The sequence below is a fragment of the Rattus rattus genome, chromosome 9 (genome assembly GCF_011064425.1).
Source record: "Rattus rattus isolate New Zealand chromosome 9, Rrattus_CSIRO_v1, whole genome shotgun sequence".
Classification (NCBI taxonomy): domain Eukaryota; kingdom Metazoa; phylum Chordata; class Mammalia; order Rodentia; family Muridae; genus Rattus; species Rattus rattus.
In genome coordinates, this window is record NC_046162.1 from 36,394,423 (window position 1) to 36,537,422 (window position 143,000).

Sequence of the window (143,000 nt, forward strand, 5' to 3'; positions counted from 1 at the left end):
TCTGAGCCACTCCCCCACCCCATTTCCCTCACTGTCTGCCCACAGCATCCATAACTTTTCTAATAAACTCTTTACTCTGTAATCCATTCAGTGTCCCTCATGAACTCTTACTCAAAAACCCAACAATGAGGAGGTGTGGAGAGCAGTGAGGGGTGCACCTGAAAGAGGAGGATGGGAACGGGGAGGGCCAGAGCAGCATGGCAGGCTGGTGGACAAGTGGGGTGCGGATCACCATGAAGTTTTTGTTTTCTTTTTATTGTTGCTGTTGTTTTGTTTGTTTTGTTTTTCCAGATGGGGTTTCCTCTGTGTAGACTGGCTGTCCTGGAACGTGCTGTATAGACCAGGTTGGTCTCGAAGTCACAGAGATCCACCTGCCTCTGCCTTCCGAGTGCTGAATTCAAGGCGTTTGTCACCAACCACCTGGTGCCATGAGGGTTGAATGGAAAGCTTTCAGAACCTAGGGATGGAGCAATCTAGGCTCAAGGTTCACAGGATCAGGTTTTAGACTTTCCCCCGTGCCAACCAGAGAGAGGCTCTGGGTAATAGTTCAAACAGTTTAAAAAAAAAAAAAAAAACAACCTGTTTAGCAGCAGTCTGTTAACTATCACCTGGGTGATAAGGTTCTTTACCTCAGAAGAACCAGCTTGGTTTGGTCTAAACCAGAGGAGAGGTGAGTGCTGTAACAGGAAGTGTGAAACAGTCATAAAATGACAGGCCCGGGCTCAGCCTCCTGAAACACAGCAGTAGTGATAGGAAGAGGCACAAGGCTGGGCAAGAGGCCTGAGCCGCTCCAGGGCAAGAACTTTGTATTCTTCAAGTTCTGTACATTTGTTTCCCAAGGCCTACCTGGGAGTGTAGCTAGGTGGCTGAGAAGCATTTGCCAGAGGCCATAGGTTCATCTGAAGCACAATGAGAAATAAGAAAAACAATGGCGAGACCTGGTACTTTGGTAGACAATAAAGGCGTTTGTTTTTAAAGCCTTACTATGGTTAAAGCATATGTAAAGCTTATGGTGGAAGCATTTGTAAAGTGTGGAAAAACCACAGGAAAGAAACAGAACTCCTCTAAAATTCTACCATCCAAACATGTATTGTTAATTCCAGACATTTAATATTTTCTTCCAGCTTTGCCCCGCTAACATCTTTTAACAAGTTTCTTCATTCAGCCACCATTTATTAATAATTAATATGCCTACTGCTTATGGGTTTATTTTTGAAATAGGGCCTCGGGTAGCCCAGGCTGGCCTCCAATTTTCTATGCAGTGGAGGCTATAGCATGAGGTCGTATTTAATTACAGTATCATTGGTGTTCTGCCACCAAGAAGCCGCACGGTCTACGCTTATGTGTCATATGGAAAACAGTATCATATTATTCCCCTAATTAGTGCTCTGTTTTTTAAAAATGGTTTGTTGGTATGGGTAGTGTGTGCATCCCTGCATGTGTTTGTATGTATGAGTGAAGGCATACACATACCATGGCGCATGTGTGGAGGTCAGACACGACTACCGCAAAACTGGAGCATACAGGCGATACCTTCCATAAAGGTAGGTTCATTATCTATAGATTGGCTGAGAAAAACCTCACATCCGGTTGTTCCTTCAAGGGGAGGAATGTAAAACCTCTTTCTTGTCCAGAAGACTATAGCAGACAGGCTATCTGGCCTGGCGACCTTTGCTCAGTCTGTGTGGTGTGTCCCAGCACCCAGGTTTCCTCTGGACCTATCTTGTACACTAGATTTTCTCAGTCAGCATACCTGTGTTTACTCTATCTTGTTCCTCAGAGAGATCTAGGTATGCTTCATCATGTACTTTGGACTGAACCCGTTACAAGAACAGCGAAGGCTGAAGAAACCCTTCCTCCTCCTACCACTTGAATAATTGTACAGAGAAATTCAGGTGTCAGGGTCTGGAGAGCTGTCTCAGCCAATGGAGTGCTTTCTGTGTGACCGTGAGGACCTCGGGTTGGATCACCAGCACCCACATAAAATTCAGATATAACTGCATGCGTTTGTAACCCCAGCACTTGAGGAGATGAGGCAGGAGGATTCCTGAGATCCCATCTGAAGGCAGAAAGCAATTGAGGACAACTGAGGTTCACCTTTGACCTCCACATGTACTTTTACACATATGTATAAGCACTTACAGGTATGTAGGTTGATGTCTATATGCAGGCGAGGGCTGGCACAAGTTAGGTCAAGGCCCGTGATTAGGCAGTAAAAAGTAAGGCGAGGATAAAGTTTTTGTAAGGTGGGAGAGAAGAGTAAGGGTGAAGAATCAAGGTGGAGACAGAGAACGACCCAGATCCGGGTGGCCTTAAACGGCCATAGGTAGTTATGAATATTTCTTAAGGGATGGATTTCAACAGGTCAATTTATCTTATCTATTGATATCTTTATCTATTGGTTGTGAGTTTATTGTGTGGACGTATTGTAGATTGAGATTTAACATATAAATCGGATTGCTAAATTAGCGCTTACTGAGTCTTGATTTTAACAGGTTGCTGGGAGTTTATACTATAAAACCGGGGGGCGGTTGCTGGGAGTGTGGGCAGAGTTTGCTACAGGAGCTGTGATAGGCCAGCCGCTGCTGGACCTCTAGTGTCCTGATTTTACCGGTTCGCTGGGACCAGAGAGATAGCCTGGGAGAGGGTGGCTAGCAATGGGGGCGGAGAAACTGCTGGGGCTAGAGGAGAGCTAGAGGTGGGGTTCTACACTAGAACCAGCCGCCACTGAAATGAAGGTACCCCACAGATGCCACGTAGCTCTGTGGTGCCGGCATTAGTGCGAAATAAGAGTTCCATTTTATAATAATTACCGCAACACAGATATATGGGAACAACCCCACATGAACACTTACATATACGCTCTGTGTGTGTGTGTGTGTGTGTGTGTGTGTGTGTGTGTGTGTGTGTGTGTTTCAAATGTCAATGCATCAAAAAGAAAACTTTCATCGGGCTGATGTAAGAGTACTAAGATATTTATTAAATGCAGTCTACGTGTTCTGTCATTGTTACAAGAGGCCTGTAAGAAACAGTTTAAAAGGAGGAAAGGTATATTTTGGCTCAAAGTCTCAGGGGCTTTGGTTTGTGGTTCTTCAGCCCCATCACTTTGGGTCCCTGGCTGAACATCACAGTAGGGAGTATCTAGTGGAGCGAAATTGCTCTCATATGTGTCGCTGAAAAGCCAAGAAGAAAAGAGAAGTCAACGTTTTCCTTTAAGAGGACACACTTCATCCTCCGTGAGGTACTTACTCTAAGGAAACTCCACTTAAAAGTCCCATCAGTTCTCAGTGGTGCCATCAGCTAGGGACCATACGTAGGGCCATTTAAGATCTCTCATAACAAATGCCTGCTCCATGCTAAGCCTCTCTGAGGAGGATGAAGAGTTAAGCAACCGAATTCCCTGACCTCCCAGAGCCAAGAACTATACTGAGTGAGGATGGTAAGAGGTACAAGAGGACCCAGATGTGAACAGCCTCTGCCGGCAGGAAGATGTGCCAAGGACAGCATCTGGTTGGCCATACCATCAGCTCTCTGCAGGACGGGCAGCATCACGGCTGCTTGTAGAAGGAATGGTGAGCTAATCGGGTTGTAATGAGCCAGACACAAACAACAGAGTCGAAGACTGTACACCTGCAGCCCAATGGCCAAGCATGGTGGGCACCAGATATTCTGCTTCCTTAAATGTTTTTACTGAGAGAGAGAGAGGGAGAGAGAGAGAGGTGTTTGGGTGTGCACGTGCCATCACACTCATGTGGAGATCAAAGGACAGAATTGCGGAATAAGTTCCCTCCTACTATCTTTACCTGGGTTCAGGGTTCAAACTCAGGTCATCAAGGTTACACGACGAGCACCTCGTTTTTACCTACTAAGGCATCTCACTGCTCAATTCTGTGGAGGTTTGGATCAGGATCTGGAGAGATGGGCTCAGTTGGTGTTTGCTCCATAGCATGAAGGCATGAGTTTGAGCCCCAGAATCCACGTAAGAAGCCAGGCACAGTGGCGTGTACTTGTAAAGCCAGGGGAAGAAGAGAAAAGATCCCTAGGGCTTGCTGCACATCTGTAACCCAACTAATTCTCGTGCTCCAGGCCCAGTGAGAGATGCTATCTAATAAAAGAAGATGGGATCAGACACATGGCTCAGTGGGTAGAGGAGCCTGCTGCCAAGTCTGATGAGATGAGTTGGAGCCTTGGGACCCATATAGTGGAAGGAGACACCCTGCTCCCCTTAGGCAACACACACGCACATGCACATGCACATGCACATGTACACACAGACAAAGGTCAAACAAACAAAAATCCCAACATGGACAACTTCCTTTCTGGGCATGTGCGTGCATGTGCACATGTTCCTGCACACACAGAGGAATATAGACACAGACACAGACAGAACAAGCCGAGAGACATACATACATACATACATACATACATACATACATACATACACATATGATTACAGTGCTAATGCTTTACATAGAAATTGTTAAAAATAAGATCATAGAGAGAAAACCATTCCAAATTATCCAGAAATGTTCAAGACAAGCAGCTTGAAATAATACATTTATTGAGATGTTACATCAAAAAGTCTTTTGTCACATGAAGAAAATGTACATTTTCCCCACCGTTTCCAGGAGGTGACATCAACCAACAGCATATTAAGAATCAGAGTCAGGCTCAAGCCACAGCAATTTGTTACAGAAGTCACATTTATAAAGTGCCTGTTCCCATTCCTCACGTCGAAGGAGTGACTCCGTGCTATCACTTCAGCCTTAGTGTGTGTGACACATAAACACTACGTGACACATGGCTCAGAGCTCATGGTATTACATTATCCATCATGACTTCGGTCTTTGTGCTACTGGTTTCTGGCCCTAAGGTTCTGCTGCTGGTGACCTCACAGTCACCTGGTTTGAAATAGGGGCTGACTGCGAAGCATAGGATGGTATGGATTCATGGCAACAGTTTTCAGCCTCTATAGCCTTCTTAGTGCTCTTCTTGGCTGAGGAGAATACAATTTATTTAATTTGTTAATTTAGTTTGTGCAGTTTTCCTGACTATTGACAAAATATATCTGAAGCCAAACATAGAAACAGAAGAGAATGCATAGTAAAAAGAAACCTTTTACAGATTGCATGTGCACATATATGTGAGCATGTGGTGAATGTATGTGTGCACGTATGTGTGCAGGAACATTTGCCTATGTACGTAGAGGCCCGAGTTGGTCACTGGGTTTCTTTCTCTATCACTCTCTACCTTACTTTTCGAGACTGGGTTTCTCACTAAATCCAAAGCTCACCATTTTTGGCTAGACTAACCGGCCATCAAGCGCCGAGGCTCTATGCATCTCTGCCCTCCAGAACAGGTCTGATTGATGTGTGCTCTTATGCCCAGATTGTTTACAGAGGTTTTGGGGATCTGAACCCAGGTCCTTAAGCTTGCACAGTGAGGACTTTACCCACTGAGTCATCTACTCAGAGGCCTTTTTAGTAGGCTGTGATGTATGAAAGAGGTTGCAGCTGTAACTAAGTCTGCCTGACTCCTTCCTAAGAGCAGATGCTACGTGATTTCTTGGTGCATTTCAGTTGAAATACGTGTGTGTGTGTGTGTGTGTGTGTGTGTGTGTGTGTGTGTGTGTAGGCTCCTGTACACATGCACAAAGGATGTACATGTGGAGGCTAGAGGTCAGCATCAGGTGTTTTCTTCCATCCTTCTTTAGCTTAAATCTTTTTTTTTTTTAAGATTTATTTTTACTTTGTGTCTGTGAGTTTTTTGCCCGTATGCGTGTGCATGTTCCACATGCATGCAGTGCCTGGAGAGGCTGTATGAGGGCATCCGATCTCTTTGAACTAGAGTTAGGAAAGGCTGTCAGCCATCATGTGGGTTCTGGGAACTGAACCCTGGACCTCTGGAAGAGCAGCCAGTGCTCGGATCCGCTGAGCTGCTTCTCTTGTGCCTTCACCCCACTGTTTTGTTGCAGGGTCTCTCTGACCCTGGAGCTGGCTTGTTGGGTTAGACTGGTTTCCTGGAAAGCCACCGGGTTCCTCTCAACAACTCTGCTTTTCTCATAGTAGGTTACAAACACAGTCACACTTGGCTTTTTTACATGGTACTAGGGATCTCCCAAGCTACTATTTTTTTTTTTTTTTAGTATGTCAATGAAATACTATTAATATCTACCACTGTGGTATACACTGAAATGTATTTGATTTTTATTGATGGTTCCTGACTTAGAGACCTTAAACCCCCTGGAATTTCCTGGTTAAAGCTTCATCATTTTGGTCTCATATGAGACATAATAAACACCTTTGGGAGCTTCTAGCTTTGTACTAAGGAGGTTACAATAGAATAGGGTGAAGCTTCTAGACAGCCTGGGGGTCAGTCATCAGAAAAGACCACTGGGCTTGAAAGTAGGAGCCATTACGCAGGACCCTGAACTTCTGGCTGGCTATGAACTCTATGTTGATTTTGAACCACAGTGGCTACATACTTCTTGTACTTGCCCATCAAGTGACACTTCATGAATGTTGACTTTCCAGTGCTGCCCTCACCCACCAGGCCAAGTTTGAACCAAACCTGCAGCTCTCCCTGCAGCCATTGCAGGGATCCTCTAAAAACCCTTTTTAAATGTTTGGTTCTAAAAGTCTTTCAGATTTCAGAGGGGGTGTGTGTGTGTGTGTGTGTGTGTGTGTGTGTGTGTGTGTTGAATATTTGTGTAGGCTTTTCCACTAAATGTTTCTTATTTTGGAATATTTGGGATGTAAAAGCCTGGAATTGGCTTGTCAGCCCATGGGAACCAGATTTAGTAAATTATCTATATGCATATTAGAAGGTGGTACTTATTAAGAAGAAAGCATATACACTCATATAAAAGAATATTTTCATACAATGTTATGTTTTAGAGAGTTATACTTAACGCATACTTTTGATTTTCCAGAAATATGTTTCACACAAGCAAGTCTGAATCCCGGTAAGATCAAGATCAAGCTTGTTGTGTGGCAACATTCCAGGAAAACTCTGGAAGTTCTAAAGGGTGGCTGGTTAAGATCAAGGAAGTCAACAACTCAAGAGTGTCAGGAATTCCCTGAAACTGACCAGATGTACAAGTCCCTCCTTCCCCAAGTTTATAGAATCACTAAGTGCTGCCAAGAAGACAGCCAGCCTAACTGAGCTGCCTTAAAGAGATTCTGGGACCTGTTGAGCTCCCTGCAAGCTGTGCAGAGAGCTCCAGGGTTGCAGCTTTCACAATCTGTCTCCAGTGGTGGGGGTGGGGCTTTTCAGTGATGAGGCTGTGTTTGAATCATCCTTCCTCCTGTAAGTAACCCCTCATCCATATTCTGTTAGCAACCCCAATAAAGTTAAGGCTTACCAAGTTGTTCTTTGTTTACTTTTGTCTGCTGTGGCTTTCCCTTCTGAGGTAAGTAGGTGTGTGTGCTGCATATCCCCAGGGAAAGTCTCTCACTCCACACAGTTCACTTGGCACCCTCAGATGATAACCAACAGAGTTCTGTCTTAAAAAAGTGGTAGGATGGGGGTTGGGGATTTAGCTCAGTGGTAGAGCGCTTGTCTAGCAAGCGCAAGGCCCTGGGTTCGGTCCCCAGCTCCGAAAAAAAGAAAAAAGAAAAACAAAAGGTGGTAGGGAAGGGCTGACACCTGAGACTGTCCTCTGACTTTCTGTTCATGCACTTGCATATGTTCACTTGCATTCACAAACACAAATGCACACACACATATGTAAAAAACACACAAATTCAGGAAAAACTAATTTAACAACAGAACAAGGCACATCTCTTGAAATAGGGGGCAATGATGCTGCCCACGCTGGATCGAGGCCATGGAGGTGATGCCCACAGCCATGATCCTGACCAGGGTTGGGTAGAACTCTGCAGTGAAGATATATAGCATGGAGAAGGCAGAGGTGACCCCAAAATTCCCCAGCATCACCAGGCCAATGGACACAAAGTTGTAATCTGGAAAAGAGTTGTAATCATTTCAAACAGGGAACTCCTAGAATCAACACTTGATTTTATTATTTTGCTGCAATGTAGTGGTCCCCACATAAAGTACTGCGGGACAAGATTGTCTTCAAATGTCCTAATTGCTAGGCTTGGTCAAAGATGGAGGACATTGGACTTTGAGCTACTCTTATTTTGGATTATTAATTTACCTGCGACCTCTGTCCATGTGTCTTTTATTTATTACAACAGTTTCATGGCAAGTCGTTAGTTGTTAATACCGTTAAGCTTAATCTTTAAAGAGGGGAGCGCAGTCCTTTCCTTCCTGGTTTTTGTTATTAAGAAACACAGGTCTAGCAGCTCAGTGGTGCATGCTGTTTACAAAAATAAATTTCCATTTGTGTGTGTGTGTGTGTGTGTGTGCGCGTGCGCGCGCACGTGCGTGCGAGCGCACGTTCACGTACACATGTATATGCTGTTTGGATACTTTTGCATGTATGTAGTCATGCAAAGCTAGAATTACAGATGAACCATAGTTCCTGCCAGCATTTATGTGGGTTCTGGGATCTCAATTCTTGTCTTCATGGGCTTTAATTAGTGAGCCATTCCCAAGCTCCTGGTGCATACTAATAATACTAGCTATTAATATTTCACTGGCTGAGGCAGGAGAATTACAGATTCAAGGCTAGCCTAGGCTATATAATGAGGTCAAAGTTAGACTGGGCCACTTAGCAAGACCTTGTTTCTTCATAAACATGAACGAAGGGCCGAGGATATGGCTCCATAGTAGAGTACTTGGCTAGAGTAAGACCCTGGGTTTAGAACTGCAGGGGTTAAAAAGTTAAAGAGAGGGGCTGGAAAGATGGCTCAGCGGTTAAGAGCACTGACTGCTCTTCCAGAGGTCCTGAGTTCAATTCCCAGCAACCACATGGTGGCTTAGAACCATCTGCAGTGGAATCCAATGCCCTCTTCTGGTGTGTCTGAAGACAGCTACAGTGTACTCAGATATATAAAATAAATAAATCTTATTTTTAAAAAAAGTTAAAGATAGTCAAAAGAAATAATGTTATTTGTGTATTACAATATATCAATACTATATCAGCCCGTATTTTAAGAATAGAAGAAAGTTACACACTAGGAAAAAAATATATCCCCCTTTGTGTTACTTTTGGCTTTGGAGTTTTTTGTTATTGTTTAATCCTACTGCACCACCCATACATTTATTTGTTTGTTTGCTTATTTATTTATTTGGGCAAATATATTTCAGGGCTTGTATGTGTTGAGAGAAAGAGATGCTAGAGTTGGTCCTCTCCTTTCCTTAAGATTGAAGTCAGTTCATAACCTTCCTTCACCACAGGATTTGGTATTAGTGCCCATGGCTCTCCTAGATCATCTTAATGTTGTAAATGTCCTGACCTTATTTTATTGCTGCTCAGCACATAAACTATTCCTAGTGCACAGTATGACTTTTCATCGCATCTTTACAACATGCAAGGATGAGTTGGCCTTTGAGAAGACCACAGGGAGGAAGTTGTCATGGGATCAAATAAAAACTTGTTCCAGTTTCAAAGTGCTTTTGTGTATGTGTGCACCCTGCATGTGTGCATGCAGGTGGGTGTGTCCATGTGTGTGCATGCATGTGGAGGCCAGAGGATGGTCTGGGTGGGGGGTGGGGTGGGGGTGGGGGGTGGGGAGTCATTCCTCCTTCGGCACCATCTACTGTTTTTGAGAGACAGGGTCTCTTTAGTCTGGATCTCATCAAGGAGGCTAGGCTGTGAAGTTCTCCTGTCTCTGCCTCTCCTGAGCTAGAACCATAAGTGTGCGGTACCACAGGCAGGACATTTTACGTAAGTCCTGGAGGTCACCCTCACCTTCATGCTGGCAAATAAGCAAGTATAAGATAGAACTGTCACCCCAGCCTCCCCGTTCAAATCCCTCAACAAACTGCAAGAAAGTCTGTAAGTTGTACTTGAGGCCAGGCCCCAGCTACAAGGAATGACCTTAAGTGTGGGTGGTGAACAGAACTACTGTTCAAACACTCAAGAAGTCAGTGTGGTCCCTAAAAGAACTGTGACTATCAGATTTAGAGAAAAGTGCTTTTCATTCTGGGAGAATACTAGTGTCCCAGTTGTCACCTGTTTATTAGGGGCAAAGGCTGGTCAGGACACTTGTGTCCTAAGGTTGTCAAGCAGTCGGGGGGGGGGGGAAGGCAAAGGTACTGGACCACTGTGGAATGTTTCTGTGGCTTCAAACAGCTTCTCCGGTCAGTAACTACCCCAACCATTCTAGTGTGCTACGTACATCTGTCTTTCTTTGAACGCTAAAACACATCTTAAGAGTAATTAGTACATTTAAGTTATAATGGATTCTTTTTGTTGTTTTGTGTTTTATTTTAAATCTGTGGATGGGTGTGAATGCATGCGTATGGTAGTGCCTGTATGTGACAAGAGGACAACCTTGTGTGCTGGTTCTCATCTCTCGCCTTGTTTGAGACAGTCTCTCTCTTTTTTTTTTTTTTTTTTTTTTTTTTTTTTTTTTTCGAGCTGGGGACCTAACCCAGGGCCTTGCACTTGCTAGGCAAGCGCTCTACCACTGAGCTAAATCCCCAACCCCTTGAGACAGTCTCTTATTTGACATTGCACATACCAGCCTGCGTGACCTGTGAGTTTCTGAGGATTCTCCTGTCATTACCCTCCCTCTTACCGTGGGTATGTGGGATTATAGACATGTGCTACTATGTATATGTGAGTGCTGGGGATCAGAATGTAGGCTCTCACGTTTGCATGGCAAGCAGATTATTGCACGTGTGTGTGTGTGTGTGTGTGTGTGTGTGTGTGTGTGCGAGTGCTTGCGCACACGTGTCCCTGCACACATCACAGCTGGCAAGGAAATACACCACAAGAGGTAAGAAGGGAAATTCAGTTGTGAGCCTATCTTAGTTGATGCCGGTTCAAACTTCTGGAGAGTCTGACCCCAGGCCGTTTATTGTAAGGTCATTTAAAAACAGTACACTTTGGACAGAAGCTTCCTGATGTAATACAATCCCCAGGGCACAGGAGGCCTAATTCCACTGAAACTCAACTCAAAGTACATGTGATCATGAAGATGGGTTCTAGAGCATAAGGTCCTAGGATCAGGTGTGGTCTCTGAGATAGCACAGAAGTCAGCAGGTTATAAAGTACATGTGACATCTCATCTAAGGATGAGTCCTACTGACTGAAAAACAAAGTTAAATAAAGGTCTAGGGGAGAGAGTCTGGGATAAACATTCTGGGGTATTTGGGTGAGGTCTGGCTCTGCAGATAGCAAAGGTCACTGGGCCACTCGCAGCCTTCTGGATGGAAAACAGGTATCTGCTCCTCTGAGGAGAGAACTATGTGTGATTGACATTCCTGGTTTCCATAGTGATCTGTGGACACAAGGGCCTTTGTACTTCCAACACTAAATTATTCACTAAATTATCTCCTCAGCTCCTAATTTGTATTTCTCTGATGCTTTTAGCTATTTTCCTGAGTCAATCTTGTTTTCTTTGTCAGGTTATGCTTAGAAATGTCTTCTTTCCCTTCCTTCCTTCCTTCCTTCCTTCCTTCCTTCCTTCCTTCCTTCCTTCCTCCTTTCCTTCTCTCTTCTCCCTCTCCTTCTTGCCTTCCCTTTTTCCTTCCCTCTTTCTCCTTTCCTTTTTCTCTTCCCCTACCCCTTTCTCCAGGGCCTCATGTAAGCCAGGGTAGCCTCAATCCTGCTACGTAGTAAAAGATAACCTTGAGCTGCTGGCCCCTACCTCCATGTGGTTCCTTCTTTCCTTTCTGAAGGGTTTAGGTCATCACTGGCCTTGGCTTTCAATCATTTGATCAACTTGGCATTGCAGAGATTTCTCCACAGTCCATGTGTGTCCTCCTTCCTCTTACTGCCCATGTCCGGGAACACATACCACTGCCTAGTCTTTTAATGGGAACTTGGGGCATAAAACAAATACACTAAACCACCTGCATCCTCAGCCTGCCCGCCTTAGAGGCATGGATCTGTGTTTTCACCTTGCCTTGATATTTGTTGCAACATCTCAAGACTAGATGCTTGTTTGGTGGAGCCTGGTGAGGCTGCACACTGTAGTCTCTGTAGAGTTTCTTCAGCTGTAATGCTATCCTCACTCTTAGCAGGCAGGAAACACACAGCTGCCATTTCCCACCCCATTCTACTGGCCGGTGCTTTGGCAAGTCTTACCCTCAAGGCTGAGGTGTTCAGGAACGAGCTCTATTGTTTTATATTATAGGAAGATGGAAAGACTGTTCTTTAAGCCTTCAGTTCACTAGTTTTGGCCTCTGGCTGCCCTTTGCCTGGGGCAGCCTTGTCCTTGGTACAATGTGCCCATTGTCAGTATCACTTGAGCTAGTCCATGGGTGACAGAAGAACACTCTTAAGTAAGGATGAGTCAGCCCTTTGCAGTAGGCCTTCCTTGCTGAATTCTGGGGTTGAGAATCAGAGGTACCTTCTGGGTCCTCAGCAGACACCTCTTAACCTGCGTATGGACTCCATGATTGCTTCCCCTGTATCTCTTCCTGCCTCTGATAGAATCATAAGGTCTAAAGTTGAGTATGTTTTTTTGTAAGTATGAAAACCTTAGGCCAACGTGACAAAAGATTACAAAGGTCATTCCTCTGTAGAGGCACAAAATAACCCGAGTCTTAAGAGAATTCCTGGTCACAAACTTCTTTCCAAGTCAACCCATTAGCTTAGCAAGGAGGTTGCAGAAAGGGTGTGTGAGGATCGTGATAGTGGCAGAGGCTCCTCTCCCTGCAGAGCACTGCTCTGCTCTTGTATGCCTAAGTGTTTGTGTTGGTCAATATTATCAGCCACTTGACAGCACCTAGAATTACCTGGGAGTCGATCTCTGGGCAAGCTTGTAACCAGTTTCCAGATTGAGTTAACTGAGGCAGGGAGACACATCCCAGTGTGGCTGGACTGAATATACAGAGAAAGCGAGCTGAGAACCAGCACTCTTTGCCCTCTGCTTCCTGATTGTAGGCGCCATGACCAGCAGCCTCACATTCTTGCTGCCATGGCTTCCTGCAGTGATGGACTGTATTCCTAAACCGTGAGCCAGGGCAGACCCTTCCTTCCTTGAGTTGATTTTGTCAGGCATTTTGTTACAGCAACAAGTAAAGTAACTGATAAGGGATTTCTGTTGGGAACCGAGTTGTGTGGAACATGGCTGCCTTTCCTTACTGATCCTCAGCCGGATAAATCATCACAATAGCTAGCTCTTTAAAAGCTATCTCTTGCCAATCAGTAGTGGTGCACGCCTTTAATCTAAGCACTTGGGAGGTAGAGGGAATGGTCTGTGTGAGTTTGAGGCCAGCCTGGTACAGAGTAAGTGCTAGGACAGCCAGGGCTACACAGAAAAACCCTGTCTTGAAAAACAAAAACACAAACCACAAAGCTGTCTTTTGAGGGCCAAGAGATTAATAGTGTTAGCAGCTCTTCCGAAAGACCTGGGTTCAGTTCCTAGCATGCACATCGTAGCTAACAACTGTCTATAACCCCAGTGCCAGGAGGCCTGAGACCCTATAATGGCTGTCCCAGATACTGCATTGTACATGGTGCATGGGCACACATGCAGACAAAACACCCATATACATAAATAAATAAAGTATTTTTTTCAAACTCCAGTGAAATAAGAAACAAACCAAACCTGAAGGCATGTTTGTTTGTACTGTGTAAAGATTATCCTTGCATTATTCCAATGCTGATTTCTGTGCCCCCAGACCTTGTTGAATTCCAGACATGACATTGTCATGTTTATTCCAAGTATCTCCTGTTCCAAATTTGTATAAACATCGCTCTCCATTTGTTCTCTGACTTGTCAACAAAAGCTGAGCAGCCAATCAGCTGGGCAGAAGAAAGGATAGGGCTGGGCAGTCAGGGAAAGAGGGGAGAGAGAGAGGGAGAGAGAAGGAGAGCGAGGGAGAGAGAGGGAGAGAGAGACAGAGAGAGAGACAGAGAGGAGTCACCACGAGGAAGAGGTCCTAGAGATATCATGGGAGAACACACCTGGAGCCCAGAGAGTCAGACCAATACTAAAATGCAAGTATCTTGGAGATTTTGCCTATGAACTAGCCAGATCAGTTTAGAGGATTAGAATAGATCGATGACTATCCAGTTACTGAGTTGTAAAGGTAATTAAATAAATCTTATAGCCTCTGTCTTATTCATTTAGAAGCTAGTTGGGGATGGAGGGGGAAAAAAAACTATCCACTTAAAAAATGCGTTTACATTAACCAAGCCAGAAAAGGTTATCTTTGCTGAATACTAATTCCACCTCAATCCATACATACTCTTCCGTCTAAAATGTCGCTGCTGGTAAACCCACAACAACATGGGAGGTAAAAGCAAGGAGAGCTAGGAGAAGGCCAGCCGAGCCATCCCCTCAGATAAGGCCGAGGGGACACTTGTCAGGCTGTATGACAGCTGCAGAGAGATGTCCTCCTAGTCAGGTAGCCATCACAGGCTAACCAAGATGTCTAAACTGTGAATTCCACAGGGTGACCAAAGAAACCTTTATTACCGTAATCATGTAAGTGGGAACGGAGCAGTTCAGCAAAGTGAGTTATTTCTAGAAGGCTGGAGTTTGATACAACAAAATAAAACCAAGATGTATGAGAGAGAGAGAGAGAGAGAGAGAGAGAGAGAGAGAGAGAGAGAGAGAGAGAGAGAGAAAGAGAGGCGCAGAGACAGAAGAAATGAATAACAGAGCCAGGAATCTCTTTTTGCTTTGTTCAAATAGAAAAAGTAAAAAAGGGGAAAATCCGACAAGGGGGGCTGTGGCTAGTATTTTATTTCCATTTTTAAGGAATCCTTTCTCTTCCCAAAGCCTCCAGTTATTCCATGGTAAGACTTCCGCAAGGTGACAGAAAAAAAAAAAAAGATCCAACACTTTATTTCCTTAGTTATGTAAGTTACAAACTGAGCAGTTCAGTCAAATAGGTCATTTCTAGAAGACTGGGTTTTGATGCAACAAAATTAAGCCAAAACGAATTTGGGGAAGTGGAGCTTGTGGGTAGCTGGGATGGTCCTGTACTGTGGTTGAATAGTGGAAGAGGTGGGGATGAATAGCAGAGCCAGGAACCTCCTTTTGTCTTGTTTAAAGATGACAAAGTAAACATGGGAAATTCTCAAAAGGAGAGCTGAGACAGGAGGACCACCTGGAGCTAGGAGCCCAAGACCAAGCTCAAGCTCAGGTCAACTCAGCAGGACCTAAGCCACTGCTGAGCGTAGCTGCAAGGCAGAACGCTTGCTTTCCTGTACAAAATCCTAGGTTCCAACCCCGGCATTGCGAAACAAACATCATCAATCAACCCCACATAAGATTTGTATGCAATCTAGCTACGTCTCCGAGTCTGTCTCTGGGTTATTTATAATATCCATGGTAATGTATAATGTTCCTTTGCTGGACACTCGCCTTGGGTATGCCAAGCATGGATTCTTTCCCTGATCTACCAGCCACCAGCCTCTTAACACCTAGTAAAATGCAGAAGTGGTGTAAGAGTGGTTGTAGCACACTGTCCAGGGGATAACAAGGAAAACAGCCCGAATGTGCTCAGGGCACTATTTTCTGGTGCACCTGCCCCCTTGCTGAGATGCAGAAAGTGCTGGCAGTTTGGAGGCCCCAGGGCAAGCTGCAGCAGAGAACATGCAGATGCAGCTAAGTGAGCAGCTTATCTTTGGAGGGGCCTGCCTGCCACACAGCAGAGGGCTGGCCGTTGTACTCACCACCACCGGGGGACACAGAACAGCCCAGGCAATGTCAGTGCCAGCAGCAGCATCCTCCAGTCTCGGATGAAGTATGCAAACAGCGGCAGCACCATGTAGCTGATGGCAAAAAATGTACAGACTCCTAAGGTGGAGAAGAGGATGCGAACCGACTTGCTCAGGATTTCAGTCCCTGTTTAAAACGATGGGCAGGCAGTATTAGCATTTCTGCTCTCTTCGACATCTGCTTTTTGAGATGGGGGTCTCTTTTTTCCAATGCTGGGGATTGAACCCATGAATGTCTGGCAAGGGTTTTGTCAATGAGCTATACCTGAGCCCAACATCCATTTGTTACAGTATTGCCTGAAAGTTGGAGTTTGAGCCTTACCCCTAGGAAAAGGTGTCCTGATCCCTGTTCTATTGCTGGGAAGAGACAGCACAAGCAAGGTAACTCTTATTTAAAGAAAAGCATTTAATTGAGTGTTTGCTTAGCCCATCTTCATGGCAGGGAGCATGGTGGTAAGAATGGTGATGGATCAGTAGCTGAGAGCTACATCCTGATCCTAAGGATGAAGGCAAGTGAACTGGGCTCTTGGGACCTCAAAGTTCAACCCCAGTGACACATTTCCTCCAACATGGCCACACCCAGTCATTCTAATCCTACCAGAGAGTTCCACTCCCTGGTGATTAAGCATTCAAGTACCACAAAAGAAGACATTGGCTTGTGCCCCGAGTAGCAATTTCAGGGTGTGCCATGGTGGAGTAAGGAGGGGCAGGGTGGGCAACGTTGACAGAAACTCAAGATTTGGCAACTTCAGGAAGGATGGGGCTTCAGATTTTTAAAGCTTGGATAAAGGTCATTTTATGTCACAGGACAATCAGGCCAGCTGCCATGGTTTGAATAAGAGTGACTCCTATACGTTCATATATTTGAATACATTGTCTCCAGTCAGTGGAACTGTTTGGGAAGGTCCAGAGGGTTAGAGGTGTGTAAAAGGGCATCGGGACTGAGCTTCCAAAAGACTTGCATCATTGCTAGTGGACCCTCTGCCTCTTGCTTATGGATCAAGAAGAGAGCCCAAGGGGTTGGGGATTTAGCTCAGTGGTAGAGCACTTGCCTAGCAAGCGCGAGGCCCTGGGTTCAGTCCCCAGCTCCGAAAAAAAAAGAATAAAAAGAAAAAAAGAAGAGAGCCCAGAGCTGTCCCTGCCAGCATGCCTTTGGTCAACCATCACAAACTCTAACTCTATGGAGCTCTAAGTGTAGAGGGCACGAGGTCTTCATGCTCACAGATAAACACCGGAGAACCAGGAATGTTAATCACCCAGGGGTGTCTCTTCAGTGTAGGAAATAAATACCTGTTTTCCACCTAGAAGCCTGGGAGAGGATGTTGTTACAGATCCAGTGACCTTTGTTATCTGTAGAGCCGGACCTCGCCCCAGAATGTTTATCCTAGATCTCTCCCTAGACCATTAGCTCCCAGTCAGGAGAGCACATCCTTAGGTGAGATGTCACATGTACTTTATAACCTGCTGACTTCTGTGCTATTTCAGTCAGAGACCACGCCTAGACCCTTAAGCTCTAGAACCCATCTTCATAGTCCCATGTACTTTGCAAAGGAAATTCTATGCAGTTATACATGGAGGGTTATTGTGTCCCTGAAATTAGAATGACTATTGCCTGGAAACTTTTCCAAATCGTACTTTGTTGAAATATGCTTACACTAAACCACCTCATACCAGACTCCTGAAGTTTGAGTCGCCCTAAGTCTAGCTGAACTGAGTTTTCTTTTCGCCTTTTTGAGGTTCCCTTCCCTGTTTGCAATGATGCTGGAAGGGACCCTCACGTGAAAGCCCAATGACATCTTTCTTTTTTTTTTTTTTTTTTTTTTTTTTTTTTTTTTTGGAGCTGGGGACCCAACCCAGGGCCTCGCTCTCTAGGCAAGAGCTCTACCACTGAGCTAAATCCCCAACCCTGACATCTTTCTTTTTATAAGTTGCCTTGGTCGTGGTGTTTTAGCACAGCAATGGGAAGGAACTAACACAGCTACCTTCTGACAATGCTGTACTTTCAGAGGAAGAGGCCAGTGTGAGACATGGAGACTGTCTTGCCCAGGAGACAGGAAGTGGCTCTTTTAAGACACTGTATGGAGTCAGGCTGTGGGAGGCTTGTCCACAACTCTCATCTGGATGTGAACACTCACTGGCCCATGAGACAACAGTGGCTCTCCCAGCTGTCAGGACACCCCCTGTCCTTGAACTCTGAGACATGACACTCGGAAACCAGCTGCCTCTGGAGTTTCCCAGAGCTGTCAGCCAGCTCTGGGGCAGCTCAGAAGGCTCGTTTCTGTACTGCTTTGGGAAAACATTCAGGTTCTAGAATCAATGAAAAGGTTAATTCCCAAGATTGAACATTTACCATTCCAAGCATTCTTACCCAGAGCGGGGAGGATAAAAGTGCAGGGACAGGCAGAACCTCTCAAGTGAAAATCTGCTGGGTTCAAATGTGGCTTTGAGGACCTCATTTCCCCACTCCACCCTACACCACCCCCACCAAAAAAAAAAAAAAAAAAAAAAAAAAAAAAACCTGGAAAGTAGCTATTTTTTATTCCTGAAACACCAGGGGCGCTGCTGTGCTGCAGGAAAACCAGCAGTCACTATGTCTACTATGTCTGTCCTTCCACCAAGTCCTCCTAGGAGCTGCCTGGGACTCCATCTGTCCTGGGACAGATCAGTGACAGTCTTAGGCCTTCAGACCTCAGATCTTAACACAAGTGTTATCCCAGAACCTAATGTTATCAGTTTCCCTCTGAGCCCACTGGAATGAGAAGGGTGGGCCAGGTAGACAGGGAGCCCTGTGTCTGTAGACACACCTAAGCTCCAAACTACCCTTGACCTGGCCCTCTTCTTCTCTACCCTGCATGTGAGGCCGTGGTCACGTGGGGAGGAGGGAGGGCTGGGGAAGGCAGTGCCAGAGCTGTGGGGCGTGGGGGGGCTGTGGCTGCGGCTGGGTGGCTGAGCCTGTGGATAAAGTGCTTGCCGTACAAAGATGAGGAAGTGAGCTCAAATGCCCAGGACCCGCCTAACAGAGCTGGGCACTATGGAACACGCCTGAAACCCCAGTGCTGGTGGGACAGAGACAGGAGGCCCTCTGGGGTAAGTTAGCCCGAGAGCTCCAAGTGTAATGTAAGAGCTCGTGCCAAAAAGTAAGGTGAATGCTAGCTGGTTGGCTCAGTGCCAAGCTTAATAATCTGAGTTGATTCCCAGAACCCAGCATGGTGGAAGGAGAAAATGAACTTTCACAAGTTCTTTGTTCTTCACACCCATGCACCCTTCCTCCACCGACGTAAAAAACAGTTTGAGGAACAATTGTGAAATATGCCTGGTGGTTCCCTCTGGCCTGCACATGCCCACACTCCTGTGCTCATGGTTACACACATTCTGCATGTACCTGTGAGCAAACACACACACAGGAAACAAAGAAACATGTAACGTAAAAGTTATCTGAGGACCAACTGCCTGGCACATCTGTCATTGCTCCTAACTGGACTGCTCTGGCTTCTCCCTCTGTAGGCCACCAACCTTCTGCCTTCATAGCCTAGATCAAGGACTTCATTTCCCTGTTGTCTCTCCCCAGGATCCCCTGTCTGAAGCTCCTGGCTCCTGAGAATGTGTGGACCACCACCCCAGGAGGACTTTAAGATCACTGGGCAACTGTCCTTTCTCTCAGGCATTAAAATACCATGTGTGAGTCAGGCTACAGTGTACCCTCACCTCTGGTTTCTTGAGACAAGGTTTCTCTGTGTAGCCCTGAAAGTCTTGGACCTAGCTCTGTAGACCAGGCTGTCCTCAAACTCAGAGATCCACCTGCCTCTGCCTCCCTAGTGCTGGGTGGGATCAAAGGCACGTGTTACCAGTGGCTGGAGAGAATTTTCTCAGCATGCATGAGGTTCTGAGCTTAATTCCTGCACTGGCTAATTTTATGTCAACTCAACACAAATTAGAGTCACTGCAGAGAAAGGGGCCTTGTAGGATGATGTCATTACACAGGTGAAGGCAGGTACAAGACAGAACGAGACCTGTCATTGGCAAGGAGGAAGGATGGGCGGGAGAAAAGTTTTAGTGAGGAGGAGACTGGAACTGAGGAGAGAGAGAAGCAGCCAAGAGAACAGGGAGACGGATGTTAAAATTCTGTGTACATTTAGAGGTTGTTATGAATATTTTTAAGGGATGGATGTGTACAGGGCTTTGTATGTCTAGGTGGGCAATTGTATCTTATCAATTAGATCAGAGGTTATTGTGTTGTGTGTTCTTTCATGTGGTGATTTAGTTGAATTCAAGAAAGTATGTGGTAGCTGGAGACACTGGGCCTCCACGGAATTGGGATGGATATTTCTGGCATGGTAGCAACCTGCCTTGGGAACTAGATGGGTAAAGAGATTGCTGCCAGGCTCAGAGAGAAGCCATCGGCAGTGTGATATGGGATGGAGCAGAGCAGGTGAGAGGCTTTGCTGACTGAGATGAAGATGTCTACCAGATATCTTGGGGCACTATGGTGCCGGATCTAGTGGAGGGTAAAAACAGCCTTTTTTTTTTTTTTTTTTTTTTTTTTTAAAATAATTTTACAGCAACAGGGCCTCAATTGAGAAAATCGCCTTAATAGGATGGGGCTGTAGGCAGGTTTTTACTCTTTAATTAGTGTTTGACGTGAAGGGCCCCTCCCATGTTGCCTGTGGCCACTTCTAGGCAGGTGGTCCTGGGTTCTATAATAAAGCAGGCTGAAGAAGCCACAGAGAGCAAGTCAGTAAGGAGCGCCCCTCCCTGGTCGCAGATTTCTGCTTTGTTTGAGTTCCTGTTCTGACTTCCTTCAGTGATGATGAACAGGGATATGGAAGTGAAAGCCAAAAATACCCCCTTTTTCCTAACTTGCTTTTGGATGGTGTTTATCACAGCAATAGAAACCCTAAGGCAGCTCCCAGTGCAGTGATGATGATGATGATGATGATGATGATGATGATGATGATGATAACAACGACGACGACGATGACGATGATGATGATGATGGGCTGGTGAGATGGCTTAGAGGGTACAGGAGCTTGCTGCCAAGCCTGGCAACCTGAGTTTAACCCCAGGGACTCCTATGGTAGAATGCAAAAATCATCTTCTGTAAGCTGTCCTGTGTCTTTCATGTGTGTGCTAATTCATATGAGTGCACCCCCAGTATACATACAGAATTAATTTAAAATTTTAAAGGGTCTATACAGAAAAGGAGGAAATGAGAACTACAACTGTCATTTTAAAAGTTATAAAATTGTTACATAAATGACCAATGATTTAGCAGTTAGGAGACTTGCTACACATGATTGCCAATCTTGGTTGCCAATAGGACTGCATCTAGAATCAACTGAAAGCCAAGAGCTATAAGACATTTTCTTGATTGGATTATTTGAAGAGGGAAGACACATTAAATCCGGGCCATGCCTCCTGGTGGCAGCCCACATAGAAGGACACTGAAGAAGGAAGCTGTTTTTGTTTTTTGACTGTTTTCAGTGGGCTTCCAGGGCCTAAAGAAAGGGGTTTCTTTTGCTGGATAAAGGCCACCTTCTACAACTCCACAGCTAACATCTTAACCAAGAAACTGTGCTCTTAAGAAACGGGACAAGATGAGGTGTCCACTCTCCCTTTCATGCCGTAGAATTACAGAGGCAGGAGAGGCCACCACGAGAGAGAAAGGAAAACAAAAGGAAGAGGCAAAAGCAACCACTCTTCACAACTGGCCTAATCATCTACACCTGAGTCTCAAGATCATCAACAGACAAATTGCCAGAATGGAAGTGGCGGGGAAGGTGGGAAGACCTGAGACCAAAACTAAGAACAATTGACTGCCTTTGATCTCGTTACAAACTAGCAACTAAGTCAGCATGGGAAAGACCTATAATCAACAATTGTTGCTAAACTCCTTCCCCAGGGGAAACATAATAAAAAAACACTATCAAGTCTATCCCTCCACCCAAGGTACTAAAGACAAACTTAGGTACAGTTCTGCCGCAGTTCTCCTTGGGAAACCATGAATTTATTGGACTTTTAGAGCATAGATAAAGAAGGGCTTACTTACTGGAGGGTGGGTGCTCTCTTCCCCACACAAGAGTCAGACTGGAAAGTCTTTACACACTATGGATGAAAGCTTCTCCCCATTCTCCATGTCTTTCTGATCTATAAACTCGAGTCCTCTCTGAGGCCATATGCAAGTAGGGATGAGTTGCATAGGACAGGTGGCCGGGAGTAGGTGGATTCTCAGGAGCTCCACCACCTCCCATGGACTTCTGTGAGGGGATAGGAACATCTACAACCCAGATAGGATGGGCCTTTTGTAACCAAGCATAGGAACACCTCAAAAAGGTGTGGTTTGGATCACAGTCCAGTGTAGGCACACATTTTCTGCAACCTACTTTCAATAAGGGTTCAACTTCCCCTCTAGCCCACCACCCAGCAGAGGTTGAAGAAGAGAAAAGTTATTAGGATAGGGGAGAAGTGGACCTGTTCAGCAACAGTTCTCTGGGGGAGAGCTCGATCTTCTTTGGCAGCAGTTGAGTCCTGTAGCAAACACCAAACACGACTCAGCAGCTGCAGACCAGTCCTCTAGGCAGACACCAGGCACGAACCAGCAGCTACATTCCAGTCCTTACAGCAAACACACCAGGCAGCTATAGTTCAATTCTGAAGAAGCCGCCAGGCTCACCAATTGGCCTGAGGCGAGGCTGTGGAAGCAGCAAACTGCTGCAGAAACCCCAGGAGCCCCAGGAGCAGTTCTTGGGAGAGTTCCAATGGCAGCATCATCACAAATTGAGCTCAAGGCAAACCAATACCTGTATGTCTTTAGGGATGAATAGCAAGGCTCAGTGCTTGTCTCCCACAGACTGTGGGGTCATATTTATTCTCCTTCATCAAGTGTCCTTTTATGTGTTTGCTATAGCAATACATCCTTTCACCTGTGTGCTCCAGCAAGACATCATTTGATACAACTATTTTTCCAAAGAAGTAGAAGTTTCCACTTCAGTCCTGTACAACAATAACGTGACAAAATAAGATATCACTTGGCACACTACTGTTGCAGAATCAACAATCTCTTAGTAAAGAGTCTTGAGAAAAATCTACTCTATGAAAAGAGTGTATAAGGGCTGGAGAGATGGCTCAGCAGTTAAAAGCACTGACTGCTCTTGCAGAGGTCCTGAGTTCAAATCCCAGCAACCACATGGTGTCTCACAACCATCTGTAATGAGATTTGGTGCCCTCTTCTTGTGTGTCTGAAGACAGCTACAGTGTACTTATATATAATAAATGAATAAATAAATGAATAAATAAATAATAAATCTTTTAAAAAAAAGAGCATATAAAAGAATGTATGAATGGGGCCATCAATAAGGACTTAGGTGGCCAAAGCACTATCGGGACCCTGGGGTGCTAGATCGGAAGCATCTAAGGCTTCCCAGATCCTCCAGGCTGACCTGGGAGTGTGGACCCTAGCTGTGTCACATTTTGGGTCTTTCCTGTCTCAGAACCACCCCCTCCCCCGGGGGCATGGTGCCTGCTCCACAAGGACAAGTACTTGAGTAGCAGGGGCTGCACTTGGCTTGTGGCATCATCATGAAGGCAAGACAGTTTTAAGTACCTGTCATCTGCACACAGGACACTAAGAATGCACTGCAGTATTTGTTGAGGGCTTCTAACACTGAGTCCCACAGTTCGCTGTAGTTAACCCACTGGAACAAATTTTGCCCTGGCTGAAACTACCATAAAGTGTGCCCAAATGCTTTAAGCTCTGTTCAACATCAGTTCCTGACAGCTACAAGCATTTTAAACTCTTGCTGTTAGGAAAGACAGGACAAATACAGTTAGCTCTCTCTCTTTCTCTGTGTGTGTTTCTCCTTTTGTGAGTGGCTATGAGCATATATGTATGTATGTGTGTGTGTGTGTGTGTGTGTGTGTGTGTGTGTGTGAGAGAGAGAGAGAGAGAGAGAGAGAGAGACAGAGACAGAGACAGAGACAGAGACACAGAGAGAGAGAGAGAACAAATGTAAAAGATTTTATTACAGAGCCCAGAGAGAGCAGTCGTAAATCTGGAGTGAGAACCCAAATGAACCATGTAACGACTGAGTCACTTGCTTTCTGTTTCTGTACCTTGCATGTGTCCTGCAGGATGAGGCCTCTGTCTATACACTATGCAGGAGATTTCAGTGTTTGCTGGGGAGCTCGAGGGAAAGCACGACAGCCCCAGGGGTGGTGTTAAGGAAACAGCAGCTCACATCTCTCCTGCAGAAGGTGTTTTCTGTCTGCAGCATGGGGAAATGGGAAGTATTAGAAATCCAGGGCAAGTCCTGCAGGCCTTTTCCTCCTGTAGGGCAGTTCTGACTCAAGGGAGCAGAGTGGAGCTCTGGCTGCTTTTGTATAAACAAAGTCTGGGGAGGTTTAGTCAGAAAGCTGCTTAGTTTTCCTCAACTAAACAGAAACTAGAGTCCCCTGGCAAGAGGACCCTCAATTGAAGAGTTTCCTCCATCAGACTGACCTGTAGACCTATTTGGGGAGAGGGCCATCTTCTTGACTGAAGGCTGATGTGGGAGGGACCAGCTCACTGGAGGAGGTGACAGTCCTGGTTAGGTGGTCCTGGGTTATAAAAAAGCAAGCTGAGCAAGCCATGGGGTAGTTAGCAAGCATCCTCCATGCCCTGCAGGTCAGTTTCTGACTCCAGGTTCCTCCTCAACATCCCTCAGAGATGGGCTGTGAGCTGTAATAAACTCTTCCCTGGTTGATTTTGACCAGCGTTTCATTACAGCAAGAGAAACTAGACTAACACAGTCATGAAGAGAGAGGGAAGGATTCCCAAAGGCAAAGCCAAAGTCTGGTTTCATGGATGTGTGTGCACTTGAGTGTGGAGGTCAGAGGTTATCATCAGATGTCTTCCTCAATCATTTCAATCACTTTCATTTTGAGACAGGGTCTCTCCATGAACCTGGAGTTTGCAGAGTTTAGCTGGACTGGCTGACCAGCAAGCCCTAGGGATCCTCCTCTCTCTGCCTTCCCAGCACTGACTTTTATATGTTGCTGGGGATGGAAGTCAGGTTCTTATGAGATAGGCCGACTCCATGACAGGCTTCAAATCGGCAGTTCAGGAGACTAGGCCTAAATCTCTGTTTCCAAGAACTAGGCAAGTACAAGAGAGTCCAGGTCTCAGAAGCTACCCTGTCACCTGGCCTGAGGCAAGGACAATGGGTCAGCAACAGTTTCCAGACTTCCTCAGCAATCATTCTGGAATGTTCCTAGAGATAGAGACAACGAAAAAGGTCACCTACCCCTCCTCAGAATTCCCCTAATGTGCTTTAAATCGGGCCTGCGAGCTCACTTGGTTGTCTCCATCTTGTAATGGGAGACCCCAGCATGCTGGACTTCTGCAGAATAGAACACTCTTAGCTTTTACGTACTATTTGAGTTCAGGGTATCATTCTTTGGTGAATCATGAACCTTTAAACTTATTTATGCTTATGTAGTAAATACGTGCTACCAGGGGAAATCTCCCCTGAGAAGGCAGGCCGTCAGGAACCCAGCTCAGGACCTGGTTTGAGGGGACTGGAAACCGAATGAATCTTCTAGATGTGCTTCTCTGTATTACTCCTGAGCCAGAGGCCCCTGTTTGTCATGTGCCACGTTGTCAAGAACAGCTGATCCATTCATACTGGAAGCACAGATGACTCTGTGACAAACTCTTCACCAACACTGTGTGTGTCTTGTACACCCCAGCCCAATGCTCCCCTACCACTTCCTCAGTAGCTCCAAGGACAGGGTTCAAGCAGCTTCAGGCCAGCTTCGCAGAGCTACAGCCTGAAGGGCCTCACTTGGGTCTGTAGTGTATAGTTGCCTGCTCTCCATCCAAGAGACAGGATCTACGTGTGACTGATACCTGTGTAACTAAGAATGTGGGGGACAGATGCCCTCCATGTTGTCTTTTTGAATGGGTGATGATAGGCAAGTGCTCCCCATTTTTCTCCACGGTGCAGATGGTTTGGGGATGGATTTCCCAGGCTTTCTCAGAGGCTCATGGCACTGTAGGGCTCTTTCCTTAGTGCTGTCCTCCCCAAGAAGGCATCCTGATACTGGGTCTCCCTCCTTCCCTGTTCTGTATTCCTGCTCCTCAGAGTCATTTATGTAAAATATGTAACTGTGCAGAAGCTCTGTGCTTAGGCTGTTTCCAGGGAGACCAGGCTAAGTGTACCAGGCTAGTGGAATGAGGTCAGTATTAAGTAGATACCTACTGTACAGAATGAGTTAGATTTTAACTTCAAACCACTGCTACAATTAGCCTACAGAAGAGTTGCATATACTGTGTTGAGGTGGGTCAGTCAGGGTTCTCTGAAAGAACAGAAATGATAGAATGAACTCAAATATACTAAAAGGGGGGCTACTACAGTGTTTTATTAGAGGCTCTGACCTGAGTAATTCAACAATAGCTGTTTCCTAACGGAAAGACTAACAATTCTGGAGTTGTTCAATCTGCAAGACTGGATGTCTCAGCAGTTTCATCTGGGGCTGGAGTCCCAAGGAGGTCCTAGAGAACTGTCAGTTTTCAGTCCATGTTGGAATCCAGATGTGGGTTCTAACACCAGTGCGGGAACGCGTAAGGAACAGGATAGATGAACTAGCTAGTGAGAGGGCAAAGAGGCGGAAAGTAAAAACTTATCTTTTTCTCTGTGGGCTATCACCAGAAGGCATGGACCAGACTTAGGGTGTGTTTTCTGACCTTCAATGATTAGGGATTTAAAATAGATCTTCCGCATCAAATAATCTAAGCAAGAAAACATCCCTCAAAGGTGTGGCTAGCTGCTTGGGTTTTTTGTTAATTCCAGATGTCATCAAGTTGACAATTAAGATTTGTCATCACAAAAGAGCCTACCAATTCTAGGGATAAAGACCGTAGTCAGTTATTATTATTTTTTTTTAAAAAATCAGTTTATTAAAACCATATCCTTGCCCAAGGCACTTCAGTAGCTTTCACAAAATATGGGTTTTTGTGTTTGTTTTGCATTTTAAGAGCGTGAAGCGTGTGCTTTCGGAGCACCATGGCAACATAATCAGAAGAGAAGACAATCACTGGACACGAAATCCCCACCGATGTGACTGCAGCCAGCGACTCTGAGAGACTGTGAACACAATTTACATTTCTTTCTTGTGATTTTCCTCATGATTACGCATCGTAAAAGGAAGAAGCATGGTGTTAGTATTTTTGGCACTCAGAGCCGCTCTAGTGGCTAAGACTGGGAAGGCCATGTATGTTGGCAACGGCACACCAGCCAGGGTAACCCTGAGCTGGGAAACACAGGCAGTTCCCAAGTTTCTGCTAAAGGACAAATAGCTTGAGACACAACAGCAGATGACAAACTCCCATGACAGTGCTGGAAGAAGGAAGGGACACTCTGTTATCCATACATTTCCCTCAAGACACAGCCAAGTGTCTGGCAGCCTGAGTTGTGATTTACACAGCAGTGGAGGCCAAGCCTGGCCTCAACAGTAGGTTTCTCACAGGGTCTGGGCAAGGCAGGACCCTGACCAGACACACACAGCACAGCTGGCTGAGGGACCGAGCAGCCACACACTGTCTGCTTTATGTACCAGCCTCACCTCAGTTTCCTTTAGGTTCCCTTGGTCTTGTGTTCTGTCATGAGTTAAGAGAATCACAGTTAAAACTTTTTAACTGAGAAAAGACAAGAAATCAAACTATCCATGAAATCATTTATTTTCTGAAAAGACTTATTTTTTGTTTCCTTCTGGTGCATCCTAGACAAGCACACCACCACTGACTCACTTTTATTCCTTCCCTGTAAGTTCTTCAGTTAGGGAAAGGAGGGGAAACAGACCTGCTGTTCTGTCTGTGACTATCAGGTCTTACAGGATAACAAAGCACGTCTAGCAGATGTTTCTCAGTCTTCCAAGTCCCACTGCTTCAAGAGACTCAGTAACTTCTCTGGGAGGCCCCAGTCCACACTGTGATGGGATGTGCAAGCTGTGTGTGGTTAGCCTTGGTGGCCCTGGAGGAAGGTGGCTCTCCAGGACAGATGCTTGTTAGACACAAGGTCAACAGAACAGAAAGCCCTGGGTCACTCACAGTATTTCTGACAGCATGCAGGTTTTCAGTTCAGTTTTTTAGCTTCTGAACCAGGTGTTAAAAGCCTTTAGGATGTGGAGACTTTTCTTTTAGGATCTGGTGCAGACCCTTTCTTACTCATGGCTGACACTCGTCTTATTCTATTAAAACAAGAAAAACAAATGTTAATTACAAATCTTCTAAAGATACCCATCAGTTGCAAAACAAGCAAGCCAGGTTTGGGGGGAAAAACCCCCGGTGGATTCTGAAGTTCCCTGAGATCTCTGCTCTAAAATCAAGCTGTTGCTTTCCTGGGCGTGCCCATGGTCATACAGGAGCAAACCATTGCCCTCGATAGCACCGTGGTCAAAGTAGTCCAGGTGTTTGTGAGAGAAGGTATGCAGAGAGCACTACTTCAAAGGATTGCAGCCTTAAGACTTGGCCAGGATCTGACTCAATATACCCACAGTGTGGGGAGTGAAGTCTCTTACCGCTTGACCTTTTGCATCTCGTCAATGGTGTCTGGGAGTGAAACTCCAGAGCTCTCTGGGAAGAAGAAAGTGATGATAGCTGTCAGGATGGTCAGACTTCCCATGACGATATAAGGCAGGTGGCGATCATAGGCACCTGTGGTTGAGCAGAGGACCCAGGTTACAGTGAGACTTGGTCTTAGTTGGGTCCTTCATTCTCTCAGGACTCTAGAGAGGGCTTGCTGTCCTGTTGGCTCCAGTGCTTCCTAAAGCCTGGGCTGCCAGAGTGAGTCTGGCATCTACAGAGTCAGAACCCAGACCTGGAACACATGTGCCTGAGGTCCAGCAGTGTTTATACTGGACAAGAGAGAGGTCTAGGGGAACAGAGACAGGACAGCTGCAGGCTTTCCAGGCAACACAAGGGGCTTGTCCAGGACAGGAACAAATTTCCACCTCTGCAGATCGGTCACAGTCTATTTGCACTCAGGTTAGACCAGGGACCGCCTAAGTAGAGCCATGGAGCTTGCAAAGGACTTACTGCTCTCTGGACACTGGTGAGTCCTCTCCTGAGCTGGAGCTATGCAGAGGAGGAGCCCTGCCAGGAGGGAGGACTTCTCTGAACCATAGAGATTGGTGTCCTGCTACATAAAATGTCAAAAGGCACATCTTTACAGGGCATACAACACCCTGTCAAGGGTGCCATGCAGGCCTGTATGCCACCCAGTCAGCTGAGGCAAGAGGAGCAAAAGTTCAAGGGCTGCTGGGGCTGCAGAGCAAGTTCAAGCCCAGCTCGTACAACTTAGTCAACTATTGTTTTGGAAAGTAAACTGAGGGCCAGGGAGATGGCTCAGCTGCTTAAAATACTTGCTGCTAAGCGTGGAGTCTGGGGTTCCATCCCCAGGATACACATGGAAGAAGAAAAGAAATGACTCCCTAAATTGGTCTCTGACCTCCACAGATACACTGAATGAATGAAGTGTTTAAGTTATGGCAACTGTCTGTCTATCAGATCTCTTGAATGGACAGGATTCTCTTCATGTTCCTAACTCTAAAATGATATTCCTCCAGTAAAGCACACTAGCTCCCTAAAGCATGATAAAGAAATTGTACTTTGTGATGGAAGGTCTGGGGAGACTGAAGTAGAAACTCCCACACTTTCTCATTCCCATCTAGCTGCTCTGTGAGCTGTTTTCCATTTGCAAATGAGGGCCTTCTCCACACTTGCAAAGGAACCTTCTCCAGTCAGGGATCCAGGAACTGAAGCATCCTGCTAACCTCGGTGCTTGTTCTCCAGCTCACATTAAGGCTACTTAGAGCTTCTGTCCCATCGCTCCAGTGCACTGTGGAACTTACCAAGGTAAACAAAGTAGGGAGACAGGATGCTGCCAAGGCGGGATGCTGTGGAGCTGACTCCCACACCCATGTTTCTGACCACAGTGGGGTACAGCTCGGCTGTGTACACATAGACCATGGAATAGGCAGCGGTGATTCCAAACTTGCCCACCATCACCAGGGCAGTGGACAAGTAAAGTAAATCTGGAGAGACAGAAAAAGAGCACAGTCAAGAGCGTCAGTGTAAGGGTTGCCTTGAGGCGTTCTCTTCCCTTTTCTCCCTGATTTGGGGTGGCGAGGGTTGGTCAGTTTCTGTAACTTCCTGTTGGAAGAAAACACTATGGCTAAGATTCCTCAAAGGAGATTAGTAAAGGAGACAGGGCACTTCATGTGAGGGTACATGTCCCTCAACCCAGAGGCACAGACATAAGCGCCCTATCGGCCTAGCCCGCCTACCTTAATCCGTGTTAAAGTGAGCTGCTTCACCTGGTCCTCACACTGAGGGCACGGTGCATCTAACTCAGGACTTGTGTGTGAATGGGGGAGGTCAGTTCTAACTCAGGTCGTGTGTGCAGTCTACTCAAGGAGTTCATAGATCTGGGCTTTCGCGGTGGCCCAGTGGGCAACAGAGCTTTCAGCCAAGCCTAAAACTTGAGTTTCATCCCCAGGAACTGCACACTGGAAGGAGAGATCCAACACTTCCCACTTCCTGCAAGGTGTCCTCTGACCTTTACATGTGTGCTGGAAACATGTCTCCCTTCTCCAAATAAATAAGTGTAATAAAACCATCTGAACTTGGGGATGACCCTCCAATTGACTTCACCTCCTAATGGGTATAACTAAGTGTCCCACAGATCACTCTGAGCTCAGGTGAGAGCCGCTCCTAGGTTCCTTCTGCCACATAATGGTGTAGTCCTGTGAAAGGTCCCAGTGTCACAGACTCCAAAGTAACTACCAGAGGTTCCCAAACCAAAGGGGCATGAATGATTCTGGCAAAAAAATGGACAAATTAACTTGTCATCTGGTCAGAATGTACTCCTTCTGCCCTCCAGTGGGGTACCAAGGCAGTTTTACCAGAAAAGTCCTATGTACAGCCTCTGAGACCTTTCTTTTCTTTCTTTTTATAATCATGATGGACTCATTTCTATTAGAATATCAGAGCAATAATGTAGCCCAGGCCAATGTCAGATGCCCCAAATGGCCAAGGTTGACTTTGAACTGATTCTCCTGCATCCTCCTCCTGTTCTTGGATTACAGGTGTTACCCATCATGTCTCAGGCTCTGTCTTCACTATCAAATCTGTAATATTCTCCTGACCTTCTGAAGGCGTTCTGTTACCTCATGTAAACTTTACTAATACCTCTTGTTCAGGGTGCTACCCATGACTGCTCTTTAGATGAGTTGAATTTCCTTTATTTCTGTTCACAGATGTTACTAACATCTGTGAAAGACCAGCATCTACCTTGTCTTCTCCACTAGAAACAGACTCCATGCAGAGCCACTCCAGCTATTGATTGAATAAGTAATAAGACAGAACTAGTGGGATGACTCTCTTTTCTCTTTATTCTAGAGGAAAATACATATGAATATATTAATTTGGGCCTAGGGCTTAATCAACAGCCGGATGCTTTCTTCCCACCAAACAAGCCCAGGCCATGAAGAACACTCTTGTTTTATGACACCATCTCTTGATTTTTAAGTGGACATTGTATACATGCAGCACACGTATAACAGTCTTTACTTTCTTCATGCCATTAATAGCCTGGGAATAGAAAGGGAAACACAGGAGACTCAGGATTGTAAATTAATGTGGCCCATACCTGAAGGCACAAGTTGCAATATGAGAAGGACACTGCCACCCAGGAAAAGGGAACCAGCCATGGAATAACGCCGGGTCACATGCTGTAGCAATAGCCAGGCTAACACATAGGCAGGGACTTCAACAGCTGCCAGTAGGGAAGCCATTCACGTAGATGTTCCCATTCAAGTTAGGAGTGTCAAGAGAAAGTCCGGTAGCCCACTGATATGGTCAGCCTGAAAGAGGGTGCAGAAGAGAGCTGGAGAAGCAACATCCATCTCTCCAGACCCACACACCTCGACAAACTTTCATCCTGACAAGTTCTGAACTGCCCTTGGTACAGGGGAATGGGAGGGCAGTAGCAGACTCCATTCCTGATTTATAGCTCAGATCATCCCATAAAGAAAGTGTCTTAGCATAATGCTTCATATAATTCACAATAATTTAATTACTAGAGAAAGTCCCAATGTGCATTTCAACATTAGAATCTTACACCAAACACTCGGTTTACAAAAGCCCAATTTCCCAATCCCTTTGGCAAACCTCTATCTTCAAAAAAAAAAAAAAAAAAACAAAAAAAACAAAACCACCCCAAAACCAAAAACAAACAAACCATACATTACGATTCACGGCAGTCAGAAAATTACAGTATGAAGTAGCAAGGGAATAATTTTATGACTGGAGTTTACTATAACATGAGGAACAGTATTAAAGTTTCACAGCATTAGGAAATTTGAGAACCACTGCTCTATGAAAATCCCAGAAGGGCCCTATAATACTTTCATGTTTCCAGAAAGCTCTTAGCAGCCTCAGGAGCATAAAGCATGAAGTGTCTTCACTAAGTCCCTTCTTCAAACCCCCAACTGTCCTAGCCAGAGTGTGTGTGTCACAACAGAGAACTTTTTAGGAAGAACAGACAGAAATGGAGCTGGGGGTTGTTGTAGGGTGTGTGTAAATGACAGACAGTGTGGCCTCAATGTAGGGCCACTCCCTCTGTCTCCATGAGCACAGCAGAATTTCTGTCAGCTCCTTCCTGACTATTTACCACAGATAATCTACTGAGGGAGGGGACAAGAGACAGAACAATCAAGGAAGGACCTATGGGATTCCCTTGTGGGACCCCAAGATCTCAAACAGCCGCCATGATTATTTTCTCCTTTTCTGGGTTTCCATTACATTAAAAACTGTTATGTCCCCATGGCTGCCATCCATCCCAAGGAAGAACCCTTGTGTCATGTGATGACAGAGGCTTCAGCTTTGGTCTGAAGCGTGTCTGTAGACAAGAGTCCTGAGAGTGGGTGTGGTTCAGGCAGTCTCACTTACGCACCACAGGATTATGGACATGATGGTGAGGATCCTGATATTCCGTGTTCGGACCAGATCATAAATGTGGTGCGACTGAGTATTTTTGGCATTTCCATCTTGTAAGTTAGTGGTCTAGGAAGGAGAACAGGTTGAAGACGTGCCTCATATAGACACACACCTAGCCCCCATCATTTTCGCTATCTACTTCTCAAGAGTTAGGGAACATTCCAAGGTTCTTCCTTGAAAAGACAAGTACAATGACTCAAGGGAATGTCTAAGGTCCCTGCAGCCTTAGTCAAGGACAAACTAGAATAAAGGACAATGAGGGATTAAGAGAGGTGTACAGCAAAGGCAGAGGCCCAAGCAGACAGCTGCTTGCATTACCCTGCCCATCCTCACTGGCCGCCTCCCAAGGAGGCTTTTGGGATTCCTGTGGTAGGCTGACTCCTTGCTTTCAGTCAGAGAAAAATAAGACTGTGTATTTTACTGAACTGACATTTAAATGGAACGAATGTTTGGGGTCCTCATACCATATAGTTACTGGTCTTCTTCCAGAAAAAAAAATCTAATTGAAAGCAGGAAAACTGAGCCACCCTTCACCCAGAGTAACTTCCTATGAGATCCAGCAGAGCCAAGGCTGTCATGTCTAAACACACTGTCACTGCTTTCTTAGTTAACCCAGCTCAGCTGTTCAGCAAAAGGTCAACTTGGGACTCAAATCCTCTGAAACAGCCTCAATTTCCTAAGTGATGCCAATGAGGCTATGGGTTCACCCAAACCTATCCCTTACTTAAATGCCAGCAAAGCACCCTGACTTAAGATGTCCTCAGGCACATTCCAGGCCTCACTTCTGTGCTTCAGAGCCCGTCCAGAGCATGCTGAGTCACAGCTGCTCCTAGGCCACCATTTAAGGACTCTCAGTGGCTATCAGCATCTTGGTTTCCTATAACCAAGGCCCACATCCTCATAAGCCCAGAGCATTTCAAACATGCTTGTTGCTACACTGTAAGGAATTCCTCACGGTTTATGAGAACAGGAAAGAGGTGGCTGTGAGAAAGGACATGGATGGTACTTGATGAGTAAAGCCTGTCAGACACAGAACACTGCTGGGTGCGAATCTACAGTATTCTATCTTCAGACAGCGGTCCCCAAGATGTAAGAAACAAGGACTTCCCAAAATGCTAAAGTCAAAGGAAGCCCCTTTCTCATGAAGGGTGTTTACTATTAAAAAGTGATGGTTAAGCCAGACTTGATGGCATATCTCTTTAATTTCAGCTCTTGGGAGGCAGAAGAGTCAGATCATTGTTTGAGATAAGCCTGGTCTACACAGAGAGTTCTAGACCAGTCAGGGTTACACAGTAAGAATCTATGTTAAAAAAGCAAGCAAGGAGGCAGGAAAGCAAGCAATGTTTAAAAAGTATGATTACTGGAATAGGAAAGGAAACATGGCAAGAAAAAAATCATGGGAGTTAGAACACATCCCTCTCATTCTCTGAGGTTTGTGTGTACTCATGAGTGTTTATGTGTATGCACCACATGGATGTGTGTATCTGTGTGTATGTGAATGAAGACTACAGGTTGACCTGGGATGTCACCACCAATCACTTTTCTAGCTTATCTTTGAGGCAGGGTCTCTCACTGACTGATTGTCCTTCTGTCCAGTAAGCCCCAGGGGTCCTGCTGTCTCTGCTTCCCCAGTACTGGGATTACAGCCACACTCAGCCATGCCTGTTTTTCAGTCTGTTGTTGGGGATCTGAACTTGGGCCCTGATGCTTGTGTGGCGAGCACTTTACAGACTGCATCATCCATCCCTCTATTCCTCCAACTTCTACATTTTAACAACCCTTGCCTTAGGGGTGCCCATGGCTTAGGGAAGGCAAGGGCTAAGTTCCTGTGAGCTGTGCTGCATGCTGCTGACCTCAAACGGTCAGTGGGAGCCTCCCCAGTGGCTTCCACATGGTGTTTACCTCACTTGGATTGAAGACAGTGGAAGGCGCAACAATCCCATTGAATTTGGCAGCTTTGCGGATGATCACCTCTGCCTCTTTAACTCGGCCTTGAGAAATGAGCCATCGGGGGGACTCAGGGATGAACCTGGAAGTACAGCGCAATCTAGTGAGGCCTCCTGCTCTCTAGAGGCTGGACATGGCTCAACTGCATATGGGAAGTGAGGTTTCAAACAGAGAGGCAGGAGCGTGGAATATCCAGTATTCATAATGCAGAAATAGAGATGGTTCAGTAACTACCTGAGGTGTGAGTACTGAGTGGAATGAGCAAACCCTGAAGCATCCTCCTGTACATCCCAAGGGGATCCCCACTCTGGCTGGCACCTGCCCCCCTTCTGGGCTTTAAGGAGACAGGTACAAGATGGGCTCCTGATGCCTGGCTTCTCCTGAGAGTCAGGCCCACCTAGATCCTGCTCTATTCTACTCTGTCCCCGAGAGGCACAGGATCTTCTGCAGAGATCACTTAACATCCACTTCTTCCTATTCCACCTCTGATTTACTCAATAGACTTGTCGGTCTCTCTACACAAAACAGCCTTGTTATTAGGGCCGGAGACTGGTGAGTATTTTCCTTATGCTTGTGACCAGGCAGCCCTCTCTCCTCTCATAACCAGGAGCCATGATACATTGTTTTTTCTGCTCCCATTCTCTCCAGGATGCTCTAAGGGGATGAGGATCTCACCTTAGTCTAGTCTACCTGCCAGGATCCATTCTTGGCTTGGAATAGCTGTTGCTTTCCCTGCCCAATCTTCCTCTGTGGCAGCACAGCTGGACCTGCCTTCCTCTGCACAGCCACTGGAGGAAGCTCAATGTGGAGCTCTCCCTCTCTTTACTTTCCAACACCCCTGTTCTGGGGCCTCAGCATCAAGCAGCTATAGTCTAGGTCTTGCTGGGACCTGGGGACTTCCCAGAGGTTTGGCTAGTCTCTATCTGCTTGCAGCAAATTCTTAGTTCAACATAGAACAGGGCAGAGGAAATGCCTGCTAATGTCTTGGGATTCTGTGTTCTTTTGACTTTTCTGAGTATGGGGAGATTTTGTGAACTGACATAAATAATATGCACCCCCCTTTTGTGGGATCTAGAATTGAAATTTTAGGCCTACTGCTGCCCTCTACTGGACGTGATACAGAAGCCACCCCCAGGGTAGGCAGCCCAAGGGCCAGGGCCACACTTACCACCAGAGAGCCCCACACAGCACCCCTGGTAAAGTAATTGCCATCAGCAGCATCCTCCAGTCTCTGATGAAGTATGCAAACAGAGGCAGCACCATGAAGCCAAATGCAAAAAATATGCAAATTCCTAAGGTGGCGAATATAATTCGAATTGACTTGGAAAGAATTTCTGTTCCTGTTCAAAACAAGGAAGAGTCAAGTTAATCATTAATTAGGGTTATTTCCTATAAATCTTCTGTGATATCATTTTTAACATAGAGACAAGAGGGAGCCAGAAGTAGCTGTGTGCTCAGAGTCTCTGGGAGGGAGCTACATCTGAACTGACTAAGTCTGCTCTGATTTGCTCCTGGGGTATTTCTCTGAGGTCCCTAGGCAACAGTTCTCTTATGAAAACATTATCACCACCCTCAGACACATGCTAAAGAGTGTTACACCCCTGTAAATGCTTACACAAGGAAGAATTAACCAAAGGCAAAATCACCACTAAAGCCACACATGCTAACTATTATCCTTTGTAGAAAAAATGTCCTAGTAACTGAGAAAAGAAAATAATCATCCTTCCCAGTATACAGCCAAAGGAACCCAGTGATCTGATTGGTTAGAGCAAGGCTCTTCTAAACAGGGAGACTAGAAGCTTTCCAGTGGGAACAAGGTGGCTTGTCTAAGTCATAGCACTGAAGGGTAGACTCTGACCCAAACCTGAACTGGACTGCTCAACTCACTCTCCTGGGCAGACACTGATAGGTAGCAATGCTCTGCAGCATCCCTTTCCTGGGGAGCCTGCCCATCATGGCCCATCTCCCCTTGGTGTGCCTCCTTCTTTCCATGCAAGCCTTTAAAAAGGGAATCCTAGTTAATGACTGAAGTACTAATAATGCCAAGAGGCCACAAGTCAGAGGCCAGAAGAACAGGACATCAGAAGTCAGAACCCTTGTCAGGCTCAACTTCCCATGTGGTGAAGTAGGTTTATTTACTAGGGAATTCTAGTGAGGGACATCACAACTTGTCTCCAGTAAAGTGAAACGCAGGATCTAGAACTAAATTCCAACCTGATGTCCATACCCAGAACAAATGCTGCCACGTAGTTGGATATATGTCCCATGCCAACAAGGGTATAGAGCAGAGTAAACATCTCGAAGTTCACAGAGAAGACCTGCAGGAAGCTGAAGCCAGTATGTATGCCCATGGTCCAAAACAGCACAGGCTTGCGACCAAACCTGGAGAGGAAAGGAGGGTCACAGAGAAGCAGCTGGGAGAGGCAGCAGCCACTGGCTCCACAGAGGGGCTGTCTCCCGACACAGGGACTGGTTCCCTCCCTCTCACTCTCCATGCGGACATTGAATTCCATACTTTCCAGGATCAATGTGTAGTCTGGACACTCAGGCTGCCTCAATGGCAGTGCCACAATGGGGCTAATGACTGCAGGAGATGGAAAGGAATTTGTTATGTGTAAATCCACATGTTCATAATAAGCTTTACAGACAAATACACATAAAAACCTTAAATGTAACATTGTGTAACAATGTGACTTTTAAAACAGTATAATGCATTACAAATTAAAACATTAACTACACTTATTTACATTTTTAGGAGGGTTTGAGAAATAACATGACAGAATATTTCATAATCTTTACACAATCAAATAGATGATCGCACATATATTTTGATAAACATAAAACAGTCACATGTTGGTAGCATTCAGGAGCAAAACATTTATAAAGAAGTGTGTTAACAAACATGTCTGGTAACTGTGCATTATTTTATTCCTGAAGTCAGCTGAAGCAGCCATGATGTCTTTCTTCTGCTGTATCAGGGCTGAAAACCTAGTTCTAGGCTCGTGTTCTACTGTTGTGGTCTACCCCAATTCACAATTCTAATTTTTTGTTTTAAATTTTCTTTCATTTTTTTTTACTGGGTACATCCATGTGGAGGTCAGAGGACAACTTATGGGAGTTGATTCTTTCCATCAACCAGTTGAATACTGTGGACTAAACTCAGGTCATTATGGGCAACAAGCAGTTACCTGTTGAGAAGGTCGCCAGCCAAGCAATATATCTTTTTTTTTTTTTTTTTAGTTAAAATTTTTTAATTTTATTTTATGTGTACAGGTATTTTCCCTGCACATATGACTGGGCACACTATATGCATGCTTGGGGCCCTCAGAGGCCAGAAGAGGGGATTAGACCCCCTAGAACTGGGGGTTCTAGGCATCTAAGCATCTATGCAGGAGCTGGAAATTGAACCCAGGTCCTTCAAGAGCACCAGTTCTCTCAACATCTGGGTGGTCTCTCTGATCCCCAATCTAACTCTTGGGGATCAAAAAAAAAAAAAAACCAACAAAAAACAAAGAAACACAACAACCACCACCCCTCCATCTGTCACTCAAGGATCTGGAGAAATGGTCATCTTTCACAAGGATAGAGGCACAAAAAAGCACATCTCTTCATTGATTGAGGATGTTTCAACATATCAGCACAATAGTTACATTCGAAATTGATGTTGGGATAATGTATTTTTCATGAAATCAAATATTCATGAAATACACAAAATAAAAAAGCCTATATGTAATCTATATCTATATCTATATATATGTCTAGAACTGGAAATTATGCAAATATGACATCTATAGCATAGTGAATTATAGAAAACAATACTTGTACGTCAAAGTACCCAGAGGAGATGGGTACAGCTCAGAGGCAGGTGCATGCTGAGCACACACAAGGTCCTGGGTTAAATTTCCATCACAAATGAAATGGAAACAAAAGCAACTGCAAAAAGAAGACCCAGCACTCAAAACTGTATATTATAGGATAGATTACGGGCAACTGCACAAAGGCAGTAGAGGAGCAGAAGACTGGCACCATCACCTACAGCGTAGACTGCTGCTGTCTTTGCCAAGTTAGCACGCTTGTTTTCTTTTGGTCATGGTTCTTTCTGGAGAATACATTCACATGCACCGTCTACATGGTGGGCCTTCTCCTAAGTCCATGCAGACTCACACACTGATCTCTTTGGGAAGCACTCTTTGATACACCTGACATAATGCTTTCTCTGGTGTTCTAGGCATCTGTTCTGACTAACGTGTTGCAGTTTTCCTGAGTGCTATCAAAGCATGCATCAATCCCTTCCCGGGACATAGCCTTCTACTTTCTTTACATCCTTCCTTACAGTGAGAATCTCTTTTTGGAGGCTTTCCTTGTGTGTGTGTGTGTGTGTGTGTGTGTGTGTGTGTGTGTGTGTGTGTGTGTGTGTGTGTACATGTGCATGTATGTGCATATGTGCGAGTGTGTGTTCTCCTGTGCACATGTGTGTATATGCATGTGGAGACCAGAGGTCAATCTCGGTGTTATTATGCAGAACACCATTTTAAGACAGGTTTCTCACGGGCATCTAGAACTCACTCCTAGGCTAGGGTGACTTGCCAATAATCTCCAGGGAGCCTGCTGCTCCTGTCCTTCAGTCACTGGGACAATAAAGGCATGCCATGCCACCCTGATATTACATGGGTGCTGGGGCTGGGGACTGGTATGGAACTTCATGGTTGTGGGGCAGCCCTTCACTGTGCTAATTCCCCAGGTTCAGGATTCAGAGTTTGAAGTTTCTCTTTGTGATTCAGGGCAGTTTTAGGCTTCAGGGTTTGTTGCTTTGAACTATCCCTCTACCGATTATGATTGGCACTGACACGGAAGTGGTTACTCATGGGTGCTAACTTGGATGGGCAAACACTGGATGGGCTTCTGAGGCCTTGAAGTTCTCCTACCTGACTTGCAGTTGTTCTCAGGCCACCTCCATTTTGGTTGAATTGTCATGATGATGGAATCGAAAGTAATTTGGTTTCCAGATCTAAAGTAAACTTGTTTCTCTAGATTCTTATCCTCCCCAACCTTAAAGATTTCCTCAGTCATGACTCATCAAGAGAGATATTTCTCCATCACCTGCATTCTTGAATTTATCACTCCCTGATTACTCCTAGTACAGCCAAATATGGGCCAAACAGGAAACTTTTCAATCTCCTTCCCAGACTATGGGATTGCACTGAGATTGTTATGAAGTGTGGAAGGGACACTACTGTGCCACACCACACGGGCCTGAAGTCTTCTCTCAGGTCTTGCTGTGCTGCTATTGTCTAGCCTATGATGTAAGCTATTTTAATAATCTCCACCCACAATCAACCTGAAGGAAAGTAGCGCTTCTGCTTGAGACTGGTCTCAGCTGGCTCGCACCATGTGCATTCAGGAGTGCTTACTCTCTTATATTAAAAACTGGCAATATGGTTGCCCTTAAGAAGGTACTGTCTGGTTGGTGAGGCAATATTAACCACACTTTAATTAACCATGCTACTGGACATGCCATGATACACTGAGACAAGTGCATAAAGGAAACGGTCTTCAGGTCCACAGAGACACATTAAGGAACTCAGACTCCAAGGGCAGGTATTGTGCACTATGGGATGATCTTCCTGACGATGGAGCACTGATGAGGTCCAAAGAAAAGGTAACAGATGCCAACGGGGAAGTATTCGGTCTAGAATGAGAGACCATTATTGATCCTGCGACATCACTTTTCATTCACTAATTTCTCTTCAGTGCCATGAAATCCAGGAACTGAGGTAATGGAAACTGCCACCTTGAGCCATTCGTATGGCCAAGAGACAGCATTAAATGGAAGGAGGATTCAGACTCTCAGTACAGGTGCTGTGGCTGCTGAGCATGCATATGAGTACGTGATTAACTCAGAAAGGCATTAGCTGCCCAACAGGGCTTTGGAGGAAGAAAGGAGACAAACTGCAAAAGACTCTATGGCTATCGATTGGTAAAGGAGGAGACTCTGATTGTTTGTAAGGAGGGTATGCTACAAGTACAAGAGAGACTAGTGTAAGCTCTATCCTCCTTCCTTCCAAATGCTGCTCAGGACGACAGAGATCTAGGGAATACTTTACATCACCACTTTCTGGCAGCTGGAAGTTGTAAAGAAAAAAATCCTCGTTTTTTATTTTTTATGTTTATTTAATGTGTTCACTTTTTTGGGGGGGGGTGCTGAGGACCAAACCCAAGCGCTCTACCACTGAGCTAAATCCCCAACCCCTCACTTTTGTTTTTAAACAGTGTCTTACATAGAGCTAGGGTGGCCTCAAAGTCTATCCTTCTGTTTAGCTTCTAGTGCCTGGATTATAGGTACGCATAACCATGCTTAGAGCAGAAAACTTCATTTTGAACTTTACCTTTTCATTTGTTATATTTTGGGTGAGGGGTGAGAGGTTAGGGTGTAGGAGGGTGGGGTGCATGTGGTAGTCAGAGGACAACTTGCTGGGGTTGGTTCTCTCCTCCTACCATGTGGGTCCTGATGACAGAACTCAGGTGGTTGAGCTTTACTCAGAGCAATGTCTCCCATTCACAGACCTGGTCCGGTCACTTTTAAAGACTGGCAACAAAATGGCAAACACACATATTTACAAAACCAGGAAATACCAGTCTACTTATTCTGTGTTGAACCTCTCATAATCCAGAAAGCTAGCTTAGTAATCTCAAAAAGTCATGACAACGTGCCAAGTGGTGGTGGCACATACCTTTAATCCCAGGCAGGCACATCTATAAATTCAAAGACAGCCTGGTTTACAGATCAAGTTCCAGGGGAGCCCTCGCTACACACACACACACACACACACACACACACACACACACACACACACACACACACACACACACACACACACACGCTTCTCATTTTCCTTCCATCAATACAATCCTATCAAATCCTTTTTCAAAATGCATGTCTGAGGGGTTGGGGATTTAGCTCAGTGGTAGAGCGCTTGCCTAGGAAGTGCAAGGCCCTGTTCTGGTCCCCGCTCCAAAAAAAAAAAAAAAAAAAAAATGCATGTCTGATAGTCACACTCTGGTTTAAAAACCAACTCTCAAGGCTCCTCACTTCTCCAATCCAAATGCTTCACTGTGATCTGAGCTAAGCCACGTTTGCCCATCAGCTCTGGCCTCTGCCTGCTTCGTGGTCCTTGTCTCCATCTGAGTTTCCAGACCTCAACCACAGTGGACTTTTTTCTGTTCCTAAGCCTCTGGTCTAGACTTTAACACATGATGGGTTTTCCTGCCCAGAGCGCCCTTCTTCTCTCCACCTCTTTGACACCAAATGTCTACTCATCTTTCAACTTTCAGCTCATGCTTTGCTTCCCAGTAAATCCTCCTGACCCCTGATGGACACTTTCATGGCACTCTGACCTTCCCTGGTATCATTTCCCATGGCCAAGGAAAATAATCGCTTCTTCAGTAAGTTGAATCAATCTATCTGCTCTGTAAAGGCGAGTTCTGGATGAGCAGAGATAGTCCAGAAAGCCAGAGGAGCAAGGAGCCCTGGGCCTCAGTAGAAACTACCACTTGCCAACCACATACCCTGGCACAAAATTAGTCACAGTGTTTTTTGCCCCACTTACAAAGTGGGAATAACAGTTCCTGTCACAAGGGGTGAAGATATGGTCACCTATTTGGTTTTTAAGGTGTGCTGTACTTGGAACAGTGCCTGGCACATACTACATATTTGCTAAATAGACAAGAGCAATCAATCAATCAATGCTTGTTACTAGATTAAGAGAAGTGTCATTCCCAACAGGGAGGGGCCTCAGACTTGCAATCATGGTCACAGCCTACTGACATCTCTATTTAAAAAAAAATTAGTTTTTGTTTTTGAAACAGGGTTTCTCTGTGTAGCTCTGTATATACCAGACTATTTTCAAACTCAGAGAATTACCTGCATCTTCTGCTTCCTGAGTACTGGTACTAAAGCAGTGTGCCACTAGACACGACATCTTAGTGATGTCTGTAGTGTACCTGTAGCAGTTCAGTATTTTATATTTAATCACTAAGTGACTTTTGAAAAATAAATCCAATGAGATATGCAGTTTGTAAGTTTTCATTAGCCGAGAGTGGTGTACATCCTGATTCAGGAGGACTGCCATACATACATTTAATGTCAGCCTGGCTTACACAGCAAGTACTAGGTCAGCTAGTTTCTTGTCTGGAGAAAAAAAAACACTCACAAAGCCAAGGGCCAGCAAGATGGCTCAGCAGGTACAATATTTGCTGTGTGAGCATCATGAATTCGGTTGGATCCCTAGAACTAATATCAAAAGTAGGATTCCTCTATTTTCTCCTGACCTCTAAATGAAAGTTTTTGTATGCATACCTCTCCCCCACTGTACATTTGTACACAAATCACAAATACAAATTTAAAAAACAACAAACAAGACCCAAAAAACTTTAAGAAATGATGTGAGAATGATCCGTAGATGTACACATGAAATCATACAGCTCCGAGAGTATGTGACAGAGTAAGTAACTTTGCTTCCCAGGCAAGATGACATTCTGTCTCAGCCTGGACTTCTCTGTGAGCTTCCTAGCTGGCCAGGAGGATGCTGCAGCACCCTCTACTGCAGTGGTTCTCAGCTTCCTAATGCTGGGATCCCCCTCAAATGCTGGCGACCCCTCAGCTATAAAATTATATTCATTGATACTACATAAATATTATTTTGTTACTTCTGAGAATTGTAATGTAAATATCTAACATGCAGGATATCTGATATGGGATATCTGTAAAGGGGGTTGCGACCCACAAGTTGAGAACCCTGCTCTCCTGGGTCTAGGAGTATCCTGTTAGTGTCACCATAGCTAAGGATCTGTTGAAGTCCTCTCTGCTGACCTCAGCTGTCTGCGATAGATCCCAAAGCTCCAACTAAAGGGACTTAGCATAATGAATCTGAGAATTTCACAAAAGCTGTGGACCTTGATGAAATAACAATAAAGACAGCGACCCTTCATCAACAATCCCCAATTTTATTGTTGTCTTTGGTTGCTGAGGCAGATTCTCCCTAAGTAGCCCAAGATGACCTTAAACTCTCAACCCTCTGCTCTCAGTCATCTGAGTACTAGGATGAGAGGTGTGTACCCCCACCCACTACTTAAATTTCAAGGGCATTTTGATTTTCTGAGCCATTAATGGACTTCAGATAAAAGCTTTAAAATTGGACAATACTATGCTTGTAACAAATAACATTCACTCTCTTGGTCACACAGTAAGTGCCATAACCACAGGCCACTTTGTTAAAGGACAGCCGAGTTCTGCTTCTCACAACACTTTTCTAACGTTGCTCAGAGAGTAAGCTGGTCTTCTTGCAAATACAGAAGTGGCCACCATGGTGTTGACTAATGTACAATACAGTGCATCCACACATGTGTAATGTCAATCTCTCTCCTCTTCAGGGATGGGAAAATGGTATAATCTCCTAAGGAAAGTAATCCAGACTAGTATAGATGTGACTCATGACAAAGTAACCAGTTATTGGACCATAGGCACACATGGCTTGACTAGCTCAGGTTTCTCTGTTTAGTAAGGATTAGAAAATACTGTGGGAGGTTGTTGGCCTGTTTTACTTGATATGGAGTCTATGCTAGACATAGATATTGTTGCTTCTGAAACAAATGGCCCTGGGCTAAGAGAACATCATCATTTGAAGTCAAGTCCAGATATATACTCTTTGATTAGTGCTGGACACCTTACCTGTCTGAGAGCTGTCCCGAAATGAAGGAGCCTAAGAGCACACCCACGTAAAACATGGAGGTGGAGAGTGGGGCCTTCCAGGCATCGTTACACACCAGGTTCCACTGTAGGAGGAGCAAAGGGATGCATCACTCAATCCTTTTCTGAAATTTAAGGCTTCTTGGAAAATGAACTGGCATACTCTACATCCCTGAATGTTCTGACTATAGGAGCTCAATGATCTACGCAATGACTCACCTGAGCAGGAATGCAGAGAAAGCAGGTGGCCTCTCCCTCTCCATCTTGTCTTTCATAGAGTAGGCTCCCATGTCATGGTTTAATTTAAGGAGGGGGAGAGGAGCAAGTAACAGCATTCTACCAAGCCAGATATTGATCTCTGGTCAGCAATGCTTTTTGTGATGCCAAGGAATGTGGAAGAGGCAAGGTACTCTTGTGGGGAGTCTAAGAGGCAAAGCATCCAGCAAAAGATTGAGGCCAAAGGGCTGACAGTGCTCTGTCTAGACTTGTTCTATCAACTCTCTTTGGGCTCCCATCAAGTCAATGGCTCCTTCAGTACCTGTAGTATTCTATGCTGGAACATCTGATACCACACTGCCCCACACATCTGACTAAACCCAGAATGCCTTGGAGCTATGAACTGGGAGTCTGGAAGCTGGGTGTTAACTGCTACTTCAGTGTTACCTGTTTTTTTTTTTTTTTTTTTTTTTTTTTTTGGTTCTTTTTTTCGGAGCTGGGGGCCGAACCCAGGGGCTTGTGCTTTCTAGGCAAGCGTTCTACCTCTGAGGTAAATCCCCAACCCCATTACCTGGTTTTCTAACTTCACATAAGGCCCTACCCATCACACTGAACAGTGCCTTAATTTCCTTGTCTAGAAAACAGAGATGGGGCAAAAAAAAAAAAAAATGGCTTCTCTGCTTGCATTTCCACCATTCAAAATATGGTTCCATTACAGTTACCACAACCAGGAAGTGATCTGTGCAGGGAAGAGTGGGGTACATGGGGGGAAACAGTGACACTTAGATATTTTGAGGTCTCAGCCCAGTATGGAGCTGTAAGACTAGCAAACAGTCCAAACAGGGACTTTAGTGGTTCCCAGGAAGATGTTGCTTGGTCATAGACTGTGTATAGAAGGGAACTTTAAACTTTGCAGAGCGTGGCAAAGCCATGCACGGAAGGCTGTGGGAAGTAAGCTTCCTGGGGGATGCCCTACTGTTTTGTATGGCTGTGATAGGTATGCTCTGGAGAGGCGTGAACCCTAGAGACTTCACTCCAGGATTGCTCATTGCTGCTGATTTGCCTTTCCTGCCAATATTACATAGCCTAATGATTCCTAGGTATCAGTCCACTCTATTGGGCAAATTTCCTGCAGATCAACATAAAGATGAACTTTCACTGATTTAATGCTGTTTAGATGTACTAATGATTTTATAGAATTCCTGATTTGATTCAAATAATTTTAGCAAGTTAGAATAATTGGTAGAAAGTTTAAGGAGATGGCTTTAGTTGTTTTGCCAGAAAGATATAATAAAGTTAGAATCAAGAATAGAATGTGGGGATCACAACCACCAAAATGAAGTTCAATTCCTTCGTGACTTCTGACCAAAGCAAGAACCATAGATGACATTTCAATGCACCTTCTCACATTCGGAGAAACATCATGTTTTCCCCTCTTTCCAAAGAGCTGAGAGAGAATTATAATGTTCAATCTATGCTCATTCTAAAGGATGATGATGTTCAGGTTGTTTGAGGACACTACAAAGGCCAGCAGATTCTGCACAGCATTGGTGGTTCATCTGTGTAGTCCCTGGAGTGGAAACTTAACTGTTCTTTGGAAAGTTGGTTGGATGGCGTTTTTGCTGGGGCAAACATGTGAAGGAACATTTTGTTAAAGTGGACAGGTGTGAAAGGCTAAGGCAGACTCATGAAGGAATGTTTCACTGAAGTAGACACAGGAGAAAGTAAGCATGTGAAAGGACATGGAATGAAGGATTCTTTGCTAATGACATGCATATATTGGTTTGTCTTACATTGTGTAGTTGAGCTGCATTTGTTGGGACTCCATAGAGAGAAACACACCAAAAAAACTTCTGGTGCTGTGCTGCAGTTTGTTGCTGCTTCCAAGGACTCCGGCTGACTGGATGACATTCTGAGGCAAGACCTGTGCTGAGGCAAGGCTCGTGGAGGACACATGATGTTTGTAGGATATAAATAGGACTCAATGGAGTGAAGGACACAGAGCTTGGCTTGCTGGTACAGCTAGCTATGCTTGTGGGTCTTGTGTCTTCGCTGATCTTTGCTTCCCCGAGAGAGAGGCACAGCTGAGAACTTCTCCTGGTGTTCCTGTTGGTCCCTCCTGCTGACTCGAGCTGAAGCTGAGGCCTGCCTGTTTCTGCTAGGTCATGTCACTGCTGTTGCTAACCAGACTTTACCGAACTGGACTGTTGGTGTATCTGTGAAGTGTTTGTGAGTGGATCAAGCTGCTGCTGCCTGCTAACCTGAGAACTGAATTGCTGATTTCCAGACAACACAGATGGGAATTGCTTCAAAGAATCTTTCTAAACAGGTCCACTTCTCCCATATCCTTTCTTTTCCATTATCTCTGGTGGGTGATGCCCCACTGTTTTGTACAATTGCAATGGGTGAATTCTGGAGAGGCACAGCTCTAGGAGCTTCATCCCAGGATCGCTTCTTGCTACCAATGTGCCTTCTCATGTTTGTCATTGCTATATTCCTCATACATCTGGCACAGAGAGATCCTTATTGCCTATAGCCTGGTGTGATTACTTCCTGGGTGATAGTCCACTATGTTGAGCAAATTTCCTACAGATCAACATAAATATAAACTTTCCTGAGATAATGCTGTTTAGATCAATTAATGATTCTGTGATTCCAGATTTGATTTAAATAGTTTTAGGAAGTTAGATAGTTGATAGAAGTTTAAGGAGATGGTTTAAGTTGTTTTGCCAGAAAGATATAAAAAAGTTAGAATTAAGAGCAGAATGTGCCTCCTCCCTTATAGAATAGTGAGGGTTACAAAAGGAGGACAATGAGCATTTATATGTTACAAGCATGTAATTGTACCAGAGAGAAAAGTAGACTTGGGACCAGTTAAATGGTCAAAGAAAACATTTCATTCTGTGTTGGGTCTGAGTTCCTGGATCTTGTGATCTATAGATATGACCACAGGTTTTGTTGTGCACCATGAAAAGACAAGGTTATAAATAAAGAGTAAATAATTCTAAGTATAAGAATAGAGAGTAGATGACCTGTCATCAGCTAAGTATAGGAAAACACAAAATTGTCATCATAGCATAATGCAAAATACATTTAGTCCAACTTCAAAAGTCCCATAGTCTATAACAATCTCAACAATGTTAAAAGTCCAAAGTCTCTTCTGAGATTCACCTAATCACTGAATTGTAATCTCAAAAATTAAAAAGCAGATTATATACTTCCAACATCACAGGATATACATTACCATTACAAAATGTTATAGTAGGAATATTGGACCGAAGCAAGACCAAACCTGCTGGGCAAACTCCAAGCTGCATCTCCATGTCTGATATTAAAGTGCTTTCATATCTCCAAGTCTTCATCTTTGTTGACTGCAACAAACTTCTCTCTCTTGGGCTGGTTCCACTCCTTTAGCAGCTTTCCTCGGAAGGTATCCCATGGCTCTGATATCTCTAGCACCTTGGGGTATCCAAGGCAACTTAAACTTTATACCTTCTTGTTCCAATGTCTGCGATCCACACATGCTTGGAGCTCCTCCAAAGGGCTTGGGTCACTTCTCCAGCTCTGCCCTCTGTAGCACTCTAGGCTCTGGTTGACTCCACTCCACTTCCTCTACTGTTCTTGGTGGTCATCCCATGGTACTGGCATCTCTAATATGCTAGGGTTTCCTGCTGCAACTAGGCTTCACCAATAGCCTCTCATAGGCTCTCTTCATGGTGCCAAGCCTCAACTTCTTTGCATGATCCCTTCATTCCTGGGCTGTCAACTGCAACTGAGGCTGCAGCTTCTTACCAATGACTTTTCCTGGCCTCTTGCAGTGCCAAGCCTCAGCTGCTCTCCACAACCCTTCATGTCTTCAAAACCAGTACCACTTGGGTGATTCTTACATATTACCAAGCCCAGCTGAAGCATGACGTACAACCTTGGCTATCTTTGGAACAGTTTTTTTTTTCTGCTCTCAGAAAACACTTCACAGAAGATTTCACCTCAGTGATGCTGATCTCTTTTTCTATCACCATTTTGCGTCTTAAAGGATTCATGAAGGGCTTGTCTTCTGGGCCTTTCCATTGTGGAGCATTAGGTTTCACACAGTGTATCTACTCTGTCATTGCAATTTCCCTGATCCTTAAAATCCCTTCATCAACACTAAGTCAAAGAATATCAGGCAACTAAACTCCTTTTCAGTAGGCCCATCTTTTGAGAAACGCTTCAGTCAACCATTCAAACAAACTTTTGACACCTTTTTGTAACTTGCGAGCTTCCATATTAAACCTAGAATCTCCACTCAGAGGGCTCATATCAATAAACTCAGCCTGATCTAGTTTTGTTTCTTCAACCATTATTCTACACCCTTAAAGTCCATTCTCACACATATTCCCCAGACTTCTGCTTGAATGAATTAGCAAACTCATTAATTTCCTTAATAGTGTAGCACACTTCCTCATGGACTAGAGTTTCTAACTTTTCCTCTAGGGGCCTTCTTTACATTAAGTCTGCTTATAGGTCTAATGGAAACCTATAGACCTTGAAGAACATCAGTATTGACTTTCCTGGCAATTTTTTCAGAGAAAGTCACTGCTGGTTTATCAAACAATGAAGGAGCAATTTCTGCAGGTAAAAAGGGTAATATTTCAAGAGGTGGGACTGTGGGTACTACTTCCTCAGGTGAGGTGAGACTCCCCATGAGAATATGAGGATTTAAAGTTCTCAGCCACACATCCCCACCTTAACTGCTGACACTGTCTGAGGCTGAAACTTGAATTTTCACTGTAATTCAGCCAACCTTATAACAAATACTTCAGTTTGATTGTTCTGCAACTTGAGCTCTATGGCTGCTGGAGGGAAGATTCTCTTCAGGGGCATCTTAGAAATCTTTAGATTGTTTTCCTGCATCTGCAGTCGGTCAATTTTATCATGCAGCTCATTGCTTTCCATTATCAATTTATTCAGAGATGCTAAGAGCAACGAGCCAGCAAAATCATTTTCCTTATTTTCCCACAAACTGTAGAAATTTTCGTATACTATGTCACCTAACCCATTGCCAGTCACAATTGATGGATCAAGATAATCAAAGGCATTTACCTCTTTAAGTTTGAAATATAATTTCCACCATAGCCTTCAATATTCTCCAAGCTCCCAGAGTGTTTGGAGAGCTTTCAGTAGTTCAAGGTACTGATGAATTACTCAGTCCCATGAGGCTGGGTATTTCAGTCTTCTCTAAAGCTGGAATCCTGAAGAAGTAGGTTCCAGCAGATGTGCTGGCAAGTAAGTGCAAACAGACGAAGAATAAACACTTCCTTTTTCCATTGTCCTTACATAGGCCCCCAGCATAAGGCATGACCCAGATTAAAAGTGTGTACCACCAGGCCTGGATTTGGAACTTGCTCTGCCCCATGCTGGCCTTGAACTCCGAGATCTGTTTGCCACTGTCTCCTAGGATTAAAGGCATGTACTATCTTGCCTGAGGCTAAGCTTTTCATGGCCACAATGCTTCAAGATCTGGACCACAGATGTACCCTTCATTTCTGAATTGTTGTTCATTCAGATGTAGTCAAGTTGACGATCAGGAATAGCCATCACAGAGTGGAATATGGTGGTTTCAATATGCTTGACCCATGGGAATGGCACTATTAGGAGGTGTGGCCCTGTTGGAGTAGGTGTAACCTTGTTGAAGGAAGCGTGTCACTGTAGGGGTGGATTTTGAGGTCCTATGCTCAAGTTCTGCCCAGTGCAAAAGAGAGTTTCATTCTAGCTGCCTCTAGATCAAGATGTAAACCTCGCAGCTCCTCCTCCAGCACCATGCCTACTTGCCTGCTACCATGCTTCCCGCCATGATGATAATGGACTGAACCTCTGAAACTGTAAGTCAGTCCCAATTAAAAGTCCTTTATAAGAGTTGCCTTGGTCACGGTGTCTCTTTATAGCAATGAAACCCTAACTAAGATGATGAGCTTACCCTTGAACCTAGTACTCCTGTACTCATCTGGCTACTCAGTAATATAACTAAAGCTCTGGAAGCCCAGACCATCAGTGCTTCTCTTCTACTTGGTGGGTGGATGACGGACTTGGCCACGAGTCAAGCTTCCTGGCTGGAGAGCTGTAAGGGGAACCAAACTTGGAGACTCTAGAACAGCTATGACCAAGGGTCTGCACTTCTTTCTAGTCAGAAATGTGCCTCTCTAGTACATTTGACTCAGGTTCTCTGGGTTCAGTGGTATATTAATATAGCTGTCAAGTATTCTCAAACCATTCATTGAGATAAGACTCCTGTGAATAGACATGAATGCCTACACGGAGACCAGAGGAATATAGTGGGTGTTCTGCTTTATTCCTCTGAGAAAGGGTCTCTCACTGAACTGTGTTGCTGTGCCTGGCTTTCCCTGCTTCTTTCCCTGCTTTTACAAAAGAGTATTTAAAATTTTTTCTGGTGTATGAATATCTGTCTATGTGAGTGTATGCCACATGTGCTGAGAAGAGGATGCTGGATTATCTGAGACTGAAGTTCCAGGTGGTTCTGAGTGGCCTGATGGGGGTTCTAGAAACTGAACTTGAGTCCTGCATGAGGGCCTTCTTTCTTTCTTTCTTTCTTTCTTTCTTTCTTTCTTTCTTTCTTTCTTTCTTTCTTTCTAGTATAGGGGCTTGTATTCAAAATCAGGTCTCTTTTATGATCGAGTAGCAAGCACTCTTACCCACTGAGTTATCTCTCTAGCCCCAAAAAGTACCTCTTGACCTCATATATAATAAGGATTATTTTTCTATTATGGGGAGAGAGGGTTGGGTACAGATCCCAGGAAATTACAATTGGTGCCCAAGTACCCCAAACACATCCACATGCACCAATAAGCAGCATGTCAGTCACATACCCAGCTGAGTGACAGAGAAGTGTCAAAGTCACCCAAGAATATGAGGGGATGAAGAATTTGGTTTCCATCACTCTTTAGAGGAAGTTATATGCCTTAACTAAGCTTTCCAGTGATCTTGTCTCAGAATACTGTGGAAAAGACTCCATATCAACAAGTCACCCTGGATAGATCTGCAGCCACATGGGTCCTTAAGAAATAACAATCGAGAGCAAATGGAAGACAGTTTCTCCTGGGGCACGACAAGACTTCATTTTGGGGTGAGGATAGGTGATGGAAGGAAGAGTAACTAGAGAAAGGGTAGAGTTTGAAATACATGTTTCTTTAACTTTAAAAAGTTCTGCAAACAAGCACAAGGCCCTGGGTTCGGTCCCCAGCTCCGAAAAAAAAAAAAAAAAAAAAAAAAAGAAAGAAGAAAAAAAAAGAAAGAAAGAAAGAAAAAAGTTCTGCAAAGAGTATTTCCTTTCTGAACAGAGGCTAAAACTGTGGCCACTTCTCTGGAGCAAGTCCTAATTCCACGCCTCTGAAACACACCAGTATCTTGGAAAAGTCCCACCACTCAAGGTCTCAGGGCATCTCCTAGGGGCAGCACCTTCTGGACTCTTATTTTTCAATGCGACCTATGAACCGATGGCCAGCCTGACACTTGTACACCAAGGGGTGTACTGTGGTTAGAAATCATCTCATAAAATGTTCCTGGAAGATGCTCATCACCAGGGAGCTTGTGGGTTGGATGAAGGCAACAACCATCGCCCTCGATGTCACCAGACCCTGACAGGGGGCTGCCACCTACCTCTGTCACGATGGTGGACAGGAAGACATCCTTGCTGTATTCCCAGCCATCTAGGCAGTTCTCCAGTTCCAGCTGCTTCAGGTCCACATCCTCTCCTGGCTCCAGTCCCAGCGCAGAGAAGTTGGCGATGGTGGCCAGTCGGTAGCGGCGGCATTTCTGAGGCACCTGCCGTCCGTCCTTCGTCTCCAACGGGATGCTGTGGTTGCGCCACGCGCTGCTCAGGTTCACGGTGTCTGGTACCAGGCAACGGTGCTCCGGACTCGCCGTCAGGAACACGGCTGACAACCCAGTAAAGCCATTGGGGATGATGCTGGCACTGAGCAGGAAGAAGATGAGGCGCTGGAAGGGCCCCCACTCGCCCAGAAAGGCGGTCAACTCGTCGTAGTCAGGCATATAGTAGGCAGCTCACGGGATCCCGCCGGGAATCTGAAGACTCTTGGGCGCTGTGGGAGACGCACGGTTTGGCTGTGCGCGTGCGCGCGGAACCCCAGTCACTCGTCCAAGAGGAGTGCGAGAAAGCGTCGGGAGACGTTTTCCACACGAACAAGCTCGTGAGTTCCTCCCGCCACCTCAGACTCCGCCAGCGCCCAAGACACCCAGGGCGTGAGGCCATGTTGGACTCCGCTTCTGGCCTAGACTCCAAGGCGGGCAGTGCAGCCCTGAGACGAAACTTGGGGTGGGCGGGGCCGGCGTGATCATTAGTAGGCACTGGACGCACCTGTACGTGAGGCGGACCTGGTCCCGGACCGAAATGGCCTGGCTTCAGAATTACGTGAGCGTGAGGGAGGCTTGGAGTCCCTTGCCCAGTACCCGAGCTGTTCCTTGAGGAAAGCCCTGAGGTGAAGTCCCTCGGCGTCCAGCTCAGAGTGTAGGCAAGTAGGGCTGGGGGCGGGGCCTCTGTAGTCCCCGCCCCGAAGAAGCTGATGATTGGGGGACATTTATGTCTTCTCAAGCCACACCCCAGAGCAGGTCCCCAGGCCTCCTTTGGGGGAAGTGGTGACCAAATTGGGTGTTGACTTGGAGAAAAGTTTAGGATTTCAGTATGAAATATTCTCTCAACTTTTTGTTATAGGTCAGGAAGGGATTGTATCCCGCCGGAAATCTGCTCCTTCAGAGGACCTGAGTTCAATTCCCAGCATGCGTTGGTGGCTTACAACCTTCTGTAACTCCAGTTCCAGGGGAATTAGTGCCCTTCTCTGGTCTCCAGGACACCAGGCATACATTAAGTGCACAGGCATACATGCAGGCAAAACGCCCACTCACATAAGGTAAAATTATAATAATCATGAAAAGATCGAGACAGATTTTGAGACTGTGGTCATGAGGCTGTGGGCAGTCGTTCACCACACTGACTTACGTAAATATTAAAATTTAACTTCAAGATTCAGGATCTTCGTCTAGGATTAAACTCTCAGATTAGTTATTTTCACAGTTAATTAAGAGCAGACTGGCGATGATCTACATAGTTAGTTTCAGGCCAGCCAGGGCTGCACAGTAGCAGGGACAACAGGCATAAACAGCATTATCATTAAAATTGTCTTGATACCTATTGTATTAGTAGTTTTTCTTGTTACATAGACAAAAGCAACTTAAGGGAGAAAGGGTTTGTTTGGGCTCCTGGTCAGAGGGTGGAGTCAGTCACTCTGGGAAGGCATGGTGGCAGGAGTCAGCTTGTCACAGTCTATCCTCAGCCAGGAAGCCAGGAGTGATAAATGCTGGTGCTTAGCTTGCTTCTCCTCTTTATTTAGTCCTGGACCCCAGGCCATGGACCTGATGCCACCCACTGTTAGGGCTACTCTTCCCACTTCAACTAACCTGATCTAGAAACTTCCTCACAAATATGCCTAGAGATTTCCCTCTTAGGTGATTCTAGACCCTGCCAAGTTGACAACAATAATTATCACAACCGTATTAACAACAATTTCCAGATTTAGTAACTAAAAGTTTTACGTGGTCAGATTCAAATTTTGCATAAAGAACTAAGAGTTTGAAGTATAGTTACAGATTCACATGTGCAGGGACATGTGAGATCGAGATGGAAGTGGCTGTCCTGTGTTCTCCCTGGCAGTGCTGCCTATCCGTTAGAGCTGGGGTGTGACTCAGTGGGAGAGTGCTTACCTCACATGCACCAGGCCCTGGATTGGATCCCAGTCTAGTAAGAAAAGCTTTTCTTTAAAAATTATGCAATTAACTGTAACAATATTATTGTTTTATTATAAAATTGGCATGAAAACATTGAAATGAATTCAATTCTTATTAAAAACCACTAATCCCTGTCTTTCATACTAAGTCTTAAGACTTCAGTGTGTATTTTAGAGGACATTTCAGTTGAATCTAGTGAAGTACATTTAAATACTCAGCAGCTACTTCTAGTTAGTGGTTACCTTGTTGGTTGGCATTTTTTAAGGCCTTTAAATTTTGGGTTGTTACTAATAATTTGAGCATTACATGATGTTTCTATCTTATGAAAGTACATTTCAATGGTTTTTGTTTGTTTGTTTTCTCCCGTGGGTTTTTCTTTTCTTTCTTTTTTCATTTTTTGTGGTTTTGAGAATTTAACCCAGGACCCAGGCATGCTAGTTTGCTTTTTAAAAAATAAAAATAATTGTTATGATTATACTTAATTAAGATCGTATATTCAGCCCCCTTAGGTTTTTAGATCACATCCTATTCTCCGTCATCACTTTGCTAACTGAGCCATCTCCCCAGACCTAGCAAGAGTTCTTTGCCAGTTGGTGGTATGATCATGTGACACAGTGTGAAGACACTGTGCTCAGCGGGGCCTGCAGAGCATCAGTGGACTAACAACGCAGCTACTTGATGTGGCTTTCAGAGTCTCTAGAACAGGGTGGCAGCTGCCCATCAAAGACTCAGGCCCTGCAGTCCAGATGATCATTTTGCTACAGCCCCATATGAGTTCAATTAAAAACCTACCCTCATTTTTAATGTGCTGGATCATACACACACACACACACACACACACACACACACCACATGCACACACACACCACATGCACACACACCCCACATGCACACACATACACACACACCACATGCACACACACATACCACATGCACATACATACACACACACACACACATGCACACACACACACACACACACACACACACACACACACACATGCACACACACACAAGCACTGTTACCATCTAACGGTCGTCATGATACAATGAATTTTATTTGGACAGCATTTATACGTTTGGAAATGTGTGATCATCTTCATATGGATTTTGCCAGTCCTTGACTAACACATTTTCAAAAAAAAAATTCTTACAAATCTATTTCATTGAATAGTTAGCAGTCAAGACTGTTTAGAAATGTTGGTTCTTAAAAACAAGACCGTCTGGAAGAGTGGTCCAGAATTTATGAGATATTGTGTATTTCTCCACAAGTCCAGTTTGGTGCTCATTGTTTCTATTAGTACCTTTCAGCGGAAAGGCTTTTGTTTTGTTTTGTTTTGTTTTGTTTTGTTTTGTTTTGTTTTGTTTTGTTCAGACAGGGCTGCTTGTGGTGAGACAGGCTGGTCTCACACTCCTGACATAGTCAATGATGACCTTGACTTCTCGATCCTCCTGTCCCCATACCAAGAGGGCAGTCTTTCAGGCTGGCTCCAGCACACCCTGCTCATTGTACCCCACCTGTTTTTCAGTTTGCCACGTGCCTTGGAAACTTTATCAGAATGCAGTTATTAGAACCTTGGGGTTTTCTTTTCTGTCCATGGAGACTGTTGATTTTTTCCCACATCTGAACCTGAAAAGAAAACAATGGCTGAAGAAAATTAAACAGTTGGAACTCCCCTCCCTCAAACACCAAACTGACATCCGGAAACACTTCCCCATTCAACCCATGAAAAAGCACATGAACTCTAATCATAGAACCTCACGGGTGCAGACCTTGTATTTTATGATTTCAAGAGACTAAGAGTTACTTTCTTGATTAAACACAAAGCTTAAATTTAAGCTCTTCAGTTTCCCCGAAGAAAGGATAGAGGGGTAGCAGGAAGTTCTTGATGATATGAGTTGATAGAGAAGAATTGTAATGATTAGGTAAACTCTTTTGTTGTTGTTTTTCAAGACCAGGTTTCTCTGTGCAGTCTTGGCTGTCCTGGAACTCATTCTCTAGATCAGGCTGGCCTGGAAACCAGAGATTTGCCTGCTTCTGTCTCCTAATTGCTTGGATTAAAGGTTTGTGCCAGCACCACTCAGTGATTAGATAAATTCTTATCGAACACAGGCACCTGTAAAATTCTGTGACAGATCAGTACACACATAGACCTAGCTTTATTATGGCCAGCCATGGCTAACACTTTATAAAACAGAACCCCCAGACAGCCATGTGAAATATTCCCATGTAATAAATAGGAAAAAGTGAGGGTCGAGAAAACTTAATATAGTTCCCCAACTTTGTGTCAGAAGTTTGAAATTTAAAGCCAGGTCAGTGCAGCCCAGAATCTCAATTTCTCTGTCATGTCACTGAGCTTTTAAACCTTCAAACTGAGCTGTCAAATGTTTGGTCTTTGCCTCTGGGTCCTGGTACAGAGCTCCTAACTCTCTTGTGGTTTCCTGCATTGTTTTGAGGGCAAATGTGTTGTTTTGGTTCTCTGAGGTGGCGCCCAGCTGGCTTGAGCAAGGGGACTGGTTGCCAGAAGGAGGAAGCCTTGATCTAGAAGCACAGAGCTGTTTGGCTCTGCTCGTCCAACCTCTGCAGAGAACAGGATGGGGGTACAGCTAATGACCAATCAAGCCCACAAGATGGAGGATCTGAAATGTGGTTTGAATCTTCTGAATCACTGACGTCTCACAGTCAGGAGAGTAGTGCAACCCCAACCCACAGGAGCAGACGCCCCACACTTAGGGTCCTTCCAGCACACGCACCTGCCCGTATCTTCCCTAAGGCGGTGCTGACAGCAAGGCAAGTGTTTCCCTAGGGTCTGGGAGGCTTTCTAGCAAATAATTGAACACATGGGTGGGAGCTGTGGGGACCCCAGACTTTGTAGCCAGATGAGACAGGAATGAGAGTGACTTGTGACTGAAAGGTACAGGATTGGGCCCTTAGGCCTGTGGGGTCTGATGCTAACTGTAGTGTCAAAATTGAACCAGATCCTAGGGTGCCCAGATAGTCTCAGAAAGATGAAAAACACATGAATCACGTAGTGCCCAAAAGACAATCTGGATTTAAAAATTTTTGTGCATGCGTGCATACATGTGTGGGTGCATGAATGTGCATGTAGGTGCATGTTCCGTGTCATCCACCATTGCTCTTCAGCTAGTGTTTGAGGCAGTGTCTCTCTCTGAACCTGGAGCTCACTGATTTGATCAGATTGGCTGGGCAGCATGTGTCACGGTCGACCTGCCATTACTGTTCTGACGCTGGGATTATAGATGAAATACTGGATGGTACTTGGATGCTCGGGAACCGTGGCATTGAATAAATTCTTTCTGTGTGAGCTGCTCTTGATCATGACATTTAATCACAGCCACAGAAAAGTATTGAATACAGAGGATGACTTGGGGAGATCAGTTCTCTCCTTCCACTCTGTGGGTTCAAGGAATGGAACTCGCAGAGTTGGTGGGAAGTGTCCTTACCCACTGAGCATCCCATAGGATCCTGCATTTATTCACACAATGGATGAGTAGTTTGTTTTTCATGCATACATTGTATACTCTTTTTATCTTCTTTAAGTAGATTTTCCTTTCCTTCTCTGGAGGTCTCCTTTCCCCATAGATTGCAGGAACTTGTATGTGTGTATGTATATATGTATGTATGTATGTGCATGTATGTGTGTACATATGTGTGTGCATGTGTGTGTATGTATGTATATGTGCATGTATGTATGTATATGTGTATGTATGTATGTGTGTATGTATGTATTGGTGTATCAGCCTATGTCTACCTTTGTGCTGCAGACGTTTCCCCTGACTTGCTGACATTTGATTTTGATTGTGTTACTGTGTTCTTGTTTGCTGGCTGGTTTGTTTGGAACTGGTTCTCACTGGGTAGAATGACCTTGAACTTTGGATCTTATGGTATCCCTTTCCTTGCTCAGTTCACATTTGTTCTTATAGATTCATGATTTTGTGTTTTTAGTCCTACTTTTTCTTTCTAGAATTTACTTTGATGTTTTTGGAAGGATTCTACTTTTTCTTTATTCAAAAATATCTAGCTGAATATTCCAACAGCTTTTTACTGAATTCTCCCATTGATTATTTTTACATGTGTATGTATGTGTGCATGTGTGTATGTATGTGTATATGTGTGCATATGTATGTGTGTGTATTGTGTGTATACGTGTGTATATATGTGTGTATGTATTGTGTGTATATGTGTGTATATATGTTTGTATGTATGTGCATGTGTGTACGTATGTGTGTATTATGTGCATATGTATGTACATATGTGTGTATGTATGTATGGATAGATGGATGATGAAGTGACACTGAGGGTTCATTATGTGACTCAGGCTGGTCTTGAACTCCTGGACTCATGCGACCCTCCCCACCTTACCCTCTCTTGTAGCTTGGGCTACAGGTGTGTGCCCTGCTCTTCCCAGTGGATTTTAAGTTGATACATTTTTTGTGTCTTGTTTTTTAAAACCATATTCTGAATTCTCTTCTTTTCTCAGGCTTCATCCTCAGCTCTGTCTTGCTCCATTGCTTCCTGTTCCTGCCCTGTGGCTGTGGCTGTGGCTGTGGCTGTGGCGCTCCAACTAGCGCTGCTCAACGGTTTTCTCCAGCATCCCCTACTCAGCACTCTTCCTTTTTATATCACGGTGGATATTCCCCCGTGCTTGTTCTTCCAAACATTATTTTCTTCCAATCATTTTGCTACTTACCCTCTGACTTTCTGCATCTGCTCCAAGTTCTCTGGTAGAGTCACTCCAAAACTCTCAGGGAAAAAAAGTGTGATGATTCCAATGAGGACAGTCAGACTGCCCATGAGGATGTAGGGCAGGAGTCGGTTATAAGCACCTGTAAAGAACCAGACATGAGAAGATTAATTAGATGTGAGCATGCTCCTGGGAGACGTTTTATCAAGGTGCAGACAGGCTATGACAGCAGACTTAGTCCATACATTTCAGAAGAAGGAAAACCAGCATAATAATCTCGGTTGTTCCACTGGGTTCCCCAGACTTCTACAGTTATCTAGCCCTGGTTGTACATTAGCATGCTGTTAGGTTCTAAACCACTGCCCAGCCCTGCATGACGTGCTCCTTACATAGAAGTCTTCACTATCAAAGCTTCCTTAGGGTGGAGGAGACTTGGGATGGGTGGTGAGGTAGCAGAGGATGGCTTTGAACATCTCATTCTCTTACCCTCACCTCTAGGACTCCATTTGTGGTTGAGGCACTGCTGGGGATCAAACTCAGGACTTTGTGCTTCTTTGTAGGCAACGACTGTACTGACAGAGCCACACACCTAGCCCTTTTCTGCTTCTCTGTATGGGGCTACTGAGGTAGGAGAATAAAACCCCTCATCTGCTCCTTACCCACAGAGAGAATAGAAAAACAAACACCCATGCGTGTAGTTTGTTTGTTTGGCTTTTTTTTTTTTTTTTTTTTTTTTTTGGCTGTTAAGATAAACCCTGCTCTTAAGGCTTTTCAGTGGCCTTGTTTGCTAACAGGAATAGCTTTTTACTAAACACTCTTTTTCTTGGCCTCTGCTTCTTGTGCACCAGTGGCCCAGCACTGGATCATCTAAGCAGAGTTGAAAAGTGTAAGGAAAATGGCCTCACAGTATGCTCAGGGCTCCTGTACTCAGAGCAGCTGTGCAGGGTGTGTTAAAGTTAGGAAACTATGTTTCATTCACTGTGTAGATTTATAGTGCACCCTTTCTGAGAATTCATCTGTGTGTGTGTGTGTGTGTGTGTGCGTGTACGTGTTTGTGTATGTGTGAGTGTTTGTGTGCTTGGCTGTGTGTGTGTGTGTGTGTGTGTGTGTGTTTGTGTGTGTGTGTGTGTGTCTGTATGTGTGTGTTTAAACCGGTAGGTAACCAACATGTGAGCAAGAAAAATAAGGAGGCGCGCCTATGCCAGTCAAGTCCTAATAAAGGCCGGGCTCAGAGCACTGAACAACCTCCCACTAAAAGCTCCTTTGTGTGTTATTCCAGCCTGGTATATTTGATTATACAGAAAGTAAATATGTTTGCCTTACAGAAAAATCATAAAGTGTAAGTGATCACCCAGGGAAATATTTATAAAGTGTAGACAGAAGGCTAACTCCTTACATTATTTTTTAAAAAAAACAAAACTCATATACTCCACCGAATTACTGGGGAGGACTCAACAGCTACCCCTGAGTCCCATTCATCCTTATACCATGTGTCTGTCTGCCTCCACTCTCACAGCCCTTCCAAAGTCAGGTTCCACCAAGAATAAAGAATCACAGCTCATGTCCGCTAGTTAGAGCCTCTGCTCTTTGACTCCCTTTGCCTGCTTCCTGCTCGCACTGAGGAGGTTATCCACAGAAGGATTCAGGCCTGGAGACACAGCTCAGCGGTTAAGACCTCTTGTTGCTCTCACAAAGGGTCCCAGTTCCCTTTCCAGTACCCACCTGGTGGCTCAGAGTTCCCTTCACTCCAGTTCCTGGACACCAGGTACACAAGTGCACCACTTACATTTGGATAAAACCGTCATACACACAAAGTAGGAACTTCGTTAAGTCTAACGAGAGAGAAGTGGGGGGAAGGGAAACCAACAGAGATACAGCAGGAAGACCCTTACTACTTCTTTACTACTACAGTCCAAGGGGTCACTGAGAGTCATCCTGAAAAGAAACCGGCGATGGGGCAGGAGAGATGGCTCAGTGGTTAAGAGCACTGATTGCTCTTCCAGAGGTCCCGAGTTCAAGTCCCAGCAACCACATGGTGGCTCACAACCATCTGCAATGGGGTCTGATGCCCTCTTCTGGTGTGTCTGAAGACAGCGACAATGTACTCATAAACATGAAATAAATAAATCTGAAAGAAAGAAAGAAAGAAAGAAAGAGAAAGAAAGAAAGAAAAAGAAAGAAAGGAAGGAAGGAAGAAAGAAACCAGTGAGGGCCTTAAGATGCAGTGTGCCTGCAGTGGGGCTGGAAAACCCAGCAGCCAGACTATGGAGAGTGACTCAGTTATAGTATGAGCAGCACGAGACCCAAACCAACTCCTCCTGTGAAGAGACTGCCCAAAGAAGGCCCTGTTCATGCACACAATGCACACAAACCCCACATGCAAAATACACACACTTTTTTTTTTTTTAAGTAAGCTAAGGACAGAGCAAGATGCATCTCACCCAGGTACACGAAATAGGGGGCAATGATGCTGCCCACCCTCGAGGCCATGGAGGTGATGCCCACAGCCATGTTCCTGACCAGGGTTGGGTAGAGCTCCGCTGTGAAGACGTACAGCATGGAGAAGGCAGAGGTGACCCCAAATTTCCCCAGCATCACCAGGCCAATGGATATAAAGTTGTAATCTGGAAAAGAGGCTCATTTCAGATGGGGTGCTCCTAGAATCAACACCTAACTGTTTTTATTATTCCTTTAGCTGCCATACAATAGCTCCCACATGACTGTCCTCAAATGTCCTAACCCCCAGATGGGTAAAGATGGAAGGCGATGGGTGACCTCGGACTTTGAACTACTCTTATTTTGGATGAAGAATGCATTTTGTCCTAGTACCTTTTATTTGCTATAACAGTTTCCTAGTGAGTTATTAGATGTTAAATACAATTAAATTTAGTCTATAAAAAGAGGGCCCAGTTCTTTCCCTCCTGATTTTTATTATTAAGAAATATAGATCTAGTTGGGTTCAGTGGTACGTGCTTTAAAAAACTTTTTCCATTTTTTTTGGTGTAGTGTGCACATATATTTGCATGATTTTGCACGTGTAGTCATGAAAGACCAGAATTACAGATGAACCATCATGCTTGGCAGCATTTATGTGGGTTCTGGGGTCTGAACTCTGGGCCTCATGCGTTTTAATTATTGAGCCATTCCTCCACCACCCGTGCATGCTAATAATCCCAGCTATTAATACTTCACTGGTCGAGGCAGGAGAATTACAGATTCAAGGCTAGCCTAGGCTATGAATTGAGTTCAAGGTCAGGAAGGGTCGCTTGGCAAGATCTTGCCTCTACGTAGAAATAAAAGATGGGGCATGTGGCTCTATGGTAGAGTGTGTGGCTAGTGCAAGACCCTGGGTTCAATCCTTAGTACTGCAGAGGTTAAAAAGTTAAAGACAAAACCAAACAGTATTATTTGCAGGTTACAGTGTATCAAAAATATATCAACTTGTAGTTTAACAAAAGGAAAAAGCTAGACACACTAAGAAAAGGAAATACATTATTCTTAACATTAGAGTTTTTTTGTCATTGTTTAGTCTTACTGTACCACTCCCCCTTCTTTCTTCCCTCCCTCCTTCCCTCCCCTCCGCTTCCCTCCCTCCCTCTCTCCCTCCTTTCTTCCTTCCTTTCCTTCTTTCTTTCTTTCTTTCTTTCTTTCTTTCTTTCTTTCTTTCTTTCTTGCCTCTTTCTTTCTTTCTTTCTTTCTTTCTTTCTTTCTTTCTTTCTTTCTGTGGAAGGAAGTGTGTAAGAGGAAGAGATGCTGATACAGTCTTCTCCTTCTTCTGTGTGGGTTCCAAAGACGGAAGTCAGATTGGCCAAGCGCACCCCTGCCCACTTTGAACCGTTCTGTTCACGCTGTCTCACTGTTTTTGTTTGTGTTTTCAGACGGTGATTCATGCAGCCTGAGCTGGTCTCAAATTAGCTATGCAGCTGAGGCTGGCTCTACCTCCCAAATGCTGAGAGTATAGGGATGGGCCACCATACCTTGCTGGGACAGTTGTTGGGAACATGTCATAGTCATCTGCCTATTCGACTGATGAACGTTTGGTGATGTCAAGGCTGTGTTATGGGTGAGTGGTGACTCATTTGAGAGTGGTCACCCAGGGTTGGGGATTTAGCTCAGTGGTAGAGCGCTTGCCTAGCAAGTGCAAGGTCCTGGGTTCGGTCCCCAACTCCAAAAAAAAAAAAAAAAAAAAAAGAGAGAGAGAGAGAGAGTGGTCACCCATTAATAATCTAGGCCATTAATGCATCTCTGTTTTCTAGGATGTTGTTAGCCTAGGCTAACTTCTTACCTTCAGGTACCACTTGGACCAAGAGAAGCACACCTCCTCCCCAGAACAGCACCCCAGCTATAATATATCTCCGAGGCAGGGTTCGCAGTAGCAGCCAGGCTGTGAAATAAGCTGGAACTTCAATCAGGCCAGAGAGGAAGCAGTTCAGGTAGACATCTCCGTGCAAATTAGGAACATTGAGAGACAGAGCAAAGTAACCCACTGAGGTTAGCATCCTGAAAGACAGACCAATGATAAAATCATAGAAAGATGGTCCTTGGCTCCCTAAACTTTTGTGATGGTCATGAGTTGATCTAGGTCCCATGTCCTCTAGGCAGTCCACTAGTCATGTTGGACTATTTGAATGGAAGTACATTAAACTGAGATTCAAAGTTCAGTTTTTCAGTCGAAATGACACTTCATGTGCTTAGTACCTGCATGAGTCTGGTGGCTACTATGACGGGTGTCTTAGGGTTTTACTGCTGTGAACAGACACCATGACCAAGGCAAGTCTTATAAAGACAACATTTAATTGGGGCTGGCTTACAAGTTCAGAGGTTCAGTCCATTATTTTCAAGGCAAGAACATGGCAGCATCCAGGTAGTCATGGAACAGGAGGAGCTGAGAGTTCTACATCTTCATCTGAAGGCTGCTAGTGGAAGACTGACTTCCAGGCAGCTAGGGTGAAGGTCTTAAAGCCTCTGTCCACAGTGACACGGCTACTCCAACAAGGCCACACCTCCAAATAGTGCCACTCCCCAGGCCAAGCACTTTCTAACCATGACAACAGACAACACAGATCTCAAGCTTTTTCTGTTCCTTCAGAAAGTGCTGTGGAACAATGCCATTCTCAGTAAACCACTGGTCAACAGTGCAGATGCCCCTGTGAGGACATCTGAGTATGAAGAACACACATCTCTGAGGAAGGCTTTCAGAAACATGCTGGGTCTCTAGCTACTAGACCAGCTGGGAGCATAAGACTAATCCAAAACACAAAGAAGTTAACTCTACCACTGCAGAGATTCAGTGACACACGTGGTGTAAGAGCAGCTTGGATGGGGCTCAGTCTTGGTGATTGCTGGCTCCCTGGTGCTATTGGTTGAAATACATTGCATGAGTGATATATTGGACAGCTAAGAAGGAAGGCATCTGACAGAGGCTGTGGTCCGGGATATTCCACACTGATACTTTTCTAATTGCAAAACCCATGGTTCAAAAATATAGTTTGCCAGCTCTGGTTCTCAGTCTCTGTGTGTGGGAGGCGTGGGGGGTTTGTGAGTGCATGCCAGTTCCGGTATGCAGTCTCTTGTGTGTGTGTGTTGGGGGGCGGGTGTTGGGAGTGCATGCGTGTGTGCACGCATGTATGTGTATTGTTATCTCTGGAACAGGAAGGTTGTTATTGTTTTTCCTTCCTTATCTCTGAAGGTTTGTTACTAAATCTAGTTAATAAATTCAGATCATTACTTCTGTGTCTTCATGTGTTCATTTGCTACTGGGGAGGCAGGTTACACTAACTCCACTCATCAGTTCAGACAGCAGGTGGAGACCTATCACTTCTGCTTTGGTCCTCAGGGGCAGCCGCAGCCTCCAGCCCATCACTTTCCCTGATGGGGTCCCCATACTGCAGACTTACTGTTAACCTATAAAATTTCCCCTATTTGGTTCAGACAGTCTATCAACCGGAGACAGGTCTGAGACCTAAGAATCGCACAGCTCTCCTTTTGCTGTTTGTCACGTCCCTTTGAACTAGAGAAAATCAGTTGCACCCCTGTGTGTTACACGTCTGCGTTCCCGGAGCACTCATGGCTTACCACAGCATCACAGACATCACTGTTATTGTGGCAATGTTCCGAGTCTTGAACAGGTCCAGAATGAAGACTTTCTGCTGCTTCAAGGAGTTTAGCTCCTGTAGCTAAAACAACATTAATGAAACGCGAGATTAAAGAGAAAAGAAGGAAGGACCTATGGGCATACAACCCTTTTTTAAAATTTTACTTTATTATTATTATTCTCATTACTATTATTATTACTATTATTATTTTAAGATGGGGTCTCATGTACGTCGGGCTGGCCTTTAACTCACTATGTTGATAGACATCATCTTGAACTTCGAACCTCCTTCCTTCACTCTCCAGTGCTGGGACTGCATTTCTATGCCAGGTCTGTTGCTGGGGCCTGAAGCTTTGTGTATACTGGGTGAGCACTCCATGCACTGAACTGCTCCTTAGCCCATCCACTCAACTCTTACAGAACATTTGATTCGCTTCCAAGTCCAGAAATCAGGAGCCGTAAGGACATCTCCAAATATGACGCTCATTCTAACTAACTCTTTATTTAAATATTTACACAATTTTAAATTCATTCTTGACCATTTCATACATGCCTCTAATGGGTTTTGATCATATTCCCCTCCCTTTCCCTCTGGAATCTTTTTTTATTCCCAGCATACTCTCCTCCTAATTTCATATCTAGTTATACCCACGAAGGAGAATGACACCCTCTTCCCCCTCTTTGAGGCAGCCATTACCCCACCACTGGGACCAAGAATCGATGCAGCTCTCCTGCTTCATGCTGGGATGTTGAAGGGCTGGACCTTGGAGGTAACCACAGCTGCTGAGAGCTCCTTAGTGCCATGGCTATGCTATGTCCAAAGGATAACATTTCACATACTTTCTCCTCATCATCCGGTTCTCCCAGTCTTTCTGCTCTCTCTTCCTTGTTTCCTGAACCCGTCATGCTTTAAAATGTTGAATATAGCCCATTTTATGCAGAAGCCTTCAAGATAAATGGCATCCACACCACTGATGCTTGCTGACCAGCTTTTCCTTCACTCAACCTTCACATGGGTAGCCACTGAGCTGGGATCCTTAAAGCCTATTGAGTTGAGAGGGCCATGCAGCTCCACAGGAGGGAGGGAGAGATTTAAGGACCTTGGGCCGTGTATATGCTAGGCTTGGTGATACCTTCTCAGAAACTCAGGTGAAGGCAGAATTGAGAGTTCAAGACCAGCCTTAGGTACATAGGAAGTTCAAAACCGGCCTTATTTACCTAGGGAGTTCAGAGCCAGCCTTAGAGACATAGAGTTCAGGGATAGCTTGAGCCACATGAGACCCTGTCTTTAAACAGCAAACAACAACAAAACTATCAGACTCAGGGTAGCTAAGGACTTGGGCAAATTACTGTTTGTCTTCTCTGAGACTCAGCTTAACTGGGAGTTGAGGAAGTTAAATAATATATAAATGCCCAGCATCGTAAATGCCCAGCACATCTTGACTGTTATTGTTATCACTGCCTCATGGAAAAGAGAGGCTATCCATCCATGGTTAATGGTAATCCTTTCCTGTCCCCAATGTCCATCTTCACTTCTCCACTGCTAATTAACAGATGCTCATTTACCACAAGCTATGAATTTAGATAGCCGAGCTGACTAAGGTTGAGGCTAAAAAACGGTATAAGGCTGTGAGGTAGGGGATCTCCTGGGGGTAAAGTAGCAGTCTTGTGACCCTATGACATGTGTGCTGTAAGAGACGTAAGGAAGGCATTTCAGTTGGGAGGGAGTAAGATGGCCCTTTGTAGCAGTGTCAACATCGGTCTTCCAGTTAATTAGGCGTGTGTTTGCATAGCTCTCAGCCATGATGCTTTCCCTGCTCCTTCCATTTTCATATATGTGTGGAGTGTGTGTATTGTGTGCATGTGTAGGCCCAAGGTTGATGCTGGGAATCGTCTTTAATCACTACAGTCTTGTTTGCTGAAACTGGTTCTCTCAATCAAACCTAGGGTCTCTCACATAGCTAATATTGCTAGCCTAATTGTTCTGGGGATTCCATGTTTGATGGTTTGAGAATGGCCCACCTAGGGTCATGTATTTGAGTGCTTAGCCTCCAGGTTCTGGAACTGCTTGGGAAGGATTAGAAGGCACGGCTTCGGTGGTGAAGGTGTGTCACCGGGGACAGGTTTGAGGTTTCAAAGGGCACACTCTTGCCAGGGTGCTCTCTCTGCCTCCTAATTGCGGATCAACAGGTGAGTTCTTGGTTGATCCTGATATCGTGTCTTTACTCTGCTGTCCTAGACTAACCCTCTGAAACCTGTAAGATCGACGAAATGACGTAAGTTGCCTTGGTCATGGTGTTTTGTCACAGCAATGGAAAAGTAACTGTAACTAGGACACTCTGTCTCCACCTTCCAGGGCTGGAATTACAAGTGGGCCGCCATTCCTACTGGGCATTCACATGGGCTCTGGGGATCCTCACACTTGCACGGCAAGCACTTTTACCACTGGAACCATCTTCTCTGCACTCATGGTGACTTTTTTCTTCACAGTGTATGGAGGACTTGCCTCTAGCAATATATAATATAATATAATATAGTATAATATAATATAATATAATATAATATAATATAATATAATATAATATATATTCAGGTACAGAAACATCAGGGCAACTATATTCTTAAATCCAGTGGTTGTCTCTGGTCTGGGAGAGTCACCCAAATGTTTTTGGATTAGATACATGACTAGGTTGAAGGGGCTTCCAAAGCTAGGGAACGGTGAGGTTTATCCTTCAAGATGATGCTATTCGAATGGCATCCTGTCTGAATTAATATCACAGCCCCTGATACAAAGTAAAAATTTCAGTTTATTAGAACACACACTTGGTTCCAGAGAATCCTGGAAAATCACAGCTTGGAAGCAGTGTGATCTCTGGAAGTCATGTCCGCAGGCTTCCACGTTCTTTCTCGTAAAATGAAGCTCACAGACCTCCTCTCAGTGGCTAACGTGAGCATCGTGTGAGTCAGAGCGGCTACCTGGCACCGAGTAGTGTCTTTACTGACATTCTAAATCGGGCGTATTGGCTGCTGCAGGCTGCTGCAGATTCTCCTACATGGGTTGCTAGAGAGTGGTGGAGAAGGGGAGAGGACACGGCTGGGGAAACTAAGGCTTCCATTTCTTCTAATGAGGGTATTGAGTTCAAGATATATGCGCAGCAAACAGAAACAAGGTCCCATGAGGGGTTTGTGTTTCTGAACTTTAGTCTGACTTGTCCATGTCAATTTTCTGATACTTCCTTCTGTGTCAACTTTTCTCCACGATCACACTGTCACACTGTATATTTCTTAAAGATAGGAATGAAGCTTTCTATCTGATAAATAAAACACACTAATAGCCTTAAATGGCAGAAGCATTAGTTGTGGCCAATGTCCTTCTTGTACCCAGTTAAGTTTACTAGGACCGGGATGAACTTTTGAATTCAAACAGCAAAGGATTAAGAATGCTTTGTCCCAACCTGGACCCTTGGGGCTCTCAGAGACTGAACCACCAACCAAAGAGCATATGCGGACTGGACCTACGCCTGCCCCCAATCTGCTACCAAATCTGTAGCACATGTGCAGCCCTACCTAGCACACATGCAAACCACAGGTACAGCTATGAGGATCTTCTTCAGGTGTCCTGAGGGTCCTTTCCCTCAGCCTGGCCAGCAGTACCCTGGCCTCTACTCACCTGTGTTAATCTTGCTGTCCTCCAAGGGTGAACCTGCTTCCTCAGGCTTTGGCTGCCCTGCTGTCATTCTGTACACGGCTGACATGCAGGTGTGCAGCACCATGCCTCCTAACATTGTACCTGAGAATGTGACCGTGATTCCATCCTGATACCTAGCGCAGTGCCCAGTGCATTGTGGGCACCTGACAGATAGCGAGTTACATTAAACTCCGTAAAAGAAAGTCTGCAGAGCTCCTCTCAAGAGGGATGTCTGTGCACAGGTGCTCACTCACCTCCAGAGGATCGAATATCACCGCTGGTGCCATGATGCCATTCATCTTTGCGGCTTTCTGGATGATCTGCTCTGCCTCTTCAAATCTCCTCTGGGATATCAGCCACCGGGGAGACTCTGGAATAAACCTGGAATGCATTTGCAAGGGTTCATAACCTTTTATAAGCACAGAATTGGAGGTTAGCAAACATACATGGAAAAATGTCCCAGGCCATCTTAATGTTGAAAATACTCTATTTGGTTTAAAATAAATAAATTATAGATACACATATATATTTATCGTTAATCAGTGGCAGAGCCATAGGAACACCAACCTACCCACCAAGCTTTCTACCCAGAATTTATCCTGCCTACAAGAAATGCAGGAACAGGGGATAGAGCAGAGACTGAGAGAATGGTCAAGCAATAACCGATCCAACCTGAGACCCGTCCCATGGGCAAGCACCAATCCCTACACTGTTTTTTTTTTTTAATTTATTTATTTATTATATATAAGTACACTGTAGCTGTCTTCACACACACCAGAATAGGGCATCGGATCCCATTATAGATGGTTGTGAACCACCATGTGGTTGCTGGGATTTGAACTCAGGACCTCTGGAAGTGCAGACAGTGCTCTTAACCACTGAGCCATCCCTCCAGCCCAATCCCTACACTGTTAATGAAACTCTGTTATGCTTGCAGACAGGGGCCTGACTGTCCTCTGAGAAGTTCCACCCAGCAGCTGACTCAGATAGAGGCAGAGACCCAGAGTCAAACATCAGTTGGAGCTGGGGGGACTCTTATGGAAGAGTTGGGGAAAGGATTGAGGGGCCTGAAGGGGATAGGAACTTCAGAGGAAGACCAACAAAGTCAACTAACCTAGACCCTTGGGTTTGAACCACCAAGCAAGAGCATACATGGGCTAGACGGAGGCCCCCTGCACATATGTAGCAGATGTGCAGCTCAGTCTTCATGTGGGTCCCAAATAACTGGAGCAGGGGCTATCCCTAAAGCTGCTGCCTATCTGTGGAATCCATTCCCCTAACTTGGCTGTCTTCTCTGGCCTCAGTGGGAGAAGCACCACCTCACCCCTGCAGAAACTTGATGTGCCAGGGTGGGGAGATACCTGGGATGGGGTGGGGTCATGCTATAAGAGAAGAAAAGGAGGGTGAATGGGGGGGTGGACTGTGAGGGAGGCAGTGATCAAGATGTAAAGTGAATAATTTAAAAAAAATGTAATGATTTTTTAAATGAAAGAAAAAAGGAAAGTGCCCTAAATTGAGCACAAAGTTAAAAACACAATCCAACAGTACCAGCTCCACAGACAGCATGGAAATAAATGGGCAAGAGACTGGAGTGGGAAGCTTCTGGAAGAAGGCTAGCATTCCTGAGACCCAGGCTTCCTACAGTGCACCTGCCCCCTCACTGAGATGCAGAAAGTGCTGGAAGTTTGGAGGCCCCAGGCAAGCTGCAGCAGAGAACATGCAGATGCAGCTAAGTGAGCAGCTTATCTTTGGGGGGGCTGCCTGCCACACAGCAGAGGGCTGGCTGGGAATAGCCATTGTACTCACCACCACAGGGGGACACAGAACAGCCCAGGCAGTGTCAGTGCCAACAGCAGCATCCTCCAGTCTCGGATGAAGTATGCAAACAGCGGCAGCACCATGTAGCCGATGGCAAAAAATGTACAGACTCCCAACGTGGAGAAGAGGATGCGAACCGACTTGCTCAGGATTTCAGTCCCTGTTCAAAACGATGGGCAGGCAGTATTAGCATTTCTGCTCTCTTCAACATCTGCTTTTTGAGACGGGAGTCTCTTTCCAATGCTGGGGATTGAATCCATGAATGTCTGGCAAGGGCTCTACCATTGAAACTACTGCCTTCTGGCAATGCTGTGTTCTCAGAGTAAGAGGCTAGTGTGAGACATGGAGACTGTCTTGCCCAAGAGAAAGGAAGTGGCTCTTTCAAGACGCTGCATGGAGTCAGGCTGTGGGAGGTTTGTCCACAACTCTCATCTGTATGTGAACACTCACTCACTGGCCCATGAGACAACAGTGGCTCTCCCAGCTGTCAGGACACCCCTTGTCCTTGAACCCTGAGACATGACACTCAGAAGCCAGCTGCCTCTGGAGTTTCCCAGAGCTGGCAGCCTGTACTGGAGCTGATGTTCCCCAGGCAGACAGTGTTCTAATGTCCCTGAAAGTGACATCCCAGGTGACAGGCACACACTCAGTGACTAGAGCAAACGCTCAAAGCCACATGCAGTTGGCATTGTCTCAGGGAAAGCTAAACTGGCAGTGGGTTTCTGTCCCGTGCAGCAAGCACACAGCAGACCACTCAGCAGCAGGTTTTCAGAGATGGTGTCACTTAGGTTAGGATCTTAGCACAGCCTCTGTCATGGAGCCTTAGCCCTTTCTAGAATCCACTCTTGGCCTTCTGACCTGAAGGCAGGGATATAGCCGACAGCAAGAGCTTTATTTTTTTGTATAGGACTTGCCCACACTACAAAACACTGATAATATCAATGGTCAACTTGAAGAGTCTAGAATCACTCGGAAGAGACTTTGAGCATGTCTGCAAGAGTTTCTGGATTGGGTTAACTGATCCAGGAACACCCTTCATAAATGTGGACAGCAGGCCTGGAGAGTTGGCTCAGCGGTTAAGAGCACTGTCTGCTCTTCCAGAGGTCCTGAGTTCAATTCCCAGCAACCACATGGTGGGTCATAACCATCTGAAATGGGATCCGAATCCCTCTTCTGTGTATCTGAAGACAGCTACAGTGTACTCATATAAAATAAAATAAATCTTAAAAAAAAAGAAAATTTAATAAATGTGGACAGCACTGGTGTGTGGCATGGGGTCCTCTACTGAATAGAAAAGGAGAGAGTAAGTCACACTCCTCAGTGGTTCCCCTCCTGATGCGTTTCTTTCAGTTTCTTCTTTTTTTTTTCTTTTTTCTTTTTTCTTTTTCTTTTTTTGGAGCTGGGGACCGAACCCAGGGCCTTGCGCTTGCTAGGCAAGCGCTCTACCACCGAGCTAAATCCCCAACCCCTCTTTCAGTTTCTTGAGAGAGCTGAGGCTGGGTATCTCATGATCCTCACAGAGCAGGGGCATCCTTCAGCCTGTACACTCATTCCGAAGGACGCCGTCTGATTGCTCTGAGTTTCATGAGTGTCATTTCCAGATGTTTCCTTACTCTGTGAATGAAATGCACTCTGCCATGACCTGGCTGTCTTTGGGTCTCTGGCTGGGATTATAATATGACAATGAACAGGTATGGTGTGTGTGTGTGTGTGTGTGTGTGTGTGTGTGTGTGTGTGTGTGTGTGTGTGTGTTTCCTGAGGAAAAAAATCCAGAAGCTGAGAATTTGATCATGGAAAAGAAACACACACGGGACCCGTTTGTGCCTGAGGCCAGGGAGAGAAACCGTAGCACTGGGAGAAACCATAGCGAAGAGCAGACGGTAGCAGACTCGGCATGCTTTGCCTTGCACCAGGTCCCAGGCAAGGACAGAGCTCTGCAGCCTGTGGACCTCAGTGGGCTATGCAAACAGCTCCTTAAAAGCCCCACTGCTCTCTAACTTTGAGGACCTCTCCCTTCCTTACACATTGCTGTCATTTGAGTCAGAAATGTCCCCCATAGGCTCATGCATTTGACCGCATAGCCTCAGCTCATGGCACCACTGGGGGAAGTGATGGAGCCTTCAGGAGGTGAAGCCTTGCTAGAGGAAGTACATCTAGGAGTAGGCTTTTCGGTTTTATAGTCTGACTCCCCTTGCTTTTCTCGCCGTGCTTCCTACGTAGGGAGAAAATGTTGTCACTCTGTTTCTTGACTGTCATGTCCACCTCATGATCCTGCTGCCATGCCTTCCCCACCATGACAGACTGTAGCCCCCTGGAACCCCCCTGGAACTGTAAGCCAAAATAAACATTTCTTTCTCCTAAGGTGCCTGTTGTCAGGGTATTATAACACAACCACAGAGCAGCAACCAAGATGTGAATAATCACCAACATTGTGCATTGTCTTGATTACCATCACCACCACCATCACCACCACCACCACCACCACCACCATCATCACCACCATCACCACCATCATCACCATCACCACCACCATCACCACCACCACCACCACCATCACCACCACCACCATCATCATTATCATCATCACCACCATCACCACCATTATCACCATCACCACCACCATCACCATCATCACCACCACCATCATCATTATCATCATCACCACCATCACCACCATTATCACCATCACTACCACCATCATCATCACCACCATCACCACCACCACCATCATCATTATCATCATCACCACCACCATTGTCACCATCATCATCACCATCATCACCACCACCACCATCATCATTATCATTATTACCATCATCACCACCATTGTCACCATCACCACCACCATCATCACCATCATCACCATCATCACCACCACCACCATCATCACTACTGCCATCATTTCCATCATCATCGTCTTCACAGCCAACACTTTTCTGGCCAGTTCTTTAAGCCCGACTTCAGGGTAAGCGCTTATATAAATGATGCCTTTGACCATTATCTTACATTCAGCTGAGACATAAGGCGCTGAAGGCACTTGCCTACAATCATTTATCTGTGACAGTGATACAAACTGGAAGTGGCAGCTCATAGTTAAAAATCCCAGAACTCACCAAGTGGAAGGAAGAAGGCCAGGAGCTCTTTGGTGGCATAAATTCTAAGCTCAACGTCAGCTTGGGCTATAAGAGACCATGTCTCAAAACCACAAACGAAGGGGCTAGAGAGGCGGTTCGGTGGGTCAAGTGTTGGCTGATCAAGTAAGGACCTGCATTTAGATCCCCAGAGCCTGTATGAAAATTGGGTGGACTGCACATGTTTGGAACTCCAGCACTTGGGGATGGGAACAGGAAGATCCCGAGAGCTTGCTGGCCAGTCAGTCTAGCTGAACCGGTAAGTTCCAGATTCAGTGAGAGAGTGATAGAGGAAGACATAAGATATTAACCTCTGCTCTCCACACATGCACATTCACACACTTGAACATCACACATGCACATTCACACACTTGAACATCACACATGTACATTCACACATTAACATCACACATGCACATACATACACTTGAACATCACACATGCACATACACATACTTGAACATCACACATGCACATACATACACTTGAACATCACACATGCACATACACACTCTTGAACATCACACATGCACATACACACACTTGAACATTACACATGCACATAGACACATGAACAGAACACAAACAAATCAAAATCCTAGAGCAAACAAATGAACCCAAACACAGTGATAAAGCCAGGATGTAAGCCGTATCTCTCAACTATGCATGTCTGGTCTTCAAGGAGAAAATTCCCCGGGCAGGCCCTTTGTCTTATGAACCAGTCCTTCAGCTGGGCCGCTAGTGGAGACACAAGAGATGTGTCTTTCCTGTCTTGTGAGGTGGAATGTCTTTCAGTCCTTCCTGGGCTGATCATTAAACTGGCTAAGAGACACACAGTTCTCTGTAAGGAACACCAGGAAAGGGCCCCAAGCCTGGCAGATGCAAGGAACTCTCCGTGTGCTCACCTGGGGAAAAGACCCATGGCAGAGATGACTTCTGGATTTGCTGACCCAGATCCCTATCCTCAGGAGCTCAGGAGGCTCCTGATCCTAGGCAAAGTCTGGCTTCTCAATGTCTCTGGAGAACAAAATTCTCACATCCCAATCAAAGGGCCCTGGTTCTGATGAGGCCACGGCAGCTCTAGGAGATTATGCCACTAGTTGGCCTCTACCTGGCAGGCTGCCTTCCCTTTGCACCAAAATGTTGTCATCCAGCCCCAGGAAACACTAGGCACTCCATGAGGAGGCAGCCGGACAGGCAACACAATGCAACTGAAACCTACGGCGATTCTAGCTCAGGGAACAAACTTGGGAAACAGATGTGCTAGGATGGATTAAGGGAGGAGTGTCCTGCATCACAATGGGGAGAGTGTGGGCTCCTCTATGCTAAGTCCCCCTGTGATGGATAATACTCCTTGTTAATTTGATGGGATCTAGAATCACCTAGGAGACAAATCTCTGGTATGTTTGTGAGGGGTTCCTGTTGTGGATTGGTTCTAATGCCATTTGTGTTAATGGGCTCCTGAAATCACTCCAGAACCCACATGTCTGTGCTGAGAGTCCCTGCCCCTAGTTGTCTCTGAATGGGACATAAAGTTGCCATCAGGCAACGGCTGGGCAGGAAGACAGAGGCAGGACTTTTAGGATCCCTGGCAAGAAATTCAGGAGAGAAGGAAGAAGGACTCCTCCATGACAAGGGTGTAGGAGATGGACCACACTGGGAAGGTGCAGGAGGGAGAGACGGCCAAAATGTAGGTGCGAAGGGGAAAACAGCCTCAGGAGGGCCCCAGAAGAGTCCAGGGCAGCAAGGATAAAATATAGATTTAGTAAGCATTAACTCAGGAATATCAGAGTGGGGTGTATTAGCCACACGAAGGTTCAGGAGTGGCTTAACTATTGAGCTAATTAAGGCCTACTAAAATATAAAGGTTGTGTGTGTGTGCGCGTGTGTGCGTGTGTGCGTGCTTTCCATCTGGGATCCAGAACATAAGGGTGGATGGCAAGAAGTGTGTGTGCACGTGCCAGGAGATGGAGCAGATTTGACAATTTACCTCATCAGGCTTCTATTGGGTTAACTGAGGAGAAAGGCCCACCATAAATGTGGGTGGGAGCAGGGTGTGGGATAGGGCGCCTGGCTGAATAGAAAGGAGAAGGCCAGGTGGGCACAAGCATCCATCTCTCCCTGCTTCCTGTGACGGGGGAGCAATGTGCTCAGGGGGCTTCCTCTGCCATGACACAGAAAACGAAATCCGGGTTTTTGAGATAAGCTAGCCTGTGGTATATGGCTATGTCCTTCCATTCAAATAGACCAGGACATTTATTTTTCAAGTTTAAAGCATTTAAGGGCTGGAGTGTAGATCAGTTAGATAGTGCGTGCAAGAAACCCTCAGATCGATCCTTAGTATAAAAAGTACATTAATACATTAGCGAAAAGCAATACAAAATAAGTATGTGGCTGATAAAAGCTGTGTAACTAATGCGGTTAAATTTCAAATGTGTCTGAGGTCCCTGGTAGCCAGAGTTATAGAGCACATGTCATCAGGCGCGTACTTATTGAAAGGGAAACATATGGTCTGGAGGAAGCAAGATTTAAACATGTCTAAAGAGATGCTACAGCAAGGACAGCAGGGGTGGGGGCAGGGTAATGGCTGGGTGTTGACGTTAGAAGTGCTGGGGGGAAAATACTAAATTGGTGGATCAATCAAGGCAGGAGGTGTTTAGGTTTTCTGTAGATAGAGCACCAGGGGGCGCTGCTGCGCTGCAGGAAAACCAGCAGCTACCAAGTCTGTCCTTCCACCAAGTCCTCCCTTGCAGAGAAGCGGTTCGTTACCGGGGATGAAGGAAAACCACTCTAGCATTTTACCCAGAAGTCTATAGGCAGGTTGAGGGTACTATGCCTGAGATTGTCACGGGGCCTAGAAAGCTGGGGTGTGAGAAGTTCATTGACCCTGATTTTGAGTCTCACTTCCCTCGCTCTGGGAGGTGCATCCACCCTGTGTTGCTTTGAGGATCTTGAGTTTGGCTTGCCTTTTGTATTACCCCGAGACGTTTGCAAGCCTGGTGAGGTTTTTAAGAGCAGCCCAGAAGAAGGCTCATTTCTGTGCTGCTTTGGGAACAATTCGGGCTCTGGAATCAATGCAAAGATTAATCTTCAGGATGAACGTTTACCATCTCAAGCATCCAGATTTCCAGAGAAGGGAGGATCAAAGGTCAGGGAAATTCTCAAATAACAACAATCTGTTGGGTTCAAAACTGGCTTCGAGGAAAAAAAAAAAAAAAAAAACCCAAAAAACCCCAAAAGCCTGGAAAGTAGCTATTTTATTCCCGAAACACCAGGGGGCGCTGCTGCGCCACAGGAAAACCAGCAGCCACCACGTCTGTCCTTCCACCAAGTCCTCCTTTGCAGGAGCTGCCTGGGACTCCATCTGTCCTGGGACAGATCAGTGACAGTCTTAGGCCGTCAGACCTCAGATCTTAACACAAGTGTTATCCCAGAACCTAATGTTATCAGTTTCCCTCTGAGCCCACTAGAATGAGAAGGGTGGGCCAGGTAATCAGGGAGCCCTGTGTCTGTAGACACACCTAAGCTCCAAACTACCCTTGACCTGGCCCTCTTCTTCTCTACCCAGCATGTGAGGCCGTGGTCACGTGGGGAGGAGGGAGGGCTGGGGAAGGCAGTGCCAGAGCTGTGGGGCGTGGGGGGGCTGTGGCTGCGGCTGGGTGGCTGAGCCTGGGGATAAAGTGCTTGCCGTACAAAGATGAGGAAGTGAGCTCAAATGCCCAGGACCCGCCTAACAGAGCTGGGCACTATGGAACACGCCTGAAACCCCAGTGCTGGTGGGACAGAGACAGGAGGCCCTCTGGGGTAAGTTAGCCCGAGAGCTCCAAGTGTAATGTAAGAGCTCGTGCCAAAAAGTAAGGTGAATGCTAGCTGGTTGGCTCAGTGCCAGTCCTGATCAGCTGAGTTGACTCCCAGGGCCCAGTGTGGTGGAAGGAGAAAATGAGTTTTCACAACTTGTTCTCTGCTCTTCACACGTGTGCTATGGCTTGTGTACACCCCCTTCCACATACAAAATAAACATTAATTAAAAAAAACTAGGCAGAGAGCAATTGTGAAGGGCACCCAGTGCTTCCCTCTGCCTCAACCTACCCACACTCCTGTGCTCATACTTATGCATACATACACACAGACGGACAGACAGAGATGGACGGACAGACAGACAGACAGACAGACAGACAGACAGACACACACACACACACACACACACACACACACACACACACACCATCCTTGCTCCCAGCCTGGGCTGCTCTGCCTTTGTCTTTCCTTCCAGAGGGCCTTCCACATCCCACCCCTCCCAGGTCTTACATCACTCGTTGCTTGCAGCTCTTTTCTTTCTACGCAAACTTCTCTGCCTTCTACAGAAACAATAGTATTTGTTATGGTAAGGCATTGTCGCTGTTGTCGTTGTTCTTTTATGAGACCTGGTCTTGCTACATAGTCCAGGCTGTCCTAAAACTGAACATTCTCCTGTCTCTGTCTCCTGAGAACACATGTGCATCCTCACAGAGAACCTCAGAAAGACTCCTGTTCCACCCCTCATCCTTGGAAGGCCGAGAACCCCTCTCTTCATGCCATGGCCTGCTTAAGAGAGGGCTATCTATTGAGGCACATGGGACCGTGGGGCTCCCGCTTGCTCTATCTCTTCCCGTGAGGCCTCTCTCCTCCGACACGAGGCTGGGCCCGTGGCAAGAGGCCCTTCACCAATAATTAAAGGAATGGAATTTGGACAATTCCACCTTGGCAACCTGACAGAGTGTGCACATGTATTTGGCTAACAGAACATACCGCGGCCAAGGCCAGTGAGTCACAGGCTCCTGAGAGCAATCGGAACCACATAGGCAGGTGTGGGAAAGCCCATTCGAGTCCTATCACAGAGCACAGACAATAGTTATGCTGGAACAATGGGGAGAAACTGGGATAATTCCGGGCCAACTAGAATGATCGTGTTAAATATTATAGGACGTTTTGTTTATTGTGCTGTGGGTGCTCCGTCTCATCTCCTCTCATAATAAGGGGGTGTTAGAGAGTGTATTGGTGATCACACTTTTGAGAACACCCTGAACAATTTCCATGAAACTCACCTCATCTCCTCCCCCAGAAAAGCTGGAGAGTGTCCAGGGCCTCCCCAAGGCCTAGGAACTGATGGCTTGCCCTCCCTCAGCCTGGCTTTCCAACAGTAGGACTGTTATCAGAGAGGCACAGCTGTCCCGTGCGGAGCTCCTATGCTCTGGGTGTGGGCTCAGACTCAGGCCAAAGCAGATCTGCCCAGGTGGGACAGAATCCTGCCACCTAGCAGGTGCCTTTCCTTCCTCTATATATGCCACATCAACCCCACTAAGTCCCTTTCTAGACCACCAGCCTTCCGCCTTAATAGCCCAGACCAAGGACTTCATATCCCTGCTGTCTCCCCGCCCAGAACCTCCCGTCCCTAGCCCCTTGCTCCTGAGAATGTGACTCAGCTCCTGTATACCCCATCCCCCTCTGTGAGCCCCTGTCCTGCTGTGACAGGCACAAGGTGCCCGAAGCCGCAGCCCCCTCCACCACACACACGTGTCCAAGGTTGAGGACGGTGTAGACACACACTCAGTGTCTCCCTCCTCCCTGGCCTTTCACAGGGCTGACTGCATGAAGGTGCCCTGAACCTTAAAGTCGTTCCTACCGAGTATGAAGGCCACCACATAGTTGGAGATTTGGCCCATGCCCACGATGGCAAATAACACAGTAAACATCTCCCAGTTGGTTGAGAAAATCTGCACGAAGCTGAATCCAGTCTGCACAGCCATGGTGGCAAAGAGGACTTTCTTCCTGCCGAACCTGTAGAACAAAACATAGTTCAGGGTCAGTGGTGAAACTAAGCCTGGCTCCCCTGGAGTTTCTGTCCTGTATCAGGATGAAGGCAGACAGATGCAGGTTTGGTTCTTTCTTCCCCTTCCCCATGACATTCTGTCAGCCTCCTCCCTGGAGGAGCACCCATCTGCCCAGGAACTACCTTCCAAGGTACCAAGCCTCGCTTCTGGCAAACACGGGGCATCTTCTGTGAGGATCGCGTCAACAAATCTGATCTTTAGAAGGAGCTGAGGGAGGGCTGGAGAGCGGGGTGGTGGGCTGTGGCTTAGTGAACAGAGCAGGAATGAAGCTCCGACTTTTATCCCCAGAATGGGGTAAACTGGGTGTGGTGGGGCATATCTGTAATCGAAGCACTTGAGAGGTTGAGGCAGGAGGGACAGAAGCTCAAGGCCACTATAGCCATTCTGAGACCATCCTTAACCATCCTGGGCCTGTCTCAAAGAAAACAACCCTTCAAAGTGCAGTTTGAAAAGACTTCTATCCCCACATGGGAGTTCTGTAAGTTTAGAAACTCCCTCAAGGGCTGTTGCTTCTTAACCTTGGCTGCACTTGGAACCACCAGAGAGCTTTTAAAAAACGACAAGACAGTTCTTGACTTACAATGGTTCAGCTCAGGACGTCATGACTTGACAGTGGTGGGTAAGTGCTGTACACTGGGTTAGAACACCTGCTTTGACTTCTGCCCTTGGATTCTCTCCACTCTCCCTGCTGCACAGAGGTATGACCTGTGGGCCTCTCTATCCAGGCTGAGCATTAAGAGTGAGCGACACAGCTGACAGACCAGTGAAGGCAGACAACTGGCCCTCTACAGTTGGCTGTTTGCTGAGCTAGCATGTGCTATTAGGTGTGTAAAGACATTTTTTCGATCTAACATCTCTTCAGTTTAGGATGGACTTATCAGGACAGGCCTTAGGGAAAGTGAAGGAGCATCCCCTCTCATGCCAGCACCCCACTTTGCCCAGGTCTCATTTATCTGCAATGCAGTGAATATTGGGGTGTTATGAAGTTTCCCAGGTGTGTCTATGTGTCTCTAACATTGAGAACAACTGCTTTGTGGGAAGACGTCGTTCTCAGCCATGTCTGTTGTGTCACTGGTCAATTTAAGCTTTAGAATTTCATTCTGGTGATGCCCCATGGGCAGGCGGAGAATGGGCATGGGCAGGAGCTTCCTGCCTCATTCCCACTGGGCTTTAAAGCCGTGGGGAGGGTAAAATCCCCAGGAAACCTTATCCATCACTGCCAGTTAGCACTCCTACCTACCTTGGCCACAGGAAAACATCTAGAGCAGGTAAACATGACTCAGGGATACTGAAATCTTGTCTCCATGAAGCCCACAAGCTCTGGTGGCCGAAAGCCAGCGTGGGTCAGTTCTGTGGCTGCAGGCCCAGCCGTGGCTCAGCTCCCAGGCTCAGAGAGTGCATAGCAGGGGCCACTTGGCCTGACTCTAGCTTCTGGCTGTTTGTGCAGCAATGAGGAGTCGCCTACCCACTACCCTGACAAGTTGGGGGGCACAGTGTGGGGCAGTGATGGCAACAGCATCCTGCCCTGTGAAGGGGCTTGTGGTCCAAGGGCTCTGCTTTCTGGTGAGGTTGATACTGCCATCTCTTTGGCCAAAGCCCCGTGAGTTCAGTCTGGAAGCGTGAGAGGAGTGGGTCTTGGCAGGGTGCCGAGGCTAGGGTTACATGTTAGCCCCACGTGTGAAAGACTTGTTTATTGACTTTGCTAGTTTGACAGTGAGTGGGTAGGCAAGGTCTTGTCATGTAGGGGTGATGCAGTCAAGGTTGCACAGAAGACTTACCTGGGAAAGAGTTATTTAACTAGTCAGATAGGGTCTTGCTATCCAGTCCATGCTGACACTGAACTTGTAATCCTCTTCTCAAGCCCTAGCACCCCAAATGCTAGGCTCCTCCTATAATTTACCCAGTGCCCAGAGGGTTCTTCTCTGTGTAGAAAGCCCATGGATTTGGGCTTATGTCAAGATAGGCTGACATAGTAAATTGCTACATCCCGTCGCTCCCCATCCAGTGTCCTTACCTGTCTGACAGCTGCCCAGACACGAAGGAGCCACAGAGAACGCCTACGAAGAACAGGGAGGTGGTGAGGGGTGTCTTCCAGTCATCCTCACACACCAGATTCCACTGCCAACAAGACAGCATGCAGTGTGAGCCCAGTCCTCCAGCAGGACCCGCCCGTGCCCCACGCCAAGGAGCGCCAGATGGATGCCAGGTGCACTGCCCTCCCTTGTGCTGGCCCGCTGGCTCCGCGCAAAGGGTGCAGGCTGTATAGCTCTGGGTTTGACTCTGTCATTCAATGTGACAAGTACCTTGGGGTGTGCCACTGTCCCTCACTGAGATGCAGCTTCCCCTTCAAGAGGAAGGAGATGGCTTCGACCTGCTTATTTATACATAGATGTATCAAGAAGGCCAGCGAACCCTTAACCACAAAGCAGTATGAAGCAAAGGAGCCCTTGTCCCTCTGAGGCAGCCTAGCACAGGGGGAGAGATGTGAAAAGCCAGGAAAGTGAGGTGTAAGACATGGCCATCTGGTCCAAGAATAAAATGTCATCTCCTTTGCTGAACATTGAAAATAGCCCAGTGCTGTGTGAGTTTATTTTTTTAAGCAGACTTCTCTGGAGAGTGTTGGCTCTCTAATCCCCTAAAACGTAGATGGAGCACGTGACCCATTCCAGAAACTGCTGTGCTAGTCCTACCCACCCTTTTCAGGGGTTTTCTGAGCCACCTTCCTCAAATCCTCTCCCCCTCCTTTTCAGTCAGCCTTCCCAACAGTATGGTTCCTCCCATCCACAAAGCCCTGTGGGCTGCTACCAAGCTAACAAGTTCCTGCTGGTGGATCCATAAAACCAGTTTCAGCTAGAGTTTCTGTTCCCAGATTTCCTCTGAAGTCAATTCAGCCCAGTCTCAAGGGAGGCTGCAGAGATTTCAAACTGTGTTTCATGACCTCCGTTTATGTATTTTGGACTTGAAGTATGTATGGGAACAGTGCGTCACAAGACGATCTGGCTGAGGAGAAGGACCCTTGCCTCCGGCCTATCCCTTGCTCCCCTGAATGGGTACCTGGCATCCATGGGGTTTGTGGAGCAATTCTGTTCTTATTCCCCATAGCTGCTGCCCTCAAAGTGCAGTTGAGTTAAATTAATTCATGTATATGCATCATTCCATATCTCATCCTGTAGTACAGAGAGGTCTTTCTAGAAATACGAACGAACAATCAAAAAAGCTTAGGCCAAAAAAAAGCTAAGGCAATCAGGGCAAACAAGGTCAGGGAGGTTATAAAACCTCAGGCCAGAAGTCACACCGGACTGTCCTGCTCAAGGGTTTGCTTTTGGCAATGGGGTTTGAGAGCTGGCTTTAGAACCTTTTTCTAGCAGCTCGGTTTTAGAAGGGCCTGCTCAGTGATCAAGCCCTCTGCACAACGACAGCTTGCTTAAGCCTTCTGCTTGCCTAAGTCCTGAGACTCAAGAATTAGTCCTTGAGACTTCCTTCCGTAAGGGGTCACTCTAGACCTCTGATGCTGGTTGAGGTGTCAAAGTACGGCTCTGCAGAAGAAGATCATGGACCAGGAAGTAAGCTCTTTAACCCCCCAGAAACAACCCGAGGATCAGTGCGAGGCTCCTTAGACTGAGGTTTGCCTCACCTCATGCTATGGCGTGACTGTTCACTCATGGTGAAATTTAATCCCCACTGTAAGGTATTAAACAAGTAAACAGACTTAATCTAATGATGGCATTTGGAGGTAAGAATTTGGAGTGGTGATTAAGGTTAACTGAGGTAATGAGGGTGGGGCTTAACCCAAAGGGACAGCAGCTTTGGAAGAGGATAGATCTAGGGTAACAATTTTCTGTCTCACCGATACCCTGTGCAAGAAGGTTCACACCAGATACATTGAACTCCTCTGCCTTCATAACCTGCAGTTGAATAAGCCTTTATTCTATATGTGTGTTGACATGTGTACATGATTTTTAATATATATATTTATATATGCGTGCTACATACATGTGAGTGTGCGTCCACACATATTGCGAAGGGGAGAGGAATACATCAGGTATCTTCCGCTATCACTTTCTGCCTTATTCCTTTGAAATTCCAGGTCTCTCATCGAACTGGAAGTTCCCAATTTGGATAGGATAGCTGGCCAGTGCACTCCCAGGATCTGCCTGTCTCCAACCCTTAACGCTGGGGTTACAGACAAGTGCAGCCATGCCTGGCGTCCCTTTTACATGATTCCTGGGGATTTGAACTCAGCTGCATAAGCACCTGCACAGCAAGTACTCTTCCTCACTGAGCCATCTTGCCAGTCCAAACCTTCACTCTTTATAAACTACCCAGAAATGGGGCCAGTGAGATGGCTCAGAGTGCTAAGGTGCTTGCATAGTTAGCCTGGCCACCCAAGTTCAATTCCTGGAGCTCATGTAAAGGTGGAAGGAGAGAACCAACTGAGCAAAGTTGTCCCCTCACCTTCACCTGCACTCTGTGGTACAGCCCCCTCATCAACCACCCGCTCGAATAGTAATACATTAAATGAAGCTGAAAAGTAATTACTCAGAAATAAAAATGGATCTGAGGTCCCCGAATGAACTCTGGGAGAGAAGACAGACCACAAGCCTTCTACTGCTGTCCAGCCAGGCTCCAGTGTTTTGTCAGCCTATGGACCAGAAGTAGTAGGTGAGATGCACCTGAATGAATGGGTACCTTCTCCCAAAACTAGCTGGCCAAAGCATGGAAGACAGCTGAGAGTTCTAACTCTGACAGAGAGACACATCACTCTATCTCCAAGGGCAGGGCTTAGACCTCCTGATCTTCTTCCAGGAATGTGACACAAGGAGACAATTGCTTAGGACTATGGGGAGAAGGCACCGATAAATCTTATGCCAGCAGAGGTGTTCCCATGCCAGCTAGCAGCTGTCACTATTCCAGCTACTTAAAGGCAGCAAAGCACTTCCAAGTAGGATGTCCTCTGCTTTGAGGGTTTTTGTTGTTGTTGTTGTTGTTGTTGTTGTTGTTGTTTTGTTTTGTTTTGCTTTGCTTTTAACTGTTTCTCTGTCAGGACTTAATTGAGAGGCAAAGAAAGGACTTCGTGACAGGCATGGTGGCACACACCTTTAGGAAGGCAGAGGCAGACAGATAGATCTCTGAGTTCAAGGCCAGCCTGGTCTACAGAGTGAGTTCCAGAACAGCCAGGGCTACCAGAGAAACCCTGTCTCAAAAACTCAAGCCAACCAACCAAGCAACCAATCAAATAAAAGGACTGAGACAGAAAGGAAAGAGAAAGGCAGTTGGAGGTGGACCCAGACCCAGCGTGAGCAAAAACAAGGAGGAAATTCTATGTAACATGTAGGCCCAGTGCAACCTGAACTTTCTGGACCCATGATTCAAAACCTGCAAGTACAAAATTTAGATGACCTCCCCACCTCTTCCTCTCTCTTTACTTTTCTCTCTCCTTTCCTCTCTCTCCCTTTCTTCTCCCTCACATCTTCTCCCTCACACACATACACGTCAGAGGTCCATCAAATATTGCACTTGAGGATCCATCCACTTTACTTTTTGAGACAGGGTGACTCAGGGGACCTGAGACTCACTACAGGCAAGGCCGGTTGGCCAGGAAAGCCCCAGGGATCTCTGTCCACCCCTTCCCAGTGCTGGTATCACAGATGTACTTTTTCATGTGGGCTCTGGGGCTCGGACTCAAGTCACGCTGCTTGCATGGCAAACACTTTATTCACTGAGACATCTTCCTTGCCTCTGAAATGAAGGGTTTCTAGCCAGGCATGGTGGTACAAGTCTAGAGGAGCAAGCGTTTTGGGGTTAGCCTGTGCTGTACAGCAATCCCTTGGCTAAAAAAATAAACAAAAGCTTTTAAAGAAAGGAAAAACTCGAAACACACAAGCAGAACAATATAATCAAGTGTGGCCCTGTGTGGCTACTACAGGTTGCACACATGAAGCTAGCCTCAGGGGATGGGGATCAAACCTGTTCTCTCTGGCCAGAAGGATGGGTGCTGGGGTTGGGGGTGAGATTGAACCAGCTCCTTGCAACTCTCTTTCCTGAAGACCATGGCTGTGGGTCTCTTTCCCTCCAGGAGAAGGAAGAGGTACCCAACAAAGTGTCCTGACCAGCCATGAACACACAGTAGCCATTTGTCCCAGTTCCATATGGGGCACTACATGTCTTTTGGAACCTTGGTCAGGGTTAAACAACACGGCTGCCCATGGTTGGGCCTGGGGCTTTAGTTTCTTTTGAGGGCTTTTGTGTCCAGGGAGTCTCTTTGGAAAGCCCTGAGGGAGGGGTTGGGTTGGTTGGCAGAGAAATCTCTGCGGCTTGTGGGGCTATGGTCTAGTAAACCAAGCAATAGTCCAGAGAGAAGCCCTTCCACCCTAAGGCGTGTTGTTGGGGAAGCCACTTCCTGTGTAGCAGTGCCACTGTAGCGTACCTGTTGGAAGACCGACTTCTTCTGATGGGACCAAGCTGCTCCCTACCTGTGAATCGCACATGAACACACCACGCAAACAAGCTTCCAGTTAGAGAATCAGAACCTAAAGGCGGAAGCTTCAGATGGCTGGCATCACATTGGGAAATGTTCTTTTAAACACTATGTTTCCAAAACAGGCTCCCCATCTCCTCTCCGGTGAAAGAGTGAAATGTGGTAACCAGCTGTCTCAAGCCATGCAGGGGGAAGGGTACTGGATGTGCAACCCCAGCTCCTCGGGGTCTAAGACCAAGGTTCCTACAACAGAGCAGGGTGCAATCTACCTAGCTGGATCATAGGCCCTTCAGATCTGTTTCAGTAGATGTTTCAGAAGGTGATGAGGAACAGTCTGAGGATGTAGGTCAATGGCAGAGTGCTTGCCCAACAAACACAAGCCCTGGATCCAATCTTACACTGCTGTGAGGAGAACAAACAAACAAGAAGAAGAGGTGAAAGGTCACTCTTGGCTTCCTGTGCCTCCTGACATTATCATCATAAGAGTAACAACCATAGTGGGTTTTTTTTTTTTGTTTTTGTTTTGTTTTGTTTTGTTTTGTTTTTCAAGATGAGGTCTCAAATAGCCCAGGCTGGCTTTGAACTTGTTATGTATCTGTGGATGACCTTGAACTTCAGCTCTTCTCAAGGGCTGAGATTACAGACCTGTGCTTCCACACCCAGTGACTGTAGTATCCTGGGTGCTTAGTGTACATGCTGTGTTGCTTCAAGAGCTCTCAATGTTGTCCTAGGGGACGGCTACTCCTTTTTTTTTCTCATTTCATAAATGAATAAATGAAGGCATTGGAGCAATGAAGGGACCCGTCCAAATTTTTTTTTTTTACTGGACTGATCAAAGGAATTAATTAATCATTTGTTCAGCTAACATTAAATACCTGCCCCAGGCCAGGGTATGTGTTAGGCATAGGACATAGTTCTTTCCTCCATAAAAGCTCAAGGTCGAGCAAGACAGACCAGCTATGCACGTGTGTCTGCACGAGGCCCACATCCTCATTAGTAGGCTCTACTCTGAGCTACATCTTCCTTGCTCTCGAGCTAGAGGGAAAGAACACGGCAACCTCCCTTAGCCCTCATCAAAGGATTATGCTCTCATGCCTGAATAATTAGTACAATTGTGTTTTAGATGCTAGAACAGCACAGGGCTGGGCACCTGGTACATACCAAAACAGTTGAGGAATGAAGACTGACCAAATTAGGAGTAATAGCGAAGTGTGGTTCTGGGGCTGAGGAGTACCTATGTTTTCTATACTTGAAAGATGCGTTTGATTCTGAACTCTCCCTGTAGTCAAGCCTGGCAGTTTCAGCTTGTTCAAAAGTCATAAAAGACCATAAAGATAAGTCCTACGCAAAGCCGAAAATCCTGCAGGGCAGTCTGACGCTGAGCAAAGGGCACAGGCTTTCTGGGATTCTGGCACTTCTGATGTGTGACCTCACCTCTCGTGCACTCTTATCAGCCTGCTTCCTTATTAAAAAAAATAGTTGTGTGTATGTGGTATATGCATGTGTTTTATGTAGGTACACAGGTACACACGCCTGTGTGTGGGGGGGCCAGAGGTCTGCATGGCTGTGTGCATATATATGGAGGTCTTCCTCCACTGTGTATATTGGGAGACAAGGTCTCTCACCAAACTTGAGTTCGCCGTCTGGCTGGGCCAGTGGGATCTGCTTGTTTCCATGTCCTCAGTGCTGGAGTTATATAGCACCATGCTATCATGTCAGGCTTTTATGGGGATCTCAACCCGGTCCCCCTGCTTTCAAGGCAGCCATCTTACTGATGGAGTCGTCTCTCCAGTCCACCTGCTCCATTATCTTTAAAGATGAGACCCAAGTCCCTCCTGAGACAGGGAGTGCAAGTGCAAGCAAACTTCTTTCAGGAAAGGTTCCCTCTCGAACATCCATCCCATACCTTTGTGCTAAAGCCACGACTTAACGTCATGCAGGTAATAAAGTGTTTACTTGTGAACCTGACTTGAGGAAAAGAGATTCCTACAAATAAAACTTCTTCCATCCAAGTATGAAAAAAAGCTAGAAAAGTTCTTACCACAAGGTCTAAAATCCTTCTATAAACAGACTTTAATCCCAGAGGTGACTGTGAATAAGAAATTAGCATCGGTCCATTTAAGAATGAGCAACGGGTCTCTAGAGTGTCCTCTCAGGTTAGCCTCCTCCCGGGAGGAAAGGAAGAGGCAACAGTTAACAACATAGGCATCCACCCCAGCTCTTTCCTTATAACTTGACTGTGAAATTTCTTGACCATCTGCAAAATAGAGAAACAGAAACAAAGACCCCGGGTGTTTAATTCCTTTTTGTTAATGATAGGTTTGTTGAGATAAACTTTTACATAACAGAAATCACACTTGTGAATTGTGCAGTTCTGCAGTTCTTGATGTAGCCACAGAATTGAGTGCATGGTGTCTTCAAGCTTTTGTGAGCTTGTATGTGTGTGTGCATATGCATGTGTGTATGTGTGTGTTTCTGTTTGATAGTGAGTGAGTATGTGTGAATGTGCATGTATGTATGTATGTGTGTGTTTCTGTGTGATAGTGATAGTTTGTGTATCTGTGCATGTGCATGTATGTATGTATATGTGTTTCTGTGTGATAGTGATAGTTTGTGTATCTGTGCATGTGCATGCATGTATGTATGTGTGTGTGTATGTTTGTGTTTCTGTTTAATAGTGACAGTGTGTGTGCATGTGCATGTATGTATGTGTGTGTTTCTGTGTGATAGTGACAGTATATGTATGTGTGGATGTATATGTATGTATGTATGCATGTATGTATGTATGTTTGTGTTTCTATTTAATAGTAATAGTGTGTATGCATGTGCATGTATGTATGTGTGTTTCTGTTTGATAGTGATAGTTTGTGTGTGTGTATGCATGTGCACGTATGAATGTGTGTGTGTGTTTCTGTGTAATAGTGCTGGTGCCTGATTGTCATGGTCCTGTGTGGAGGTCAGAGGAGAACCTGGGGCATCTTGCCTTGATTGAGGTAGGGTCTCTTTTCGTTGCCATTGTGTCTGTCTGATTAAATGGCCCTTCCAGGGATTCCCGTTTCCACCTCCCCTCTTGCCCTAGGAGCAGTGGGATCACAGACACATAATAGCTATCTGGCTTTACATGGGTTCTGGAGATCCGAACTCAGGCCCTTATATTTGTGCTGCCAGCACTTTACTCACTGAGCCAGCTCCCTAGTCCAACATCTTGTACTTTTGAATATTTCATCACTCTTTCTTTTTTCTTTTCTTTTTTTTTTTTTTGGAGCTGGGGACTGAACCCAGGGCCTTGTGCTTTCTAGGCAAGCGCTCTACCACTGAGCTAAACCCCCAACCCCATATTTCATCACTCTTGAACTAGCTCTCAAGCCCATTAACAGCAGGCAACCCTGATCAATTCTCTTCCCAGCCTAGACACTTATCCAGGATCTCACCACGTGGGTTTCTTTCCTGGGGATGGGTCATACAACATAGTCTTGAATCTAATTGCTTTTGTTTTGTTTTATAGCCCTAGGGACAGAACTGAAGGCCTTGTCCATGCCGGGCAAGCACTCTGACCCTGAACTACAGTCTTAACTTGACATGCTGTCTTTTTCATATGGTGTGATGCTTTCAAGGTTCATCACACTGTGGAAGCTTGGGTTAGTGCTTCATCCCTTTTTATTGGTGGATAATATTCCTAGTTTTGATACAGCATGGTCCTATCTAAGTGTATAGACATCGCACTGTTTTAGGCTACTGTGTGTAATGCCATCATACGTATTTATGTAGATTTTGTGTAGACATATATTTTAATTTCCCTTAGGAATTGTAATGTACTTCCAATAGTAATGTAATAGTTGGGTTATATGATAAATCTGTGTGTAGCCCTTAGGAGGGCTCTCAGTTTCCTATGGTGGCAATTTCATTTTACAACCCACTGACAGTGAATGAGACTTTCAAATCCCCTCAGCACTTGCTGGTGTGTACCTCTTTAATTTTGACCAAATAGATGTAAGGAGTCTCTCGTCATGGTTTTGATGGGCATTTTTCTAATGATTCTCAATGTTGAATTTTTTTTTGCATTGCATATGCTGATCAATTTGGGGACTATTGGCATCTTGACCACGTGTTTTCTGCTTCATGATCAGAACACAGTTTTTTTTTTATTTATATCTTTAATTTCTCTTAATGATGTCCTGTAGTTTTCAGAGTATACATTTTGAAAAACAATTTTTTTTGGTGACACTTATTCCTAACAGATTTTTTTAATTGTAGCACTGCCAGAAACACTGTTTTATTTTATTTTTATTTACATGCGTGTGCCTGTGTGAGTGCAGGGACATGGAGATCAGAAGAGGATGTTGGATCTCCTAAGGTTGGAGGTACAGGAATTTGTAAACTGCCAAACATGGGTGCTGGGAATCAAACCCTAGTCTTGGGCAAGAGCAGTGTGTACTCCAAACCACCAAGCCATTTCTTTGGCCCCTTTATTTCAGCTTTAAAAGATATCTTTGCCTAACATAGGAAGCCTGGTTGAAAGCTGTTCTCTCTCAGCAATTAGGCTGTCACCCCCATCGCCGCCATCACCTCGTCTTTTCTTATTTACTGAGGCGAGAAGCTAATTAGATACATTTGACTTCTCTTGCATGTGACAAGTCAGATTTTTTGCTGCTTTCAAAGTTTCCCCTTCGTGTTTTTCTTTTCGTATTTTTTATAATAACGTATAAAAGTGCGGATTTCTTTGTTTTATTCTATTTGGAGTTTGAGCCTCTGAGATGCACAGCGTAATAGTTTTCATCAAATTTGTAAGGGTTTTTAGCCATTTCATGGAGTATTTTTATCAAGAATTATCTATTTATTTTATGTACATGAGTGCACTGTCGATGTCTTCACACGCACCAGAAGAGGGCATCAGATCCCATTACAGATGGTTGTGAGCCACCATGTGGTTGCTGGGAATTGAACTCAGGACCTCTGGAAGAGCAGTTGGTGCTCTTAACCACTGAGCCATGTCTCCAGCCCCTTCTTAGAGTACCTTTTCCCTCAGTCTTTTCTCGTCTTCCTCTAATAGTCCCATTGTGCATATACGGGTGTGCTTAAAGGCATCCTGTGTTTCCCTGAGACTCTGTGCACTTGTGATTCCTTCCCCCCACTTTGTTCTTTGAATTATATAATTTCCAACAGCAGGTTTGATGGTTTTTCCTTTTGCCCGTCCAATTCTTCACCAATACTCTCTCGGGATTTTTATTTTCAGCTCTTGCTTATTTTTGTTGCTATCTATCCATCTATCCATTTATCTATTTATCTACCTACCTACCTATCTGTCTGTCTGTCTGTTTATCTATCTATCTTTCGTCTCTTTTCTGGTGTTCTTTACTTGATGAGAATGGTCTCCATGCCTCCTTTTATTTTAGAGTCACAGTTTCCGTAGCTCTTTGTACGTAAATATCAGCATCTTTGATTAAATCCGACAGGTAGGTCCCTCAGCTCAGCCCATGTCGCCTCCTTTCCTCTCCCCACTGTGGGAGTCGCAGTTTTCAGTTTCTTCTTATCTCACGCATGGGCATCAATAAACATAGACAAAGATTCAGATGAGATTTAAAGGAGCACTTAAGGCGTTATTAAAGTGTGGAACAATGTAAATAGGTAAATATTTTTGGAGTTTACCATTCAACGTATTCATTTAAAGTTGAAGAAGCAGGGGCTGGCAAGATGGCTGCACGGGTACAGGCAGATGTCCAGACTGATCACCTGAGACTGATCCCCGGTACCTCAGAGTGGAAAGGAGAACCGAGTCCCGCAGGTTGTTCTTCGGAATTCTGCATGCTTCCGCTGCACACATGCGTATAGCACACTAAATGGGTGATCGTAAATTTTTTTTTTTTTTTTTTTTTTTCGGAGCTGGGGACCGAACCCAGGGCCTTGCGCTTCCTAGGCAAGCGCTCTACCACTGAGCTAAATCCCCAACCCCGTAAATTTTTAAAAAGCAAAGAAGCAGAGGCCGGGTTGACGTCTCCCCTTTAGCTTTACAAGGCTGCGTCACTTCCTGATGGAATGGATGCCGATTTTGCTGATGTTTACCACTAAGCTGGGTCACCTCCGGTTAGGATACTGGGTGGAGTTGTTTTGAGGTTTGCTCTGACCTCAGGAAGGCTGCTCTCAGCCGCATTTTTCTGGTTGGCTGTTTCCTGGTGATGAGGCGCTCTGTGGAATAGCTGTGGCTCTATTAGAAATACTTTTGCAGTACCACAGCATCGCCATGCTTCCTGAGCCGTCCTCAGCTTCGCCGCCATGTACAGTCTCAGTGCTCTGTGTTCTTTGAGCCACTTCCGTCCCCCTTAAGAGCAGTAGGCAGGGAAGGTGGCCTGTTTCTCCCAGGGTGATGCCTCTTCATGAGGGAAATGCTAAGTGCGTGTGCAGCTGGCTTACCTCCACCCCCTCCCCCTCCCCCAACCCCAAGACAGGGGTTCTTGCTTGGCTTGCTTTCTGGCTTGCTTTGCTTCTCTTGCATAGATCCTGTGACCCAGAAACTAGCAAGGGGAAAAGCAACCAAGGCCCTGGGATCCTAAACCTAATGGCTGGTAGACAGAGCCGCCACTGTTTGCCGAGGGGCTGGGTGGAAAAGGATGGCAGCCTCTGACTTCCTGGCTGACTTCACCAGGATTTTAGTCACTGCAACCCAGAGCTCATGGATGTAGGGACGAGGTGAGGCAGGCATCGGTGGCCTTTCCTGACGGCACAATGTATCTATGAGTGTGAGTCACAGGGGGTGAGAGCCCTGTTTTCTTGGCTGCATCCATCTGTCTGTGCCAGGGTGTGACTGAGAAAATGGGTTGTGACTCCAACTTTTCTTTCAGTTGAGAGAGAGAGAGAGAGAGAGAGAGAGAGAGAGAGAGAGAGAGAGAGAGAGAGAGAGATTGAGATTAAAACAACCGGTCATGTCTGCTTCATCAAGAAGCAGACCTGTGTGGTATTTCCAAACACTGCTCTTTGGAAAGTCTGATAATCTTTTCATTTACTTACTGATCCGTAAATCCTATTTGGCGTGGAGAAAAAGCCATTTTCCAAAATGACCAAATGAAATTTTCTTCTTTTGGAAAGTTGTCTTAGTCTTTTCATTATTAAATAGTAAGTATTTTTTTCCACATTCTGGATACAAGTCCTTTATCACATATGTTTTTACATGAAGGTTTGTTTATTTATCTATCTTTCACTCTTTATTGATTCTTGGTGAGTTTCACATCATGCACTACCCCAGTCTCACTCCTCTCCCAGTCCCTTCATATCCACCCTCTGCCCTTGCAATCTCCCCCTCAAAAGGAAATAAAAACGAACAAAATCAACAAAACAAAACATAAAAACGTCTCGTCTCGGACTCTGTAGTGTGTCACAGTGCGTCCTACAGTAAACTCTTTTGTTCACACGTCTTTACTTGCAAATGTTCACTGCAGTGAGTCATCAGTCTAGTTTGAGGCCTCTGCCTTCTGCTACACTATCCATACCGGAATCTACTGGGACTCCTCTCAGATGTCCTGTTGTTGCCCTGTGTCACAGAGACCCTGCATGTTTGCATCTGCAGGACTGGCGTCTTCATGAACTCCAGCCATTCCTAGATGAGGTAGGCGTTGAGGTGGGCCAACTCAAAGTCCTGGATCTGGGACTGGATGGTAACTCCCCTACACCCACACCACCAGGGCAAACTCTCTAGGGCTGCCCTGGCTAGCTCACCCGCCATCTCAGCCAGCAAGGGGAAGGGCCACCTCTCCTGCTCTCAAGCCCTCAGGGAAAGCTCTCTTGAACCTATGCCACAAGAGCCAGTTCTACTGTGCTGCCTAGGAGAGGTGCAGGGACTGCTGCAGCCGATTCGAGTGGGGGCCAGCTCTCCAGAGTGACAAGCCAGTGAAGGGTGGGGCCAGCTCTGCGCAGCCCAGAACAGGGACCTCTGCATGGTCCTTGTGGTAATATGAGCTATGGACACTGACACAGACCCCTGCGGGTACATGGTCACGGACCCAGACATGGCCCTCAGTAGCAGCATGGACTGGGACTTCACCAAGGCCTCAGGTGGCAAGGCAGGTCCATTCCTCCCCACCCCCACCCCCAGCCTCCAGTTCCACCTCTCTTTGCTCAAGCTGCTCTGTTTCTCTTTCTCTCCCACCTCTCCATCACAACTTCCAAATCATAGTGGCTCAGAGGGAGGCATCAGATCTCCTGGAGCTGGATTTATGCATGAGTTGCAAATATTTTGGTTCTCCTCCTCCTCCTCCTCTTCTTCTTCCTCTTCCTCCTCTTCCTCTTCTTCTTTCTTCCTTCTTCTTCCTCTTCCTCTTCTTTCTTCCTTCTTATTCTTCTTCTTCCTCCTCTTCCTCTTCCTCTTCCTCTTCTTCTTCTTCTTCTTCCTCCTCCTCCTCCCCTCTCCTCTTCATCCTTCTCCTCCTCCTCTTCTCCCTCTCTTCCTCATCTTCCGTTTCTTTCTCTTCCTCCTCCTCTTCCTTCTCTTCCTCTTCTTCCTCTTCCTCCTCCTCCTCCCCTCTCCTCTTCGTCCTTCTCCTCCTCCTCTTCTCCCTCTCTTCCTCATCTTCCGTTTCTTTCTCTTCCTCCTCCTCTTCCTTCTTTTCCTCTTCTTCCTCTTCTTCCTCCTCCTCCCCTCTCCTCTTCGTCCTTCTCCTCCTCCTCTTCTCCCTCTCTTCCTCATCTTCCGTTTCTTTCTCTTACTCCTCCTCCTCTCCCACCTCCACCTCCTCCTCCTTTTCCTCCCCCTCCTCTTCTGGTTTTTCTGAGACAGGTTTCTCTGTGTAGCCCTTGCTGTCCTGGAACTTGCCCTGTAAACCATGCTGGTCTTGAACTCAGAAATCTGCCTGCCTCTGCCTCCCAAGTGCAGGGATTAACAGTGTGTGCGACCACGCCCAGGTCATATTTTACTTTATAAACAACATAGACAAGAGACTGCTGAACCTAACCATGTTTGCAAAGTCTTCCTTCCTTTTGATTGGGTTAAAGAAAAAACAGCAGTGGGTGGAGAGGTGCCAGTGAGGAGTTCTGTGGTCACCTGAGGCTGGGCCACAACTAAAAGAAGTTTTGGGCTGGAGATCCATTTTGTTGTTCTAGCACTCACCTAGTAGGCAAGATGCCTGGGCCATCCTGCCTCTACCCACTGAGTTCTGGGATTTCAGGCGAGGGTTAACACACCCAGTTTATGCAATGTCGGGGTTTAAATCAAGCACTCCAACACCTCAACTGTCGACAGCACCAGCTTTCTATGGAGGTTTTTGTTTAATTCTTTCTGAAAAATTACAATACCGCTATAGCCAAGGTGGACATAAGGTAAGCATTTTTCTCTTTTTAAAGAAAACCATTCTTTTACTGACTTGGGTCTTGCAAGTTCTGGGTTAGAGTAACAGACACGGGTCATGAGGGTATGCAAACAGCTGTCCCTTTGGGGTCAGGGTCTGCCATGGCTCTCCCAGGCCCACCCCTGGGCCTATGAACAAACAGACTGGGTTTATAGCGGCACCTGCTCAGGTAGACCACTCAAAGGTTTCAGTCTGAGCCTGGCCCCATGCCCAGTGATTTATTTAGTTATTTATTTTTGAGAAAGGATCTCTTTTTGTAGTCCAGACTGACCTCAAACTTGGGACCTGCTTCCTGCTTCCTCAGTGCTAGGATTGCAGGCATAGGCTGCTCTACCTGCCTGCCCCTTAACTTGCAAACAGCAAGCAGGAGCTGCCAGCTTGGGCTACCATATTTCTTAGAGGAGCAGAGTGGTTGGGGGAACCTGTGGGTATAATAAAAGTAAATCCATCCTTTCTGCAGATCCTCCTCCACCCAATCTCTCTCCACACTGACTAGGTTCTTGTCTTTCTCTGGGGCTCTGGAGACATGCACCAGGTACCAGCGCAGCCCTTATCCATAAGAAAATGGCTGGCAATCGGGAGAAATGGCGGTGGTGCCTGAGGCCCGTGCCATTTGCCAGCCTGTTCCTAACCATCTGGCCTGATTTGTCACTGTTCTACCCTGGACTCTGTCTTTGGCTTCTGTAACCCACTGAGAGGAATGGACAAAGTCTGTTTATCCTGGGTCTTGGCAGCAGGTGCAGGTAAAACAGCCTGAGAACAAAGGTGCGTTCTGACATCCCAGAGCCAGTTGTCAGAGGAACACAGCCACAAGGTGTGTTCCAAGGTGACGGAGTAGCTTATAAACAAGGAAACACACACACACACACACACACACACACACACACACACACACAACGCATGCATGCACACGCGCATGCTAGGGCCAGGGCTGGCCCCTGAGTCTTCCTCTGTTTGTTCAGAAAGCACACTTTCTGAAGACTGACTAGAAATAAAGTCTCCTTGGGACTGGCTGGCACACTGTCTTTGGAACCATGAGTACAAATCTGAGTACTGAGAGACTTAGTTAATATTCAAGCCATCTTGAGAGCCAAGTGGTCATTATGATGCCTTGGGGCCCATTATTTTAGTCTAATGACTCAAGGGAGAGCACAAGTGTCTCATCCTGGCCACCAGCAGTATCGTGGCGTAACCACAGTACAGAAGAGAATAGCAGACTATTGAAACAGTGGACCTGAAGAAATTGTCATTTTCCTAGGAGTTCCCAGGAGAAGAAAAAGACTGGGATGCTGGTGCCAGCCAGAGGGTCTACTTGTCTTCTGGAACTAAATCTCTCACAGTTCTGACAAGCTGTCAGTCCACTGTGCAGGAGAGTCTGGAGTCCAGACAGTGATGACAGACAGGACCACACCTTAACCAGGACTCCTTAGCTGAGCAGACCTCTTGCCCTCTGTTTAGACCTGGGCCTCAGGCAGGAACGCAGTGGTAAACTTTTGAGGGGGAGGTGTCACAGAACTTCTCCCCCCCCTCTCCCCTTGGTTTTTCGAGATAGGGTTTCTCTGTGTAGTCCTGGCTGTCCTGGAACTTGCTCGGTAAACCAGGCTGGCCTCTAACTCACAGAGATCTGCCTGCCTTTGCCTCCCAAGTGCTGGGATTAAAGGTATGCACCTGGCTATCACAGGACTTCTTGTTCCTCTTCCCAGTATGGCCTCACTGAATAATCTCCTTTTCCTGCCTTTCGTCAGTACCTTCTGATTTACTTGCTTCTCAGGATGAGTGGCTGAGCACAGCTCGATAGAACTACCAGGGCCCAGGCTCCGACCTGAACAACTCCAGTAACCAGGGAAGAACGAAGCAAACTGCCTGTTTCCCCAGGTCTATCCCTTGGCCAGGCCCACCTAGACCCCAGTGGAAATAGTCTGTATTAAGACCAACTACAAGATGAAGTCTTTGGAGTGGCCAACCCCATACTGGCTGAGACAGTGTCCCTGTTTACTTCCCGTTCCCAGAAACTCCCTATGAGCTTGGAATGGGGCCCACCATATTCCTCTGGAAACTTAGCCCTCCTTGGAAGTATGAGTGTCCTGGTCCCAGGAGGGGTGGGACAAGGCTGGTGCCTCCAGGAGCTCAGACTCTTTGCTGCAGGTTCTATCTGGATGAGTGGTTACACCCTGAGCTACCTCATCCCCAGGCTTCCGGGGATATAGGCAGCTGCAGGCTACCTAAGCACTTCTTATTTGTGGACTAAGGCCAAGGATGCCTAGTGGTGTTCTGTGAGGAAAGAAGCCATGCAAGAGGAGCACATGTTCAGGCTCTGCCCTTGCCTGTCCTCCTGGCTCCTTCAGCCTCAGGGCAGGAGGCATCTGAGTTTACCCAGGTATAACATTGAAAGGCGAACTCAGGACCCTAGAGACCAAGCCTTATAGTGGGTCACCTTGCCCAACAGAACCTCCCCATCACAATTCCCACACATCCTTGCCTCTCTCTGTTCTTGCCCAGGCACCGCCCTATGGATAACTTAGCTACTAGACAGGGTTCATGCTCTTCTCCGCGGGGTGATCTCAAATATTTCTAGCCCAGAGTCTAGAGACAGAAAACCCTCACCTTGTGTTTTTACATTCTTTTTTCTTACTGTGAAAAGTAATTTGGTCCAAGGTCAGACAGGCAGAACTACAAAACATTGAGGATGGCCTTAGACTTAACTATTAGATGGAATAAGTAGGTGTGAGCCCATGCCTACATGAATATATATATATATATATATATATATATATATATATATATATGAGTGAAATAGATAAATAAATGTACTCAAGAACAAATGGCTACCCAGGGGAAGCATTTACTTCCAGAATAATCTCAGGTTGCCACTAGGCAACTACTACTACATTAGTCATCTAAGTCAGTGTCTAGACATCTAAACCAAACTCAGGGGGTAAACATTTGCGTTATCCCCAAGTATCTCCCCTCAAATATTTATTAACTATGAAGGGGAAAATAATAACAATAATGGTGGAAAAATCCAGCACACACCAACTTAACTGCATGACTGATGCTCATCTCACTAGAAATCACATATTACCAGCATCATGTACCTGGTTTGATGCCCTGAAATACATAAACACTTCTGTTACATTCTTATCCAAAGCTGAGTAGCGCAATCTGATCATAAGGAAAATTACATAAACTCAAGCCGACGGACATCCATCCAAATGACACACAAAACGCATGTTCAGGAAGGGTCAGGAAAGGCGGAAAAGCTGTCTCACGCTGGAGACCGAGACTCGACACCAAAGTGTAGTGGGATAATGGACTGGGTCCGAAAACAGAAAAAGGACACCAGTGGTACTTTGACCAATGTTAATTTCCTGGTTCTGATAAGTGCATTGTGGGTAATTTACATTGATAACATCGGGGCTGGGTGTGGTGGCACATGCCACCCTGAGGGCCAGAGTCAAGAGGAGTCCGACCTGGATGACACAGTGAGTTCCGAGCCAGCATGAACTGAAGAGTGAAAGTGTTTCAGAAGGAGCAACAGATACACTGCTGAAGCCAGAGAAGGCTAGATGAAGGGTGCGTGTGTGAACACCCTGAGAAGTCATTTTAAAATAAGGATAAGAAACTAGGTGACTACACAGGATGGATGGTTTGTGCCTCACACACAGGCCCTGAGGAAGGAAATGACCTTATGTGCAGAACACAGCACACAGGAACAGGTATATATGCATGCGAGTCACAATCCAGATACCAGATTCCTATCTCCTGGCATCCATGACAGGCGTTTCTCTGGACTGACCCTGTCCTCCTGTGGAGGGATCTTGGGACAGTTTGGATGGGTTTTTTGCCTTCTGGAGGATGTCAGGGTGCTGGAGGACTAAGCAGAGGTATATTCTGAGGCTGGTCCTTCCATCCTTGTCAGCCAGGACGTAGGGACCTGTAGGGGCCTGGGGCTCAGCGTGTAAGGATGAGGTTGTTTTGTTCATTGTCACTGGCTAAGGGTTCTGACTCATATCTTATTCTCAGAGTCCAGGTAATGCATCTGTGGGGACAGGGACTCAGCTTTCATCCAGCAAATGGCGTCACCTAAAGGCATTTACTGAAGGCTTGGCTCCCAGCTTCTTATAAAGCTGTTGTGAGCTGGTGGGCACTTTAAGAGGTAAGGCCCCACTAGAAGGAAGCTAGGTCTTTTGAAGGGGATTTTAGGACACTGGCCTCTTCCTCTTTCTCTTTCTCTCTCTCACATGAGAGAAGCTACTTTGCTCCAGCACATGCTCCCTGTCAGGATGTGCGGCCTCACAACAGGCCAGTTGGTCACAGGCCCTTGTCTCTTTGTAATCTGCTCGTGTCGGGCATTTGTTGCAGTTACTGAAACTGAGTGACCGTCTTCTCCACATTCTCCTTAAGACTTGTTTTGCCTTTTGCCACCCAGACTCTGAGTGACTGCCCCCTCCCCCTAGAGAGCCACCCCACTCTACTCATCCCACTCTAGCTTCCTTCCCTTCTCTTTCCAGCTACCAGTGCCCCTTGCCTTTTAACTCCCACCAACCCCAAAAGTAAGCAAGGGAGAGAAAGGCCGCTAAGCAAAGCAAGTCACAGTGTGCACACACGAGCCTTTGAGATAGGAGTCACTAGGTGTGCCCATAGGCCCCTGGGTACAGCATGTTGGGACACCTATGGACACAGAAGCTGGAGTTCCCCTGCCTTTTATATCCCCAGGCAAACAAAATCGCCCAGGAGGAGGACAGCATCCAGGTTAGACTCTCCGTTTGTGAAGGTTGCAGCCAATGGGTCCTACCTACCTCCCAATTTAGATACAGAGAATAATTTTAGACCCAAAGGACAGACTCCCAGTCTTAGATGCCCCAGGGCCAGGGTAAGTGTTATGAGTCCTTGCTAGGGGATCACAGCTGGAGAGGCATGGACAATAGGAAACAAGACATTCAGGGTGCTTGTGTGAGAGACCCCAAGGAAACCCAGAGACTGTCACTCTCCATGCATCCTTCACAGCTGCCACCCTTGACCTGGGCATTCTCTTGTAATGGTGACTTCCACAGCTTTCTCCTAATCTTATAACAGTTAGATCAAACTCTAAGAACCAGTGGCTTGGAGAGTTGAGACTCATCTGTAAGTCTCTTTAGGAGACAGAGGCAAGAGGATCCCTGTGAGTTCAAAGCCATCCTGCTTTGGTTATGCAGCGAGTTACAGGTTAGACAAGACTATATCCCGTGGCCTTGTCTCAAAAGAAGAAAATCAAAACACAAACCCTAGGTTTGCTATTTCCACAGCCCTCAGAATATAGTCAGCTTTTCAGAATACCCACAAGCTGGTCCTCGAGGCAGCTCTAGCCTCTTACCCTCCCCTGAGCACCACCTACCATATCCTATCAGCAGGGCTCTTAGACCCAGAACCAGCCACATTCCTTGCTAGACTGGACCGTCCTTTAGTTCCAGATTCGCTTCGCATTTGCCACTCCTTCCTGCAGTATATCCAGATCTAGCTACTCCACGGAGAGAAGGGAGTTTATTTTCCCAAAGTCACACAGAAAACAAGCTATGATTTGAATTCTGGCTCCTGAAGGCCAACAGATAAGTAGGGCTGACATCAGCCCTTTTAACAACACAGCTGGTATGCCCACAGGCATCAGAGCTCTGCAGGTGGGACCCACACCCTAGCGGTCTGCACGGTCTGCACGCTGGGGCCAGATACATTTTCTGTCGACAGCTCCGTAGTGCTGAGGGAAAGAGATAAGAAACGAGGCCGTTCTTCCCAGAGAACTCACTGGGAGGAACCTAGTTTGTTTGTTTTACCCACCTTGGGAAAGAGACAAGACAGAAGCAGCGGGTGGCGGGAAAGCAGATATTCTACCTGCCTGACCAACAGTAGGAAGTCCGTTCTAGGTGACGCTCTTCCCAGAAACTGTATCTTGATCTATTATGACCTGGTCCTTAGCAAATACGCAGCAGGTAACGAAGAGGGAATAGGTCCACATTCAGATTCTGGTGACTTAGGGAACCTGTTCCCAGATCACTTAGAGGTAAGCAAGTGGTCTCAGCTGGACCCCTGCTCACCAGCCTACACTTCCCACAGAAGTACTGGTCTCTCCTTGAGTGTCCAAAGGTTAGGTTTTAGTTTTGGGTCCTTGCATCCAACCAGTGTCAAGGGGCTGCTGCCTCCTTTTGGAGGAAGTGGGGCCTCAGCACAGAGGCCCTTCTGCCTCAAGATCTTTCTCCGTGTCCGTACTTGAGATTAACAGACCACCGTAGCCCTTCTCTGTGGCAAGGAAATAGCTACGACTATAAATCAAGACAGTCTGGTTTGGCCTGCCCAGGGAAGCATCGAGGCTCTTGGGAAACTCTATCTGTTGTGAAACTTGGGAAGGAAAAGGCAGTTGGTGACAACACTCCCTTTTTTATCCCCTCCATGTCACACAGAAATTCATCAGCTCTCAGTCTGTGCTGAGAATGCACTCATAACCCCACTCGGTGCCTGGAAGGTTCGAGATAGTGTGCAACATTGACCCAGGCACTGCTAGGGGCTGTTGGGGACACGGACGCAATGGAGTCTCCATTCCCAATGTCTGGCTCCAGCAAGGCACTATCACCTACCTCTGTCACGATGGTGGTCAGGAAGACGTCCTTGTTGTACTCCCAGCCATCCAGGCAGCTCTCTTGCTCCAGTTGCTCCAGATCTACATCCAGTCCTGGCTCCAGCCCCAGCGCAGAGAAGTTGGCGATGGTGGCCAGTCGGTAGCGGCGGCAGCTCTGAGGCACCTGTCGTCCGTCCTTCGTTTCCAAGGGGATGCTGTGGTTGCGCCACGCGCTGCTCAAGTTCACGGTGTGAGGCACAAGGCAACGGTGCTCCGGGGTCCCCGCCAGGAACACGACTGACATACCATTGAAGCCATTGGGGATGATGCTGGCGCTGAGCAGGAAGAAGATAAGGCGCTGGAAGGGCCCCCAATCGCCCAGGAAGGCTATCACCTCGTCATAGTCCCTCATGCTTCCCGCCTCTCCTCAGCTTGCACGAGGGAGGTGGGTTGGGAGAAAGGGGTCCGGCGATTGCAGGAGTCTTCCCGGGTGGTTGCGTGCAAAGGCGCAGTGGGTGCTACAAAACTCCCTAGGGTTGCCGGGGAGCGCAGGGGAGCCGAGTCCTCTGGACCACACCCCCGTGTGGCGAGGCACCGAAAGGCCGCTGCTCTCCACCGATCTGGGCGGAGCTCTCGGGCGGGCTCAGCCTCCTGCTCCGTTCCCTGCACCCAGCGGCCTTCTACGCAGGCCTCCCACCCGGAATCGGCTTGACAAGGCGCGTGCAGCCGGGAGCACCGGCTTTCTCGGCCCTACGTGGGAGGTGAGCGACAGGGAGTAGCCGCGTCCCTAGAGCCAGACCTAGCCCGGGGCAGGAGTCCGTTGCTCCCCGATCCCAGCCTGGAGTCTGAGGTCAGACAGGCGGTCAGTTAATCAAGTCCGTGTTCGCAGGAGACTTCTGTGGGGGACAGGAGCGCCACCTCGTCACACACACCTGCGTGGGAGCTCACTTATGAACCTTAACACCGCTGTAGTCCATCAAGGACGCCGGAGAAGCGTCCTTGGAAAACAGGATTCTCACCTTGCAAGGAGACAACTGTGGCCCCGGAGCCAGCAAAGGATGTGCGAGGTCGTGCTGAGTCAGGGACGCGCCCTGGATTAAAAGGGCGGAATCACGGGCCTCTGAATCGTCCTAGTGTCCTTTCGGAAGATTCTCTGTGGCCTCTGTAAGAGACACCAGAGGGAAGCTGGCTCACTGAGGGAGCAGAGAGAAGGAGTCACGCCTGGGCTCTGGTGTTTGTCCTTTGGCACTCTCGGGGCACCCAGAGCCCTTTATTGCGGCACGGTGCCAAAGCCTTGGACTGAAAGCCCTTCTATTTGCAGAAAGGCTCATTCTAGTCTACTAACTGAGGGAGGAAGGGACGCAGAGAGGACAAACTTGTGAGATCTGGCCCTCAGACCTGGCAGGCTGACCAAAGGTGGGATTGCCTTTTCCCCTCTTTGGTCAGTGTCGACTTTGGTCAGGATTACTAAGATCCTGGGAGCACTGTGTACTAACTAGCCCAGGCTGGTGCTGGACTCCACAGGTCTGGGGAGACTGACAGGCAGAGTAGTCCAACACTTTGCACAAACTGGCTTGTCTCTTCAGACTCTGGCAAGGGACTGAAGGGGATTTCTGCTTTGTTTGTTTGTTTGTTTTTGGTAATTTCCAGTCTGACCCCTAACTATTAGGCTAGGCCACCACTTGAAAACCTAAATTTCTTTTCCTGCCATACAAGACAGGCCTCCTTGTTGCTAAGGCAACTCTAGCTCGCGCCTTTTACTTTTGTTTGTTTGAGACAAGGTCTTTGTATGTAGCCCTGGATGTCCTGAAACTTGCTATGTAAACCAGGCTGCCCTTGATTCACAGAGCTCCTGCCTCCCGAGTGCTGGGATTGAGGGTGTGCCTGAACCTGTGATCATTAACCCAGTGAGGGAACTCGCAGGGCTTCTTCACTACTGAACTGCCTGAGTGGTGTGTTATGGTTGGAATCTCACTTAGGTTCTGCCCTTCTGCCTCAAATTACTAACAAGACATAACCAGACACAGGAACTAGCCATTGATTTTTTCTTTTTTTGAATAATGATTCCCAAAGAACAAGACTGAAAGACTGAGGATGGGTGAGCAATGGAGGTGAAGTCACCACAAGACACAGAATTGAGCTAGGCCTTGGCGGCCCGCAGGATCTGTGCCCGCACCGAGCACAGGAGCCCCTGGGAACCTGAGGTTGAATGACTGAGCAATACCATCCTGCCTTAAAACGTTGGCGCTGTTGTCAAGCGTGTAGTGTATACCTATAATCCCATCAATGAGTCAGCCAGAGTAGGACAATCGTGAGTTCCAGGCCAACCTGAGCTACGGTAAGACCCTGTGTCAAAAAACATTTTTGGCATTTTTAATGACACTAAACATATCATTGCAATGGTCAAACACTAATATTAACCAACCAAAAATATTATTTGACTGGCATTAAAATAGTAACACTACTAAAGCATTATTTCTGTGCACCCACACGTCTGACTTATGCAATGCTTGTCTTTGTGGGTGCTGGGTAAGCATTCTACCAACTTAGATACAGATCTTGCTAAGATGTCTAGGCTGGTCTTAACCGCCTCTGGGCCCAAGGGATCCTCCCACTCCAGCCTCCCAAATAGCAGGGATTACAGGCACACACCTCTGTGACCAGCTCAAACCATTGTCTTTGATTACCACGCTTCTTAGTGTCCCTTTCTGTGTCTCACCAGCAGGAGCAACTGCCTCACCCTTTTCACATGCCTCAGTTTCACCTCACCGTCCTTGCTGAGGGAGAATGGAGCTTGGTCCCTCTGGGTAAAGTGGGCCGAATATCATGGCTCCACCTCCACTGAAACCCACTCCCCCCCCACACCCTGTGACAGCTAAACAAGGCTCCATCACTCAACTGTTTACCTGGTGTTGACTAGGATATGTAAATCAGTCCATTTCCCCCCTATACAAAAGGAATCCAAAGTGGGTAGATCTTGGAATGCTAGGAGGAGTCCCTTCACCTCTATATGTGTCGGCAGTGAGTTTTGGCTGCCTAGTATCAGCACAGGAAGCTGGGAGGAAAGGCTGAGTGAGTATTTTGCTCCCATCAGCCGCTCGGCTCGCTCGCAGAGAACTACCTCATGAGACGGCAGGTCTGAGCTGAGGGAGGAATGCTGGTACATCTGAGCGGGTAACTGACACCCGCATGGCTGATATACATGCACATGCCCTGCAGACCTGCTTAAACATGAGCTTCTCTCCTAAGGTGGATTGCTGATCAGCATGCTAACACTCAGAATGCTAACACAACTTAGAATCTCATCCTACCCTGCTCATCTGTGGCTAGCTCTACTACACAATCCTTGGGTGGCCCTTGGACCTGTTGCCAGTTTTTGTTCGTACCTCAAGAGGGACTTTGATAGAAATATCTTTGGTCTGTTAGCAGAGTCCTATCTAGGGTAAAAAGATATTTCCTCACATTTCTCCAGGAAAATCATATGATATCTCCTGACTCTTCTGACTCAGTGAGCTAGAAATCAATTTTCCCTCTTTAAGGTTATTATGTCAGGTATTTTGTAAGCATGACAAGAAAGTTACAACAAAACAAAACGCCGTGACCTATTGTTCCCTTAAAGTTTCACCTCCTGTGACAATCCTGATGCAATTGAATTCCAGTATAATATTTCTTTTGGAGAGCAGGCATTCAACCGTAGCCATTGCTAGTAAACGACACTGAGAAGAATGGCTTTCATGTTGTTGTCAATTCTACCAAATATGGTTTTATTTATGATTTAATAAGTTGGCCAGAAAGGTAGGGTTAAGTTTTGGGATCTCACTTGGCTAATGTTCTTGAGACCAAGAGATCTGTCATAGAAAAGGTTTCTTGAGGAATAAATTATAGGCCTTCTGTTCTTTCATTTATGTTGTTGTGCTACAATACTCCAACCAAAAGCAACTCAAGAGAGAAAGGGGTTTATTTCAGCTTACAATATCAGGGTGAAGTCTCTCATTGTGGGGAAGGTCGAGGCAGAAACTTCAAACAGTTAGTCATATCCACAGTCAAGAACAGAAAGAAATGAATGTGTGCTTCCTCACCTATGCTTAGTGGATTTCTCTACTCCTATACAGTTCTGGATTCCCTGCCTAGGGAATGGTGTCGCCCACACTGGGGTGGGCCTTTCCACACAAACTATCTTAAGACAGACTCCTATAGGCACATTCACAGGCCAACCCAATATAGTTGATTCTGCACTGAGACTTTCTTTCCAAGCAATTCTAGGCTATGTCAAATTGACAAAGCTAATTATCACAAGATCTTAGCTAGAAAATGGACTGGAATGATGTGTACAAGGCTCTCGTGCTCACAGATGAACACTGGGGGAACCAGGAAAGTTAAACCACAGGATTGTCCCTTCCAAGGGAGGGATCCACAGCCTGTTATTTACCCAGAAGGCTGGGAGTGAACATGTTTAATGGCCTGTGTGGTTGATACTATACCAGATCTTTCTCCAGACCCTTATCATGAGTTTGTAAATCTACAGAACCTATCTTGATGGAAGATGTCACATGAACTTTACAAAGAGTTTTGATGTACTCATGTCTTAAGCTTTATTGTACACATGGATTGTTAATTATCTTTAGGAAAAACTTCACCAAGTTGTGCTGTGCTTTTAAACACACCAACACTAGCTACTCAATTACTACCTTCTTGCCTCCCATAGACTGTAACTCTGTGGGCTGTGGTGGTCACAGAGACCCCCACACCACACTATCAATAGTGTTAGGGAGCGGTTGGAAACATGTTCACGGGGTCTACAGAGAAGAAGAGTGTTTTTGTTTTAACTTTTAGGAAGGAAGGAAAGCACTGGTTATATGGACCAAGAGGGGGAGGTAGCGCTACGCTTGGACACACTGTGTAGCTCTCTCCTGCTCAGGGTTTCACCCAAGACTGAGAGCCAACACTGGTTGTAGATATGGGGAGTGGGATAACAGGAAGGGGAAAAATTGTTCTGGGATGGGAGGGTAGTATATAGGGAGAAGCGGGGCTAACAGGCCAGACAATTACAAATACACACAGACCTAGCAGACCAGAATGATTGCACACAACAGGGCAAAGTGGCCCTGGGGGTTGCCCAGGATGGGGGCTAAGTCAAATTTTTAGCATGACCTTTAAAAAATTATTTCATTTTGTGTGTGTGAGTGTGTGTGTGTGTGTGTGTGTGTGTGTGAGAGAGAGAGAGAGAGAGAGAGAGAGAGAGAGAGAGAGAGAGAGAGAGAGAGAGAATATGATGCTGTGGGTGTCTGGGCAAGACCAGAAGAGGGCACTGGATTCCCTGAAGCTGAAATTATATTCAATGTATCAGCCTCCTGACTGGAACTGGACTTTGGTCCTCTGCAAGAGCAGCAAGTGCTCTTAACCATTGAGCCATCCCTCTAGCCCTGTAGTCTTTTCATTGGCTTTACCTGTAGTACTGATTTCCATGATCTCTCCCCCACCTTGCTATAGTTTAGATCCCAAACATTTCCCACAGGCTGTGTGTCCCCGGACAGTCTTGTTAAAAGATGGTGGGGCCTTCAGGAGATGGGCCTTACAGGAGATCCTTAGGTTATCGGAGAGATGCTCTCAAGGAGACCCACGCTCTTTCCTGCTTCACGTTTGTTCCTTTGCCTGATGTAAATGTGATTGCTTTGCCACACACCCACACAATGAGATACTTTGTTACTACAGACCCAAAACGTTAAGACGAACCAGCATGGACGGAACCCTGCAAACTGTGGGCCTAAATAACCCTTTCTCTTTGTAAACCATCTCAGATACTTTGTTATAGGGAAGGAAAGCTATCTGGTACACCCTTCTATCCCCTAGACTTTGCCATTACATTTTGGATACCTCAGAAACTTTCTTTTTATAGGGACTCATTGCACTCATTTGCTGAAGAACTCCATTTATCGTCTAGTTCTCATCATTGGAGCTTACTGGTTTCTTTGTGCCACCGTGATCAGACACCTGTTTGAAGTAGCTTCAGAGAGGTTTATTTACCCTGGGCAGTGGTGGTTAACATTTTCAATCCCAGTACTCAGGAGGCAAAGGGAGGCTGCTCTTTGAATTCAAGGCCAATCTGGTCTATAGAGTGAGTTTCGGGACAGCCAGGACTACACAGAGAACCCAAGATCGATAGATAGAGAGAAAGAGAGATAGATAGATAGATAGATAGATAGATAGATAGATACATAGATAGATAGATAGAGACAGAGAGACAGAGAGACACAGAGAGACAGGTTTATTTTTACTCACAAGTGAGAGAACAGGCAGGAATGTGAGGCAGTGGGAAGAAGAAAGCCAGACTGGAAGTAAAACCAAACTAGAGTCCTCAGAGGAACTACCCCCAAGGACCCACCTCTACTATGCCTCCTGTCTAAAAGTTTTCAAAACTTTCCCAAACAGCACCACAAACTGGAGACCATATGTTCAAAGATAAGAGCCTGTGAGGGACATTTCCCATGCAAATATTAAGAGAACATGATGTTTCCTACTCCAGCCTAGACACCAGCTCCTACTCTACCCCACACTCCTCAAGAAGACTGGTTCTCCCCTTACTCCCATCCCTACCCCTACCCTCACCTCACCCCCACTCCCACCCCATCATAGTTGCTGTGGTGAAAAGCCTTAGACCCCTATGGTAAGCTACCAGGGAAAACCATAAGAGTATACACTCTTGGCTTCATTGATTGGTTCTTCCAGAAAGACTTGGCTTTGCCTTAAAGAAATAGGTTCTGGGTCAGGGAACTGGCCTAGATCTGGCAGACTGATGAGCAAATGCCAGATACTACCTGGTCACCTGCTGATTCACTGAACTAGGCACACCGTGGTCTAGAAGCTGATGCCGCAGATAGGCTCTGTCGTCACACTGCTGCTTCTACCTACAGACCACACTTTCCAGCATCTCATAAAGGCTGCCTGTGGGTCTTATCTGCTGGAATATGGTAAGCCATTCCCTTCCAGACAGTCACGTACTACAGCAGTGGGTCTCAACCTTCCTAAAGCTCAGACCCTTTAATACAGTTCCTCAGGTTGAGGCGACCCCCAACCATGAAATCACTCTTGTTGCTACTTCACATCTGCAATTTTGCTACTATTATGAATCATAATGTAGACATCCATGTTTTCTGATGGTCTTAGGTGACCCCTGAAAAAGGGTCAGGTCACTGGGGTCATGACCCACAGGTTGAGAACCACCAGGAGCTCTTGTGATAAAGGCTGCAGAATGACTGGGTTGAGGGTCTTGGCATTCAGATGGAAAGAACCTTGTCTGTAACCTTCAGCTGCTTTCCAGACGGAGATAGTCTTTTTTCCGGATACCTCTTTAATGAAAAGAGAAGTTGTAGCAACTGTCCTCAAACAAGGTGGCTGGCCCTATCACACAGGAACTAGTGGTTTAAAGAAATTACTATCCTTTTTAAGGAACCCCACAACTGCTCTGATACACTTGTTGCAATCTCTTGTTCATGAAGGTATCAATCAAGTGGCTTGTTTTTGTCTGGCAGACTGAATGCAGTGTCATTCACTAGGACCTCTTGAGTTAATTAAAGGCTTCCTAACGTGGCTGCTATGAACCTGCAAGCTGAAATAAATCAAACTCCCCAAGTTGCTGTCGTCGTCATGGTGCTTATGACAGCAATAGAAAACGAACTAGATCAGGTGTTTTACCATCTATTTTTAGACACTTGTGCTTTCCCCTTGGAGATCTTTGAGCCCTTTACAATCAACAGGTTAAAGACTGTTACTATGTCTCTATCCAAGGTCTCCTTAGATTGGCTTTCACTCTATTTCGTCTACATATGGTAACAAGGTTCATCTTCTAGACCAAATTATCTTCAGTTCTTTTTAAAATGTAACTTATCCTTTGAGAACTTCATACATATGTGCAATGGTTTTTTTCCTGTTTTGTGTGTTTGTTTTTGTTTTTGTTTGTTTGTTTGTTCTTATTTGGTTTTTCAAGACAGATTTCTTTGTGTAGTCCTGGCTGTCCTGGAACTCTAGACCAGGCTGGTCTCAAACTCAAAGAGATCCACCTGCCTCTGCCTCCTCAGTATGGTGTGCACCACTACTGCCCAGTTTGTATATAAGGTATTTTAACCATATCCATTCCTGTACCCTCTTCCAACTCCTCCCAGACCTCTCACCATATTCCCCTTCCAACCTTATGTCCTCCTTTTACCTTTGGATAACTCACTAAGTCTAAGCAGCGCTACCTCTCCGTTCCTGAATATAGGCCCATCCATTGGAAACACAGACAATCTGCCAGCAGCCACATTCCTGAAGAAAACTCACCTTCCCTTCCTTAGTAGACCAAGTGCCCAGAAGCTCCTCAGCTAGGGGTAGGGCTTGTGAGCCCCTCCCTCATCTGTGCTGGAATGTTAACTGGCTTGATCCAGAACAGGTTCAGTGAAGGCAGCCACAGCAGCTATGAGGTGAGGTGTGCAGAAGTCCTCTCATGTCCAGGAAACAGTTTTGCAGCTGTCCTCCTCAACATCTGGCTCTTAACAATCTTTCTGCCCTCTTCCCTGTGGTGTTCCCTGAGCTTGAGAGGAGGGAATACGATGTGTCCTTTATTGGGAGAATTTGAACCCCTGTTGAAATATGGTCATGCAGTGTCTCAGATCCTCCCACTTGAAGGCAAATAACTCAGAGTCCAGTGGGACATAGGAGCCCCCTAAACCCAGGACAGCATTGTAATTATTACCCCAGGATGATTTGCCAGTAAAACATAGGGATTAGAAAAAATAGGATGAATATTTTATGTAATTCCATTTGTCACTCACCCACAGACCCTGTAGGAGCCTACATTTTTCTGTCCCTGGTTTCTTTCTTTTTTAAAAAGATTTATTTATTTTATGTATATGAGTACAATGTAGCTGTCTTCAGACACACCAGAAGAGGGCATCGGATCCCATTACAGATGGTTGTGAGCCACCATGTGGTTGCTGGGAACTGAACTGAGGACCTCTGGAAGAGCAGTCAGTGCTCTTAACCACTGAGCCATCTCTCCAGCCCTCTATCCCTGGTTTCTTAAGATGGCAATATTATCAGGAAAACTGAAGAAGCATATTCAGCCTTACTTTGAGGATTTATTTGCCTCTACGTGTGTGAGTTTTTCATGCATGTTTACACGTATACCATCCGCATGCCTGATGCCCATGGAAATCAGAAGAGGGCATCAGATTCTTCAGAAGTGGAGTTGCAGGTGGTTGTGAGCTGTCATGCGGGTGCTGGGAACTCAACCTGGGTCCTCTGCAAGAGCCACCATTGCTCTTGTCCATGATGGTGTTTTTCCAGCCTTGCTTTAAAAGCTGATGAGCCGCAGCCTGACACCAGTTCTGGTTTCATGTTTTAAGCAGAAGCATTTACCTGTTAGCTTGTTCCAAGCTGACGTTTAAGCTTAGAGTCTGTCCCACTCGCCCTTGTGTTTTGGCTTCACATGACTTAAGCTAAGATGTGTTCAGAGCTTAGCTTCAGGGGCTGATGGTGTTTTGTGGAGAAACACCACGAGCTCAGCAGCATGACTCCTGGTTTGGTTCATACCCCTCCCATGTTAGTTTTTTGTCAACTTGTTACAAGATAGAGGCATCTGGGAAGAAGGTGCCTCATTTGAGAAAAGAAAATGTCTCCATTGAGATAGGTCTGCAGGTGTGTGTGTGTGTGTGTGTGTGTGTGTGTGTGTGTGTTGTGTGTGTGTGTGTGTGGTATGTGTGGTGTGTGTGTGTGTGTGTGTGTATGTGGTGTGTGTGTGTGTGTGTGGTGTGTGTGTGTGTGTTGTGTTTGTGGTGTGTGTGGTGTGTGGTGTGTGGTGTGGTGTGTGTTTGTGTGTGTGTGTGTGGTGTGTGTGGTATGTGTGGGTGTGTGTGTGTATGTGTGGTGTGTGTGTGTGTGTGTGTGTATGGTGTGTGGTGTGTGTGTGGTGTGTGTGGTGTGTGTGGTGTGTGTGGTGTGTGTGGTGTGTGTATGAGTATGTGGTGTGTGTGTATGTGTGTATGTGGTGTGTGTGTATGTGGTGTGTGTGTGTGTGTGTGGTGTGTGTGTGTGTGTGTGTGGTATGTGTGGTGTGGGGGTGGGGGGGAACAGGGAATTTCCTTGATTGTTGATTGATGTAGGAAGGTCTAGACTGTTGTGGTCATTGCCACCCCTGGGCAGGTGGTCCTGAGTGGTATAAGGAAGCAAATTGTACAAGCCATGGGGAGCAAGCCAATAAGCAGCACTCCTCCATGGTCCTGCTTTAGTTCCTGACGTGGCTTCCCTCAGTGACAAATCCTTTCCTCCTCAAGTTTCTTTTGATTTATCGTAACAACAGAAACCTAACTAGGACACTTCCCTAAGAGGGGTTGGGATACCCAAGAACAGACAGAAACAAGTGCTGAAAGAGCCCACTCTAGGGTTGATGAGAAGGGGGGGCCTGCTGCCAAGTTGGACAGTCTGAGTTTGATCCTTGGGATGAACACAGTGGAGAGACTCCCACAAGTTGGCCTTCACATGTATGCTTTGACCTTCATATGCCCCTTTCCCAAATAATAAACCAATGTAATTAATCTTTATTTTTAAAAAAGGAACAGATGCCGTGAGTCAGAAGCTTGAGAAGAAGTTTAGTTTCACTTCTCCTCAGTCCCTGTCACATGTTACCACACCTGGAGTGTCCAATAAGAGCTCAGCATTCCTGCCAGCTATTTCCCAGGTCACCCAGGACTTCTTGGTGCACACCTGGATGGCTCTAAAGGGAGCCAGGCTGAGAGCCACTTGGCCCCATTAGTGTTTGCTTGTAGACAGGGTTTCTCTGTGTAGCCCTGGCTATCCTAGAACTCGCTCCGTAGACGAGGCTGGCCTTGAACTCAGAGATCCACCTGCCTCACCTCCTGAGGGGTGGGATCAAAGGCGTGCACCACCACTGCCAGGTTAGTCTTTATCTTTTCAGGAGAGACTGAAATGGAGTGGTTTGGTTCCTACCTTCCCCCATGAGGACATTCTGGGTAATCCCTTTGCCAGTGTCCCTTCTGCTGGCAGAATGTACACTGTTTCAGTCCCCAGCTTTACTGGGTGACAAGTCACAAGGTGGACGCCATGGGTTCTGGCTGGAGATGGCTCCTTTCTTCCTCCTGGGTTTTGCAGGGAAGCTGCCAATAGGAAGGTTTCTTGACAAACCTTCTTTTCTCTCTCCTGATTAGCCACATTTCAGTTCAAAACCCTAATGGCAGTTTCTACCTGTTGAGAAAGGTTAGTCCTTGAACTATAGACAATTTCTGAAACTTCCTCTAAATGTGTGACGTTCTTTAGAGATGAAGTCGATGCCCAATATTATCTGGCTGCTATTCCCTTAAGAATTCCAAGGGCTAGAATATATAACATATATAATATATAATTGTGTGTGTATGTGTGTGTGGCTTTTGTGTGCATACGGTGCGTTTGTGAAGGTCGTTATGTGCATGTGTTGAGTGTGCAGTGCATATGTGTCTGCATGTGGAGATCAGAGGAAGAGATCCAATGTCCCACTCTGTCACTCTCCACTAAATTTGTTGGAGACAGGATCTTAGGTTGGTGACCAGTAATCTCATCGATCCTCCCTACCTTATACAGTATTGGGGAAGATAACTTGCATAAGACCAGAGCCACACTTGACTTAAAAACAAAACCAAACAAAACCAAATCTGGGTACTGAGATTTGAAGTCAGGTCCTCATGCTCACTCAGCAAGCCCCCTCACCCTCAGAGTCATCCCACTATCCTTACAAGAGGTGTGTTTTTGAAGGTGCTCCCTTGCCCTCTGCATGAATGCTAAAGGATGCTCATCTGGCCTCTGCTGATCCCTAACCCCACCCTCCATTTATTCCCCCTAACACTAGGCTTACTAGCTTGTAGCTATTCTTGCATCTGTTTGAGGACTGTGTTGGTGACTTCTCTCTTTGCTACTATAGGACGCCTGACTAAAGCAACTCGAGGAAATAAGGGGTCACTTTAGCTCATGGTTTAGGAGATTTGACCCATCATGGAGGGGAAGGCATGGGGCATTCTGCTGTAGACAGAAATCAGAGAGAGTTGAATCCACCAATGTGCCATTTTGTTTTCCTTTCAAAAATTATTTTAATTGTGTGTGTGTGAGAGAGAGAGACAGAGACAGAGAGACAGAGAGGCAGAGACAGAGACAGAGAGACAGAGAGAGAGCAGAGACAGAGACAGAGAGGCAGAGACAGAGAGAGAGACAGAGACAGAGAGACAGAGAGGCAGAGAGGCAGAGACAAAGAGACAGAGACAGGGAGACAGAGAGAGACAGAGAGAAAGACAGAGAAAGACAGAGACAGAGAGAGACAGGTGGGGTGGGGGAGAGATGGGGAGACAGAGATAGAGAGATACAAAGTACAAATTCCACAATTTTTTACATAGCTACACTTTCATCACTATTTTAGGACACTGAAATTCTGAAATTATGTAGCCACACTTGGGCTTTACTAGAAAAACATTTGTTTGGCGGTTTGAATGAGAAATGGCGCCCAAAAGCTCATGTGTTTGAGTACTTGGTCTTCAGTTGGTGGGACTGATTGGGAAGGATTAGGGGGCATGGCTCTCTTGGAGGAGGCGTGTCATGGAGTCAGTCTCCCACCATCTCTCTGCCTCCTGCAGATGTGAGCTCTCAAGTCTTCCTACCACCAAGCCTTTGTTTTGCTCTCAAGGACTCTAACCCTCTGAAAGCATAAGCCCATTTAAACACTTTTTCCTTCTAATTGCCTTGGTCACGGTAATTGTAAGAATCACCACAGCAATAGAAAAGCAGCTAATACAGTACATATATGAGTATGTTTCATAAAACCAAGCAATAGAAACCACGCTCTTCCTGTGGAGCCTCTTTGAATAGACAGAAAAACTTTCTGAATCTTCCAACCTTAACTCAGAAGGTTGTTAGAACTGAGGAAAATCTTTCTTCGTTGTTTCTGACCTCTTCAGAGGCTTTCTCTATTTCGACATCCCTGATAGGCCTCTCATCAGGACTGAGAGAGCTTTTAATCTCCTGAGCCACTGGCGTCAGCCCAGAGATAATGTGACCTCCCAGTGGAGAGGCAGTCTCAGACTATGGCTGAGTATTATGTAGTGTTCTGCTCAGTCTGTCTCTTTATTCCTTTACCAAGACTCTGCTATGTGACTCAGGTGTCACTCTCTGGCTTGAGGATATTTCCAAATTACTACTCTGAGAAGCCACAAAACTCATGGAGGAACATGATGGCCATGCAAGAGCACTGAGTCAGAGCCTCAAAAAGATGTTCCCCTCCCTGGCTTGGGCCTCATTTCCAGTAGTGTGGGGTGTTGGCCTTAGGGAAGTTCCCTCAGCTCATTTCCTCTTTTGTTGGGAGCAGAAAAACAAGTCCATGAGTCTGTGGTGGTCTGAATGAAAATGGCCCCCGTAGGCTCATAGGTAGTGGCATTTTTAGAGGTGTGACCTTGTTAGAGAAAGTGTGTCACCAGGACTGGGCTTTGAGATCTCAGAAGCTCCAGTCAGGCCTAATGGCTCCCTCTCTCTTCCTGCTGCTTGCAAATCCAGATGCAGAACTGTCAGCTACCTCGACAACACCATGCCACCTTGCTTTCTGTCATGAGGACGATGGACCAAGCCTCTGAACTGCAAGCCAGCCCCAGTTGCATGTTTCCCTTCATAGGAGTTGCAGTGGTCGTGGTCTCTTCATAGCCACAGGAACCCTAAGACAGCCTTGAAGAGGCAACATCACACCTGAGCTGTCATTTTGTTCACAACTTGTTGACTATGGAGTGAAATAAGCACGTCCAGGAGTTAACCATAGAGGGATTTATCCCCTGCAGCAGGCAGAGTTAATGCTCCAGGGACACCCTCTTGGGGGTTGCAGAAATTTTAGCTGGGGAGCCTGAACATTACTCTTATGGGGAAGTACTCTAGGGCAGGTACATTTCAAGCATGTGTAATATAAAATATAGTCTATACTGCAAGAAGGGGAGATGGAACAGCCTGACTTGGTGACACATTCCTGTAGCCCCAGGCTATATAGTCAATTCCTGGTCGACCTGGACTGCATAGTGAGGTTCTTTTTTTAAAATTAGAAATTATTATTTTTGTGCGCCCACATGTTCTGCCTGCGTGTTTGCCTTTGCACTCTTGGTGCTCACAAAGGCCAGAAGAAGGCATTGAATCCCCTGGAATTAGAGTTACAGACACGTGGGTGCTGGGAATCAAAGCTGAGGCTTTTGGGGGAACAGCCATTTCTCTGAACCAGTAAGTCATCTGTCTAGTAGGAAGTAGTAAAACCTTTAGGAGGGGGGTTGGGGATTTGGCTCAGTGGTAGAGCGCTTGTCTAGCAAGCGCAAGGCCCTGGGTTCGATCCCCAGCTCCGGGAAAAAAAAAAAAACCTTTAGGAGGTGGGAAGGAAGACCTTAGCTCATTAGGGGCATGCATTTGAAGGGAATTTTGAAGGGACTCGGTTTCTCTGCTTTCCCCCCCCCCCTGGACACCATAAAGTGAACAGGCCCCTTTCACTACTCAGCCAAGATCTACAATATTGCAGTAGGCCCAAAACAATGTAGCCAATCAACCATGGATGGAAACTATGAGCCAAAAGAAATACTCCCCTCTCCCCTTTAAGTTCCTATTTCCTGTATTCATATTTTGTCATAGCAGCTGAAAATTGACAGATACGAGACCCCACCCTTGACTTAGGCCTAGCTTCCGCTGTTCTGTGTTCCGGGCAGGTTGGGGGTCCAGGTCTGCGCTGAATCAGTGAGAAAGTCCGGGCTCTGGGCTATCCTGCTACTCTTGCTAATCAGAGACAGCTCGCTCCCCTGTTTGAAGCAGGCTGGTCAGAGCCACTAGGCCATCGGTGGAACAAGTATCACTCTTCAGGGAGGAAACAAACACATGCCCTAATTTTCCTTGCTGCTGAGATTAGCAAGTCCATTGGCCTTTCTGAGCTCGTCTGCAAGACAAGAGTCATCTTGCTTCCTTTCAAGTTGATGCAGGGAATACAGAAGGATAAGATCTACTAAACCGGAGAGCTGGAAGGCCTGAGGCACTTCAACCCCATTATAGATACCATTCAGTATAATTCCTTCCTCTGAGTCTGGCTGGGCTGGCTTCCCATGTGCCTACAGGAGAGAAACAGCCCAGAAAGCAGTAGCGTGTCAGTCCACCCACTGATGCTTCTGCTGGTAAAGAAGTTGGCGCATAGTGTGAGCGCCTCTGAGTCCCAGTCTCCGCGTGGCTGGGGAGAAAGACATACTCAATACCTGGCTAATAGGGTTTCTGAGTACACGTGGTTGAGGCCAATGCCGGACCCTGTAGGGAACCATTGAGACCTCAGTCTTACAGTCTCAAATGGGTCCAGGTCAGACACTAGTGAAGATGAGGTCTGATTTCATTCTGGACCCAGGCACAGCTCTCCATTGTAGCAAAGGGATATAGGACAGTTCTTGCTTAATCCAGACACCTCTTGACTACCCTCAAACATTTTATAGGCTCTGAGTCCATTAAGCAACTTGGAAGGAGCTGGGTGTGGTGGTACATGGCTGTAACACCAGCATCCCACTCAGGTGGATCAGGAGTTCAAGGACACCCTTGACTACACAGCTGGTCTTATGTAGGCCAGCCAGCCTGGCAGGGTCCTTGTTTGGAGGATGCTAGCACATGGAAGTGTGTGGGTACTTCCTGCCCTTGCCCCTTTCGTTGGTTCTTGGGGAGTAAGGGGTAGACCAGTAAAGCTTGCTGGTCATTCAGCGAAGCGGAAGGAAGAGCAAGGAATCATGGGAGAATCCATGGAGAGCTTGATGCTGAGCACACAGTTAGATCACTGGAGTTCTGGGGGTGTGAGTAGTGGGTAGGAGGGATGACTGCACCAAGCCTTCCGAGCAGGCCCTGGGGTTTTAGACTTTGTCTATGAGCAGTGAGGAACCATGGAAGAGTTAAAAGACAGAAGTATCAGCACTGTCATTTTCAAACTTCCTGTTGTTATTCCTGGAGAAAGGGAGGCCAGGCAGTCACAAAGCATGGGCAGGCCATGCAGAGGACCTCAACTGGGGCAGCCCCAGAGGTGGAGGGACATGGGCTAGTTAGCAATTAGTCAGGGATGGACACAGTCACGCTTCCTGCTCCCACCTTTGCCCCTTAGTAGAGTCTTCCCACAGTAGCCAGAGCCATCCTGTTTAAACTGTAAGTCCAGATTATGCCAGCCCTCTGGGGTACCGGCCAAAACTCCTTTCCTGTGTCTACAAGGTCAACACAGCTGACAAGGATATTCACCCTACATCGCCCGTCGCCCGACCTCACTGCTATTCAGCCACCTCACTCACAGCTCTCCAGACACCACTCACTGTTCTTAGAACCTGAGAACGCAGCCTCTTCCCTGCCCCATGGAAGCCCTTTGCACTTCTTGCTCCTTCCCCAGCCAACAAGCACTCCCCACCACCTCAGGTGCCTGCTCATGCCGCCTGCTCTGTGAGAGCTTTTCAGACCCCTCATACTCTAGCAAATTATATACATTTCCACTAAGCAGCCTCATTTCCTCCATACTACTGTCCATGGTTTGTACTTTCGTGTGTGTGAGATATGATCATACCATAGCCCAGGTTGGCCTAGAACTTGCAACATAGCCAAGGATGGCCTTGTGCATCTGATTCTACCAGCATTCCTCCCCCCCCCCGCCCCAAGTCCTGCCCCATCCAGGAATTACAGTTGTGAACCATTACTCCCATTTTATGCAGTGCTGGGAATTGAACCCAGGACTTTGTACATGCTAGGCAAGCACCCTACCAGTGGAGCTACACCTCCAGCCTCCACTTTTACGTTCTGTTTGTTCAGAATGTTTTTCTAATAATACATTGGGTCAATAATTAGTGGAATGCAAGAACTGAGGTTGGGGATGCAAGAGTTGGGCAGCTGTGCCCCAGAATTTAAAGCCTACAGGAATTGGAGTGAGGATGAAGACAGCAGTGTGTATGTGTGGGCATGCATGTAAAAGCGCACATATCCATGCTAGAGTAGGTGCTGGCCCTAGAGCTCCCACACCCTCTGGGTCTGGGTAGGACAGAGGTAGCTCCAGGCTGGGTTCATGGAGAAGGCAGGTAGCCCCGGAAGCACAGGAATAGAAAGAATCGGGTAGAGGCCTCATAGATAGAACCACTGACTTTCCAGGCATGGGAAGGGCATCTCTGGAGGAAAGACTTCTATGCCAGCTCTCCCTCTAGATCCAGGGGGTGCCCCAGTCATGGTTCAGAGACATTTGTTTTCCCAGAGCTCAACACACCTAGTCACCAACTACTGGAAGTGATTGAGAACACCTCTGACATGTTTGTGAAGGAAGAATGAAGTGGAAAAGAGTAACTGCTAAACTCCAGCACAGTCATAATGAGAGCCACGTGATGTCGCGGGAACGGCAAATGGGTGGAGTGGGGGGTAAAATCCAGCTGCTGAGAGTCTTATAAAAGTATGGAAAGCAGTTGGGGAGGTGCTCACTCGGTAAAGGGGACCTGAGTTCAGGTCCCCAGAACCCATGTAAAAAGCCCCGTGTGGTGGCACACAGCTATAATCCCAGTGCTAGGGAGGTGGGGAGAGAAGCCTGAGAGCTGACCTGCAGCCTGGCCTCACTGAACCAGTGAGAGACCCTGTCTGAGAACTTAGGTGGAAAACAACAGAGGAAGACATCCAACGTCAGCCTCAGGTCCCCACATACCTGTGCATACACAGGGACAAAAGTTAGTAACACACACACACACACACACACACACACACACGGTGAGGTATGGAAAATTCCTCCCAGTTATTGATAAGAAGTGGGCAGAAAGTTTAGGGTAATTCCTGTGAGAAATTCTCTAAAGGAGCGAGGGGAAGGACACTTCAGCACTGGGCACTCAGCAAGCACACGGGAGATCACAGTGGACTCTTACCTGCTGCGTTTTATTTACCACATAAAAATGTGTGAAAACGCTCAGTGTCAGAGAGAGGGAGGAAGCGGGTGGGTCTTGTCACACGCAGATGGTTAGAATGTGAACTGATAACAGCCCTCTGGTGGAAAACACCGCACAAACGGTCATCATTCAGGCTCATTAAGCACGGGAGCTGAGGCAGTGTCTCACCCAGAGCAAGCAATGGGGTGGGTCCACAGGTTGAGGATCCAGGACAGCCGCGGGATCGAAATGCACGTCACAGTGGTGCAGTGCTGTGTGCTGTTTGAGTTCATTGAGAAGCCGACTCTGGAGTCAGGGTAGTAAGGGCTGCTCTCCATTCCATCATTTCAGAGACCACAGCTTAGTGTTTGGCCTGTATGTCTGTGTGAGGGCGTCAGATGCCCTGGAGCTGGAGTTGCAGACAGTTGTGAGCTGCCATGTGGGTGCTGGGAATTGAACCCAGGTCCTCTGGAAGAGCAGCCAGTGCTAACCGTGGAGCTATCTCTCCAGACCCTGTCTAAGGCCCCCTGTGAATGGGCTGCCCCTCTAATTCTGTGACAGAGAGGTGAGAACCACTAGCAGTGCACCTCCACCAAACCGGATGTTGCTACCATTTACCCCATGATGTGAAAGAGCTTGCATCGGGAGATGCTGACGCTCACAAAGTTCACTCAGAAACTTTAGTGTCTGCCTCAGCTTCCCCAGTCAGTTTCTCCCAGATGTTGTGGTTGTCTCTTTGATGATGTCATCTCTATCTGTTGGTATTGTCCTTTTATTTGGAACCCCTACTAGAGGGAATCCTCTTCATTAGAAACTCCAGCTGAGGGCTGGAGAGATGGTTCAGTGGTTAAGAGCACTGGCTGCTCTTCCAGAGGTCCTGAGTTCAATTCCCAGCAATCACATGGTGGCTTACAACCATGTGTAATGAGATCTGGTGCCCTCTTCTGGTGTGTCTGAAGACAGCGACAGTGTACTCATATAAAAAAATTAATAATAATAAAAAAAAACTCCAGCTGACTGCCTTAAAAGGGCTTTCCCTAGCCGATTCCTATTGGACATTTTGAGTGCCAAGTTGATTCTGTTTTGCTTCTAACCATCCATCCATCCATCCATCCATCCATCCATCCATCCATCTGCCATTTATTCTTTTAACTTTACCTTACTGTGTGTTTAATGAGCTCACTCATCCAAAACCGAAATGGTAGATCGTTCTCCAGCCTGTGTGGAACGCAGCTATCAACAGTCATTCATCAACCCTGTAACTTTTATGGTTTTAAAAGTGAGAGTCTGAATAGGTTTATGTAACCAAGAGGTGCAAGGCAGACCTCACTTCGAGGGAACTGGGGCGCATCCAAGGAGTGTAGAATTTCTATTGCCGGTGGAGGAAAGGACCAAGCTTCTTAGAAGGAAAAGCAGTGTTAGTTCTAAAACGCTGCCTTTTGTCTCAAGGAAAAGTCAAGCTTGCCCCCTAGTGGGCGGAAGAAGGGAGAGGAGGAGAAAAATAGTGGTGAAGGTGTGTGTGGACGTAGAGGGACCTAGGAAGAGAATACCAGGAAGCAGGCACCACCCATGGAGGCTAGGGACCACCCCTGACCACTTCTGTAGACAACAGGCACACTTGATTCTCAGCTATCAGCTTTCTTGACCTCTCCCAGGCCAGACTTCTTGTTACATTACAGGACCAGACCATACTCTGCCATCCAACCCGGGCTGTGGGCACAACATGAAACCTGTCTGGCTCACCACTGAACCTAGTGTCTAGAACAGGCCTGGTACCTGAACTGATCTTACAGCACACTGGAGCTATGGCCTGTACCGGAGGTTATCAGGCCAGACACCACCCAGGACAAGCAGAGGGACTTTATTAGAAAGGCCAGGAGGACATATATTTACACAGGCCATGGGGGTGGGGATGGGGGACATTAAATGAAGCAGAGGCAAGACAAGATTTCCCAGCTCAGACAAGTTCCACCTTGGCATTGGGATATACAGCCACCACGTCATATCCCTCCGGTGGCTTGACTCGAGCCTTGGCATGGTTCTCGCAGTACAGCCGTTCGTCTAGGAAGAAGTACCCACGCTGCTTGAGATTCAGGCCACAGTCGCTGCACATGAAGCACTCGGGATGGTAGAGCTTGTCCCTCGCCTTGACGATGGTTCCCCTGTGGTGGGGGACAGAGGGACAGGTGACTGACAGATTCTAGGACAAGCCTCTACCCCATGGCCTTGGAAAACAGAAGGGAAGTCGTGGCAGGGCAGGTGGTCAGACTGGGTACTCACACGATCCCGTGGCCACAGCGCGTGCACTCTGGTAACCCCTGCAGGCCACTCAGTGGAGCACCCAGCTTGCTGGCTGCTGGCTTGAGGTTCCGGGAACCACCAGACCCAGGCCGATCCCCTGAAATCCAGAGTGCAGGTGGTATGGATGGGGTAGGTGAGATAAGAACCCCATTTCAGTAGGATGTTAATTCCGGACCCTGATGACCAGAAGCCTAGAGACGTTCTTGGTTTGTATGAGGTAAGGGAGAGCCATGGGGTGGTGGAGTAGAAATCTAAGGTGAAGGCAGTCATGGTAAAGGCACAGAAAGGAGTGGAGGAGGGGTGGACGGCTAGAAGGTTGGGGTTGGAGGATGAGCTGGGCACTGCAGGGAGGGGGGCAACAGGGAAGGTAAGGTATTGGGAGTCTTACCGCCTTCGCCAGCCTCTAGCATGCCTTGCAAGTAGCGGAAGGATCCAGACTGTTTGGGCTCTGAGGCTGCTGGCTCTGCTGGCTCTCGTAACATCCTGTATACCTCTGAACCCAGGTCCACCCTGCAGTCCCGGTTCCGAGGGAGAACCCTGGCTGTGTCAGCACTGGGGAGGGGAGAGACGGAGGGCTAGCATGGTGATTCCGGCCTTGGTTCTGGGAGCCTTATAAGTCAAACTCTAACGAAGCGAGGCTCTTAGATCAATTGACAGCAACCAGAATGGGAACTCGGAGATCTGAAGGATTTAAGATTGATCTGGGTGTGGTATCAAAGGGCTGGCCTCTCTCCTACCTGGGGGGCGGAGACACATGCAGAGCGCTCATCTGGGCTGGCAGGGTGACCTCATTGCTGCTGCCATTGTGAGGAACTGGAAGGCGAGGTGGCTGGCCATATGGAGATCCCAGGCCCGATCTGTTGTCCTCCAGACTAATTCCAGAGATCGAGGACCGCCTGCTGGTGGCTGGGCTCCCATCCTGCAAGAGTGAGGCCTGGAGGCACTGGGAGGCCCTCTGACCTTTACCCTCTCTTGTTGACTGTCCTCCTTCACCCAGCTATGCCAGGCCTCTATGTTGACTAGCTACCTCTGTTCGGACATTTCCAGGCTCTTGTGCCCAGACAGCAAAGGGGTTAATGGTTGGAAATACTAAAACGAACCCTTATCCTATAGTCAGAAAGGACCCTTAGTGCTTTCTTAAAGGCCCTTCCTGGGTAAGTCTGAAGTTCAGGGGTATTACTGTGGGGTCAGCTCTTCTGGGGCTGCATTCTATTCCTGGTCCCCAGGAAAGCAACAAAAGGTAGCTTTCCTGGGGCAAAGCAAACAAGGAGCAGAGACTGGGCACCAGGTTCTGGATGCCTGTGTCCATGCAGTGTCCAAAACTGTGCTGACCTCAGCCCACCAGCACACAAGCACACACAGCAGTGTGAACAGGAGCACACGTACTCTCTCGGGTGCATTTAAAGACACACACACGGGTAAGGACAATGCACACGCACCAGCCAATCCGCTTACATATTCCTATCCATGTATGCAGGGTCTCACACACACACTGGGAGCCAGTGCTAGTCAGTTATCCTGGGGAAGGCCATGTGGCTAAACCTGGGCTGGCATGAGAACGTCTCATTTAGGGGATAAGACTCAAGTTTAGGCCATGGGTGTGTCTCAGTCTGGGGGATGTGATTGATAGACATGTATATGTGTATGTGTGTGTGTCTGTATGTGTACATATGTGTATATTTACACACAAATATCACATATATAAATGCATATATGTGTGTGCGCGCGCGCGCGCACACACACACACACACACACACACACACACACACACACACACACCCCTTTCTACTCTGCAATGGAAAGAACCTTTCCTAGCAGGAAAGAGACCAGCTTGGGCTCAAGCAGCTTCTAGTACAGTCAAGCTTTAAGGCTCTGCCTTGATCACCCACCACTCCTGATTAAGGTACCATTTTGCCCTACAAATCCAAACAAAATCAAGAAGCTTGCTGGCCAAGTGAGGCCCCATCAATGCTGCTGCGGTGGCTGGACCCCAAGTCCCCCATCAGGCCCAGTGAAAGCCCCTAGAAACCTGAGCACTCACACATGTGTCTGCAGGGTAGAAGGCAGGCAGGGCTGGCCTCTAATGGGGACCAGATGGGTTGTGGTCGGTAGGGGTGGGGCTGGGGAGGGGGTGGGGCTGGGCTCTGCGTGAAACTTCAATGGCAAAACAGGAATGGGAGTCAGGAACCAGAGACTGGGAGGACTGAGGTCCTCACTCACCCCCCACCCAGCAGGGTGTGGGAGCTGATTGCAGGGTCATTGGTGAGCCGTGGCCCCTCCTCTGACCACCCATGCAGCAGTTCCTCTAGGTCTGAACTCAGTGATGACCTCAGCGTGTGTTTGAGTGACAGTTCTATCACTCACTGGTGACTTTCATCTCTCCGAACCTGTTTCTTCCCCTACCCTGCAGAATGCGATGGTCTGGCTATCAGGGCTCCTCAGTAGGGGAGGAAGTAAGATGACCCGATCACACCAAGGCTTTGCTGGATGGCTGTTGGTGGGAATTCCTCTTCTTCCTCTCTTTGGCTGGCAGTGTACCACACAACCTTATGCTCCCTGCCCTGGGTGACAGCCTGGTACTAGTGTCAGAAGAATGCCAACAAAAGGGGTGACTAGACATGGAAACACAACGTGAAGGGAAGTGATCGCCAAACCCAAAGGAACGGGTGGTTCTCTTCTAGGCCGAGCCTGAGCTTGCAGCAGTCTGGGTGTTCAAGACCCACCTACTCCAGAAAGCTTTCCTTAGAGGTCTGTGTCTCCCAGCCTGGGTGGTCCGTGTGCTTTCTGTCCTTCATGGGCCTTGAGAGAAGAGGGTCCTCTGTGGCATTGCAAAGAGTGTGGTTCTAAGGCTGCAGTTACCCATCCCACTTGGGGATGCCTGCCAGAGGTGCCCTGTGTTGGCCTAGGGCTAAGTGTAGTTTTCTTCTCCCCAGATGGTTCGAGCCAGCCCCACCCCCACACTCAGAGGTGGGGGCAGTGTGGGGACAATGAGCTCTGTGTCTGTGCTCCTGGGGACACAGCCCTGCAGGGGTGGGTAGGGTGTTTTCATGCCACCCATGGAGCCTACGACCTTTTAAATACAAAAGGGGGGCAGCAGCTGGGGGACTGCTCTGTTGTTTGTGGAAATTCACTCCCCTTACAGTAAGGGCCATAGCATCGCTGCTGGCCTTTGAAGAGGAACTGTGAGAAAAAGAACTGGGGAGTTGGAGGGTTGGCAGGAGAAGCCGCTCTGCAGCCCTATTGGAAGCCACTCTCAGTTCTAGCCTCCCAACCCCGAAGGGAAGCCGTTCTGCCATTCCAGCTTTCAAACCCCATTAGGGAGTCGCTTGGAGCCTACTGGCCTTGAGCCCCTGTGACTCCCTTCGCTCCCAACTATGTCTGCCCTGTCCTTTCCTCACTGGTGCTGAGAGGAGCCAGGGGTCTCATAGGAACCGCCCGCCTTCTGCCCCCTGTTGCCTGTGTTTTCTGCCAAATCTGTCCTCTTCTCCCTGCCTGAAGGGCCTCAGACAAAGTGATGCAAGCTTCTAAGATATAGATGTTTCCCAGAATGAGCTTAAGTCCGGACAAATAACCTAAGACCCTCTTGGTAGCTGCGTCTCACCTCACCCTCTGCCTTCACCAACCCTACCCTGTCACTGCGCAGATCTCTGACCCCAGGGCACACACACAACCAGGGCTTGCAGGTGCCCGAGGAGTATATGTCCTCTTCCTACTCCCTTCTGTCTAGGTCCTAAGGTTTGGGCTTGAATACCCTTCCTCTGGGGAGCCCTCCGATTTCTTATTGAAATTTCTTTCTGCCCTGGTCTCTTTTCTTCTGTATGGAGAGATCAGACAAAAGCAGGCCCAGAAGCCACACCTCTCATGTTGAGTGTTCTAGATCAAGCTACATCACAGATTAGCCCAGGATTGACTTTGTCCAGGGGTGTGGAGCAAGGTCTAGGCAACTGAATCTGGTGCACTTGGCTACTTTTCTCATGAGTAACAGCAGCCGGGTTTACTCACTCTCCTCGAGGACAGAGTGACAGCTGCAACTTCTTTGTGACACAAAAAGGGACCTCTCCAGTCTCAGAGAGCATAAGGGTAGTGCAAGACAGGAGTGGCTACAGCCTAAGATTCCTCGCAGCTTGAGGCTGCCACCTGCTTGCCCCCATCTCTCTCTAAGCCTGTTTGATCGGGTATCTCTGGGTATGGGAGTAAACCTCAGCTCTGTGTGCAGAAGTCCTGAGCCAAGACCTAGCCCAGTCCCATCCCATCCCAGGCACCCTAGCCAAGAATGCAGGATAGTCTGGAATTGAGTCAAGCACATTGCAGGTGCTCACCTCTTCCAGGGTAAGGGATAGAGGCAGGCATATCACAGAGGAGCTGTCTACCTCAGCATGCCCTGGGTGTCTGACTATCAGTGTGAGAATTGCAAGGGTACAGATGAAGTCTGTGGGCCATGCCTGCCACCTCTTTCCTGGGTTCACTCTGAGCCAGCTAGAGCAATGTCTAGACTTACCTGGGACTCAGGGTCAATGTGGATCCTATGCGCTTGGGCCTTGTCATCAGGGGAACTGGGCCAGTTCTTGTTCTCAGGCCTGTAGCAGGAATTGGGATGGTGAGATATGTCTGCTTATCAGCCCCCATCCCATGCCTGGAACCAGGGACAGGAGGGGTTAGGCCTGGGGCTCAGAGCTGGGGGGAAAGAGCAATGCCCAACACTCTTCCCTCCTCCCCCTTTAGCATAGTGGTGTCTGCTGAAGCAGAAGCCACAAGCTCAGGTCGCCGCCTTCCTGGGGCAGGGCCATACTCCCTTCCCTGCCTGTGGCCTTGTGCGTTTCTGGTCTCATTCCTGAAGAGTTTGCAGGAGAGGCCTTGCAGCTCAGACACTCTCCTCCCTCACAGTGGCCTGCATGCAGAAATTCCACTCCAGGAGGCTCAGATCACAGCGAGGCAAGCCAGGCCTCACACATGGGTTAGCCGGCAGCCAGTGGGATCCAGTCCGTTCATCCTCTGACCTCCATAGCCTCTGGCCCAGGCCTGGGTGGCTCTCAGGGAGGTGAAATGGAGGCTGTGGGGGAGCACCCTCCTCTTCTGCCGCCTCCACCCACTCAGGCAGAGTCATCACTGATGTCTGCCCAGCCCAGATGGGAAACAGGCCATTAGGAAATTCCTGCTTCACCATAGAAACCAAAAGCCAAACACCACTCAGGAGGGGGAAAAACATCATAAACCTGCCACAAGCAGGACAGGCAGGCCTAAAGGCTACGGGCCCAGCCCTGCCACTCAGTAGCTCTGTGAAAAGCAAGCCAGGAGGGTGTGTGGACCCCGGGTTGGCAGGCAATGTACAGTAAGGCTGGTTAGAGTGTGGAAATAATGTTCCTCAACCAAGAGGCCTCCTGGGGCCTCTCAGTCTCATGACTGGGGTAGAAGCCCGCTCATGCCTCTTTTCCTTGGTTGGGTCAGGGAACTTTTTTTTTCTTCTTCCTTCTGAGACAAGGTCTCTCTATGTAGCCCTGGATGTCCTGGAACTCACTATGTAGGCCAGGTTGGCCTTGAACTTAGCAGAGATCGACCAACCTCTGCTCCCCAGGGCTGGGATTAAAAGTGTGTGCTACCATACCCAGCTCAATAGCTCAGTGATTTAACACTGTGTCCACGTGGACTCTGTGTTTTCATCTCTGTCCACGCTGTCCATAGTCTCCTGGGTCCCAATCCTTTGCTCGCAGCCTTGGCTCTAGCCGCTCAGCTAGGTTTCCGAGTGAGCCCTTTAAGATATCTCTAACCTGCTCTAATACCTGCTCTGACTTCCAGTATGACACACCAGGGATGCCCTCTTCGGGCTGTTTTGCCTTATTGTTTTCTAAATACCTGCCCAGAATGGCACAAACCTGTGGTCTAAGGGTCAGAGGGCGTAAAGCGCCCAGTGCCATGAGAGTGGCCCAAGGTGTCAGACAAGAATGGAGGGCTTAGTCACACAGTGAGCCCCACTTCAGACTCTGCAGATGAGTAGTAAGTTTGCCCACGGTTAAACAACAGGAGAAGCAAAGGTTGGGCTATGCAAAGCACCGAGCGATGGCAGTTAAGACTGTCCGTGGCAGTGGTTGGAGTCGATAATGAGGACGGTCCTGATCTGTAGTACAATGTGGTCTGACTTGAATTATTGGATGCCTGACTTTGGCTCCATGGAAAATAAGTCTAGAGGGAAACAAGGCCTTTCCTGCATAGCTCAGGTGGCGGGAGAGTCAGCGAGGGCACCAGAGGCGGGGAAGCTGTTTTAAGAATGCCAAGTCCCTTACTCTAGCCAGGTCATTAGGCTGGCCCTCTGCAAAGCCTGTTAAAGAGGTGGAAGATGGCCCAGGCATAAGGGCCAGAGGCCTTGTAAGTGGGCCCAGTAGAAAGAGGGTTGGGTTGAGGGTCTAGTCTGGGTGACCACATGGTCAAATCCCCCCAAGTCTAGTGTGTGAGGGAGGACTGGAGATGGTGGAGGGAGAGCCTTGGGGTTTCATTCTGGCTGAGAGAGAGCCTGGCACCTCTTTGCTACTCAGTGTCATGATCACAAGACAGACTCTGATTTAGGACTGGAGAAGTTTGGGGCCAGGGGTAAAGTACTTGTGGGAAGGCAGATGGCACTGTGACATGGACCATGCATTCTCATCTGTCCCGTGGCCACCCAGCATTCTGGAGCTGTAATTCCCAGAATGCAACACTGCAGAGGCCTTCTGGCTCCATCCATGCCTAGATCGGAAGAAATGACCAGGGAAGGAAGGAAGGAAGGAAGGGGGACCTCCACCCTGCTACCATCCCTGACATCATTCTCTCTGGGAATCTCCTGACTCAGGACCCTTTGAGCCTCCCCACAGCTCTGCCATCCCTAGGGCTGCCCTCATTCAGCTGGAGAACAAAGCCAGAGGTGAGTCAGGGCCCAGGAACCCAGCCAAGCTGAGAGGCCTCAGAGGCTACTTGTGGGCAAAGCTTTCCTTAACTAGACACGCCACAGTCTGGCAGAGAGCAAGGAACTGGATGCATGGGAAAAGAAACCCGGGCTTATAGAGCTCTTGTGGGTAGCAAGATAGAAGGGTCTAGATGACGCTGAGGAGTCCTTGCTGTGTGCCCAATGGAGTACAGACTTGCAGCTGGGCTGCTCAGAGCCGAGGGCACGTCCAAGATTCCTGAGCCCAGCGGGGACTGGTTACGGGCCAGGCACGGACAGAGGCTACCTTATAACTCTTTTCATCATGTTTGAAGGCACTGAGCCCATGGATCAATCAAGCATGGGTTAACTGTGTTGTGGTTTGGGGATGGTTCTGCCCACACAGAGCTACAGGGGGTCATGGAAAGCCCCTGTTAGCAGGGAATGTGGCAAAACTGAGTTATGTCCTCTGGACCCAGGCAGGGGAGGCAAATGGAGACCTCACTCAGCTAGAATTAAGCCAACTGCTAGTGGGAACCAATTAAAAAGCCAGGGCCGGAGCCCAGCAGAGGCCTGAGTGTTCACCACAGCACTTTCATGATGGGATGCACAGGGTGACATGGTCCGTGGAAGGAGTCTGTTCCAAATCCAGATTTAACCAGACATAGTCATAGACCCTGGTAAAGACAGCTGTTGAGGCAGAACAGCTGTGGGATTGGTCAGAATGGTTGGCAGCCACTAAAAGAAGAGAGAGGGAGGGAGGGAAGGAAGAGGAGGAGTGGGGTTGGGGAGAAGGAAAGAGAGGGAGGGGGAGAGAGAAAGGAGAGAGGAGAGAGAAGAGGGCACGTGCTCACTCTCTATTGCCTGGTCATGTAAGTATCCTCTACCTGGCTAGTTTCATCTGTAAAGTGGGGCCTGCACTAGGCTTTACATTTTTAAGTTAGTTTGAAGATGAGCTGTTCGTCAAACTGGTTCTCTGGAGGAGGGGAAAGGATGGATAGGAGGTGCAGGGTCGGGGTTGGGGGTTGTTTTTGTTTCGAGATAAGGTCTCACTGCACAGCTCAGGCTAACCTTGAACTTTTGCTTCTCCTAGCACAGTCGTCTAAGTTCTGGGACTACAGGTTTGCGCCACCCAGCTTACGATCTTATTTCTGCTGCCACAAGGGCAGCAAAACGATCCAAGCCCTGAGTTGCAAAGGCTGCTCCCAGCCCTAACCAGTGCTATTTAGGTACCATGACTGCTCCAAGGCTTAGTTTGGGCCTGGATGAGGCAGAAAGGCTGTGTTGGCTCAGCTCACCAGACTGGCTAGCACCCCTCCTATCTCCTATCACTTCTCCAGCCCAGTCTGCCCATACACACCTGCTTACAGAGAGTGTAAGGTGATCGTGGCAGCCTTTAATGCGGTTCTGGGCCTCCAGGTGTGTCATGAGCTCAGTGCTCTCGCCGTTGATGGCTTGGATCAAGTCACCTGGGCACAGGGCAGCCAGGGCCGCTTTGCTCCCAGCATGAACCTGTGGTTAGAAAAAAAAATCACGTGGTTGGCCTTCTCCACTAGATTTCCATCAACCTCTGAACCTGGCCAGTGTGGCCTTGTGCCAGTGTGACCTGTAGGTGGGCAAGCTAAGAGGCTGGCTGAGGTCCCCTCGTGGCCTCTGATTTCAAAACCTCAGTCTGGAGCCCCTGCAGACCTTGTTAGATGTAAGGATATATGAGGGCCTTCCTCTAGCCTGGGCCAAGCGGAATGTAGGCACAGCACGACATACAAGGGACACTCAGACACTCAAGGACATTTATGCCCAGACATACACAGAGCACGGGCACATCATAAGTATTTCACACTGACAATGCTCTACTCAGGCAGCCCCCGACCTTACTTATTGGATCTCACCTCTCAGGCCTGCCACACATTTTTTGCCTGCTCCACCATTGCTATGGCTACCCCATAGAAACACCTGTAGGGCACTTAAAGGCACCAGACAGCACTCACATCTTTATGGGCCCATACGTTGGTACAATCTCCTGACTCCTTAACTCTGCTTATCACCTAGTCTACTCCTCCCTCAGGCCCCGCTACTTTGAGAGCAACTCCCTGTGTCCCCTATTACCTGCACCCCGCATTGCTAATGCATCATTACCACTGAAAGGAAGAGGTGTGTATATCCCCTCCTTAGGCAAGTTCAAAGCCATCCAGTTCCAACCACCAGCCCGCACTCCGAGGTTATAACCCCATCTCTGCTTCCTCTGCAGGATCCTCTATTTGACCCAACAGACTCAAGCACTTCCGGTCATCTGATGAAGGCCATGGGTTGGGGGGTAGGGAAAGGCTCAGCAACATTTAAATAAGAACCTGGGGACTGAGGCGCCCGGGCACCCTGGAAACAAATAGAGAACAGACAAGGAGTCCTCATTCTTGCCCAGTATCAGCAGCCAGCACCTCTCTGTGGCTTAAGAATTGCTAATGACCTTGTTCCTATCAGTGTGGCTGGGGGTGGGAGCTCTTGGCAACTCAGACTCAGCTCAGTCAGTTTCTAATAGAGAGTGGACAAAGCTGGGTGCTGGCAGTTCCTTGGCTAGAAGCTTCATATGGGCACTGCCCAAGCTGCCTTGCCCTAAAATAGGCTGCCTCAAGAAATATTATTTTCCCCCACTCCCCCACATGAGGTATGCATATATGTGAGTATGAGTGTGTGTGTGTGTGTGTGTGTGTGTGTGTGTGTGTGTATACGTGTATACCTGTGTGTGCACGTGTAGAAGCCAGAGTTGGCACCCAGTGTCTTACTCTCTCTCTTTACTGAGACAGATTTTTTGTTGGTGGTGATGGTGGGGTTTGTTGTTATTGTTGTTGTTGTTTTTGTTTTTTGAGACAGGGTTTCTCTGTGTAGTCTTGGCTGTCCAGGAACTTGCTCTGTAGACCAGGCTGGCCTAGAACTCAGAGATCTGCCTGTCTCTGCCTCCAGAGTTCTGGGTTGAAAGGCATGCAGCACCCCTGCCTGCACTCTTGCTGAACCTGGAGTTCACCATTTTTGGCTAGACTACCTGGCCAGTGAGCTTCTATCTATCACCACCTATCCCAGTGCTGGTTACGGGCAGGCTCTGCCACATTCAGCTTTTGCTTGAGTCCTGGGGATCCAAACACAGGTCCTTATGCAATCGTTCTGCCTATGGAGCCATCTCCCCAGCCCTGCACCTGGCTTTTTATGTGGGGGCTGGAGATTAAATTCATCCATGTGTTTACATGGCAAACTCTTTACTGACTGAGTTATCTCCCCATCTCCCTCAAGGAAAGTTCTCTTCAAAAGCATGATCCCCTAGCCAACAGGTCCACCATAAATATTCACTCTCTGGGCTTGGGCATGAGGCACTTGCACGAGCCTGTCCCCTTGGGGCAGGTGCCCACTTGGCACCATCTGATCCCATTCTCCTGTCAAGCTTTTGCTCAGAGCTCCCTGCTCTTCATGATACCTGATCTCTGCCAACGCTTTACCATATCTGGCACAGGGCAACGTCTCAGTCACTAGGTAAGGCTAAAGCTGTTCTCATGCCTACCTACAGATGAATAAAGAGGGGGTTGGAGCAAGGGCACTTTGGCCCAGTCCCCCGCACTGGACAAGAGTCTTCTTCCTTAGGGCTAGTTTGCTACAAGATGACTCAGCCAGCACAAGGGGTACATTCAGGTCCCTGTAGGTGGAGGAAGTTCCTGGAAGCAGAGGTGTCTGGGATGTGGCCAGCTACATTGAGCTTGGGGAGTTCTGGTCAAAGAGGGCTCGAAGCCAGGAAACCGTGACTCCCAGCCGCCCTTTAGAAGCATTGTCTCCCGAGTTCTCGAGGCAAACCCATTTCCTAGACTAGGCAACCGAGGTCCAAAGAAGACAAAGACATGTTTAGTGAATAGATGGCTGAGTCTGAATTCTAACCTAGGCCAGGTGGGTCCAAAGCAGAGCTTACACTGTTAACCACTGTGCTTTTCTGCAAAAGGAAGAGTGTGTCACCGGTAAGGATAGCATTCCGGGTGGAAACCTGGCATTACAATGGCTTATCCAGGTGAGAAGGAAGGAGGCTTGTGTGGCTTATAGCATCACGGGTGAAGGGATCGTGGGAGACCAAGGCAGAAAAGTTGCAGGCACTAGGTTTTGCAGGGTGTGTGGGCCCTGGGGTGAGAGACGCTGGAATTTCTTGTGGGGTTGGGGACCGTGGAATGTTCTAAACAAGGACATCACTGGAAGGAGTGGGATTTGGTCAGTTGTCTAGCTGTGCAGTACTAGATAACCAGACAGAAGAAAGACGGGAGGGAACAGTGAGGTCAGATGGGAATGTGGGGTATGAATCAGTCCCTCACCTGCTGCATTCCAGCCCCCGCTGTGCCCACTGCAGAAGCCTGTGGTGGGTGGGAGCCACAGAGGGTCATATCATTCTCACAGACAGTCACAGCAACTTCCAAACAGGCCTGGACTCCTGCTCACAGCCCCTTTCTCTGTGTACTTTAACCTCTCTGTGCCCCAGCCTCCTGATCTACAGTATGAGGCCAGGGTTTAAGGATTGTTTTGGGGACTTCCAGTGACAGTCGTGGCACATAACATCTGTGCAAGAGGCTAGGCATGCATCAGTGCTCCTCCCAAGGACTGGTTGTTGGGGAAGTCCTGGTTCCAGCACCCAATAGGGTGGGACCTGGCACATTGACACTTGGAAAAGACCTGTGGTCATTACAGTCTGTCTATAAGGATGGAGCCCTAAACGTTATTCTTGGGGATCCTAGACGATTTCTGGGCCTAAACTGTAAGCTCCCAGCCCAGCTAAACAATCAGCCACCCCACTGTCTGCGTGAGGCTGTCCGTTTCTACTGGACTCCGGGTAAAGGAGACTCTGAAAACAAATGAGGGGCTCTAAAAGGACACAGGAAGGATCTAGAAGCCCTTTAGTGAGGACACTCCCACATATCACCAACCCCTCTAGTGTTGCCCCTGAGGTACCTGCTAGGCAAGTTATGGCCTGCACCTCCCCGGCTCTGTAAATCTCCCAAATCCCACCCTAACCCAGGCTCAGTTACCCTGGCTCCTTATGTCTGAGCTACTACCACATGATTTTGGAGGATAAAGGGGATTCCTCTCTCCCAAATAGTCCATCAGGGGCCTGCATCTCCTCCCACCAAGTCCCCATCAATGCCAAACAAGGCCTGGGCAGCCTCTGCTGACGAGTGAAGGCCTTTCCCTGTCGGACAGGCAGCCGCGTGGGCAACAGATGTCTTAGCTCTCAGCCGCCTCCGGCAGTCAGCCGTGGCCACTGAGCCTGTCAGCGGCCTCACACCCAGGGTGCCTGGCCTGCCGGCTGGCCTAACACCCTCACCATTCCTTCTCTGTAGATACATAGCATGATCCACCAGGCATAGATGCTCTGTCGTCCCCCCTCCAGTCCCCGCCCCCAGCAGGGATCTCTAGGGAGAACAAGGAGATGAAAGTCACACGGGTGTGCTAAGGCATACCTCACTTGGCCCCAGGGACCTAGTGGTAAAGACAGATGTGGGAAGCCTCCTAGGACAGCTGGTCCTGCCTGTCACCCAGGCCCCGTAGTGAGGATTCTGCGATTCCACACCCACCCAGTGCCTACCGCTTCCCAAGAACTGAAAAGAAGTCTCTAAAGCTTGTCCCGGTCTTCAGGGCCAGAGGAAGCAGCAAAGTGGTTTTCCCTGACACAAGTCCCCACAGACTTAAGCAGCCTCTGTGGGGTGAAGGGATGTCCATATATGTTCCCTCCCTCTGGACCCAGAACCACCAAGGGCAGAGCCTGGGTTCTCTCTTTTGGCTCCAAGGCTGGGGAATCCCTGCCTCAGGCCCAGAGCCCCTCCCTGCTCTATCTTCAGACCAACTCCCTCTCCCGGGTTATGCTCCCTCCTCTTCTCTGCCCAAGGTCCAGGAACAGGGTATGGTCCTGGGACCTGTGAGGAGCTGGGCTGAGGTTGTCCTGGTCCCTGGCTTTGTGCTGGTTTGTAAGGAGAGGGATCAAGCCTCATTGTCTCCCCCTTGCCTGGAAGCCAACAGCCTCTCTTGGTCACTTCCCCCAGAATGACTGAGGCCCGGAGAGGAGAAAACTGAAATTCAGAGTGGGGAAGCGGCATGTGGACTTCTGAGGACAGCAAGACCCTCCTAAGGCCACCCAGACCTTTAATAGGGGAAGTGGTTTTCAGTTACTTTGCCCCAAAACTTCGGGCAGGGTTGGGTCTCAGGAGTTTCTGGGCCTCTATAGAGCTGTCCAGACTCAAGGCCCATGTCTGAGTGTTCTTCCCTGGACCCCAGCAACTTCCCCTAAAGAAACTTAGCAGCGGGAAGCTGGTGTATGAACTCTTGGGGACTCTCACCACTAAACGGGACAGGCAGGCTGTGCGGGAAGGTGGGGGGTGCCCTGCTGGAACCCCCCCTCCACAGCATGGGGGTCACCCAGACCAACCCTATGCTTTCAAGGTTCCAACACGTCGAGGATCTGGGTCCTGGGTCTACTACAAGGACAAGGTCTAAGCCCCGGGACCACCCCGCTGCCCCGCGGGGGTCGGACTCACCCGCGAGATGGTGAGGGGGGCACTGAAGTCACGGCCGCCCACCAGGCGGAAGCCCCAGGGTGAAGGGCCGCGCAGGGTCACCGAGTGGGTCATCGCGGGCCGGAGCTGCAGCCCGAGCTGGAGCCGGACACGGAGGAGTCGCCGCCGCCGTTGCCGCCGCCTGGCCGTCCCGCCCCGCCCCCGGGCTGCCCGCCCCCGAGCCCCCCCTCCGTCCGTGCCCGCGCCCCGCGCGCACACCGATTGGTCCCGCGGACTCCCGACCCTCCCACTTTGGGGGCTCCTAGGACCCGCCCCTCACTTTCCCAGGCTAAACCCCGCACCCCCCCCCACCCGCTTATTGAAGCCCCCAGAATAGAGTCCGCTCCGATGTCTGAGTTCTGCCTAGCTGCGGAGCCGAGCAATCCGTGGAAACTCAGACACTAGGCACCGGCCCTTTGAAGTCGCTTTTACGGGCTGGTGCTCTAGCCCGGGGAGGGATGCAGGGCTGCGGTGGCTCTGATGGGGGATGGGGCCGCGCCTTGTTCCCAAACCACTTCTCCGTTCTGGCGGGCCAACCTGCCTCCCCACCGCTCAGCGTGTGGAGCTCTCTGAACACCAGCGCACTTGGAACCTTGGACTTGAGGAGCCCTGGACTAGGGACACAGACCCAAGACAGCAGCAGGCCATGGGTCTATGGGGGGGGGTATCCTACGGGTAGGCGTGGGCGGAGTAGAAACAGAAAGGTGCCCAAACTAGTTTGCAAAGGCCAAGCCGATTTCCTAGAGGATTTGACCTCTCTCTGGCATCTAGAAGCAAGGCGCATGTTTTTTTCCAGGTGCCCCTGCTTCTTGGGCTTTGTCTTGTTGCCATCTCCCTTCAGGTCATCTTGTCTGCCAGGAGTGTTGTGTCTCTTAGCTTTTTGGAAAGGAGAGTGACTGGAGCAGTTCCTGTCTCCCTGTGGAGGTGGAGGAGTGGAAGTATTTGGCGCTCTTCCCCCCAGGGTTCTTCTCCCCCAGTCTACACTTCCAACCACTGTGCGCCAGGATGTCCTTTAACAACTTCTGGAGGTGCAATGGTTTAGCCAGACTTCTCTCTGGGTACCACAGACTGACCACATCAGCCAGCAATTGCTTCTCCAGACCCAGAGGAGGCTCCTAGTTTAGTCAGTATTCTTGGCGACCCCGTGTTCTCTCTTACCCTGTTGTGACATGTGACATGTGAGTGACACGGACTGCGTGTGTGACGGCGATGCTCACAGGGTAGCAGATGAGAGGAACCACTAGATCTCCAACACCTGGCAAAGAGAAGAACCGCTCTAGGGCTACAATGTAGGAATGTCCATCCAGAATGTCTTCCTGGTGGCAAAAAGTGTGACTGATTGAGAGGTACAAAGCAGGAGTGTCCCATGCAGGGATGTCCTCCTGGTAGGGACGGTGCTGCTATCTTCTCGACTGGGAGAGGAGTGACAGGGATTGAGTGTGTGACACTGCCACACGTTTGAGTGGGTGGAGAGTGAGGGGGGCACACAGATGCTGGGCTCACAGTACTGTGTAGCAGAGATTTGCGCTTGGCTTCCTGCAAACACAGGTCCCATGTCGACAGGCATCGACAGAAGGGTCTCTGAAGGGTTGGGGATTTAGCTCAGTGGTAGAGCGCTTGCCTAGCAAGCGCAAGGCCCTGGGTCCGGTCCCCAGCTCCAGGGGGGGTGGGGGTGGGGAAGAAGGGTCTCTGAATGGTCTCTGGGGACTGTTGGCCAGAAGCTTCCAGCAATTGGATCCAACAACCATCATCAACCACTGGTTGTCCTTAGGGTTGAATGTGCAACACGGGCCGTGGTCAGAGGCCTCTCCTCTGGACCCGTAAGAGTCACAGCAAATGTGACAGCGATGAACCTTGCTGGGGGTTGGGTGATGAGTGGCGAGGAGAACAGGTGGTCTTCAGGAATCTGTGGGAACTCCCTTCCCAGTGCACCTCATAGTGGATTCTGGGAACTTTTTACCAGATATTCTTGTTTCTCTCTATTGATTTACACATCCCCAAGACTTGTGCTCTTCCCATCCTGAATCACATTACCTTCTTTGTGGGAGGGACAGGTCATAGCCATAGACTTCCCAAGGATGACCTTGCCAGCATCTTTCTTCAGAAGCTTCTCTCACAGGACAGGAGATGAAGGTGAAGTGGGAAAGGCCGTTCTAGAATCTGCTATAAATATTGTGCAGAGTCCAGGCAGCTTAAAAGGTGGCACGATATCCAGGCCTGTGCTGTCATCATCCACATGGGCTCTTGGTGACATTCCTGACCTGAAAGCACCAGAAGCCCACCTTTAGAAACATTTTCCTGTGAGAGAAAGGACTGGGTAGTTTGCGGTCCTGGAGGGTAGGGGTAGTTCTTAGCAGTAGACATACTGCGTGGCTACTTCTGAGTTAACTTGAGGTTGGAGCAGTAGGTCAACTAAGTGTCAGGTCATATGGCTTCTCCAACAGGCCTAAGACTCCCTCCACGAAGACCCTGTAGTTTCCTTCTTGTCTTGGTGGCCTTGGTCCCAACGCAGAGGATTGCTGTGTTGCTGAATCCTTATGGTGGTGATGTCTCAAGTCACAAGGCCGCTGTGAAAGCTAGAGGCTTTCTTAAGGTGGGGATGAGTGGTGGCTGGTCACAGCTCACCTCTACTCTAGTGGCCTTCATGTGTCCTCAGGCGTCTGAACTGCTGAATGTAACCAGACTGCTCATTTCAAGCATTTCCCATTCATCCATCAAAAATGTATTGAGTGGCCTCCATATGCCAAGGCTTGGGGCTGCCAAGGTCTAGGGTTGAGGCACCATGAGGGCAAGAACTGTGTCTATCTCATTTTCTCCATTACCCAACAGAGAACTTGGGTATTAATATTTGCTATTAGCAATGTCATAACAGTTATGGTAGTCACAATCTTAGCTTAGACCTTGGGCATGATTCAGAAAGAGCCAAGAAGGGTATGAAGGGGCTTAGCAGGATGAAGACTTCTGCCTCTGCTGCCTTAGAGACCACACTTAGTGGCCTTGTCCTTCAAAGGAGCCCCAAGTAGCTTAGGGCATGATGCCAAGGCCCTCAATGTGTGGCCAGGGCTGTCCAAGGCCAGAGGAAACCACAGTACTCTTTCCTTGATGGGTTGGTAAAGTTGGCAGGCTCCAGTATGAGCAGACGCCCTTGGGAGATGCCCTTGGACCTGAGCCTAGGGTGAAGGGGAGAGCCGAGCACGAACGACTTCAGGCCTAGGGAATGCTTAGCTCAGACTAAAGTTGATGGGCCAGCTCATACAAAGTACCTTCTCAGGAGACCACGGTGCTAGCAGAGGACTAATAGACTGAGCTGCAGTGGTCCAGTGGCCATAGGTCTGTTCACAGAGCCTGCTCTACTCCTGCTCAGCTCCTCAGAGCCAGTGTGTCCCTCTTTCAAGAGCCAGTTCTTCCTTCCCCCTCGAGCCCTCCTCCCAACAGCCCCAGCTGCTGTGAGCTGTTAGCCTAGGTCTGCATCCTTGGTAGCTTGTCTTCCCCCCTTGTTATGCCCTATCCACAATTCCGATCACAGCAGGATCATAGACAGTGACCAGAGGAGAGAACTGGAAAAGTCCCATTTCTGTGTCCTGTCTGTTCCAGCTCCAGGACATATTTCCTCTGGCCACTCAAATACATGTTCTCTCAGTAACCTGTGATTGAGGTCAGGTGCTGGTGAGTCCGTGCACATCTAGGACAGGAGGCCACACCCAGGAGGGCCCTTTGGACTTTCCAAGGGATTGGAGGTCAGTATTATGGGGATAGGGAGCCAAGTCAGGCCCTAGGCAGGGACTGGGGACACTGCACAGGGTAGACATAGCCAGAGTGATGGGCCAGAAAACACGAAAAAGGAAGGAGGGCTGGAGAGATCCAGCCTGTAAGCTGGGCTGGGATCTACGCCCAGCATGCCCAAGGGGAACGCAGCTCTACCTAGAGTGCAGCTCAGTTGGCCTTTAAGCTGTGTTTGGTTCCACAGAACACAGAGGAGGGCGTGGCTACGGTAAAGGGACTTTTCCAGCTCCAGTTTTGTGCCATTCAATCCCTCAATAACAACTTAGCAGGCCTGTGTGTCCAGCCTTGACCCAGTCAGTGGAACTCAAGAGGCTGGTGTTTAAGGTACCAGGTACCATCTCTAAGGAGTTTGAGATCCTGGAGGCTCTGGAGGGGCTCAGTCTCCCAGGGGCCAAACAGGAATGGAGCTGATTTTGCCAACAGGGGCTGAGTGACTGGCCCCCAGCCAGGTTCCAGGACAGATGCAAAAGCAGATACAAAGCTCTTCAGGAAACAGATTTAGGGGGAGGTGTGAGGGGCCACCCCAAGCTCACACAGTTTCAAGTGGTTGATTTGGAGCACAGACACTGGATAGACCTTCCTACCAATAGCTGTTCTGCTGACATATAGCTGGGTCTCAGCTGTCCTCATAGTCACCACCTGCACCTCCGCCACCCTTGTCAGACCTGCTCTGATTCTGTTTTCACAGAGGAAAACAGCCTGCTCTGGGACCCAACAAAGAGACTCTTGGGTGGCAGGGCGGGGACAGGTGTACCCAGCTGAGCCCAAGAGGCCCCAGCCCTGAGGCCTGGGAGAAGAAGGGTGTTGGGGTGGATAGCATCTCACACAGGGGTGGCACAAGGTGGGAAAGGCAGAGGTAGCCCAGCCCTGACAGGGAGGTGACGACACAGCCAGTCAGCCACAGCGGTGGAACCCATGTGATTGGAGGTTGTGCAACGGAGACCTTGAGGTAGGAGTCTTAAAAGACGCTAGGCTCCACCCTTGCCTTAGGGTGACCCTCATTTTTGTATGTTCAATTGTCACTCAGACCAAAGGATGCAGGCGCCCTGCCTGGGATCACCCAGCCTCTCCCAGCTCCGAAGGCAATAATTCTCCCTGTATTAGCTTTGTGTTTGCTTTCGTTACTATGCTAAAATACCTGACAACCTGCCCCCCTCCCGAGAAAGAAAACAAACCAAACCAAACCATAGTCTGAGGTTACGGAACACCATGGCGAGGAAGGTGGAAAGGCAGGAGGGTGAGGTGGACCAGCCCTGATGCCTCAGCAGTCATGAAGCAGGGAGAGCTGAACACGGGTGCTCACCTTGCACCTCAAACTCTTGTTTCTTCCTCTCTGTTCCTTTCCATACTCCACCTGGCCCCTGAGACGCTGCGACTCACACTCAAGCTGTGTTTTCCTCTCCCTGGGGCCCACCTCTTTGGAATTGCCCTCGCAGACATGCCCGGAGGTGTGTCTCCTGGGTGGTTCCAAATCTAGTCAAGCTGATAGTGAAAGGCAATCGCGGTATTTTGAAACAATCCCAGACAAGTTGCCCTGGATATTTTGCTGCCCTGGGCCTCTGCCAGTCCAGCTACATTGACCCTCGAGAGGAAAAAAAATGCTTCCTGATACAAATCAACTCCTGGGTGAGCAGCTGGGATATGTGTTCACCCCATGTCCTCCATGTTTTAAGCCATGCCCAGGTGAAAGCAAGGATTCACGGTCTTTCCTTTCCCCACCCAGTAAAGAGAGACCCTGTCATGTGGTGCCTGTGGTAGTGCCAAAGTACAGAGCTAACCAAAGAAATAGGGGCTGAGGTTCTGGCAATGGCGCCACAGTGACTCTCTCCTGCCTGACACATTGCTTGCTCTTCATGGCTGTTCTGAGTTTTGGACTCTAGCACAGCTGTACAGCTGTGGCTTTGTTCTGTCGACACATTTATGGACACATTCAGCCATGTCCTGACCAGGAACACCTATTCTCAAGCCCAAAGAACCCCCTGACTCTTCCCAACCTCTGGAGCTGACATCCGGGGCTCCTTGGCTGACTGGGGATGTTATAGGCCATGTCTCTATTTCTATCCGTCCAGTAAAATAAAAACGAGACATGCGAAAATACCGTTTCCGGAATTAAGGCACAGGAAGTTTAGGATTTGTCCATTTCGTCAATGGGTATTTTTGAGCCTTCTATGTCAGGCACTGTTCTAGGGCTGAGGGCTGAACAATTAAGCCTTTGTGACACACACAACTGTATTGCCTCACTTGGAAAAAAGTACTGCAAAGATTAAAATTCCTGGCTCTTCTTCTCAGGATGGAGTCTCACACCCCCATTGCCCACGAATTTCTCACTAGCATATTTGAGGCCTCCGTTTCCTGCCACGGAGGGGTCACGGAGCCATGATGCTAACGGAGCAAAGGGTTAGAGGGACATTGGCCTACCGCCAGCATACCTCTCAGCCCCATCTTTTCTTCTTTACATTGTTTAAGCTTTCTGAGGCAGAGTTTCTTGTTGCCCCAGCTGGCCTCAGCTCAGCCAAGGATGACCTTCAGGTCTTCCTCCTCCTTCCTCCCTGTACCCCCGACATGCTGGAATCACAGATGTGCCTCCATGATGGTTCTACGGTGCTGGACCTCAAACCCAGGGTTCTAAGTGTGCTAGACAGGCATGCTACCAACTGTATCCCTGACTAAGCTGTGTCCCCAGCCATCCACCCTATCCTTTCTGTCTCTGTAGCTGATCAGTCTTGGTCAAGTGTTCTGACTAAGGGTATCCAGTAGCCAGTATTGACTGAGTCACAGGCTGGTGAGGACTATTCAAGGCTGACCTCGCCTCCGGGTCTGGCCACGGGACACCCCAACTGTGACCATCTGGTGGGAGCCTGACCTCCCATGTTGTCTAGCAAATGGGGCAGAGCCATTCTGCTGGGGGCTAGCAGCTGCCAGCTGGCCCAGAGGTCTGGGAATCCAGGTGCAAGGGGCTATGGGGATTAGAGTAGCAAAGGCTAGATCCAGCCTGTGAGGGTGAAGCTAAACTGAGGCCACTGGAGTGCAGTAGAGCAGGGCCATCAGGCAGCCTCATGTCCTGGGTGGCTGTTCTCTTGTTTGCTTAAGAACCTTCATAGTCCTTCATTTCTTTTCCTTCCCAAGGCTAACTCTGTTTCTGGACCTATCTGGGCTCAACAGTGAAGTGTGCGAAGCAGCTCCCATACCCACCAACACAGACAGTGGTATATTCACTTGCCCTGAACCCACCCTAGAGGATGCCCGGCTGCATGGGATGCTCTGTGGGAAGCCACTGTCCTAATGGGACGGTAGACCTGTAGACCTGTATATGAGATAGAGGGACCACACCCAGCTCTCCTA

The 143,000-nt window shown here is 47.4% G+C and overlaps 3 protein-coding genes across 6 annotated transcripts; all 3 read right to left on the bottom strand.

Annotated features, from left to right (window-relative positions):
- Window positions 1–7,688: 7,688 nt before the first annotated feature.
- On the bottom strand, window positions 7,689–103,420 carry LOC116910616 (solute carrier family 22 member 4). 3 transcript variants are annotated; one of them, XM_032914563.1, is made up of 10 exons: window positions 102,215–103,420; window positions 81,814–81,917; window positions 79,592–79,746; window positions 70,787–70,958; window positions 69,235–69,361; window positions 65,274–65,374; window positions 63,484–63,698; window positions 61,640–61,822; window positions 59,205–59,340; window positions 55,523–56,122 (listed from the first exon to the last, which is right to left on the bottom strand). In XM_032914563.1, the coding sequence occupies exons 1-10, from the start codon at window positions 102,605–102,607 to the stop codon at window positions 56,047–56,049; spliced, it is 1,662 nt and encodes a 553-aa protein (XP_032770454.1). In that variant the 5' UTR covers window positions 102,608–103,420; the 3' UTR covers window positions 55,523–56,046. The 3 variants fall into 3 exon arrangements, with proteins under 3 accessions (XP_032770455.1, XP_032770454.1, XP_032770457.1); XM_032914566.1 differs by lacking the exon at window positions 102,215–103,420 and adding an exon at window positions 88,319–88,402 and having other exon boundaries at window positions 81,814–81,856; XM_032914564.1 differs by lacking the exons at window positions 55,523–56,122; window positions 59,205–59,340; window positions 61,640–61,822 and adding an exon at window positions 7,689–7,964.
- On the bottom strand, window positions 26,668–52,763 carry LOC116910617 (solute carrier family 22 member 21-like). The gene is given in 12 exon segments (XM_032914567.1): window positions 26,668–27,979; window positions 28,310–28,445; window positions 29,642–29,824; window positions 31,441–31,576; window positions 31,578–31,632; window positions 31,634–31,654; window positions 32,746–32,855; window positions 34,692–34,818; window positions 35,905–36,076; window positions 36,964–37,118; window positions 44,464–44,567; window positions 52,351–52,763. Coding segments are annotated over 12 exon segments (1,665 nt in total). The 5' UTR covers window positions 52,744–52,763; the 3' UTR covers window positions 26,668–27,906.
- Window positions 103,421–121,957: 18,537 nt separating the features above from the next.
- Window positions 121,958–136,025, bottom strand: Pdlim4 (PDZ and LIM domain 4). Of its 2 annotated transcripts, XM_032913777.1 has the most exons (7): window positions 135,858–136,025; window positions 130,670–130,821; window positions 126,916–126,994; window positions 123,155–123,336; window positions 122,806–122,969; window positions 122,397–122,514; window positions 121,958–122,278 (listed from the first exon to the last, which is right to left on the bottom strand). In XM_032913777.1, exons 1-7 carry the CDS (start codon window positions 135,948–135,950, stop codon window positions 122,074–122,076), a joined length of 993 nt encoding a protein of 330 aa, XP_032769668.1. In that variant the 5' UTR covers window positions 135,951–136,025; the 3' UTR covers window positions 121,958–122,073. The 2 variants fall into 2 exon arrangements, with proteins under 2 accessions (XP_032769668.1, XP_032769669.1); XM_032913778.1 differs by lacking the exon at window positions 122,397–122,514 and having other exon boundaries at window positions 122,192–122,278.
- Between the last annotated feature and the right edge of the window lie 6,975 nt (window positions 136,026–143,000).

What these genes read in the sequence shown, in the direction of transcription:
- LOC116910616 (XM_032914563.1), bottom strand. Translation starts at nt 102,607, where the DNA reads ATGAGGGACTATGACGAGGTGATAGCCTTCCTGGGCGATTGGGGGCCC. An exon ending in TTCTGTGTCCCCCTGTGGTG is followed by an intron (nt 69,362 to 70,786) that starts GTGAGTACAATG and finishes AATGCATTCCAG; the next exon opens with GTTTATTCCAGAGTCTCCCC. An exon ending in GTGATGTCTGTGATGCTGTG is followed by an intron (nt 63,699 to 65,273) that starts GTAAGCCATGAG and finishes TCTGTCTTTCAG; the next exon opens with GATGCTAACCTCAGTGGGTT.
- Pdlim4 (XM_032913777.1), bottom strand. Translation starts at nt 135,950, where the DNA reads ATGACCCACTCGGTGACCCTGCGCGGCCCTTCACCCTGGGGCTTCCGC. An exon ending in CCCCCCTCACCATCTCGCGG is followed by an intron (nt 130,822 to 135,857) that starts GTGAGTCCGACC and finishes TTCTAACCACAG; the next exon opens with GTTCATGCTGGGAGCAAAGC. An exon ending in CATGTGTCTCCGCCCCCCAG is followed by an intron (nt 122,970 to 123,154) that starts GTAGGAGAGAGG and finishes TCCCCTCCCCAG; the next exon opens with TGCTGACACAGCCAGGGTTC.